General features: G+C 45.9%; 5 protein-coding genes and 1 long non-coding RNA gene across 10 annotated transcripts; 3 read left to right on the plus strand and 3 right to left on the minus strand.

The window, feature by feature from the left end:
* Nucleotides 1–553: 553 nt before the first annotated feature.
* tbc1d23 (TBC1 domain family, member 23) lies at nucleotides 554–31,885 on the minus strand. Of its 2 annotated transcripts, XM_088608522.1 has the most exons (19): nucleotides 31,782–31,885; nucleotides 25,364–25,475; nucleotides 22,865–22,970; nucleotides 18,792–18,996; nucleotides 16,962–17,085; nucleotides 15,786–15,910; nucleotides 15,058–15,104; nucleotides 14,146–14,249; nucleotides 13,459–13,581; nucleotides 13,123–13,215; nucleotides 10,854–11,024; nucleotides 10,615–10,657; nucleotides 9,935–10,044; nucleotides 8,210–8,352; nucleotides 7,385–7,429; nucleotides 4,673–4,761; nucleotides 3,828–3,963; nucleotides 2,886–3,080; nucleotides 554–2,386 (listed from the first exon to the last, which is right to left on the minus strand). In XM_088608522.1, exons 1-19 carry the CDS (start codon nucleotides 31,817–31,819, stop codon nucleotides 2,305–2,307), a joined length of 2,091 nt encoding a protein of 696 aa, XP_088464648.1. In that variant the 5' UTR covers nucleotides 31,820–31,885; the 3' UTR covers nucleotides 554–2,304. The 2 variants fall into 2 exon arrangements, with proteins under 2 accessions (XP_088464648.1, XP_088464649.1); XM_088608523.1 differs by lacking the exon at nucleotides 7,385–7,429.
* A 1,551-nt stretch (nucleotides 31,886–33,436) lies between these two features.
* tomm70 (translocase of outer mitochondrial membrane 70) lies at nucleotides 33,437–54,643 on the minus strand. Its single transcript, XM_088608524.1, has 11 exons — nucleotides 54,295–54,643; nucleotides 50,323–50,623; nucleotides 49,122–49,231; nucleotides 48,526–48,674; nucleotides 47,479–47,686; nucleotides 45,193–45,327; nucleotides 44,637–44,744; nucleotides 43,926–44,042; nucleotides 43,232–43,329; nucleotides 42,745–42,867; nucleotides 33,437–40,620 (listed from the first exon to the last, which is right to left on the minus strand). Exons 1-11 carry the CDS (start codon nucleotides 54,544–54,546, stop codon nucleotides 40,467–40,469), a joined length of 1,755 nt encoding a protein of 584 aa, XP_088464650.1. The 5' UTR covers nucleotides 54,547–54,643; the 3' UTR covers nucleotides 33,437–40,466.
* An 8,001-nt stretch (nucleotides 54,644–62,644) lies between these two features.
* lnp1 (leukemia NUP98 fusion partner 1) lies at nucleotides 62,645–74,821 on the plus strand. Of its 3 annotated transcripts, none has more exons than XM_088608507.1 (4): nucleotides 62,645–63,543; nucleotides 69,172–69,414; nucleotides 70,263–70,355; nucleotides 73,447–74,821. In XM_088608507.1, the coding sequence occupies exons 1-4, from the start codon at nucleotides 63,388–63,390 to the stop codon at nucleotides 73,552–73,554; spliced, it is 600 nt and encodes a 199-aa protein (XP_088464633.1). In that variant the 5' UTR covers nucleotides 62,645–63,387; the 3' UTR covers nucleotides 73,555–74,821. The 3 variants fall into 3 exon arrangements, with proteins under 3 accessions (XP_088464633.1, XP_088464634.1, XP_088464635.1); XM_088608508.1 differs by lacking the exon at nucleotides 73,447–74,821 and adding an exon at nucleotides 70,825–72,179 and having other exon boundaries at nucleotides 62,653–63,543; XM_088608509.1 differs by lacking the exon at nucleotides 62,645–63,543 and adding an exon at nucleotides 67,655–68,763.
* Nucleotides 74,822–75,398: 577 nt separating this feature from the next.
* On the minus strand, nucleotides 75,399–78,567 carry LOC148676548 (uncharacterized). Its single transcript, XR_015940911.1, has 3 exons — nucleotides 78,231–78,567; nucleotides 77,731–77,915; nucleotides 75,399–76,703 (listed from the first exon to the last, which is right to left on the minus strand). It is a non-coding gene; the product is annotated as an uncharacterized LOC148676548 (long non-coding RNA).
* A 400-nt stretch (nucleotides 78,568–78,967) lies between these two features.
* Nucleotides 78,968–98,167, plus strand: tmem45a (transmembrane protein 45a). The gene is made up of 6 exons (XM_088608512.1): nucleotides 78,968–79,341; nucleotides 86,788–86,992; nucleotides 91,186–91,398; nucleotides 92,486–92,670; nucleotides 93,364–93,509; nucleotides 95,087–98,167. The coding sequence occupies exons 2-6, from the start codon at nucleotides 86,803–86,805 to the stop codon at nucleotides 95,178–95,180; spliced, it is 828 nt and encodes a 275-aa protein (XP_088464638.1). The 5' UTR covers nucleotides 78,968–79,341; nucleotides 86,788–86,802; the 3' UTR covers nucleotides 95,181–98,167.
* A 1,061-nt stretch (nucleotides 98,168–99,228) lies between these two features.
* Nucleotides 99,229–115,667, plus strand: sft2d2a (SFT2 domain containing 2a). 2 transcript variants are annotated; one of them, XM_088608513.1, is made up of 8 exons: nucleotides 99,231–99,437; nucleotides 101,903–101,992; nucleotides 106,021–106,106; nucleotides 109,429–109,510; nucleotides 111,008–111,043; nucleotides 111,470–111,528; nucleotides 113,960–113,989; nucleotides 114,857–115,667. In XM_088608513.1, exons 1-8 carry the CDS (start codon nucleotides 99,375–99,377, stop codon nucleotides 114,894–114,896), a joined length of 486 nt encoding a protein of 161 aa, XP_088464639.1. In that variant the 5' UTR covers nucleotides 99,231–99,374; the 3' UTR covers nucleotides 114,897–115,667. The 2 variants fall into 2 exon arrangements, with proteins under 2 accessions (XP_088464640.1, XP_088464639.1); XM_088608514.1 differs by lacking the exon at nucleotides 101,903–101,992 and having other exon boundaries at nucleotides 99,229–99,437.
* The last annotated feature ends 880 nt before the right edge of the window (nucleotides 115,668–116,547 follow it).

The following is a 116,547-nucleotide window of genomic DNA, read 5'->3' on the forward strand; positions in this document are numbered from 1 at the left end:
GAGGGTGAATAACTACTGCCAGACAGTGGTTCTCCAAACCTTGGCTTACTCCTTTCTTTGTTTTCATTTGCATTTCACCACTTCTTGAGTCTAATCTGTGCATGCACTGCTCACCAGTTTTCCTCATGTCCTCAACAGGAGCCAGGTTGACTTGAGGCCCTGTGCTTCATGTAGAGAGATGCATCAGGGGGAAATGAATACACTCCCATCTCTGGAGAAAAGCACCTTAGTGTTTTTAACAGACAAACCAGAGTTCATGTACAATGAGGTAAACAAAGCTTAAAGTGTTAAATCTTACCTCCTATAGCACCAGTGGAACTGTAGGTCCTATGAACAGTACTGAACAAGATTATATATTTAAAGGAAGTGCATACTTTTTTTCCCCTTGAAACACTTTCCCAAACCTCTTTTTGTCTCATGTTTTCACCACCACAGGCATCACCCCTGTTAACGGCAGCGAGGCGCGGACGTTTGTAATGAAGGGGAAGAGGAACAACTTCCTGTCTTGACACACCGCAGCAGTGTGGTTTGAAAACAAGAGCCAGGGCCAGAGTTTGCTTTGTAGATTTATTAAAGTACAACAGAGGGTTCCCCCCCTAAAAAACAAAAACAAAAACAACTTTAAGGTGCAGTTTACACAAAACAATTACTACAAAGTTTTACAGATAGGAAAAGCTGAAGCCTATTAATGAGGGTTATTTGAAAATAGTTGTGGGAGGAAAAAAAAATATTCCCCATGAGTTATCCATGAGCACCTGTGTCTCCTCTCCCCCCACGCCAGTGTTTGCACACTATACAGGTCTGTAGATTTAACTGCTTGTCCCCGCTTGTCCACGTAGGGAACTGCTACAGTGCACTGAAATTCGTATACAGACTGCAGGGAAGGAAGATTTTAAGAACTGGTTTAACAAATAAAATCATGCTTCCGTCATCACACCTGCCGTTTAGATTTATGGTGGTGCAGTCACATCCACTCTTCCAGATCTATTGTTTGTGATTTGTAGTTAACACGTGTAAAATATATACAGTAAATATTTATATTGTTACACCTAAATTCACTTGAGGCCTGTCAGCTGCAAGCAGGGGTGGAGGCTTTCTTTTCCTCCCAGAGCAGAGCGGCAGAAACCCCTAGGGTCACCTTCTGTGCCCACGGAGAGCTCCAGAAATTTAAAATCTGGAGCCAAGACTGGGATGAGGACGGCGAGACTGAAGCCGGACACAGGAAGGGAGATAATGTCTTGAGTTCATGGTGGGTGCCCACAATATCCTGTCAATCCCACATCGGTCCCCTTCCTTGTGTGGGAGTTCTCAACTGGAAATTTGTTTCTTCCCAGAATGCACTTCTTCCAGGTCTGGTGTTTGTGGTTTAGAGTTAACACAAGTGTAAAATATATACAGGAAATATTTATAGAGTTTCACCTAAATTCACAGCAAGGTATGGGTTAAGGCTAGAAGCTTATAAGGACAGGTATCAAAATGATTTAACAAGGAATCAGAACTTTATCATATTTCATTTACAAGCATGTGTACACAGGAGCTGGCCTGAGCAAACTGGACAGTCAGTCTTTCCCTAGATGCGTCAATCGAATGAAGAGTGACTTAATCACCACTACAGAAACGGCACAGGGTTCTTATGTACACTGGCACTGCCTAAACACTGGAGTAGAACTCACTCATTCAGGATCCCAAAGCAGCAGAGAGGGCCTGTTCTCCCAGTGACTCCTGCGCTCTCTAGTACTTGTCCAGCAATGGTTAAGAAAAAGAAATCTCTGTGAAATTCAAGCAGGTTAGTCAAATGAAAAGATTGCTGGTTGTTAAAAACAAAAACTAGTCAATTTTCAGTGATCAAATATCCAACCAAGTGTTTTGCAGAGCTCCTCACTGAACAACTGTCTTAGCTTGGACTGGAGTGCTCACAAACTGTTTTGCACCTGTTCTCATTAAGGCTAGAGGTCAACACTAGAAACAGAAGGTAAGAGGAGCTATAATAATACACTGCATCTTTTAAATCTTTTTTCTTAAGATCCAAAGAAAATTAAACCGTGAAGAATTATGGAATTATCATAATTTAGAATCTCGAACGCTCTCTTCCCGGGAGTCGTCTTGCTCTCCTATAGTGCTCGGGATCTCTCGGAGCTCGCCGTGCTGGCACACAAGGAGAAGACAACACCGTTTCTTTCTTTTTTTTTTTAATCAGTCCAGAGAGCTGAGCTCCCCTTTCCCCTGCGGATATGGACCCCTCTCAGTTCCTCACTCCTGCAGGTTGGTGGCGCTATCCTCCTCTCCGCCAGGGCCCTACTGCTATCAGCTCTCCAGGGCGTCCAGCACCTTCATGATCTGCTGCTTGATGGCTTTGGTGGCGTCCCCGGCGTTGGGTATCAAGTACCTGGGAGGGGCAGAGCACACAGCACAGAGGGTGAGGGGACATTACAGGAGCCTTGAAGTGCAGCCGTCTACAAAAGAGGCCAGAACCAGGGAGAGAGTTACACTCCCAGCCAGAAGCAGGACCACGACGCTTGAGGTTACACTGAACTGTTCGTGCCCCGGTACCAGGGAAACCCTCAGAGCAAAGCACTCCCTTGTTGGGTATGCAGGCTCATGCAAAATCGCTCGTTTCTCACACTAGTGCTTGCATCTCATGAGAAGCAACAAGCAGTCACTCCTGAAGCCCCTTGGACTTTGAAATTAAGGAACCGAGCACAGTAGCTGAGTGGCAAAAAGGTTAGTCTGTAACCACAACAGTAAGCATAAAAGGATTTTGATCCTTATGGAAAGCCTAGGACAAAAAGTCTAATTTGTGCCAGTTATTCAAACCAAAACCTGCATGGTAGCCCCCCCGCCCTCCCCATGTGCTCTGGCGGTTTCTGCAGACGGAGCAGGGTTACCTCTCCACTGCCAGCACCTCCACGCCCGCGGAGTTGCTGTTCCCGAATTTGAAGGTGATGAGCTCGGGGTGTTTCTTCTTGGAGGTGATCTTGACCACGGAGTTCAGCGCCTGTCGGGACTGGATGTAGGCAAAGTCCTTCCGGGAGGCGATCTCGCGCAGGCAGTACATGTGTGTCGCCGTCACCAGGAGATGACTGCACGCACACACACACACAAAGTGGACGTGGACCGGTAAGGTAGAAAAAAGCACAGCTCTTTCAAACATTATGCTTTCACAGAAAAAAAAAACTGATGACCAAAAATGTAGTTAAAATAATTAAAAACAGTTACTAATCTTCCATTGCATGGGTATTGCATGTATATTCCAACATTTCAATGTCAGTATAACCCTAACAAACGGAGATTTAGACAATTTTACCATGCGGCTTGAAACAGCAGGATCTCAACCTAAATCTCTATCCCATTTCACTGTGCCAACCCCACCTTTGTGCCCTGCCCTGACAGGATCGGCTCTAATGTCTCTCTATGCTGTGCTCAGATTTGAATCGGTACAAACGTGTTCAAGGTAATTACTTGAAAAGCGCTACCTCAGTGTGTCTCATACTCAGTTCCTACCAGGTGTTGTCTTTTATAGGTTGTTCTAAAATAGGTTCAGATTCTTAGGTTTTTCTAGTTAACCTAATGGTTTTCTTAGACATCTACAGGATATTTCTTAAGTATTACAGTTAATCACTCAGTAAACGTACAGTCCATTCTAAAAACACCTTCAGGACTCATATAATTATGCAGTTAGTTAGTGCAGCTGGGGAACAGATTTGGGATGGAAAATACCCAGAAGACAGGAGGCCCTCCAGGAACCGAGTCTGAGGCCCACTGTGTCAGATCACATGGCTGCGAACGTGGACTGACATGCGCTGCCTGCACGCGCGCGCCTGTCTCACCTGGGGAACATGTGTCCCGTCTCCTTCACCTCACTGCAGGGCACGTGGTATTTGATGTCCGGCTTGTTTATCCAGGTCTGGATGTTCACAATCTCCTTCCTGTCGTCATCTGACATGGAGGAGCTGTCGATCTCATCTGCGGCATGACAAAGAATTGGCAACCGGCTGGAGCTCCTGAAGTCGCAAAAGCCCACTCAATTTAAACGTATCAGCAATGTTCCCTCTAAGCTGTGCACATGTGGGCGCGCACACAGGTCATGAAATCAGCGCACACAGGAAATAGAATTGCACACAAAAAAAATATGATGATAATAAAACAAACACAGTCGGCAATTGAAAAATTCTAAATTGACCACATGGAGACTGGGTGCGAGAGGCCCAACTTGGCTGTGTGCAATTATTATTGCTACTCGATAATCGATATCTATGCTCTCGTAGCCTCGTACCTCACTGCTCATGTTTGCTTGACACTCAGTCTCTATGACTGGGCCTTTTCAATCGCTGTCCCGGTATTTTAGATCTCTATTTTTCTATATGAATGACTATATTAACAAAAAATAATTTCAGGTTTACAATTTTACACACACTCAATTTAGTGTGCACAAGTTCTTGTCACTGGGGGAAAAAAATGTGAAATTTGAATTTGAAATTTGAAATTTTTGCACACACAGGCCATTAAAAATCATAGGGAACATTACTTATCAGCTCCAATCCTGTTTTCAACTCCACACAGAATTCCTGGGATAGGCTCCTCAACTTTTTAAGATGACAAAAATAGATCACAGTAACAACAGAAAGGCACTGAAGATCCCCGTTTTCTCTTAATTAAGTAAGATTGTGATTACCAGTGTCGTACTCCTCCTCGTCCCCGATGCTGAACACAGGCTTGACCCCGCGGTACGGCTTCCCCACCCGGTCACTGCTGCTCACATGCCTGGACAGACAGGAACAGTACAGTCTCAACAGGGTCCCAGGAACATCAACGCACCCGTGATGTGCACACAGCAAAAAAACCTCATCGGTTCAAAATGGCACAGACGTGACTTCTGCCAGCTGCTATCCTGAGCCTTCTGGCTTTTGCAGCTGTGAGTACGTACTGTTTTTTAAATATAATAATAATAAACTTTATTTTATATAGAGCCTTTAAAGGTGGCTTCTCAAAGCGTTTAAAATGAAAACTCAAACCTGAATGTGGCCACCAAGGCATGTGGCATGATGCTTGTAAGTTATTCAAGATCAAGGAACTTGGATCCAATTGTTTACCCATTTCTGACCACATACATAAATATTAATTACACAGAACGAGCCTAGCAACAAAGAGCACTATTAAGCATTCAGCAGTTAAAAAGACAGAGGGCACAAAGACCTTGCGCATTTTGCTTTTCTGCAATGAAAAGAAATGAACTAGGTTATTAAGAGGAGAAAAAGAATCATTAGTTTAAAAAAAGATGGAAAGAAGATTTCCTACTGCAAAAAGATAACAGCACTGTTTGAGAAACTAACAGCCAAAGAAAACCCCTTTAAATTATCTCCCTCTAGTGATCCACTTGTGCTTGAATTTATACACATATACTATATAAAACAGATTGTTCTTTATACTTGTCCTCAGGTGAGAGAGATGTAAGAAAGGGACTGCATTCCAACCAATTTCATTATTTCATCCTGGTACACCACAAGGGAGAGAAAAGGACAGGCTGGTGTTGTGGTAATACAGTAACTGTCCCTCCTGAAACATAATAGGTTATGTCTCAGCTGGAATGTGGAGAGTCTGCACAGTCTCTAGTCTTACAATGTGCGAACATCTGAATAAAACATTTGGCCTGACTGCCGCAGACCAGGCCAGCGCAGCATCCGAGACCTGGCTGTTAGCTCTTTAATGGCAGACATTGGTTGATGCGCTGACAGAGTCCCTGGTGTGATGTTCTTCCAGGCAGACAGATGGCACTACAGTGGACTAGCGCACTGTGATGGCAGGCGCTGCTGAACAAAATCTGGCAGCGATGAGGATGGGCAGGCAGACAGAGAACAGAGCCGGGGCTTGGATCAGAGGTTAAAGACGTAGGAGCTAAGGCGAAGCCCGTGTTAGTGACGAAACGCCAGGACTGACGCAGTGGTGGCACTGAAGCCCTCGGAGCCCAGCAGGATGCCACAGCTGTCTGAGCAACAGCCTGGAGTATCGAAAGCACCATCAGCAGTAATACAGCTCCTCGCCCCTTGAGCAGAGCAAGGAGCTCAAAGTGCTGCCCTGCTTCCTGCGATAACTTGCATCTCTGAGATCTTAAAAGGACAGGAAGGAAGGGAGCATTTAGCTGAAGGTGTTTTATACAGCCAGACACAGCTCTGCCATGCGGTGTGTGAATGTGTGTATGGGTACTACTATCCACACGACGACACAATTTGAGGAAGTGTCCCTACAGTGATGGCAAGATCCTGGAAGATGACGGCAGGTGAAGGTTAAACATTAAAAAAGTGTCTAAATGTTATGGGAAGCTACGTGAAGAGTTATATATAAAATATAAAATTGGTTTCAGTAAGGAGATACTGTATCTGGACTCCACTCAAAGCACTTTACAGGTAATGGGGACTCTCCTCCACCACCACCAATGTGCAGCATCCACCTGGACCTGGCACCAGAACGTTGGGAGGAAAGCAGAATAATGAAGCCAATTCATAGAAGGGGATTATTAGGAGGCCATGACTGGTAAGGGCCAATGGGAAATTTGGCCAGGACACCGGGGTTACACCCCTACTCTTTTCGAGAAATGCCCTGGGATTTTTAATGACCACAGAGAGTCAGGACCTCGGTTTTATGTCTCATCCGAAGGACGGCACCTGTTTACAGCAGAATGTCCCCATCACTATACTGGGGCATTAGCACCCCCTGCTGGCCCCACTAACACCTCTTCCAGCAGCAACCTTAGTTTTTCCCAGGAGGTCTCCCATCTAGGTACTGACCAGGCTCACACCTGCTGAGCTTCAGTGGGTTGCCAGTGGTGAGTTGCAGAGTGATATGGCTGCTGATAATTTGCCAATTATCCACCACAGAGAGAACACGGCTTCATTCGTAATCACAGTGCCTTTGCGCAGCCACACATTTCTGTCTCCTTAAGTATGGGCTGGTGGCCCTACAGCAATTCTTGGGCCTCATTGTCTCCAAGCTCACTTCCTGTATCGGGCCATAGTGATGACAGGTTGACGTCCCCTTGCACGTCATTGCTTGGGGACAGCTGAAAACCGAAACTGTCTTTCCTGCCTACAAGGTGGACTGCCTAGGATCTGCTCCACTTATTGACTCCCCCTGTACACATGCATATATACATTAAGTTATACTGCAGACGTGCTGTGGAATTCCCCAGGGTGTGACGAAGGTGGCGCAAGTGTGGTGTGAGAGAGAATGTGCTCTGTGTCAGCCGGCTCTCCTGCTGGGCTAGCCGGGGGGTGGTGGCCATGCACCAGGGTCACCAGGCTGGCAGTGCCACACGGGTTAAGGGCGAGGGTGAGGAGGTGCCAGTGCTCATGCTGTGGACACAGACGCAGACTCGGGGCGCGGCTCTTACCTATCGGGAACTGCCTTTTCTGGCCAGGGCAGATTGAAAGAGATTCTATTGCGCATTAAAGACCCCAGACGCACCAGGGAGGAGGAGGAGGAGAGGCGAAATAACATGAGAAAATTAATGAGGAAGAAAAAATATATATTTCCTGCAGAATTACCCAACAAAACAAAAACAAACAAAAATGGAAATTGTCAAGAAATGTATACCAACAGTGAAAATGCCTGGGCAGTAATGACAGTTATTAGATCTCAGACATGCTGGAGAATTCCAAAAAATTAATTAACAAGTATTAAAAGGACTTGAAAGAACCCATAAAAGCTCTCAAGGTACCAGAGCGCCAGGTGGGCACGGGGCGAATGCCTGCGAGAGAGATGGGGTACCAGGAGTAGCTCAGTGGCCTCTCTCGGGACACGGCTTCTCTGTGTTGATCCATGATCCTACCCCCCCGACTCCAGGAGTCTCAGCCCCAGCAGGACTGGCCAACAATGTGCCAGTCTCTGCCTTTTCTATATTTCACAGAATCAGTTCAAACGTTTAACTCTTTGTTCCATTCCAGTATGAGAATATTCAGAACATGGGTACTCAGTGCTACAAATCAGGGACTACTGTACAGCAGGGTCTGGAGCCTATAAAGCCATCTGCTGCTTAACACCTGTGAAAAAGCGCTACAATTAAGGCTTGACAATTAAGGCTTCAAGGACTCTAGAGATGAGGTGCCCTCATCACACCTGGGACTGTGGCTCCTCAGGATGAGGGTTAGACACCCCCTGCAGTGACTCTCAGTGGGCCACCTCTGGGAATGTCTGGATTCAGTCAGGCTCAGCTCACCTGTCCACAGGGGCGGAGGTGTTCTCAATGAAGCTGATCACCTTTTCCTTCACATTCACAGACTTGGACTTCAGGGCGAAGGTCATCTTGTTGACCAGGGACTTCACTCCTTTGCCATCGCTGGCCCCATTCACAGACTCGCCCTACCAGGGTAGAGAAAGGCAGCCCATGAGAGTGCGCCTCCTGCAGGCTCCACTGGGAATTACGTGTGGAAGACGGACCAAAGTGCCTGTTCTGATTGCACCATTGTTTTAGCCCCAGCTTAAGAAAATAAAGCGTGGGATCCTTCCATAAACGAGATAGCTGCTTGGCTCAATAAACTACCACCAATCAAGCCGGATTAATCAAATGACCTCTCTTCTCATTACCTAAAATTATTATATTCTCAGATCAGAGATTGAAAACTAGACTTTTTCCTAAATAATATTAAGTCACAAAAGGGAAAACTGTGCTTTCCGGTGACGTTTCCAAAAAAATGGGAATATAAAATATTTACTTGCCTGCTCATATTCAGATGTTCACTTATTAAATTTCTCTTATTAAACTGTAGAACAATCTAATTGATAAATATTTACATGCTCCGATAGGCAAATGTAAAACTATACCACATGAGGGAGGGTGACCAAGGTGTTCGGGCTTCTCATGAAAGCACCCTATTCTAAAAGGTATAACAATGGACATCCTTGAATTAATCTGCTTTCATCTGGTTATCTCACTTGAGGCAGTTACAACGACTGACCATTTCACCTTTTATTTAAAAAGTGACCCTCGCAGTTAAGTAAGTCTTCTCAGAGTATCCAAAGAGAAGAAGGGATAAAAAGGACACACACAGAGTAAAGGGAATGGAGAAAAGAAATAGTGAAACAGTACCTCCTTTAACACATCAAGTGCCCAGAACCCATATAGGCAATTTGAGCACTAAAAAGTCAAGGATTGAGGCCTTAAGTAATGGACTGCTGTATTCTATTAGTTGGAAATACTGACTTCCTATCCTCCCAATGCTAAAATACATCTCTCACTGTTCAGTGATGCACTATTTTAAATAGGGGAATACGTTTCCAATTGTTTAGCGGACATTTTAGAGTAATTAAGTCTTGAATAGGATTCATTAATTTGATATGAGAGAGGTTCCTGCTCTTCTTTCTTCCAGTGCTTGTGCCTCAATTCCAAATTGTTCTATTTTTTCTACAAATGTGGAATGCAGAACTTTGCTTCTCACGGAACTATAGAAATATGAAGACGAAGGATTAAACGTTGACCCAAATGTGTACTTGTTATTTATTGTAAATCGCTCTCCTCTTTTAAGTTTGCAGCCTGGTTATGAATTTGTTATGCAGCTTTGCCAGAGAAACAAAGAAAACATGCCTTGTGAGGCTCGGTATTCTTGACGAAGGGTAGGTTGGGAGAAGCTAGAATCAGGATATGATTTGTATTAGATATTTATCTCCCATTCTTATTAGGAAATGCCCTGGAGAGCACAAGAGTACTGCGGTCTATCTCCAGATGGTGATGGCCTCCAGCTGACTGTGCGTGCCAGACAGCCCCAGATAGCTTTAGTCTTTGTGCATCACGAAATCAGTGTGTGTGTGTGTGTGTGTGTGTGTGTGTGTGTGTGTGTGTGTGTGTGTGTGTGAGAGACCGGCAAGCTCTATTACAACAAACAACGTCCTCATTCTATAGGGGCTTTAACTTTCACGTGCTCATGCCCTGCCCAGGGGGACTCACGTCAGCTCCGGAGCTGAGGCTGCCTCGAGCCCCAGAGGTGCTGACGATCCAGTGCACGTACACGTTGTCCGGTCCATCCACGTTGATGTCGGCCAGGTGCTGCTGCAGAGCTGAAACACACACAGTTACCCAGTGCACCCTGGGGTGTGGATTCCTGCCTTTATCTGGGCCAAACTACAGACTGTAGGGCTGGGTCACAGATCTAATATAACTGACAGAGGTTATTAATTATGTTTAAGCAATCCATCTACCCAGAGAGAACAAGCTCAGTGACCTTAGCCTGGACACAGAAACTGGGCAAACCTGACTTCTTCCCCAAAATAATTCATATCCCTGAACAGCTTCCAGAATCATAACAACTATCAATCCTACTGGGGGAGGTGGGGGGAACTCAGAGCTTCCAATATGGGAGAACATATGGAAGAATGTTTATAAAAACAACCATGATGGTATTGTTGTACGTGTTCTACTACCTGGTATTGTTGTGATAACACTGTAATTCACCGGTCACGCCAATAAAGCTCTCTGAATTAAAATTTTTTGACTTAGCCTTTAGGTTTTACGGTTAGTATTTTTGTGGAGTGGCTGTATAAAGCAGATAAAAAACATATTTCTTGATCACGCTGCTAATTTACTTATAAGGCAACAAGGCCAGGAGAGAATGCTTTCTGCATACTTACCCATAAATCCCCCTTTCGCAATGCTAACATACTCCTTGTTTTTCTGTAACAGAAAAAGAAAGTATTAATCAAATCGTTCTAGGGTAGTACAGAGGAGTTTATCTCTGGGGATGGAGAATGTGATGCATATACAGTGTTTTGTAAAGAATCCCCTGAGAAGCTCTGCATTTTAATCAATGAATTACAGTGCCTAAGAACAGAAGATCCCTCTCCCCCAGACTGGGCGTGCGCCCCCTGACCTGTAGGAAGTGGGCGAGCACCATGTTCATGTACATGTCTTCCTCCTCGCGCCCGCTGCCCATGAAGCACAGGTGCTCCCCGCTGGCGATGGAGCCCGACTCCAGCGATTGCTTCTGAGCCTCCAGCAGGGACTTTACCGACAGGGCGAACTCTGAGGGGTTCTGCAGCATCTGCCATACAGACCGATACCCGAAGTGAGACAGGCGGGACATGGCGCAGAGACACCGAGAGACGGGGTCAGTACGAGGCAGGAACACAGACACGGCGCAGAGACACCGAGAGACGGGGTCAGTACGAGGCAGGAACACAGACACGGCGCAGAGACACCGAGAGACGGGGTCAGTACGAGGCAGGAACACAGACACGGCGCAGAGACACCGAGAGACGGGGTCGGTACGAGGCAGGAACACAGACACGGCACAGAGACATCGAGAGACGGTGTCGGTACGAGGCAGGAACACAGACACGGCACAGAGACACCGAGAGACGTGGTCGGTACAAGGCAGGAACACAACGCGCAGAGACACAGAGAGACGGGGTCAGTACGAGGCAGGAACATAGACAAATCGCCGACACACCGAGAGAAGGGGTTTGTACGAGGCAGGAACACAGACACGGCGCAGAGACACCGAGAGACGGGGTCGGTACGAGGCAGGAACACAGACACGGCGCAGAGACACAGAGAGACAGGGTCGGTACGAGGCAGGAACACAGACAAGTCGCTGACACACCGAGAGAAGGGGTCGGTACGAGGCAGGAACACAGACACGGCACAGAGACACCGAGAGACGGGGTCTGTATGAGGCAGGAACACAAACACGGCGCAGAGACACCGAGAGACGGGGTCGGTACGAGGCAGGAACACAGACAAGTCGCCGAGACACCGAGAGACGGGGTCTGTACGAGGCAGGAACACAGACACGGCGCAGAGACACCGAGAGACGGGGTCAGTACGAGGCAGGAACACAGACACGGCGCAGAGACACCGAGAGACGGGGTCGGTACGAGGCAGGAACACAGACACGGCACAGAGACACCGAGAGACGGTGTCGGTACGAGGCAGGAACACAGACACGGCACAGAGACACCGAGAGACGTGGTCGGTACAAGGCAGGAACACAACGCGCAGAGACACAGAGAGACGGGGTCAGTACGAGGCAGGAACATAGACAAATCGCCGACACACCGAGAGAAGGGGTTTGTACGAGGCAGGAACACAGACACGGCGCAGAGACACCGAGAGACGGGGTCGGTACGAGGCAGGAACACAGACACGGCGCAGAGACACAGAGAGACAGGGTCGGTACGAGGCAGGAACACAGACAAGTCGCTGACACACCGAGAGAAGGGGTCGGTACGAGGCAGGAACACAGACACGGCACAGAGACACCGAGAGACGGGGTCTGTATGAGGCAGGAACACAAACACGGCGCAGAGACACCGAGAGACGGGGTCGGTACGAGGCAGGAACACAGACAAGTCGCCGAGACACCGAGAGACGGGGTCTGTACGAGGCAGGAACACAGACACGGCGCAGAGACACCGAGAGACGGGGTCTGTACGAGGCAGGAACACAGACACGGCGCAGAGACACCGAGAGACGGGGTCGGTACGAGGCAGGAACACAGACACGGCACAGAGACACCGAGAGACGGTGTCGGTACGAGGCAGGAACACAGACACGGCACAGAGACACCGAGAGACGTGGTCGGTACAAGGCAGGAACACAACGCGCAGAGACACAGAGAGACGGGGTCAGTACGAGGCAGGAACATAGACAAATCGCCGACACACCGAGAGAAGGGGTTTGTACGAGGCAGGAACACAGACACGGCGCAGAGACACCGAGAGACGGGGTCGGTACGAGGCAGGAACACAGACACGGCGCAGAGACACAGAGAGACAGGGTCGGTACGAGGCAGGAACACAGACAAGTCGCTGACACACCGAGAGAAGGGGTCGGTACGAGGCAGGAACACAGACACGGCACAGAGACACCGAGAGACGGGGTCTGTATGAGGCAGGAACACAAACACGGTGCAGAGACACCGAGAGACGGGGTCGGTACGAGGCAGGAACACAGACAAGTCGCCGAGACACCGAGAGACGGGGTCTGTACGAGGCAGGAACACAGACACGGCGCAGAGACACCGAGAGACGGGGTCTGTACGAGGCAGGAACACAGACACAGCGCCGACACCAAAAGACGGGGTCAGTACGAGGCAGGACTGACACAGAGAGATGATAGCAGACAGGGAAAGTCCTTACCAGGTCGGAGTCCAGGTGGAAGGCTGTGGAAAGGTGTCCGGCGTTGTACTGCTCCGCCGGCCGGCAGTCCACCACAAAGAAGCGCACCCCCTCCTGCCAGACAGACAGAGCTTAACATGAAGATCACGAAATACATGTCAACCACACGTCAAAATCACAGGCAGCAACAAAGAGGGTTTCTCCAAATTCTGAAGAATGCGATGACTTCTGGTTGTAAGAGAGCGCAGGTGTGGAAAGCGGTCTGAATGGGGACGAGTCTGAAGGCCTGATGCGCGAGATGAGTGCAGCCCTGGCTTTGTTCTGGTTCAAGTGACGTCATGCTGCGACATGACTCACCCCTTGCTGCTGGTTGGCCTGCAGGATCTCGGGAACAGAGACGGGAAGACACAGGGCCTGGCTCAGGTCCATCTCCTCCTCCTTCAGAGCCACCAGGCTGCTGCCGAACAGGTTCTGGTTCTCCTGCAAGGAGACGGGCAGAGAGGCAGGAGGAAGAGGTGAGCTCAGTGAGCACAAGACTGCTTCCCCCCACACGAGGGCCCGAACTTTTCATTCATTTCCATATCCTGTGACATTACATAACTTTGAATAGTCACAGGTGCAAAAAAGAGCAGATGAAAAACATATTGCTTGATCACGCTGCTAATTTACTTGTACCTTATTTACTTGAGACAACAAAGATTTGTAGAGTAATGAGCATAAGGAAAATGTACAACTTCATAATATTACACTTCTATATAGCTGACACTTATAGTGTACCTGTAATAAATATGACACTTCTGTCTGTCCATTAATAAATTAAGCATAAAGTGCATGTTGTCATTTCCCTCTTATTTAAGGAATTCACACTTGAAAATGAGTACGCATGTAGAAGTGTTCAGTACTAAACTAAATCGATCTGAATGAGAAGCCCTTTCAATCTGCGTTCAAGGGCCTTTCTCAGCGGTGACTGCACATTTCTAGCTCTGACAGGAGGGCAGGGGAAGAGGAGTCTCAGGGCTGCTGTCTCAGCGGCACGTTCAGTACCTTCCTGAGGGACAAGGGCGTCTTGCTGTAGTAGTACTGGGCCAAAGAGAAGAGATCCTCAACGTCCTCACATTCCAGGTGAGCAGGGGAGCTCTCCAGCATTTCTGGAACACACACACACAGAGCCATGAATCAGGAGCCCCCATCTCCCTCTCATTCAATTAAACAATTAACAATTATTTTCGTACTTTAACACATACAGGATGGTTCATAAGGTCTTTTATAGCTGACAGCTCAATCATTCCCTTCATTAAAATTACAGTTGCCTACAACATATTCTGGATCTAGGTCAAAGCTTATTAAATGAACTGCACTGAATTTACTTATTAGCCCCAGAATTAACATAACCCAGAAGACACAAAGCCTCCAGGAGCAGAGCTTTACAACACTGCTCAAAAGGAAGAAGAGTCTGGAGTGACAATGCTAATAAGACTATACTGAACAAGAGGCACTGCTTTATCCAAAGCGTGGTGGAAGTGTGGAACAAGCTACCCAGCCATGGGATGGCTTTCCTTACAGGAACATCTCGATTGATCCAAGGGTCTTATCAACTACTGAAAGGCCTCCTTTCTTATGACTTCAAAGAAATCTGAGGAGATTTTATAAGATCTACTTCAGAGATTAAATCTGAAACGTACAGCACTTGATTATAATGACATGTTTTCAGAAGCCTTCAGCTGTGAAAACCTGAAATGGCTCAGACTGCTCTGTAATCAGAGTTGATCTTCCAGCCTGGGTCTATAGCTGCCCTGCTGCAGTGTCTGTGACTCTGCATCATCACAGGGGCAGCACTCAGCACAGAGACAGTAGCAGAAAGAGAGAGATAAAAAAAGAGATGTAGGAGAGAGAGAGAGACTGGCTCTCAGCCTCTCTCCAGTCACACATGGGCAGCACGATCCAGAACACACTTACTGATGATGTCCTCTTTACTGTCTCCTTCCTGAGCAAGAATGTTATCTCTGGGGGAAAGAAGAAAAGACGAACTGCTGAGCAACCGATACCAGCTTGATTACACCTTTAAGGCTTTTAAGCAAGAAAAACATACAGTCACAGAAAAGTTAGCACTTTATCACTTTTTAAATTAAGACGTGTCTATTGTATGTTAAATAATTTGCTAGGTGTATTTTGGTGGGCTGGCCGGTCCACGGGACAAATCTTAACGTCTGCTGACCGAGAATTTACTCTACCCTTCCCGTATTTTGGAAGCTGTGCAGTTTGTCTAAAGGTCTAGTACACAGATAAACCACACAGTGCAGCTGGATTTATATCAGCCGGTGTCCAATTCAATGAGAGCACGTAGTGTTTGTTTTTTGTTCCACCCAAGCTCTCAGTTCCACAAACTGGTCTAATTAATTAACAGCGTTATTGCTAATACTTCTAACCAGGCTTTAAGGTATGTACAGGTAACTGTACTTTCACTGAAAGTGTTTTTTTCAATAGTCAACTGTAAAAGGCCTTAAAAATCATTTGTCCAATTAAAATGATAATTAGATTAATTGTTTAACTGACATTTTGGGTTGAACTAAAAAGCAGGAGACACCAGGCCCTGCAGGAACTGCAGTAAGAGGGTCTGACACTCCTGGAGCAGAATGTCGGGCTCAGAGGGGGTGAGGCTGAGAGACCGCTGCGCTGGTACCTACTTGGCGTTGACGAGGATGATGAGCATGAGGAAGAAGATGACGAAGGGATCGGCCTGCTGCAGGTAGATGTCCCACATGGCCTGGGTGACCTCGGGCGTGCAGTGACTGGCAAACAGGCTTCCCAGCTGTGCAGAGACGCACCAGGGTCAACAGTCAGAAGGAAAAGCCCTACCTCTGTATACAGAAGAAGCCACACTGGGATGTTTTAAAATTAGACCATATAATTCAGTGGGTGTGAACTGCACGGCAGAGATGTGTGACCCACATGACCTGTGTTACAGATCTAGGCAGCTTATATACAGCTCCAAACACAAACTGGCACCCTGTAATGAAACTAGGATATATTGTTCAATATTAAATGTAATGATTCTTCTTATGAACACTAACTCATCGTACAAAGTGGCACTTCTACTACAGTTCTATTGAATTATCTAATTTAAGATTTAAGGTGACTTCTTTTGTTTCCTAATCTAAGAAGTAGGGGGAAAACCATAATCTTTCTCTTCTCCTGGGCCAACGCACTCTATCCTCCACGTTTAGATTGCTCATGACCTTAGAAGAAAGACTAGGGAGTTCCAGCCTTCCACAGTCACAAACCTGGAGTGTTGGTGAATGTCTCATACCTCAGTCACCAGCTACTGTTTAAAACCAGAAGGCATGGGCCTACTGTGTTCAGGTCTGCAGTAGTCTGAGAAGATCAATATTACTATTGCGAGGAGCAATGGCCAATTGAATGTTCTTTAACTTTAGACATCAATCATTACTGTTTCCTCACAGTTTTTCCTTTTGTTTTCCTCTAAAGAACTTGATCTCCGAGACAGCTCTGCATTAATATAATGACTGGACATTTTTCTTCCTCTAGAGAACAACATCATAAAAGTTCCTCCCCGTCTGTATCCTTCTTTGGTCTGCACCGTCTGACTGAGTGCCAGCTCGGAGTCCTGAAAGGACCGCTGATGTCTCCATCGGCGTTACTCGTGTCCTCCAGCGAAGAAAGAAAATTCTTGATTTGAAGGTCTTCACAGACAGATTTGTAAATTCACAAAATATTCAAAATCCACAGCCCAGGTGGAAAAAAATACCCCCACCTTCATTAATAAGCCCGTAATAGGGAATACTTTCCGAGCGCAAGGGAGGACAGACTAAGAAATCGGAACAACAGCGACGGAGAGTTACCCAGTTCATGGCGTAGGAGTCTGGTGTGATTTTCTTCGTGTCTAGGAAGGAGCAGAGCTCGGGCTCGTGATACTGCAGCAGCAGCCTGTACAAGTGGAAGGGCCTGCCCTTTGGCACGCAGTCCCTGCAGAGACAGAGCACAGCACAGATCAGTGCTTAACACACAGGCAGAATACCATCTCCTGTAAATAGTGTTGTTATCCCACACTATAGAAGAACCATACAGTATGGTCCATGTATTCACACCATGTATGGTCACTTGCACTGTTAAGCGCCTTGGGTCAACCGTGTTGTGAAAGGCGCTATTTAAAAATAAATTGAATTGAATTGAATATAGTGGAGCAGACAAACAGGGCATGGACAGGCGTAGTAAAGTATCGTAAACCATGATTAAGTGAAAGCATGGGAAAACGGCAGATTTATCAAACTATTCCGCTGATAGAAGAAACACTGATTTTCAAAACTTGAAAACGAGAACCAAATCATTCCATTTACGTTTCTAAAAGTGAATCGGATTACTGCACATCGCGGCTTTCTCTGGGCTTACATAAAACATCTTCAGTGACAATAAGCATCATCCGATTCAGAGACCTCGTTCTTATGATCTCCATTTTGAAAAGCACGCCGTTTGTCCGCAACTAGACTGAACTGAGGAAAGTCAGAAGCCAACACAGGATTCAGCAGTGGTCCTTGGTGAAATGGTGAGTGATCACTCAGAAAAGGATGGAAACGTACAAATAAATGACGGAACACGTTATTACCATAATCTATTACCATTTTCCTAAACTGGATTAATAATTACCCTATTTTCTCAACCTGACTGCTAAGCTGCTGAAGGCAAAATTCTAGAAAAAGTCAAAAGCCACTATGTTTCATTTGTGTCAATATCCTGTGTAGTTTACAGTCTCTCGTGTTTCTGGAATTCAATTCCTAATAACTGTGAAAACCCCATAGTAAGAACATTCAAATACACAGACAAGAAAGCTTTGGAGTGCTGTTACTCTTAGGGCACCCTGTGCTGCGTTTGAAATACACCTTCCTTTTTTCATCCAGGCATTTTTCTAAGCGCTTTTATCCAATCCAGGGCTGCAGGGGAGCCAGATCCTATCCTGGCAAGCAACAGGCACAAGGAAGAGCACATCCTGGACTGGACGGACACCAGTCCATCACATGTAGACAGACACACACATACTCTCACCAAGAGCTGTGTTCCCAGAAACCAATGAACCTACTAGTATATCTTAGGAGTGGGGTCCCCTTAGCACCCAGATGGAACCCATTCTAAAACAGGCAGAACATACTAACTCCACACAGATACACCCCAGGAATTGAACCAAGGCCCCTATAGCTGCAAGGCACTGACGCTAACCACTGAGCCCCCATCCCATATTATTTGCTGAATATTAAAAAAGCCCTCTATAAATAGCACCTCTCCACTTATGTACACAGATCAGTGAAGCACAGCCCAGTTCTCTTAGTTCCTAAAATCTGAACTGCAAACCATGGCACCAGTGTGGACAGCGACCAAGTCCCAGGGGAAACAATACAGCTGACACAGTTGGTACAGTTGTACAGTACCTTGACCCAGGTGCTTCACCCCAACTGTTCCAGTATAACTCCCAGCTGTATAAATGGGTGCAAACACCCATCATGTTGGATCAAAGCATCAGCCAAATAAATAAGTAATGGCAGTAAAGAACTCAGTTAAGCAAACAAGATGCTGGGTATCTTAATACTTAGTTAGCGTTAATATTTAATAAAGGAGTGCTCTTTAAACAGGAATTGAAAGACTGATCCCACGGCAGAAGGCGGAGGGCAGGAGAGGGTTACCTGGGGATGTACTTATTCATGATGGCGTAGAAGCAGTTGTACAGGTCACTGCGGGGCAGCCGCAGGGTCAGCAGGGGCCGGAGGAGGTCCGGCCAGCTGAGATCTGCGGTGAAGGTGATGTTCCTGGACTTGCAGTAGAAGGTGATGACCGACTCGGTGTCCGCCAGCGCAGATGACCTCTCCTCCTCCGACATGGACAACGGGTCTGGGCACACAGCAGGCGGTTAGAGACAGGGCCACGACCAGGGTTTCAGCGGGTTTCTCTCCCCGGTGTAAGAGATCAACACGGTGAAATGTGTCACAGGGCTTAATTTATGAGGACCCTGTAAAAATTTAAAACATAAGGTTTTTATCTTGCCACACCAAAAAGGCAGATTTTCCACTCTCGAAAAAGTGTGGTCGGCAGACCCTAGTGGAAAATGTTGTCATCGGTTCTCTAAACCCTAATTCTCATTTTCTATTCATGTACTATATCTAGGAGCACTCTCTCAAACTGAGAAGATTTCTCAAACAATTGAAAAAAACAATCATTAAAATAAGAACAACGCCACAGCAAGAGCAGGCTTGGTTCCTTCAACATGAGCTCCCTGCTTCTGAGCGAACAGCAAGTGCCAGAAGGGCTAATCAATTCACACGCTGCTTGGACGAAGTCAAATGCACTTCTTTTTTTTAAAAAAAAAGCCACCTCATGATTTTCTACTTTATTGAAAGGTGATTCAACTGCAGTCCCTTCAGAAAGAGAACATATTAAAAATACTTATGCAAACTCACAGTCCACACTCGCCGTCTTAGAACGAATCTCTCCTCCCCAAGGAGAAACAGACTGTTTTTTCTAGTCTCCCTGCACTCTTCACGATAGATTCCACCACCTTTACAGCCCCCCAAGTTAATCAAACACACTCAAACACGGCTGTAGGAAGCACTCCTCTTATTGCCAATTCACTTGTGTAGAAAGCAGTGCTGTTTCTGGACAAGCCCACACAGGCACCTCATCTCAGAATGGCAACGGCAGGTGTTTTAAGGAAATCTGATTATATGCCAGTTCTGAGGTAAGGCAGATACCCAGAATTCCCCCTACTCTTCCTGGTGCGATACATAAAATCAGTAACAAATAGCTTCCTTTATTCTCTGAGAACACGATATCAGTGAGTGCAAGGTCAGGGAGAGAAAGACAAGCAAGAGATGTGAGAGAGAGAGAGAGAGAGGGATGGAAAGAGAGCTGGAGTCTAATGTGTGAAACTTGCTTTTCCCCATGCTGAACTGTGCTTGTCAGGAGTGTTGCGGGGCTTAGTTAAGTTCTGACAGCAGTTGGAAGGTGGTGGTTTCTGTCTCGTGCCAAAGTCTTTTTGTTGTATTCTTAACCCCCCTTACACAATCAAGCCAGGAAGCTTCCACAATTTTCCAAAGCAGCTGCCTCAGCAGAGGTGCTTGTGCTAAGATCCCCCGAGCCATATCAAATAAATAAAACATCCCCGACCCGGCCTTGTGTGAGAGGAGGTGTATAGGTACAAAAGAGGGCTGGGACCGGTGAATGAGAACTAGAATGCTTGGCCTCTTGTTGTTGTTGGATGCTGCATCGCCGCCATGGATCCAAGAGGGACATCATTTATATATACTGTACAAGTAGCTATCGTTTAGGAGGATTTTGCTGGTCTACAGAGAGTACTGTACTGACATACAGAAGACATGATGGATGGATGGATGGATGAATACCCCCATTCATTTATTTCCTTCTTTTAAATGATATAATGTTAGCATGCCCAAAGGAGTTGGGCAGCCAGTTGACCTTGGACCCCTAGAGGTGTTTTTTCTCCTTACTAAGGAGTTTTGGTTCCTCTCCTCCGTTGTCTTCTGGTCTTTTCTGTTCTGTATTCACAACATGTATGGTCACTTGCTTTGTTAAGCACCTTGGGGCAACCTTGTTGTGAAAAGCGCTGTATGAAAATAAATTGAATTGAATTGTTAAGAACATCTCTCTGGCCTTCACGGGAGAGAGAAGCTCACTCTGCCACAGGTGCTCATTCTTCACCAGAAGATGCATGAAAAACGCAGAAAGTCAAGCGTGCTGGAAAGGGCTCTGTGGTTCTACCCGAAACAGGCAGTACCTTGTGTCACACGTACCAGCCTGGCGCTGCACGGCCACTGTCCGCCAAGCCAGTGACCCTGACCGGTTTTCTTGCACTGCTGGCTCATGGGATTGCCAGCTTCAAAGACTGTGGGGCTGTTACGGTCCTTGGTTGTAGTGTTATTCTTTTTTTTTTCTAATTGCTTTCTCCTCTTTTCCCAGGTGTTGCCAATTAATTAAGTAGATGAGGTGGGAGGCATTTAAAAGGGGAAGACGAGACGGGGGGCCCTGAGAGATCGGATATGGGGAACGGAGACAGTTGAGCGGTGTGTGGTTTTTAGGATGGGGAAAGACGTGTTGTACAGTATGTTTTTTTGTTTTTGTTTTGGTTTGGTGAGTTAGTGTAGAGAGGTATAGAACGCGGAAGACTTGTTTTGTGGTACTGCCTTATTGTTTAAGCATGACCAATTATTTTTTCCCCAGTTCTAGTCTATCTAGTTTGCTTATTTTTCTTTTATAGTAAGTTAGCTTTGCTTGGGGTTTTTCTTTTTTTTTTTTACTTCCCCCTCCCGATTTGAATACAAACGTCGACTTCTGGTTCCCTGGATCTGCGATGATAATAAAATTGATCCGTTTTCCCAGGGGAATCCGATCTCTTGAGTGTTCTTTTGATGTTGCGGCTTTTGGTCAAACCCTAGACATATTTTTAAGGTCGTAACAGTTTCTGGTTGCTGGGGCAATGCTGCCGCCTCTCTGGGACATAGAAGCTCATTTTCATCAAGGACGGATCTGCATTTAAGTCTCTTATGCACGGAATTGCACATTTTGGCCTTGTGATCTACACTCCCCTGGCGTTGGGCTGGCAATGTCAAGTGACAGCGGTCTGGCCTGCTGCCACAGAGGCCCTGGTATCGGTGCATCAGGGCTCAATGCCTCTCCTCTCACTCCCCCGCCAGCATCTTTCTCCATCACCGCCGTCACACTGAGCAAAGCAGAGACGGAGCAGAATTCCCAACTGCACAGAACCCTCCACTGAGCACAGACTAACAGGTATTATTATTTAATCGTTCAGGTCTGTACTGTGCACATTGGTTGAAAGTGTTGTCTTTTGTACTGTTGAAAGCAGATTTCCTGACTGCACAGAACCCTCCACTGAGCACAGACTAACAGTCAGTTATTACTATTTATTGTGCTTGTCTGTACTGTGCACATTAAGCGAAAGCGTTGTCTTTTGTACTGTACACATCCCAAGAGAACAGCGCGGATACATGTACTTAGGGCATTCCCATCTCTCAGTCAAAAAGCTTCCGTTGATCCAAGTGCATGTATCCAACGAGATTTAATGCTTACTTGTTTGGTCAAGACAAATGATCAGGGTATACCATGAAAAAGAACTTTTGTACATGCGGCGTTAAATAGAGTAGAATATAATTCTGCTTTCATAAACAAACTTTGTGTTCTGGCGCACTGCAGTCTGAGGTTGCAGCCTGGCCTCCCTAAATTTCTGCCTTAACTCAGATGAAGTTGTCTCTCGCTCTTCCACCTGCTCTGTTGTGGTCGTGAGGCTGCTGGCGCAGAACCCCTCAGCTCAGTACCCAGGAGGGACCTACACTGCAGTGGGTGGATGAACTGGGTGCCCCGTTCTATACAGTTCCTTGAAAAAAGTATTCACGTCCTTTCAGACTTTCTGAGTTTTTGCATATTTTCGGCACCAATTGTTGGCAGAGCTTAATGTGGGTCCCAGGGGTATATAATGTTAGGCTAAGATAAAACACCAAAGCTAGGTGCTTGGTTTATTTATGTTTCATGTTGTTAAAGTTAGTTTGTATATGGAACATCTGAAAGAACTCTGCGCTGAACTGTACATTTCCAGGATTGAGCTGCTCTTAACTAAACAGTTAAGTGCTTTTAAAACTTTACTGCACAGTAACAGTCTCCAAGGGCGAGATACAGCACTGCTCACCCCAAGGCCCTGATGAGCACTCAGCCTGACGAAGAGAAAACTCACCGATCAGCTGCTGGCACCTGTTGTGAATGAGAGTCTGCTCGGGCAGGTCTAGTGAGCCATCCCATGAGGCTAGGCTGTCTCCCTTCCCCGCCACATTCAGTGCGATCTGACCAGGCACAAGAAGAGAGTGTGAACCACAGACAGAATAACCTCATAATCAAACAATGGGTCTGGGGGTGCTGGGAACTGAAATACTGTGATTACTTCAAATTCATATAGAAAAGAGGTACTATTTCTCCTGACAAAGTAAACCCCGATAAGTCACTGATAACTGGATTGATTTACTGATTTCTGATGATGATTATTTAGAAGATGAATAAGGAAAAAGTACTCTAATCGGGACTAATGCACACGCCGTTTATTTGTAATTCCACACATTATTGCACAGTTTCAGATGGCAGTGAAAATGTCTGTTTAATCCAGTTTAAGCAAAAACAACTGGCAACAAAATCAAAGCATGAGTTGATCTCACATTTCAAAAGGACTTACACCCCAGGAGTTCACGGCGAAAGGCAGATTTCCCAATACCAACCTTGCTGATGAGCTGCCCTGCAGCCAAACCACTGAGTCATTTGCTCAGTCCAATTTTATACAGTTATTTACATAAAAGGAACAGTTCCTTCTTCCCTTGCTACACATTTCCCTTCTTAACATTTTAATGTAAAAAAAAATATTGCTCAACCTTCTATTATGTTAATATATTGCATTCACATGGTATATACTGTATTTCAAATCCACACAGCCTGCAGAATCACCCTGCTCCTTAAGGATGTGATTAAGCCACCTGCACACGGGTCTCACCCTCCATGTGCCCCTGACCTGAGATTTTCCACTTCCTGTCCCGGAATTCCCATAGTGAAAACAGGTCGGGGCTCCTGGGCTTGAGTTTCAAAATCACACCTTTGACAACCCAGAGCTTCAGATTCAAGAACCAGTGTAGCACAACGTACAGTAAGTCAGAGCCCGGGTGACTAATAACGGATGATCTGAAACTATAAACCATCCCATCGCTGTGTGTTAGTCTTTCGCTTTCTGGGAATGCAGAGACAGGAACTGCAGGTCTTTGGAAACAGGACTCTAATAGAGACTCCACACAGGGAGCTGCCTGCTTCTGTAGACAGAGCCATGGGCTGAGAATGTCTCTCTGTGAGGTCCGCTGCCTGCTATGAGGAACAGCAGAAAGAGGGATGCACAACTGCAGAGTTACTGCTCGGTCTTCATAGTTCATGCAACAAAGGTAAGCTTTGCTCTCCCCAAGAGAAAAAAGACATGACTGCAGGATCGCAGACATATAGAAAACAAAGAGCAACACCACACTCTTCAATACTGTCAGCTGACAGGAGACAGGGCTTGGCAAAACGAAAGCATTTTCAAGCACAGCTATATAAAGCGCAACCCAGCGCCAAACAGGACAGCCAAAGAAAATACAAGGACAGTGCATTTTCATTATTTCTCCTGGCAGTTCAAAATTAAAAAAAAAACACTTTATTAATAGATGACATATACATAGACGCACCGGGGCCCAAAGATTCAAATGTGAACTCATATTCAACATGATACACATAGCCCTCCTATCTAAGGTCCTAATTACCAAGTTACTCTAGGAACTTGTTACTCTCTAAGCAGGTCAAAATTAATACCCCCACTTTAAGTTATTAGTGTAATCTAAACAATAGGGTGGATAAGGGTAAGTGCATCTGTAAAGTAAACAAACATAACTTTGCCTGCATGAGCTATAGAAGAGAACTCTGGTATAGAACGCCTGTGGGTCACTGCCATTCATTCACAAGCTGCAATGAATGAACGTCATTCGATATTGTAAAATACAAAGGTTCACTCTTGCTCACAACTCACACTTAGGAGGATAATAGAACCACTAAATGGATAAATATGGGTGCGGGTGATGCTCAAGGTAGCCTGAAAATGCTCAGGGAAGAACATACATTGAGCTGTTTCCCCTTAATGTTGTGCCACAACGATTACATTTCAACTACGATAAAATGTCTGGCAATCAAGAAATGAGTGTCTAAAAACATGCTCTATTTTATTACTGATTCCAGTCCCCTATTATTATTAATGAGATGGGCCAGTCGGATGGCTTTGTGCCGTGCTGATGGCAGACCCTGGCAGATGTCTAGGAGCTTTTTTTAATGGTCACATTTAAAAAAAAAGTAGAAAAGCAGACATAGGCCTACAAAATTACTAAACCATAAATAACGTCTAGTGTGTTCTTCAGACTAGGCCCACATGTTGTCTGTATAAAGTCAATGCCAGAGATGAATCCCTCAGGAAGCAGAGGATTCTGGGTAGCCCTCCTGCACTCACCAACATGATGGATTTTGATTGGCTATTGAGTTGGCTGCTGTTGGTGTATTTACCCTCTCTCACCTACCCTACTGTAAAGAGCAGTCCAGCCCACAAAAAGCATATTTAGCCAGCGCTGGTATAAATAGTTTTGCTGTCTGGTTTTGCGCCCTCTCCAGTCAGCCCACTGCTCACCTTCCAGATCTTGGCCCTCTGTGTGGTGGGAAGCTCTCGGCCCTGGATGATGTTCCTCACTGTCTCCAGGTCGCAGCCGCCAGAGTCCAGAGCCTCCGCCAGCTCCCGGTCCCTGAAAGAGGGCAGAGAGGGAAACGGGGTCGTCACGGAACCATCCTTCGTGTATCCCTGAAGCCTGAGGCCCACTCCCAGTTTTTCCAATTCCAAATGCCTTTTGAACTTCTCTTTTTAAAAATATTGGATCCTCAATCCCATTGACAACAATTCCTGTCACCTCCGGTAACAACAACATGAAACTGAACAGGAACGGGTACAGAGGGCCTCATCCCAATCCCACATTTAACACAATCCGGTCAACGTCAAACTGCCTATTAAGTGCGGAAAGAAAACGCGCCAGACTTGCTAGGTTCAGATCCCTCACAGCCGGATCCCCAGACTCACACCTTCATTCTGCCAGAATAAATGCAGCGGCTGTCAAAAGTATTCACCCCCTATGGACTTTTAAATTTGACTGTGTTACAATATAGAATCACAATGTATTTAACTGGGATTTACTGCTCTTGATCAACACAAAACACTCAGATTGAAAACAGAAAATAACTGATTGCATAAGTACTCACCCCCTTTTACTATGACACACCTAAATAGGCTCTGGCGCAAACAAATGTCTTTGGAAGTCACACCATTTGTAGAATGGCGTAAACCTGTGTGCAATTAGGGTGTTTCACGTGAGCTCACGATCAATATACCCATCTCTGGGAGGTCCCACAGTTGATTAGTACAGCTCCCAACAAAAACTACATCATGAAGACAAAAGGATTTTCAAAGTAAATCTGGGACAGGGTTAGAGAGCAGAATTTTGTAGAATTTCTTTTCAACCTCTGACACTTCATGTTTTCTATCAGTCAATGGCAAAAGCTCTCCATTAAATTAATTACGATTCCATATTAAAACACAATTAAAAAGTAAAAAGGTCCAAAGGGGGGTGAATACTTTTGATATCCACTTCAAAATGTTGTAAACAGGCCTGTTTCTTACAAAAAGGAAGAAACAATATGCGTGGCGTCATGGCTGACCATTTGGCAGTGATATTTTTGACACAAGGTATTGCCCCACAGTTGGGAGGAACAGATACTAGACAAAGTGCAAAATCCCAGCTCCCAGAGAGGAGGAAGGAGGTCGAAGTCCCCGTCGTCTCCGGCCTCTGCAGCACCTTCATACTTTGAACAGACAGACCCGGGCCGCCAGCTCACCACAGGAAGTGAGCCAAGAGGACGCCCATATCAGCACTGCCCGTCCTGCTGAGAAAACTGCGCTTAATAACTCATCTCAGACTCCACACAAGTATGGGGGTAATGAGATCAGCCCAGTCCATCACTGGAGTACTGCTTCCCTCTGTTGTGGATATTTTTACAACAATCATCCTGGTTTCTCACTTTTCTCTCCCCTTCCCTCTGGTAAGTGTTATAGGAGCATAAAGGCACGAACCTCCAGACTGAGAGACAGTTTCTTTCCATATGCTGTCAGATTACTGACCTCTACCCCTGCCACTGAGTAAACTTATCTACATTACTACACCTACTGTACATTACTACTCACACTGATGTGTTTTTTTCTCTTCTCACACTGTGTGTGCTGACTAGCTTTTTAAAGTTTTATTTATTTAACTCGTCGTTGTTGTTGTTGCTGCTGTTCTTGTGTGTGATTCCTTAATGTCTTTGTACGGGAGCATACATGCAAATAAGCGTTTCATTGCACTTGTGCATTTGACACATAAACTGAACTGGAATGAACTGAATCCTATCCAGGATTCAGAGACGGGCAAGTCCACCTCCTTCATGGGTCACAGGGACATGTAGTTTTCATTCCAGTTCCAGACTAAATTACTGAATCAAACTGATTATTTGGACAAGTCCAATCACATGTGCTTATGCTTTCGTTGCAAATTAAAAAGCCAGAAAACTTGCAGGTCAAAGAGCTGCCCATCCCTGATGGACTAGCATTCTCGGGGATTTACACCGCTCTCCTCTGCAAAGCCTTCTCTCTGGGAGGGAACAGGACTTAGCTGAGTGTGGTCGTGCAGGAAGCACTTTATGCACTTTATGCATTCAGCCCTCTGAAAACAGTGATAATCTTGCAGTTTTCAAGTCTTCTGCTATGATCACTACAAACACAAAGGGAAAACAACTGTCCCAGTTATTCCTACAACAGTACTCTGGAATCCTAGTGAGATCTCGCCATCTTCTCAAGATTCACAACCCTGCATTTCTTCCTTCCCATGCTATTACTCGATACACGTCAAACAGGAACAAGAAATGGACTTCAATATTTCAAGCTTAATGTTAACAGCTGAGATTTCTGCGTGACTTTTTCAGTGTTTCAGGGCTCGTTAAAACTTCCCAGCGTCACTATCAGGACAATCTGCAGCTGGCCCAGCATGAGTGCCCGGAGAGTAGTGGCAGCAAGGTGACCGCCACTGTAGACACTGAAGAGGCCCGCCAGCCCCCAAACGCCTGCCAGCGCCACGGGGTTTGAGAGATCCCAGGGCACACCCAAGACGGGCATCGACGGGCACCTCTGTAGCCCACCCACCGCAGAGACCAGGGCAGCTGGTACTCGGTAGGGCCCCCACATCCAGGAGCCCTCAGTCGCTGGGGACAGTGCTCTCCAGGAGCATTTCAAATTGAACGTTCCTGAGGTTTATCCACAACTAATACTGTATTAAATTTATCAGCCCTGCCAGAGAAGAAACAGGAGAAACTCACGCACCTGTGCAGAGAAAAAACATGAATTGTCACAGTCTCATTTACAGATCTGGTGGTACTAATTACAGGCAAAACTGTGCCAAACATCACGTGTACCAGTCACCTTCCAAAGAATTTCATACACCTTTGTTCTTTGCTTTTAAAGCCAGCTGCTCAGCTGTGGTTTACCCACTGCCACCTCAAGCTTATTCTGAAATCTAAAGCTGCTGACTGTCATGGTCTGGAGAGGCGGAAGGTTTTTCTCTCTTCCACCCATCACAGCATCAGGATTTTTCTGTTACATACCTGGTTTTCAAAAATGATCTAGTACGTCATTTTAGGATAGAGGCGCCTTTGAATTTCCATGGCAGCTGATTACATAACTGGGTCAGCCTGAAAGCTGCAAAGCTAAATCCATGCACAGACTCCCAGGTAAATTATTTCTAACCCCGAGCAATTGTTTCACGCATTGAAAAACATGGAGTCCAGCTCCTCTTGGTCTCTCTGTCCAGAGAGAGAAAACCTACTATCTTAGCTCTGCAAGACTTGATTTTCTAGGTCCTTATATTTCGCTCTGATACACTTCCTGTCCATCTGTCTGCAATCACAGTTTAAACAAAACCTATTCAAGAAATTGCAAAATAAAAGGAGAAATCGAGGTGAAACAAATACAGAATCGACAGAATCGCAATTCAGAATATTTCAGGTGAAAGGGTTGAGCAATAGTGATGCAGTGGTTAGCACTGCTGCCTTGAAGCCCTACAGCCCCGGGTTCAATTCCGCACTGAGGTGCTATCTGTGTGGAGTTTGCATGTTCTCATTTTTTGGACTGACCCTGGGGGGAAAACTGACCCTGGTGTGTGTGCGTTTCTGAGTGTACCCTGCAATGGACTGATGTCTCGTCCAGGTGGTACCCTGCCTTGTGCCTGCTGCTTGCTGGAATAGGCTCCAGCTGCCCCCGCAACCCAGTTCACAAAAATCAGTCTGTGCAATGCAGCCTTCCAAACCAAGATACCAGCCTCTTATACCCCCAGGAAGAGACATGCACCAGCAATTCCTTCAGTTACAGGGCCCATTCAGAAGTTTGATCTTGGATCCTCCTTCCTTGTTAAGTACTATGTGAACACTCAATATCAGCACACCACATGCTTGATACCGAATAAATCACACTTTCATAAATAGCAAATGCAGATTCATCACCATACAGTAGTGCTGGGGGGCTCAAAAAGGCGGCAAATCACCATCTCATCACGGCCGAATGCCAGCAGCGGAAATCATTTTGTGAAGGGTTCTGCTTGTTATTTTAGAGCCGCTCAAGAAACACGTCGGACACAAACGGAAGCAGCCAGTGCCCTTTTTCAGAGTTGTGAGGTCGCTGGGGTTAGCGTTACTTCGCAGAATCGCACCGCTTTGAAACGGGGAAGGATCTGCAGGCCACGGATCACAGCCACCCACGGCCCTGTCGCCGCCTGGTTCCAGCAGAGTCGCCTTCATTCAGAGGCTCAGTGCTTCCGGCTGGAATAACAGTGCACAGCCGCCTGGCAGAGAGGGGCTCTCTATATAGATTATTCTATAGCTGTTCATTAACCAGCTTCCCCCACAGCACCAATAAGCTCCCTTCAGGATGCTGAAGACACCGCAGCTACCAGAAAACAAACAAAACCCTTTGAGAACTCTCCTGCACGTTTAACTGTGACAGAAGCCACGCAATACGTCGAGCAGGTTCAGATCTTTTGCAATGCAAACACGATTTCCGACACGTTTGGAAAGATGGCTTCCCCAGCTTTCGTTAAAGAGATCAGGACGTTCCTTGCTCAAGCGCACATCCCGTCGTCAGGCAGCTCCTCGCCGGGGGCACGTGGTTTGGAAGAATGTCATGCTTCTTATCACCATCTAGGCACCTCAGGAATGCACCCCGCAGCCCCATGAGAGCACATCTCACATCGCAGCACACCCTCGCGTGACCTGGAAGCGTTACGGCTTGAAAAACAATTCAACACCAGCGTCAGTGCCGGAGATGTCTTCAGGAGGACAGCTGGCCCTGAAGCAGTCCTCTGGGATGTTCATCCCATTCCGGATTTTACAGATTCACGTCGCATCTTTCCTGTCGCCTCCACTGTCGACGACTAAAGAGATTCAGCTCCTATGCTGTGTAAGCCAGCCTCACTGCCCTTTTGGGCCGATACCAGAAAAACACAGCGCTGTAGCCAACAGGTTTACCATCATCAACATTAACAGACTCTAGAGTCGGAATACAATCTGCTTGTTACTTCTGTCACATGAGGTTAAATAATCTCAATTTAAATATTAACGATGTCCCACTCCTTACAGTGCTTTGTCCAAACTAGTTTTATCGCAGTCAAATATTTCCATTTCCATAATAATCCCCCAGCCACAAACAAACCCGCACCACACTCACACTGCCTTCCACCACAGTATCAGGTACCACACTAGAGCAATCCACGCCCTCTGCTTTACTAACACCACCTTTTAGACCTAAACAAGTTTACAGCCTGGGGTGGAGGTGAACATCTGTACTTTCCCATCCCGGTGGAGACATTTGCGGAGTGACGCGAATAAACAATGGTCACGTTTGGTTTTTTTTCCATTAAAGCAGGAAGTGAGAAGTGTGACGCGCAACACGGCACAGCGTTATCGATAATGGCTAAACTGCACAGAAAAGAGATGTTTTTGTCGTGCAAAGAGTCGTGTCAGCACCGCAGGGAAACGTCCTGTGATTGAGATCAGCCGGGGGGGGGACTTTTTTTTTTTCTCGGGAGCTTCGAGGTCGATTCCCACAGATCATTCGTGAGAACCCACCCGCTGCCTCTCTCCAGGACGCTGCACTGTTACATGATCATGAGATTACGGTGACAGAAAGAAGTAGATCTGTTTATAATCTAATTGGATAGTGATAATACAACGGGCATTCAAGCAGCCTAGAAGAAACAAGAAAGAATCGCACTCCGCTCTCTCTCGGAAAGGGGAAGTGACACCGGAGAGCAGGGAGAGACAAATGAAGACCGTCCCAGAGAAATAACGGGGTGCCAGGAAAAACGGGACACCCGCTAAACCGATGATAGGTCCATAAGAGTCAGATCTGTTGTTGAAAAAAGTATTTCAGCTCGCCAGCAGCTCACGATGAGCCTGCGAGTTAAGATAGCCAACGCCGCGATCGCAGGCTGTACCCTTTCCACTCGTTTCGAGACAATAATGAGGGGGTGAAGAGTCAGCGGGTGTCCACATGTGCGCTGTAGTCTAATATATGGCTGTCCTGGCTGTTGTTATAATTATGGCGATGCGCCTTACGGAGATGCTCTCGATCCGAAATGGTCAGAAAACCAGACTCCGCGACCGGACAGCCACACAGACCTGCGGCTCCGATGGCCCCGGCAGCAAGGAGGAAAGAGAGTTTCGGCTACAGCCGCGACGGGAGGCTTAATCTTTCAGCCCCCCTGGATGGTTTTGGGAGATGTCCGTACGCAGCTCCACGAAAGTCTTTCTCTCCACTGCGCCCGGAAAGGGAACTGGAATGTGTGACACCCCGCTCCATTGCACGGGCACCCCGACGAGCACTATCCCCTCTCCGTGAGAGAGACAGTTCCACCCCCGTTCTCAGGGCCATGTTTCCCCGCAAAAAGGGACCCCCCAGCCGCCTATCGCTGCTCTCTTACCAGCCGCCCTGGAGCACAGCCTCGCCAGCCTCCGCCATTGCAGTTGCAGTCCACGTCAAGCCTGCCGTAAACAGCAGCCTTCTGTCGTGAAGTAAACCTCTCGTATTTGCCCTGTCAAGAGACTGACACTGCCGCAAAAATGTGGCCAAACAATGACACTTGTTGCTGTTTTATAATGAGTAATTTGATTCCCCTCCAAAATAGCTATTCCTCATAATAATATACTATTCCCATAATAGCGTCCTAGTCCCAGACTTAAAATGCTACATTGCTGTCTTCTGTATGCAACGGTTATTCAACAACAACCATGCATAAACAATGTACAAACTATTGCTTTTACTCAGCTATAACAGTAGCACGGTATTTAAGTTAACTGTGTTTGTAGTATGAAAAGTTACAAAAATCACTATTCATAGAGATAATACAGTATCTACATCTGTTATATAGAAAATGTAACTGCAGGTTTTAAGTTAACACCTTGCAGCTCTGGGGACCCAGGTTCAATTCCAGCCCTTGGGTGCCATCCGTGTAAAGCTTGTGTGGGTTTCCTCCAGGTGCTCTGGTTTCCTTCCACAGTCCAAAAGCATACCAGTAGATTATCTGGCCTTCTGGGTGAGTGTGTGCTTGTCTGTTTTTGTGTCAATACGCGTCGTGCGATAGTGTTGCCCCCTCCAGGATGTGTCCTGCCTTGTGCCCATTGCTGGTTGGGACAGCCTCTGGCTCCCCAGCAACCCTGAAGTGGATGAATTGGTTAGAAAATTGCTTGATTTTATCTTAATACAAATGGCAAACTGAAAAGCAAAGTTGATATTGGTGATCCATTCCAAGGTGTGGATATTCTGTAGAAATGAATCTAATGATAAAGAGAATGGGGACGTCCAGGAGTACTTGCAAGTCTTTGCAAATTCTGGGGTTACATGACAGCAAAGTGCCCTGATCTCTTGGTTAGTGACTTAAATAAGCAGCATTCAGCTGACTTGCACTGGGGAAACAGAGATGGGCCAGTGATCATCCCTCCTGATGTTCTAAAAAATATATAATTTGGTTAATTTTACATTTACAGAGACGAAGATATTTCTGTGTAAACAAATTCAATTACCATGTGAATTTTGAAAGCTTGGTGACGGAACATTTGAATTTGTCAGGTGGTGGCTAAGGCCCAGAACTTATTGTTTTTATCATATGTGTATAACCACATTGATGACACCTGGCATTTTTTGTGAGCCAGCAGCCTCACTGCACAGCAGATCGGGTAGAGAAGTGCAAAACTGCCTCACCAGTTGAATGATGTTGAGGGTTTCAGGTAGGCCAGACTGCAAAAACCAGAACGGGACTTAAGCAGGACACAGTTAACAGTGCTATTCATAGTCACATAAGACTTGTAAATGCTAAGCAGTTGGGACCAGTTTAATGGAGAACAGTAATTCCTACAACACATTATTCCATTAACATAATGGAGCACTTGTCTGGAAAGTTTGGGCCAGAGGGGAGATCACCACCTACTGGTCCACCAACACCACTTACAGCAGCAGTTTGTCTTCTAGGTCTCCTTCCCCACCAGGACCCACCAGGTTCAGCCTCATCTGGCTTCTGCCATCACATGAGGTGCCGTCATATCTTAATGCCCGACCAACATGAATAAAATTGCACTTAAATTGGTTAACATGTTTTTATTTGGTGAATTTACATTGTTACAACCCATTTACAAAAAAAAAAGAAAGTCCAGATCTTTTAAAATTAGTTCTTCAGTGCAATTCGCAGCAACGGCCCACAGTCCAAGATGAGGAGGAATGACAGAGCGAGTGGGACATGCATTCTTCTTTGGGATCTCCAGACCGAGCGCTTTTTCCTGGCCAAAAAACTAACATAAAACAAAGTAAAAGAGTACAAAAACACCCCTCGATCTCCACAGTAGTGTTCTCAGGTAGGAGCAGGTGTACTGTATATGTACAAACACTGGCAGGTGCACCACATGCATTTAGCCACGTTCGTTTTCCACGATAGAAACATCATCAGTTAGCAGAGCCCATGGAATACACTTTAGAGTCCCCTGCACCCAGCAGGTGCAATATTCCCATAATCGATTACCAGATGAGTGCTTTTGCTTTTTCTTGGCAGTTTTGTGCAGATCTCTCTAATGATCTGTGCCGGAGGATCAGAGGTGGGAATCCTTTAGTTCTCAAGATTACACAGCAAGGAGAGGCAGGTGGTAATATCATTATGAGGGTCAGGCAGTGAACAATGTTTGAGCAGTGGGACCCGTCCAGACCGAAGGCTCATGCTAAAGTGTCAGCAGATGAGCTCTCCAAAAGAGATAAGCCTGTCTGGAGTTAATCTTGGGACCAGCTGCAGCTGTGATGAAGACTGCAAGAAGGAAGACTACATCCTGGCATCCCAACTGCATTCTGGGAACACAGCATCCTTAATGCAAGGATTATGTTACACACAATCACATCTGGCTAGCAAGCAGTTTGGCCACTGGGGCAGCTTCCAGTTCCCAGCGCCTGGGCTCTTGGGGACCTGTGAACAGCTGAACTGTGTATCTTTTGTGGGCTTTCCTTGCTCACTGACGCTTCACTTGAAGGAAAAAAAAGATTCAGTCAGCCCGAGTTGCAGAGTGGAGACCTAAAGCTTCAGCCTCGCAGAGATAAATGCAAACAAAATCCTCAAGAAACAATAACTTTGTGGCCCAAAAATTCAGTTTTAGCAGATTAAGGTAATGTCTCAGTGTAACAATTCAGCTTGAAAAGATTAACGGAAAGCATCTCAGACAGTGAAAACATGGAGAGAGTTTAGTGTGCGCCAAACACATGCAGACAATTTACACAACTACCCACACACAATTACTACACAGGGCTGCTGTCAGCCTGATGACTTCCGAATGGATTCCCATTTTGGTCACTGAAGGAATGATTCACTCGCTGGCCAAATTTTACTACTCAACTAGAACGTGAAAGCTTGATGTTAAAATCACAGACTGTTTCAGGACTATTTTTTTTCCCCTCAAGCTAACAACCTGAAAAAAAGAAGTGGACTGTGTTTAACAGTACAAAAATCTGAAATACTCTTTCCCATGAAATATAGGATTTACTCTAGAAAAACAGCTCGTACAGTGATAAGAACTGGGCAAGGCTCTGGCTCAACTTATACTTAAAAAAAAATAAAGCATTTCAGCAAAAATGCTAAGTTACAATGCCATCAGCCCTTGCTAACAACTGTGAAGCACCGTGGCAGACATGACATGACATTTGGGAGTCTACGCCAACCTCAAAACGCTAACACTTTCACTGGCAGCTGTGCTTCTGCCCGACAATTAGCAAAACAACTCCAACCTCTTACCCAGCAACTACTATGAGCGGCAACTTCTTACTGAAGTTTTTTTTTCTCCCCCACATCGTACCTGGTTAGAAGATGAAAGAAACAAACCTATTTTAACACGGATGGCAGGTAAAAGAGGGGGCAAGTCTGCAGAAGATCTGGTGCCTACATTGAGACAAGCCGTGCAGACCGTGGGCCTGTCAATCTAACGAGAGACAGTACTGCACGGCACCGTTTGGCAGTGGACAAGACGCAGACTCAAGCCTCTGCAGCCTGACTCCCCAGCAAACACCCCAGAAGGGAAACCTACTACAGCTGCCCAGAGAGCCTTTTTTTCACAAGAACTACAACCAGCGCTGGCCATATTCTGGACAAAACCTCCAACACCCTTGACAGTACGGAGAAAGAACATGATCTACGGTTTGCCGTAGCAAACTGAAGGCCCAGTCAGACTGAAGAAACGGATGTACTGTAAGGTAACCAAAGAAGCTGTGGAGCTCAGAGCAGGGCTGTGTGTCAGACTGAGCACTGGGAACCACTGTGTAAGACAGTCCCAGCAACAGCCGAAGCACACAACTGGGGGAGAACTCGGCATGGAACAACCTGGAACTTAAACCACCTAACAAGCTTATACATTCAAGGTATATGCTCAACCTTAAAATTGCTCATTACAGCTTTCTTTCACAAAACTGAGTGCACATTCCTATGTAGTGCACCGTGTCTTTCATAACTGTGTACAGGTGTCGCAGTGCTCTGTGAATCTGAAGATGCCAAAAGAAAAGCATAATGGGCGTCAGCATGAAAGTAGATCTACAACACTGACTAAAACACTAGCATGCTTCACAAGCTTCAGTGACTCTTGCAGCCTGAGCTCATGTATGTTTCGGTTGCGATAATGAGACTAAGAACACAAGACGTCCCCTGGATGGGACAGCAGCCCACTCTAAGTTAACTCTCTACAATCTGTGCAGCAGGTGGACTAGAACAACTGGAGGAAACAGTCTTAAATCAAGGAGAAAACCGAATCTGAATCCACGAGCCTCTTAGCGATCTCATGTTCTAATCACTGCTACCACCAAAACACTAAAAGAGGGGCCAATTTCAGTGTTATGACAACTGGAGTTTGGAACATCAACATCTAGGAGCAGGGCTGGAGGGGCACAGTCTCTGCAGGTTGCGCAGTTGCAGGTACTGGCTTGACTGGACTGCTTTAACGGTGCTCCCCAGTGCTTAAGGCAATTGAAAGAGACTGCACTGGGGTCCCTCCAGGACCAGGACTGGACAGTGCCTATGGGGGTAAAGCACACAGTGAGTGGACCAATTTCCTCTCCAGTGGCTGCAGGTCTGAGAAGCCTCACCTAGTTACCTGGAGCACACTCTGCAATGTGGCAGTGAGGGGCTCTGCTCCTCTTTCCTCCTCTCCAGCAGTTTTAAACACAAGTTACTTTCTTCTACAAAGCTACCGTGCCTAAATTTACTGTATATATATAAAAAAAGGTCTCCCCACTTGCCAATCCCTCAAAACATAAAAATAAAAACATCTGAAGAAAACAAAAAAAAGTAAATGCTAGCTAATGTGGAACTCAGTCATATTTCACTGTAAAATCCAAGGCTTAAAAAAAAGCTGTATAACAGAGCAATCTTACAGAACTATAATTACATTAACATTTATTTATAAAGAGAAAACCCCACACATGCTGTACAGAATAAAAAAAGAAAACTCTAAAAAGTAAAAAAAAAAATATTGTACGGCTTTTCCTCCTCCTTGAAAGATCACACAATTTTCCCAACTGCAGGAAAACGATACATTAAACATTTTTATACGTGTTATTAACAAACTAAAACATGCCTTCCATCTCCCTCTCTGCTGCTTCAGTAGCGCTGAGGGGATACTGGGATGACCGGTCAGGCTGCTGGCCATGGGCACGTCAGGATGACCGCAGGACCTCTTGGCGAGGGCCTTCAGTATCTAAACCGAGGCGGGGCCTCGCTGGCAAGCGATTGGCAAGGTTACTATCCCGGCACCAGCTGGCTGCACGAGGAAACCACATTTTTAGCATCTAAGTACTAAGGAGCTTGGGGTGATTCAATGCAAATTACACAATTAACTGCTTCTCTAGCTGAAGCAGAGCACTTTTTCTTTCCCCGATTTTCACGCCTTTTGATTGCGTTGAAAAACAGCGCCACAAAACGCCACCCCCAGCCGCCCGCCCGGAAAATGGAAAAAAACAAAGGCGTGAGAGCTTTGCGCAGGTCAAGGTCAGCTGGTCTTGAGCAAGCCAGCACTCTCCCCATCCCTCCCTCTCCCCCACCACCGCCCCACTAAGGCTGGGCTGGGGTGAGAGGAGTGGGGGGTAACGGGGTCAGGGCGTGTCTGCTTAGTCTGCATGCAGAAGGAGGGGGGTAAAAGGGCCTGAAGAAGGAGGAAGAGATTCAAAGGAGCACAGCAGCCTCCCGTCCCAATCCCTCTCCCAGCAAGACGGCCAGCCAGCCCTCCGCACCGGTCAGGGAGCAGGACGAGGTTTGTCTTATAGGGGGAGTCAGTGGGGGCTCCAGTTGCTGACCACTAGACAACAGAAAGCAGAGGGGGAGCAGCTACAAGGAGTTAAGTAGAACTCTCTCCCTTCTCAATCTCAAGCTAGTTCTTAATTCTTTCATTTGATCATTTTTCAGGAAAACATTTTTTTTAATAGCGTTCCAAACCACGGTGTACATTACCATCACGTTTACCCCCAAAAAGGTAAGGGGGAGGGGGAGGATCAGGAAACAAAATTCTATATTTGAGGTTAGTGCTGGGATTAAAACAACCTGTAAATACAGCGCCCTTCAAATTTATCCACAACCAGGAAACATTCTTAGCAAAGGAAATCCAGGTGTACACCAAGAATTGTCAACCTTTAGGAATCTAAAGCATAAAAAAGGAAATTTACATTAATGTATAAATAGACTGCTCAAATGTATCCATACCCTGTAAATGTTGAAAACAAATGCTGTATTATTAATTAACCAATATATTTTTTAATCACTTCAAATGTTTCTAAAGCCTCATACATACTACAGAAGCCCCTGGACGTTTTCTTATATCACAATTGATTTAACACAGAAGGAAGCTGTACTGTCTGATATGTCTGAGGATTTGTGGTAAAAGACCTAGCTACAGCTATAAAACAGAATCCATAAGACCTTCCAGCTCCGATGGGCGTAAGAGCTTTTTACTCAAACGTGCATCAGAAAAATGGTGCGGAAGGATAACTCTCAACCGAGACAAACATTCGGAAAGCTATCCAGACCACTGACTCCTACATTGTGTGGCAAGATGAAAGATAAATGGAGCTTGTGGAGAGTCCTGCCAGGAGTACGATCAGTACAGAAAGGTGAAGCTCCTCATCAAAACAGACGTCATCTTTCCCATTACGTTAGTTAGCTACTAGCGACCAAAGGGGCCAGGACAAATTGCCTTTCCCTCTTCTCAAAAACAGAAATGTCTCTGTTCTACTTTAACATACATTTAACATCCCCTTGTCCATGTGTCCTGGTTAGAAATGAGTGAGAAATTACAAAGTTTACCAGGATATTTTAGCCTTCACCTGTATCTGCTACCAAGACACTCAAACTTGGCTACACGCAGAATACACAGCACGCCAATAAACATCAGAGTGGTTGAATAGCACTGGGCTGGAACTTGACATTCTAAAAGGCTATACGAAGGGTTTCTTCAATAGTAGCCAAAAGACAGCTTCTAAAACAGATTGCCAGGGTATGAATAGATCTGACAGGCTCCTGAGCAGCTCAACGAGTAACAGCGCTTGCCCGAATGCAGGTTGAGTCAGTAATCACAGAGTCTCAGTCGTGTTACTATAGCCGACTGAGACTGGGATTCCGCAGGCAGTGTTGTATAGTCGGCTGAGCAGTGCTGAGGTTAGTGGTCTGGGCTCTCTCGGCTTGCGGGCCCTTCTGCAATCAGCACTAAGCCACTTGAGCAAGGATCTGGGAAAAGGACGTTTTAAAAGACAAGTGGCTGGAAGTTGGACAGGTCAGATGAGGCCACCTATCCTTTCTCATTTTCCCCTGTGAGCGGTTTATAAGGTTTGTAACTGCAACTGCCCAAGCTTAACTGTGTCGCTTTATGACATAAAAAATAATTGTTGATTCTCAGCTTATATTAACAAATAGCATCTGGCATTAGAAATCAACCTTTTTGGCAGACATTTTATTCAAACATATATTGAACGGCGTGCATATCTTTTAGTGTTTTATTTATATTAGAAACTACACCCGTATTTTCATGATAAATCAACTTTTTGACTCCGTTTATCAAAGGTTATACATGAATTTGGAACCAACTGTACATTGCAAATAAATTTCTTAGAGGAAAATTGTTTCTTCATTATTAAAGAAACTGACTTATCTAGTTAAATTAAGCTTTCATTATGCTGCACTGCTGCTTTAAATTATTCAATAGGCTGTCCAAAATGACCATTATAATACTGTTGTGTGTGTGACTTGTTTCTTTCAAACAAAAGGTCCAAAGATACACTATCCTAAAATCAATGTTTAAAAATCACTTATATCACAACTTGAAGACAATCTGAGCTCAGATCACTTTAGGCCAGAGAAATTAAGTCTTTCCACACTGACCAAATTACTTACAAAAAAAAAACAATTCAATTTACAATCACTGCAATGGCAGTCTGCTCTGGTAGCCTCTTTCCATCTACTAATTCTTTCATTTGGCTGTTTGTCACCACTGTCACAAAAATATTGAATCTTGTTTCCTGTCCCCTTATAAGGGAAATACATCCAGTTACCTTCCTTCTGAAAACATTCCCTTACGAGGAAGTTCTAAAATGAACAAATAAGGTTTGATACAGTAGCTTTAACACAACGATACATCCCGAAGATGGGCGGATGTCCTGGTTAGTTTTCAGGACACAAGGAAAACGCTTTACAAAAAGCCCCAGTTGTGAGCATGATGGATAATGCGATAATGTTGCGCAGGACCCCAGTATCGCCACCCACAGGAGTTCAGTGATGGAGATATCGCTCACGCGCACACACAGACCCGTCCCAAAGCTGCCTGGTAACAGCACCCCGACAGGGCGACGGTCACCGCTGGCATGGAGGAGGAGAACCCTGAAAGATGGCACTTGGGGATGTCTCGGGGTGTCGCCCCCGTAGAGCCGGCTGCGCTCTTCAGACGCACTGGGGAGCCCACGCGATACAGACATGCACGGTCACAGGACAGCTGTTTCTTTTTTTCTTTCAACATCATTTACAAAAACCACCCCCCCCTCCCCCGAACAAAAACAAGGTATTAGCAGTTATCTGACTGTCGGGCTCAGAGGCCGAGGGGCAGCTGGGTGAGGGTTACAGCGTGGGGGGCTTGAGCCCGTATTTCTTGGCCACCTCTGTCTGGGCGTAGGCAGCGTCGCACAGCGAGTACAGGTGAGCCATCTCCATCTCCGACTTGGCAAGGTTGATGGCGCGGTTGAACATGTCGATGGCTTTGTCAAGGTTGCCCCTGTGAAAACATTCCAAACCGGGTGGCGTCAAACCACGTGCAACACAAGCTATTTACACATAAATTGTAAGAAGAACATCAGAACGGTTTCAAGCAAGAGAAAGCTGTTCAGCCCAGCTAGCTTGTTTGGCAGTTGGCAGCTAATTGTTCCAACTCCTCTCAATTATGAGAAACCAGGATATGAGCTTCACCAACATGGCTGGAAAGCTAGTTCCACACTCCCCCCACCCTTTGGGTAAAGAAGGGACTCTCACTTCTATATAATGTTTGTAGTTCTTACAGATATTTTACAAGTATTTTTTACTTCCAAGTTTACAAGATTTATTTCCCAGACTGACAACATCCAGGATCACATTCTCTCCACCATGCATGTACTACTATACCTCCTCCCTGCTTGCCTACCTTTTCTGGCTCTCCTCTTTCTAGTTTCTCTCAACATGACACCACACACCTTAGTGAACTGGCATTGCATATGAAATCCACCACCTTTAATTGGATTCTTATGGTTTTATTTCAATCTTGTTTTTCTGCCCTGTGATTCTCATCATATATCCTATATAGCCCTATATCCAACCTACCTTATCTTGCAAAACTTGTAGAATGTGCTGTGCCATTTCAATTAAATAACCAACATCTTCAAACCCTTCCAAACTGGTTTCAGACAATCTCAGCACAGAAACTGCCCAAGTTAAATTCACTAATGATCTTCGTACGGCTTCTAATTGTGGTTCCCTGTCTATCCTTATTCTCCTTGACTTTTGACAGACTTTTGACACAGTGCTTTTGACACAGATCACCAAGTCATCTTTCTTGTATTGAGACTGTTTGGAGTTTCTGATATTGCTTTTGAAATGTTTCTACTTGTATCTAACTGTTTATTAATGCCTTATCTTTCTTGAGGGTTTCAGTTGTTAAGTTGGGTTCGTGAAGTCTGGTGTTCCTCAGGACTCAATACTGGGTCCCCTGCTATTCAGCATTTACATGTTCCCACTTGATCAGCTATTAAGATCACATGGTCGGCACAGAAATGATGATTCAGGTGACACTCAAATCTACGTCCATACTAAACCTGACACTGAAGCAGATGTTTCAGATCCTCTGATATTGCATCCCTGACAAACTTCTGGATGATCCAAAATTTCCTTAACGTGAACTGCAACAAAGTCTGAAGTCATGCTTCTCGGTACCTCCCATCAACTTCCTAAAGCCAATGAAGTAACCTTACATATGGATGGCACTACACCTGAATTTAAATCTAAACTGAAGAATGTGAAGGTGATATTTGATGTTATCTGACTAAATTTTATTTTTTATTTTTGTGTGCACAACAGTGGTAATATGATTCAGGTTCTGAACTTGTAACTAGAAGGTGAGGCACCTTGCTGTATCCTTCGACTTCACTAACATGGCAGCAGAAAAATGTCCAATTCTTCCATCTCAGAAATATTGCCGGCTTATGTCCTATGTTTTCTCTCACTATAACAGAAAAGCTGGTTAATACATTTGTCTTTTCTAAAATTGATTACTGCAATGCCCTACCAGCTGGAGTAACAAAATCCACACTAAAAAGAATCTGGCAGCAAGAATCCTGATCAGGTCGCATGCGTCCTTGCACTGGCTTCCTATTAGGATGACTGTAAACCTCAAAATCCTTATGCTCAACTTTAAGGCTCTGCGCGGCTTGGCACCTCAGTACCAATCCGACGTATCTTCCTGCTCCCCACCTTGCGACCTCAATTCATCTGATTCTGGTGTCCTGTTTGTCCTCTGGTGTCTGTCTGCTCCTTGCATCTTCTGCTACATTTCTAATCTCTTGTGTTTCTGTGTGCTAACTTTATCTCCTGTTACCGTTTTAGTTTAACTGTTTTTCCCCCCCACTTTTCCTGTAAAGAGCTTGGAGAAGATACTATTAATGGCGATACATGACAAAGTTTATCATAAAAGAGTCAAAACCCCTCTTGTGAGTTCTCCTTTGTGCCCACCAGGTGGCAGAGTATTACACACTGGTAGCAGTGCATTACATACTGGGATGACACCTTGTCCTGGTTTAAATAGAAAATCCCCCAAAAAACTACATCATCAAAGGTACACACGTGATACATGCAGAGAAGAGACAGCCCTCACCTCTGGACTTCAATGGTCCCCATGGTTTCGTAAGCAAAGTCACACTTGTTGTCGATCTCGATGGCTTTGCTGATGAGCTCCAGGCCTTTGTCAAGGTCCTGCTTCCATTGCAGTTGCAGCAGCCTGAGAAAACAAGGGAGGAGAGTTACGACGCAGGTAGCTTTTACTGCGCATCACCAGCTGAGCAGCACGATCCCTCTCTCTCTGCACCGATCCCTTGCGAATATTGAGACCCAGCTGTAGATCATATCACACACCAAAAGTATAGAGTACCAAAACTCCACAATAAACACCAGAAAACAGCAGCTAAATAGTAAAGGAGCTAGAAGGGTGACACTGCGGGTCAGTACACAACTTGAAGATGGGTCAAAATGTCTGAGAGCTCTGCGTCAGATTTCTTATTGCAAGAGCCTGCCATTCTTCTTCCTCCCACTGGGAACGGGAAAATGTGGGGCTAACATCTGACGGACCTGAGGTGTGGGCTCACCCTTTGTGGACATATGTGGTGGCGTTGTCGGGTTCCAGTTCGATACACTTGTCATACATTTCATCTGCTTTTCCAAACTGCTGCTGATCCGTCAGAGCCTAGGGGCCACAGAAAGAAGGATTTATTTCATCTTTAGTGTTGGGTGCATTGAAGTCTCCTAAAAGCATGTTACAGTTACTATTTATATGACACGAATTCAGCGGAAAGCAGTCAGTAAATTCCACGAATGTCGCTTTCAGCGGGAGCTTATGCAATGTTCAATGTAAAGTTTTGTGCAATTTAAAGTGGACAAATCCGATGTCTGGTGGTGGGTAGTGAGATATGAGGAAAAACACCTGAAGAAATGGCGCCAATGAATTTGAAATATTGTTACTCCATGTGCCTATAAAAAATTCCACAACACACGCATGCACACAAGATATGCAGCGACTGAAAGTCTGCAGAGCGAAAATCGGAAACAACCGACAGCTCTAAACTGGGAGTCTGACTTCCATCTCTACAGACGCATTATTAGTGAGCTGCCCAGGAAGTGTCCATGCAGAGAGATGTGCAGATAGGTGTCCAGGCAGCTATGGAAACACTGCGACGTGCAGATAGGCGCGCAGGCCCGTGTAAAGACGCTGTGATACCGAGCTAGCTACGCAGACAGAGCGGCATGCAGGCAAGCACATGACAAGGTGTGCCGACAGCCTACCTGTGCATACAGAGCATAGCCCTCAGCACACTTGGGGAACCTCCTGATGACATCTTCAAAGCCATTCATGGCCGTCTGCACCTGTGAGGGGTTGTTTCCAGTGTAAGCCTTTCGATACTGGGAAACAGGACAGAAGAGCAATTATTAACCAAGAAGTCCTTTGTTCCGCAAAACATAAACCCACTCTCAACTGCTTCTGACCGATCACCACAACAGGCAAGATAACTGCACACCCTGCTACTGTGCAATCACGACATCAGGTGAGATAACTATACATTTCTGGAGTGGACTTTCTGGACTCAAAACATCCTTCAATAGTGTCATTCTGCAAGACATTTTCTGCCGTGAACCAGAGCCTGCTGGAACAGTGCTGAGAGAGCTAACCTGCAGCTCCACTGAGCAACAAATCTGATCGTTAAATGGGGCAGAAGGGAGAGCAAATTCAGTTCTCAATTAGTGTAATACATATGGACGTATTTCTTTTGGAGAATTATAGTACCCTGAAACTATTCTGTAGAAACAGCCACAACTCAGCAGAGGTATATTGTTTCTAAAACAAAAACAACTACTTGTTTTAACAACTCGTCTCCATTAAAATGTTCACAGAAACAAATGTAATAAAATTAAGTGGATCAACAAGCCCCCCATCCTGACATGAGATACCCGTGACTGTGCTGTGTGGCCGGCAGCACTGCTAGGGTCCAAACTCACCAGTGCAAAACACTTCTGAGCCTGAGCCAGCGCCGAGTCGGGCCGTAGGCGGATACACTCGTCAAAGTCCTCCACCGCCTCCTCCACCTGGTCCAGCAGGATCTTCAACTGGGGAGACGCACTCACAGGGGTCAGACTCACACACAGGGGGCAGCGGTGGGATACTCTTTCACAACTGAATCTTTACTCTATTCCATTACGTGCACCTCAATATTCATCTTCATGAAGTTAGAAATTAGTATTACTTATCACCTCAGAATCACAAGTAAGGGTAAGTCACCCCAAAACAGTAGTGCTCCCTATTTCCCTGCATTACATTTAAGCCCAAAGTATTAAACACATCCGCCTTCTGCCAATTAAAAACACAAAATACAGCAGATTATAGCCTTTCTCTGTGAAAAAGTCTCTTTTTTCCCTGAACAGAACCACAGTGAGAGGTGAAGTAAAGAGCTGATCAGTCAGCAGGAAATGTAGCAGCAGCGAGAGCAAAAGGCAGGGCTGAACAGTTACAGGTGCGTGATGGCCGCAGGTGTCGATCAGCATGGGCTGGGCCTACCTGTCCCCGGTGGTGGTAGACGTCAGCGTTGGGCGGGTCGATCTCGGCCGCCGTGTTGAAGTCCTGTGTGGACAGCTGGGGCTGCTGCTGCTGCATGTACATGCTGCCGCGCTTGATCAGGGCGTTGGCCCGCAGCTGTCCGGCAGAGAGAGGGGGAGAGAAGGGGAAATGCATCAGGGCGAAGGGATCCAACAAGTTGCAGAGCAAAAGCGAAGTCTGGAAGTGAGTTTATTTGATTGGCCACCTAGACAGCAGAACAAACCAATCGACTCTAAAATACAGTCATTTTCAAGGACTTTTTATAACCCAAGCACAGCCATGACCAACCTCATTTTGTTACCAGAAATGTCACGGTTAGGACAAAGACATAACATATATTTAAACACAGGAAATAAAAGGGAATACATGTGGTGCAGGATTTTTTTTAACAGCTTATCAAGAATTTTACCAAATGTCTGCAACTTTCTCCAGTCTCAGGTTTCAGACGTCACCCAAAATCAGTTTCCTAAAGCTGGGGAACGCATGTTAGCTACTGATCAATGCAAACCATTTTAACTAAGTGTGTCACTTTTTCAGGGTGTCAACATTATCTACGACGTTATCTACTGTATATACATCCAACCAAACCTGACACTGATGTGGCTATCTCTATTCTATCCAATTGCATCTCTGACATAAAAATGTGGATGACTCAAAACTTACTTCATCTTAACTGTGACAAGACTGAAGTCATGCTTATTGGCACCCCCCATCATCTTCGTAAAGCCAGCCCTATAACCCTATCTGTAGATGGTTCTGTACTTGAGCTTCAATCTAAATTGAAAAACCTTGGGGTTCTATTCGAGTCTGGCTTAACATTCGACCCAGTATGTGCAGCATACTGTCAAAACATATTTTTTTCACCTCAGAAATATCGCTAGACTACGCCCTGTGCTATCACTAACTGTGGCTGAAAAGCTGATCAACACATTTGTGTTCTCTCGAATTGACTACTGTAATGCTCTAATCACTGGGGTATCTAAATCTACTTTGAACAAACTGCAGTATGTCCAAAATTCAGCACCCAGAATCCTGACCAGGTCTAGTGCAAATGATCACATTACTCCTATCCTGGAGTCCTTGCACTGGCTTCCGGTCAAATTCCATGTGGACTTTAAAATCCTCATGCTCACCTATAAGGCTCTGCATGGCTTGGCACCTCAGTACCTTTCTGAACTATTATTGCCCTAGTCCCAACCTCGCAACCTTCGCTCTTCTAATTCTGCCCTCCTTACTGTCCCCCTAGCCCGTCTACATTGTATAGGTGACAGGGCCTTCTCTTGTTGTGCCCCCAAGCTCTGGAGCTCTCTACCCAAAAATATCAGAGAGTCACCTTCTCTAAACTCCTTCAAATCCAGACTCAAAACCCTCTTCTTTAGAAAAGCCTTTACTTAACTGGTTCCATTCTTCACCCCTCTGCTTTTCTTAGTACCACCATCCACGGTCTCCTCTATATATTGTAATTGTGTTTTATCTTGTGTATTCTTTTTATTTATTGTTGTTCTCGTTCTGTAAAGCGCTTTGAGAAGCCACCTTTAAAGGCGCTATATAAAATAAAGTTTATTATTATTATCTAGTCTTTAAAGGCCTGTGGCTGAGCCAGACATAACATGAAAGGCTATGATGAGAACTAAAAACTTCACTATCACAAGGTGTTGAATCAATATGAAATAACAAATGTTTCCTTTAAGTTATGTTGCCTTCCACCACCCTCTCTTCTAAAAAAAATGGGTGCTGTCAACCCCTGTTGGCGTGGGACGTGTTTGGGACATTATCAGTACGAGCAAGCGCCCAGTGAAACACTCCATGCTCTAAACACGCCATAACTGTCAAAACATTCCTGTTGGGGGGGTATACGTCTCTTTCTGACCTACTGTTTTTCCCCACATGGCTGGCTACCTTGTTACACTGATACCACACAGTTCTCACTCTATTGACAACTGCATAGAAAAAAGACCAAGACTTACAAAAGCAAACCGTGATCCACTGAGTTTATTTTACGCGAGTTAATATAGGCACGTGTAAAAAAAGTCAAGCGCAGTAAGATCCGTCTGCCCGAACACTTTTATGGCCAGATCAGCACTGCACTGTTGAAGTGATGGAATGAGATCACCTGGAGAGGGCAGCTCATTTCACCACAGGACAGCCATGCCTCCTGCCCTGCCAGCAACCCAGCTGGACAAGGCATGGGCCTCGTGCGCACAACCCTCCCCCGATGGACGAGCCACAACATGGCTCCCGCGGTACCTTGACGTTGGCGTCCTCCATGTTGATGACCTGGTCGAGGTCCGGCCGTGCGGCGGCGGCGTTGCCGATCAGCAGGTAGAAGGTGGCGCGCAGCAGCAGCGCCTCGGCCAGGTGCTTGCCCCGGGACTCCACCTCCTTGGTGCACTCGCTGATGATCTTGTCATAGTTCTCCTCGGCCATGTACTGCTTGGCCTTCAGGTACCCAGAGCTGGGGAGAGGAGACAGTGAGCTACTCAAACCACTCTCGCAGCGGTTGCAGTGCAAAAAAAATCAAATTATAGCAGGTTACAAATGGGAGGAGGATTGGTAGGTAGGAGCTAATTGATCCTACAGCTGTTTCTTGAAAGGAGCCAGGGTATCAGCTTCAATAACATGGCTGGGTAGCTTGCCCGACAGCCCCGCAGGCTTTTCAATAAAGAAGTGCATCTTGTTTTTAATGCACTTCTATGTAGATTCCACTTGTGTTCTCTCATTTGTGTGTTCATTCTGGAGATATCTCCTAGATTCACTTTGTCAGCACCTTTGAGGAGTGTGAATACTTCAGTACCCGACATCCCGCAGTCTTTAGAAAGCACAGAAATGCATTAGGCTATTCTCCTCTTTTTACAGGTTAACATGCACTATAGATAAAGGATTTGACAGTATTTTGACATTTGCACTGCTCTCTCTCATCCATTCATCTTCTTCCCACTTTTTTCAATTCAAGGTCACAGGGAAGCCAGAGCAACAGGCGCAAGACAGGATACACCCTGGCCAGGATGCCAGTCCACTGCACGGCACACACAAGTACTCACTGCAGGGCCAGTATATCCAGAAGCTAAATTAACCTACCAGCATGTCTTTGGACAGTGGGAGGAAACTGGAGCACCAAGGGGAAACCCATGAAAAAACAGGGAGAACAAACAAACTTGCAGATAGCATCATAGCCCATAATTTATCCCAGGGCCCTGGATAACCACTGCTCCACTGTGCTGCCTCCCTCTCTCTATAGGTGCTACTAAATTTAACTCTCAGAGCTCCCCTCCCTTACTCCCCCACATCCCTGACCTCTCGGTGACCTCAGCGGCCTCTCCCTCCTTGTCCTTGTCCTCATCTTTCTTCTCGCCCTTCTGCAGGGGCTGGGAGATGATGTCATCGGTGAAGGAGCCAAAGTAGGACTTGATGAACTGTGGGGATGGCATGAGGGGCTCGCGGTTCTGCAGAGGAAGCAGGAGAGGGGGGGGGGCAATTCAGACAGGAAATAGCTCTTCAGATTTCCATGTCAGGTTTTTCTTCAATTTTTTGATTACAGATTATTTCTTTACAGAACACACTGGAAAATGTGAGGACTGCTATTAAATTTTGCTTATTTTTTCTTGTCTTCAAGGGGGCACAAATAGACTCCAATAATAGCTTTACAATAGTTTTCTAAAAGATCTGCAGCGCACACAGTCCGCGGGCAAAACTTGGACACAGATACATGAGAACACCAAGTGAGGGGAGGCCAATCAGTCCATCTAGCCTGTTTGACAGACGGTTTGATGGCGGGAATGGATTAAAGGATCTCAACCAGATAGTTCTTGAATGAAGCCAGGATATTGGCTACTACAACATGGCTGGGCAGCTTGTCCCATAAGGCTGCACTGAGGGACACACACACACACCTTGAACTTTTCTTTCGCTTTCTCCTTCCCCAGCATCTTCAAGACCCGGTCTGCCAGCAGCATGCTTTGTTGGTTCTGGAAGGCCTCGAGTATGCACACGGCTGTTACGTCTGGGGAGAGCACAAGAACAGGGTGAGAGTCCAGCCCAGCACATGGCGGCCAGTCAAATGATCTAAAGGACAAAAAGGAATCTTTGAGGACACCTTACATAACCCCCACAGAAGCATTACCGAAGGATAGGGAGAAAATGGAGGAAATGCCAAGGACTTGTTTTTGTCAGCAGTAATAAAAAGACTGCTGCAGTTAGTGCTGTGGCTGCGTCATTATTGCGACTGTCATTGCATCATTCCCATTTCTATCTTTTCATGCATATGTTTTACTGTAAACATGTTTAATGCCTTTCAGCTGACAAGCAATGATGGCTGCTTTGGCCAACCTAGTAACTGGTAAGGCCAACAAAGCACGTGTAGCCCCAGGCCTGTGTGGCAGTAGATCAGAGGCCCTGCAGGTTATCCCTGAACAGGAGGAACCAGCTCCCCAGCTTTGCAGCTGTTTCTGCTGTCAAAGGACTGTTAATCTTAGTGACAGAGTATTGCTGAAATGTCTCCAAAGCTATATTCTCCTTTCTCCGTGGACCAATGTCAACAAAGAATGCAACAAAGCTGCTGCACCCCCTCTCTACTCTAAACCCGTCTTAAACTTAATGCACAGTATCTGAAACACACAAACCCACAGAAAAGCAGAGGAAATTACCATCCCCTGTACAGTGAAATATGCCTCATGTGCACAGGGGTGTAACAATGCATCTAAGGAATTAAAAATCCATCACCTGAAGCAGGATAACATGTACACTTTTTAAACGATCAATACACATTTGCTACATGTTGTGTCTGGGTTCACAGTAAAACAATGTGACGAACAATGACTGTGTTTGATCCACTCCAGGTTTCCAGGAGTGCAGTCCCTTGGGTTTGTTTTTCACCTTTTGTTCCTTTATTTTCATCTCATTTGCAGGAAGGAGCATGCACCAGCAGTGACATCCAGTTCTGCTTCCTTGGATCAGTACAGTGTGCCTGAGAGCCCTGGAAAGGTTTCGGGACCTGCTTTCGGATTTGCACATCGGCCCATCAAAGGCAGGGGGTAGGAAGGAGCAGAGAGCCGAGCAGCCCGGTTGCAGAGACGCTACGCAGCCAAGACTCACCTTCCAGGCACTCCTTCCTGTTGTCCAGCTTCTCCTGGGCCTTGGCCCTGCGGAACAGGGCCTTGATGTAGCGCGGGTTCAGCTCCACAGCCTGCGAGCAGTCCTGCACGACCTCCGCCCACTTCATCTGCTGCTCGAAGGCGGCAGCGCGGTTCTGGTAGAAGGTGGAGAGGTCTCCCTTCTGCTCCTTGGGACACAGGCTGATGGCCTCCGTGTAGCACTGGATGGCCTGCTCATACTTGCCTGCCTTGAAGTACTTGTTGCCCCTGGTCTTGGCAGCTTGGGCCCGATCCAGGGGGCTCTGTGGGGGGAGAAAACAGTCCGTCAGACGAGAGATCCACATGAGTCCACCATCACCCATCAAGAACTGAGGAGTCACGCCTGGACTCAGGAAGTGTCCTGAGATGATTAGCAATCAGAACAGGCATTAGTTAGTAGACTCTGAGAACTCGTAACTTAATATTATTTACACATTCAAATATAATAATATTGATTCTTGTTTTGTTTTATATGTAGAAAAAGCCAACACAAAAGCTCAAGGCTTGGTCTGTCATCCCGTATGTTTCTTAAAAAATGAATATTGTGTAACAGACAGAACGGCATCAGAATTGGAGATACAAACGCAAAGTATTTCGAATGCTGTTGGTTTCCCTGATTGTTGGAAATTGTACTTAATTACAAGCGGGATAAATGTATAAGCCATTATTTGCATATGAAACGACGGGTCCCACTTTAATGTGTTTTTCTCCGTGATGAGATTCAGTTCAATGAATTTGGCCAAAACAAATAATCCACTTAACCGCCTGAAGCTGTTGGCTCTGCTTGCAGTTGGTGCCCTTTTAAACCTGGACAATCATACAAGTGTTCTGTGGATGGCCCGCAGCTGGGACAGTCCTTGATTCAGCTCCAGTGCCTTTTCAATTCTTAAACACAGCACATCTCATAGCAACAACCTGGCAGCAAAAAAAACCAGCCCATAAAACCATCGTCTTTGAGGAGTACACTGACCTTGTTTAAATATAAATGTGGAATTAATATAAGCTTACTGTACTTACACTTTAAGAAAAGGGAGATAATATACAATGGTACTGAGCAGCAGCTGCAGCTTAAAAACTGCCTGTCATGTGCAGTTAATTACACATCGGGCAGAGTTTTCAGCTCCATCAAGTCTTTTTTTTTTACCAAACTACTTTTGATAAAGAAGAGGATTTTTAGACACTCCATCCTCCTGATAACATGGAAAAAAGCAATGTACCTCCTATCCAGGGATACTTAGAGCAATGAGACTGCACCCCCAAAATCTCATGCTCTGAGATGCACAGGTGCAAACGACAGGCCCCCCAGCACCCCATCAGCAAGGAACGTAGCACCCACAGCTCCCTAGAGTACGCCTCACCCTACACACCCTTCTGCCCAGATGCCACAACTGCAGAACTGGTGTATAGCCCACTAGCAAAGTGGAGGGGTTGCTCCAGCTCCTAAGGGCTCTTCTGTAGCTCTGGCTGTAGTCGACTGCAGCACTCTTCAAATCCATATTTGCTGCCCTGATCCTGGCAATATTGAGACTCCAGTCTGTACACTTCCTCAATGTCAGTTTCACACTGTGACCTTAATTTGAAAAGACATCCCATTCACAGTTCTGCAAAAACTATTGCTTCCTCTCTCTACAGAAACACATTTGTAATACATGCACATTAATAGAAAATCACAACTCCCTCTCCGAACAAACATCTCCTGACGTTTTCAATCGCACTACAGATCAAAGGGCTTCTCGATGAACTACGACTGACAGCTCTGGTCAATCATGCTGGTGATCGAGCCCCCTAATTTTGTTACAAGCCACATGTTGTACCAAGCAAGAGCTCCCCCATCAACTCCACACACACCCACGATAAGGGCTGTTAGACACAGTAACTTGGAGTAGAATCATTACAAGAATGCCTCGGTGAACCACGGCTGTTTGAGAAATCCAGAGACTAATCCTGAGACGGTTCAGCCTTCAGCCTGTTTTGGCATCGTTTCTGTAAGTTCAGCTACTCTTGTGCCCCAGTGATTCAGACACCCTGGACATTTGGAGTCCATTCCCTGCGGTCTCCGTAGTACCACCAGAGGCTCTTACAACTCTGCATAAATTAGTGCAAACAAATGTGGTATCTAGAGCACTGCGGCTGTAAAGCTCATCACATTATAGAATAATCACTGTAATCCTGTCTACCCCCACTGTGTCTCTGCTCTCTCACTGTGAGGAGAGTAACTGATAGGATCAGCCAATTACTGAGGATTCACCAGCCGTGAGCAAAACGGTAGAGATCTGTGTTCCCCCATTGCACTTATTCACAACCAGAGCTTGCAAGTATCTCAGGAGTGGCACCTCCCAACAGCTTTCACAAAGGATCGCACAGACGGCTGGGTGTCACAGACACACAAGCAATGCCCCCACATTGCTCGCAGCCCCCCCTCACTCTTTCTCCCCTGAAAGAAACGACAATTGCAGGCACTGGCACTATAGGACAACACTTCTGCTCTGCTAGAGGAAGAAACAGAAGTGTCAACTTCCCCTTGTGAAGACGATTCCCACTGTGAAGGCTCAATTTGCAATTTTTTTTTGACTAGACACTATAAAAGGATTCCAGCAACCCTCCCCAAGATGCACACAAACGTCAAAATACAGCAGGCACATGTCCTCCTGTGAATCGCACTGTAGACACCCAAATCACACCCACTTTCACATTGCCAGAGCACCTCTGAACTCTGCCCCAGGCTGTGCCTACACCGAGTTTCAGCGCAAGAGGCACACAACGGTGCATAATCACAGGTTCAGTCACCTCTACATGCAGCACTTCTATTTGTCGTGTCTTACGATAAATAGACAGAAATGCACAATCTGCATGCAGGAGGGCTTTGAAAGAATAAACTGGTTCTCAATCTTTTCCAGAAGCAGAATGCAAATCAAGTCTTCAACTGCACAGCCAGAAGCTTGGTAAATTTTTGGAATGCTGCACAGAACGCAAGGCCTAGTTTAAGATTAAAGATTGGATATTGTACATCTACACAGACGCACACAGCAGGAAAACAGCTCTTCTCTGCGATATCTTACCAACTCTGGCCTTCATGATGCCAGAAATGGACATAACTGCTATGCAATGGGAGTCTTTTTTTCTTGCTATGTGAAGGAGAAGCTTTTTTTGGAAAGTAAAACAAGGTTCAAATGATGGCTCCTATCTTTCTCGCTCCCAGCAGCTGTCAAGTTCTGGTGCTCTGCAAAGATTTCCACTTCATTTCAGGATCGGCTTTGCTCTCTGCCGCCGTGAATTACCTGAACAAAATGATTCGACCCTACGTTCAGGGGACTTTCAAACGAAGCTCCTTCGTACCGTGTAGCAGCAGGTACATCGTCGGTCGTGAGAATATTTTCATTTTTTTCATCCGAATAAAAACAGGTTTCCCAGCATTCCAAGTAATTTTGACAATCCCATGCTGAAAAAGGGGAGCTTTTTTAATCGACATAAAATAAAGCTCACGTTCAGGATTTATTTTAGGGGTAGAAACACGTCAAATAGGTTTTTCATGTAGCAGGAGGTTCCACGGGTAAATCAGAGATCAATAAAACCATGTATCACAAAATAACTGTTGCGCCGGCTGCCAATGCGTGTTGATAGACACGGCACCCCAGAGACACCCACATCTCTCGCGACACATGGCTTGTTAAAAAGCACACGCTGTCCACCTCCGCCACTCCCAGTTTCAGTCACCGATTCGGCCAAAAATACACCAAGACGACAGCCCCAGAGCAAAAAAACAGCAAGCACACAAGAGCACAGGTCGGACGTCAACCCATGCAGGCAGGCATGTGTCCTTGAACGATCTTTGCAAAAGAAGGGTGCCCCAATCATCGCTGCAAGACGGACCCCATCACGCCGCAGGGGCGGGAGGGGCGCGGGAATTGGGGAACCCCTGTTCCGGCCAACCTACCAGGTCCTCTTGCTCTTGTCCGGCTCGGTTCGCTGCGCCGTCCTGCTCAGGCCGGCCCGTGACGGGGCTGGCGCTGCCTTCTGGAGTTGTCCTCTCCCCGTTGCGCTTGCCCTGGTTCACCTTCCTCCGGGTGCGATTCCACAGATACACGGCCCCAACCCCCAGCACAATGGGGGCCCCGACCAGGAGCGCCAGCTGCCACCGGGGCAGACCACTGCCAGACTGCGGCTCGACAGGCTTTGAGGCCGCCATCGTTTACCAAGCAACAAGCAACAAGCCACAAGCAAGCACTGCACCTCTTACCCTAGCAGATCAGAGCTGGACTCCTCTGCATCATGGGATACTGGCGGGGACCGTGCAACCCAATCCGGGGCAACAGTGATTGAGTTACGTCATTTCCGCTCTTACCCCAGTTCCAGAAGGGACATGCGCAGTTCAGGCTGGGAAGTGGTTGTGTATGCTGAGGAGGTTTTTTATTTTTCTCTGTTGTTTGGAATTTATATATTATCACAACAACTGTATATGTACAATGCATGATATATGTATATATTTATCAATGTATAATAAAGGGTTATACTCTGAATATACGATCTTCGGGGTACATAATACAGTTGTATTTTACAAAAAAAGACTGAATGAGGTAAAGGTACTCACAGCTTTCATATTCTCACATTTAGATAGTCTGGTCTCTATTTCATATTGTTTAAATGTGTCTCTTCCCAGACCATTTCATTTTATGTGTATAATATCGAGCATTTATTAAGTCAATGACAATTGTTTTGTATTTTTTTCGGTGGGATTAAAAGTAACATAACATCTATTTCCCTGAAATGTCAAAGTTCAAACCCAAGTGAGGGTCTTGAGTAATGGGACCCATCCTGGGAGGCTGACGGAGAAGAAGTCATTTAGACGAATAGCATTTTATGTGTCTCTAATCCAGACTGCAGTTACGCACATAATTGTATCTTTCTTTTTTCCTGTGTTCAAGTTTCACCGACACTTTTGTGTTTTTTATTGTATTACGTGCTATATACAGGGTGCCTGTCGCACGGTTTTTAAAACGTTTGTGGAGTTTCAGTGGGAGATTCAGAGCGGATGTCAATTACTGTATACCCTCAGAAGTAATTAAAATAATTTGCAGTTGTGTGTCAAAGTATGTGCGTGGCTACAAAGACTAAATATAGGTCTGGTGAAAAATATATCGTATATTTGATCTAATCAAAAACAAAATCCCATGTTCGTTGCAGGAAAATATTCTGTCCATTCTAACATGCTCGTGGAAAACACGTGTTTGTAGATTTCCTAACTATCCCTTTCAGTTTTACCGTGGTTATGATAATATACTTATTACCAGAAAAGTTTTAGTGTGCGTTATGCTAATTTATTTCATAGCGAACGACTTGTTAACAGCAGTGCAGGCGTCACCGTCAGCCGAGACATGGTAGGGGTCTACAGTAACTCGTCATTGTACGGTTTTTCTAAATTATCCTTCTATAGTATGGTGATAGATACTATTGACTGTAGAAGACAGCTGGAAATGGGATTCCATAGCCACTTACAAGGAGCTGTGAGAATTTACCATTTAAATTATACAAAACAAGAAATATGAAGCATTTTGCTGGGCTGTGCTTTGTGCTAGAACACCAGAGGTCGACAGCTTGCCTTTCCTTACTGCTTACAGTTATATTCAAGGTGATTTATTGGCATGACCAATGAGTAAAATCAGTGTTGCAAAAGCAAAACAAATACAATTAACATAAAAGAAAAAATCTACAGACATTTACAATAAAGACACAATCATAAGATATTTACATATAGACATATGGAGCATTATTGGGAGACAAGCTTACTGTTCCTCAGTCTGTGACTGGGCTGCCAGTTCAACTGAGTTCCTTCCTCCCTCTCCCAGTAGGATTGGGAATGCTGGGATTAGATGTGTAAATTTGGGGGAAAGTGCTTGTCTAATCCCAGAATATTTGTCGCAGTGCAGTAGGAAAACAAACTCGATCATCACGTTTGCGTACGATACTGTACAACGATCATCTGTGCTTGATCATGAACGGTAATGAGTCCCTGTAGAGGGAGGAGGAAGAAATGCTGACAGCATGGTGCCAGGACAACAACATTTCTCAAACACCAGCAAAAATAAGGAGTTGATCGTGGACTACAGGAAGCATCGAGGAACAGACCGCGCACCCATTCACATCAGCGGGCCTGCAGTGGAGAGAGTCAACAGTTTCAAATTCCTAGGTGTCAACATCACAGACTATCTAACCTGGACCCACCACACCAACCTCGTAGCCAAGACAGCCCCTATTCTTTCTCCGCAGACTAAAGAAGTTCAGCATGCCGTCGCACATCCTAACAATTTTTTACAGGTGTGCCTCTGAAAGCATCCTAACCGGCTGCATCAGTGCCTGGTATGGTAACTGCTCCGCCTGAGAGCGCAGGGTACTCCAGAGGGTGGAAAAACTGGATCAAAACACTACCGGCTGCGCGCTACCAAACATCGAGGATATCTACTCTGTTAGACACCTCAGGAAGGCCAGGTCTATCCTCAGGGACCCCTGAGTCACCCTAACCACAACTAGTTCTTTCTAGTACCATCTGGAAAACAATACCGAAGTAAACAGACCAAGACCACCAGGTTTCGTAACAGCTTCTTCCCCCAGGCAGCTAGACTGCTAAACAGCCAGACACCTGCAGTTACCCAAACGGCCGCTGGCGAATAGGCAACCACTTGAATTGACAGGGTGCACCGGCGCCCTCCTATCACTTGCACTCTCAGGACACATACAAAGAGTGCTAAATGCCCCCTATCCTTGTGTTACTTTCGCACAATCTGTATACAGTATTGTAAATTGGAATTGTGTAATTTATTGTATCCTAATGCTAATCTTATCCCTCTAAATTCCTGTCCTTCTACTCTTCTATCCCTTTTAATGAGCTCGTGGACACTTTTAACGAGCCCACGGACAAAGCATTCCATTGCCGACAACACCGCTGTATGCTGTACTGTTCGTGCATTGATAAATAAACCTTCACTGATTGATTGATTGGAAGTGCATCTCTGTCTCTATTTCTCCCTGCTGACAGTGGGAGCACAGCCTGTCCTCTCTGGGCAGCCAGGTCTGTCTGTGTCGCCCAGTTTCTATGTCCAGGCTGTGGTCACTGAGGTACTTCATCAGGGTCTTTTTATTTTCGCTGTTTCTTATCTTGGTTAAATATTCGGCTAGTGTGTATTGTCTGTTTAGGGTTCTGTAGATTTCTAGTTTATGTTGTGTTTGTGTGTGTGTGTCCCAGTGTGTGAGACATTGCTGTTTGATCTGTGCTGTGATGTGGTTGATTCTGATTGTGGTGCTCTAGCAGTGCTGTCCTGAGGCTGGCTGGTGTCGATGTGTGGCTCGGGCCAGTGAGCCTCAGGACCAGCTGGCTCAGAGGGCTCTTTGTTGGGCTCAGCTCTTGGCTCAGCAGGGTCTTGTGATGGTAGGAGTTTTGGTTGCTGTTTCTTAGGTGGAACCAATACTTTATTACTCTCCTCTGTATGTTTATCAATAGTGGGTATTGGCCTATTTCAGCCCTGCACACATTGTTAGGTGTTTTTCTCTGCAGATGGAGAATGTTTCTACAGATCTTCATGTGCAGAGTTTCTATGGGGTGTTTGTCCCATTTTGTGTAATCCTAGTCTGTGAGGGGACCCCACACTTCACTACTATATATAGCAATGGGGTGGATTACACTTTCAAATATTTGGAGCCAAATTCTTGTCCGTGGGTTGATGTTGAAAAGCCTCCATCTTACTGCATAGAAGGCCCTGCGTGCCCTCTCCCTCAGTGCCTTCACTGGCAGGTCAAAAATCCCAGATGGGCTTATAGTCCTCTAATGGGAAAGCAGGGGAATGGCCTGCCAATTAATAAACAGTACTCTTCTGCACTTGTGTTTCCCTGCATGGAGCTAAACTGTTTCAACCAGTCTTTAAGAGGGACGGTCATCACTGGCTGTGTTAAGGAAAGAGCAGATATGGTGGGCAGTGTGAGTGTAGGTAAGAGTTACAGACCTGTGCTTCATGTCTTTACAAGGGTTTTTTAGAGTGCGGAACAAGCTACCCAGCTACGTGGATGAAGAAATATCTCTGTTTCCTTCAAAAAAAGCCCATCTCTTCTCCACTCCTGCAGTCTGCAAACAGTCACCTCTAACTGTTTCACAATGAGCACTAACCCCAAGAAAGCCCTATTAATACACTAACAGCATTAACGAACCACCGAGTGAGAATGTGGCTTCTGAACCGCTCACTATCTTACAATGATCTAAGACTCCCATTGAACCTATTATTGAATGATAGGGGTTTTTAGCGGCCTCTAGCGGCGGGTCTGTTGATTCCCCCGGTCACCCACAGCTGAAGAACCTTTTCCAACCTATTGACATAAATCCGTGTTGCACCATAGTGCAATCTGCACACATGTAAGGGGTACAAAAGGTGAGAAATTAAGAAATCAATGCGCCTGTTGTTCCCTTGTCATCCCATTTAATGTTTGTATAACGTTGTGACATAAACTCCGCTATTAATAACTGTGAGGTTCAGCTGTTATAAGGGATAATGTTATTAGCTCTTCTGCTAGCGAGCGTGCAGCTCAGTGTCGCAGGTGCTGAGTGGGATAAGTGGATTGGGTCTCCCTGAATAACCCTCAAAGCTCCCCCCGCCCCTCTCCACGCCTTAGCTCAGGGGTTCCCAGTCCTGGTCCTGGGACCCCACACCTGCTGGGTTTCACCGAAGCTCAGCTCTCGACTTTAAAGTATCCTTAGCTGAACCAACCAGCTGCTTGGCTGAAAACCTCTCAAGTTTTCTTTTTCCAGTCGGGGTCGGGAGGTTGAAGTTAAGAAAAGCAGTAGTTAAAAGGCAAATTCCTGCACAACAATTAGAGTTCAAATGAAACCTCTTTTTTGGGTGTATTAAGGATTCCATTATTTAATGGAGTGCTCAGGTGAAACACAAACCAGGAAAAGTGTGGGTCCCCCAGGACCTCAGGACTGGGCACAAGCACCATTGCTAGCACACTAGAAGTGTCCAGAACCTTCTAGATCCCTTGTTTAAAGATTAGCCATCAGCCTTAATTCCAGCAGTAGAGGGATACACAAGACCCACACACTCAATTATGTGCTTGTGTCTGCACTTTTCCTGCGCTGTTAGAATGTTTATGTCAAGGCTGCCCACTTTAAAGTGGCATAGCTCTGCCCGACAATTTCATCTGAGGTGAAAGAAACCACAGACGTTTTCTGGATATCCTGAGTGAGTCAACTAGAACAGGCTCCTGCTGGGAGGACTGGTTGGGTCCTGTGACCCAGACGTTGCTGGTTGGAGCTAGCTCTCTGTAAGCAGGCTTTTCCACGTGACGGCATGAGACTGGTACAGCTGTGCCAGGGCAGGGCTTGCAGGGACAGTGAGATGTGAAACTGGCATTTGGGGGAGACAAGTTCTCTGGAGTGTGCAGTGTAAAAGAGGTGACTAATTCATGCAGAGGTGACTGATTCATTCTGCATGGAGTTTCAATGTTCTCCCCATGTTTAGGTGGTTTGCTCCAACAGACCAAAGACATACTGGTAGGTTAATTGGTTTTTGGGAAAATTAGCCCTGGTGTGAGTGTGTGTGTGCACCCTGATGGACTGATGTCCTGTTCAGGCCTGATCCCGCATTGCATCCTTTGCTTTCCAAAAGGAAAAGGATCTCCTGCAACCTCATATTGCATAAAGCAGTTAGAAATGAATGGATGGATGGATATAATAATAAAATAATTCATAATAATAATCATTGCTTATACTTATATAGCACTTCTCTGGACACTCCACTCAAAGCGCTTTACAGGTAATGGGGACTCCCCTCCACCACCACCAATGTGCAGCATCCACCTGGATGATGCGACAGCAGCCATAGTTCTCCAGAATGTCACCACACATCAGCTATCAGTGGCGAGGAGAGCAGAGTAATGAAGCCAATTCATAGATGGGGATTATTAGGAGGTCATGATTGGTGAGAGCCAATGGGAAATCTGGCCAGGACACCGGGGTTACACCCCTACTCTTTCCAAGAAACACCCTGGGATTTTTAATGACCGCAGAGAGTCAGGACCTCGGTTTTACATCTTATCCAAAGGATGGCAAATTGACTCCCAATTGAAAAAGGAAGCACCAGTTTTTGTGTAGTTTAAGTCTCAACGTCTGTGATCTCAGTGTTGATAGCCCTTCTGTGCCAAAGGTCTGGTGTTCCAGTTTCTCTTATTGCCGTGTATGACAAGTACAGTATGCAATGTAGGACATGATTGCTCATTGTTCCGAGATCCTCCTCCCCTGGGCAGTCCAGAAATACATCCGAGCGTCTGCCCACAGTGTGACGCAGAGACCCAGGCTGTCTACCCCGTGCGCAGACTGACCCAGACAGGCCTGCTCCTTCAGGACAAGGGTCAGAACACTGCTGTGTCATCCTGCTAAATTACTGCAGTGGTAAAGGTGACAGAGTTGGGAAACCTGGCTCACCTGGTGGGGGCGGGGGAGCGGTCAGGTGTAGTTCTTGATTCCCATAGGTGTTTTAAATGATATAGCCCTGTTAGATAGTATGTACTGAATTTACAGAGATGAAGTGGCTGTCAGCATCCAGGAGCCTTATTCTAAAACATTTTACTGTGCTAAATTTACACGTTTGTCTGGGAGAGTGAATTTCCTGTAAAACATTTTACAGATTTTACACAGTTGTTTTGTCAAAATGTCTGTGTAATTACATTGTTTTCCAGTTTTTTCCAGTGGTGTTGTGTCACATTTACCACATGTTTTCAAGTCCTTGGTTTCACGGTGTACTAACCTTTAAAGCTTGAAGCTGTTCTGAAGATAAACAGCAGTTTATCCCAGCTGTCTCTTCCAATGTGGCATCAGTGGTGGTCAAGTTTTCAAAACTTGATCTTGATGTTTTACTTTCTATTGTCACAGACAGAGTTCTTCCTGCATACTTATTTGTGCAAGAGTCCTATGGAGAGAAGGTAACGGCTAACTCTGTGTTGAAGGTCAGTGAAGCACATCCTGCTATGGGTGTTTTTGTTATATTCTAGACCTCAGAAGGAGGATGAAGCGCAACGTTGCCAAATGGGGCTTGTCCACAGTGAGGGAGCACTGGAAAGGACTGTGGGCCCTGTACAGGGACTAATGGACAAAAGCAAGTGGTAGGGCTTGGAGGGACTCTTTTAATTACGCAAATCCGGCCCCATCATCCACTTGCATGGATTGATGATGGACTATCACCCCCATTTGGAAAGTGTATATTGCATGTTAAGTTCAAACCTTATTAGAATTTTTACTGATTGTGAGAATGTTGCTATTGCGAGATGTTGCTTTTGTAAATAAAGTATATTTTTGATAGAAAAAAAAAGTACTTCTTTGGACTGTGCGATGAAACCAGAGCAAACGGAGGAAACCTACGCTATCACAGGGAGAACGTACAAACTCCACACAGATAGACCCCAGGTCTGGAATTAAACCCAGACCCCAGCATGTGAGACAGCAATGCTGACCACTAGCCCTGCCCTGCACTGGGCGGGCATCCTGTCCAGGATTACCCTGCCTAGTGCCCACTGGTTGCTGGGATAGGCTGTGGCTCCTGTTAACATCGCCTTTCTCAACCAGCATTCAATCTCACCTGAAACAGGTGGGATACCAGGAGTCTGCAGTGGTTTCACTCCCAGCAAAGCCAATATTAAAAACTAGGGTGAGAACTACACAGTGTAAGACTGCTGACGGTGTCAGGGAAAGTTTCTTTTAAAAAAGTAATCCACCTCACATTATAAACGCCATGTGTACGTAATTATGTTTTTACATTTATAAAAAAGTTACCTTACCATACAAAGAAACACAACCTTTATACAGCTGATCACCATAACTGATGACTTCTTAATTTGATTTTCCTGCCAACTTCTTATTGATTTTCAGAAGTAGTCCCTTAAACATTCCTTACACAAGTTACTTGTAACTGTGGTGGATTACGTTTTGAAAGTACCTTTTCCCAGCACTGTGACAGTGTCCCACCCTGACACTAACCCCCCTCCTACTTCTCACTCTGACCTCTCTGTACACGTAGAGGACAGAGGGAGGCTCCAGGCCTTGGGGAGAGAGAGAGATAGTAGACATCGCTCCATAATTATCGACCGGTTTGCTACACCCAGCAAGCAGAAAGTACGGGAGAGTGTGAGTTTCTCTGTGCTGTTTCCCCTCTGGGCCCTGACTGACACAGCTCTGTAATGGAAACATTAAAAGCCAGTCAACACCCTCCCCACTACACACACACACTGCCACCACCTTCTCCTCTCCCTCCATCCCTGAGGCTAAATAGATTACAGGGGATGGGTTTATATAAAGACTTTGACAAAAGCGCAGAGAGTATTTTTGGGCCAGCTTAGAACAACAAACCACACCGCCCATCAAGACCGAGAGAATCTAATTACTACAGCATCTCATCGGAGCGCAGCAGAGGTCGAGTACAGTCCTGGAGAGCAGCATCGAGGTCCTGCGCAGGAAAGAAGAGTACATTTTTACTAGAGTGCAGTAAAGGGTAGTACAGTGTATCAGAGTAAAGTATACCAGAGTACATTAGTTTACAGTGTAATAAAGTGCAGTGAAACACAGTGTACTGGAGTACAGTATAGCAGAGTACAGTACAGCCACAGTAAAGTGCAGTGAAACACAGTGTACTGGAGTACAGTACAGCAGAGTACATAAGTTTACAGTGCAGTAAAGTGCAGTGAAACACAGTGTACTGGAGTACAGTATAGCAGAGTACATTAGTTTACAGTGCAGTAAAGTGCAGTGAAACAGTGTACTGGGTACAGTACAACACTTTAAACTGCAACTCAGTTAAGTGTAGTGAAACAGTGTATTAGAGTACAACAAAACAGTACAACTCTTTAGACTACAGCAGAGCAGAATACAGCTCCGTACTGCAGGGAGGAAGACACCTTTCTGCAGTCTCCCCTCTGCGTGTGGCACAGCGTGCCGGGAGCCCTGTTTCTCTCCCCGAAGGGGCCCCTTTCTCCACCGAAGCTGTTTCCCTCAATATACATGGACCATGAGGAGGATGACGACGTCAACTTCGCCAAATGGATGAGCAGCTTCTGGGGCCACAGCGTGGGGGAGGAGCGCCCGCGGGAGCGCAGGCCGAGCTGGAGACGCTCGTCCAGGCCACCGAGCGACCGCCGCGCCTCTCTGCCCTGCCCGGTGAGTCCTCCCTGCGCAGCCCAGACACCCCCTCCCCTCCGCGCTATAACAGGTGTTCCGTTTATTAGTTCAGTTCTAAATCATCACGCAAACAAGAGAGGCTCCTAACTCTCACCCTGAAAGGCACATTCCTCAGCTTTCAACAGGCAATGAGCACAGAGTCTCTGCAGGGAGAGGCAAGGCAAGAACTGCAGAGCACAATGAATCTACCACTCTACAAGTGTCAAACGCCAAGGAGAATAAGACACTGCGTTTGTCTTAACGATTCGCAGTTGCTGATGTAGTCGTGCCGACAGTTTGATGCTGCTCAGATGCGTGATGGTTTTGCGAATTGCACGTCAATCGGAAAAGGCACTTGATCGCTCCCTGGGGAGGAGTTTCCAGCTGCTATTTGATTCTTCAGTTATAAGAAACAATGCAGCTAATGTGTTAACAAGCTCTGGTGAGTTTACTAGGCTTAATTTAATTGTTTGCATGGTTGCAGAGAGGAAAGGCAACCTGTCACAGAATGCATGAAAGTGCACACAATAGCTGTCTCTTGCCATTCGGAAAACCAAACTTTAAGATGAACTCACTCACTCTTCCATAGATCAATGTGAACCCAGATTTCACTTCAACCATAAGGTTTGAAAGATTGGAAGATTCAGCTGAAGGCGGCACGGAGCAATCGAAGGCTGGTCTCACCAAAATGCTTTGTGGGTAGTAAGGGCTGGCAAGTGACCACCAGCTGGGGCAGACGACTCAGTCGGACTGTCAGGCTGTGCTCTGAAAAGGCAAGGCAGAAGAGCAGTGAGCAGTGAGCAGTGTGTGAAGCGGAATGGGATATTCTGTAGCGTCTGGGAAAGTGGCAAAATGTAACAGAAGCGTTCTTTCTGGACTCTATGCAGACGACACAATCCGGGGTAGAGTGAGGAAAACACGGGAGAAAAAAGCATGCAGGAGTTGGGAATGAAAACAGGGGGCGTGTCCATGGTGTGCAGGTGTTCTGGGGGGTGAATCCAAGGCAAACTGTCCAAAAGGGAGTCCAAAGGGAAATCCAAGACGAGGCAAATGTCCAGAGCCGGGCGGTCCATCCGAGACGTAGACAAACGGGATTAAAAACTGGAGCGGGATCCGGTGGAGGGTCGGGGGGAAAAAGGGGGGAACGGGGCTAGACGCTCCAGGTCCCGGACTCGCCAGGTACAGGAACCAGTGCAGAGCCCAGAACAGAGTGAGCATCTGGCTTTTAAGGTGGGCTGAATGGGGGGCTGGAACAGGGGGAAGGTGCACAAAATCAACTCAGAAGTGAAAGAGCCAGAGCGCCCTTAAGGGGGAGGGACTACAATCGTGACACAGAGTAACTACCTGGTTGTGTGACTATGGTAGGGCTGTGCACAGATCCTGGGCTGCACAGAAGCTCCCTTTGGAAAATCACGTCAAGCTGAAACACAGCTCATGTGGCTATGCTCCATTAAAGTCAATTTGTGATTAATGCCACAGATTCCTCTCTGGCAACCGAGTGCATACCTGATGACGTACCTGATCTCTGAATCTGATTCACCAACTTACCAGTTGCCGATATGACATGCTCTGGTTGCATCAGTTCTACCTGTCCGTCATTAAGCACACTGGCTATTTAAGACCTGCCGCTGCTCTACTCTGGTGCTCAGTCTTAGTGCTTGGTTACTAGTCTTGGCATTCCCTGTGTCCTTACCTTCCTTGTCCTGACTGTGCTTGCTTGACTGTGTTGTTTGTTCTACCTGTGCTTCATTTCCGGTTTTTCTTTGCTTTGAACCTGTCTTTACCCCTTGACTTTGTGTTTTGATTTTCCTTGGTGCCTTATTGTCAACCCCTGCCTTTTCTAAGACTATGACGCTGGACTGTGTTTTTGCCTGCCTGCTTCACCACTGCAACTTGCAGTTTACCTGCTCTGGAAACCAGCTTTCAGCCCCTGACGGTTGCACCTTTACTAGAACGTACAGCGCCATGGACAGCTTCCTCTTCCAAAACCAATAGTTCTAGAGTTATAGTGGTGTGGAGACCAGCCCCACTGTTGCTTTGGCTCCCGGTGAGCACTAGGACCACAGCTTGGCTTTTCTGAAGTTCCCACTATTTTCACAGCTCTGGGATGAGGAAGGATACAAAAATAATGAGATTTGTGTCCCGAGTGATCACGCTTGGAAGCAACACAAACAAGAAACAAGAAAGCCTCTCTCACTCGGTCCTCCCTGACATTACGTTTTGCACAGTGCCATGCTACCAGGCAATGGGTGTAAACAGGGGTGCCATTTTACCAAGGCCTTAAGGAGAGTTCACCTCCCCCAAACACTTACATGGGCCCCCAAATGCAAGTTTTAAGCTTTGAGGGTGGCCACAACTTTTTTGGAAGTTCAACAAGTGAGCACAGGGCAGACAACTGAGTGGGGGGAAAATGTGGGGACAGAAGTGGTCCACTAACACAATCTGTAGTCCTCCAACTGTGCATGAAATGACACTCTATGACCGAGGCAGCACATATAGAGTCTCTTCGGCACAGCTTTAGCTAACAGTGGAAACCAAACTATGTTTTGTAGTTAGGGTTAAATTTAGGGGCAGGGTGAAGGGGAAGGTTAGAGTGGGGTCTGGAGGAGGAGGAAGTCTTTTAAGTGGGCATGGCAGGCACAGAAATAGGAGCAGTGTGTTTTGTAACACATTTAAAACCCCACACTGGCTTGTCAACAGTTCCAGTCACCTGTCAGTGGGCCTTAGACGCACTGAAGACAACTTTCAGTGCTGAAGTACTGCATTCCTGAATTCCTCAGCACTAGTTGTTGTTAATTTTCAGTGATGAAACACTGATTTCACACTGGTGCGTTAATGGGTATGGTATAAGCACAGGCAGTGGGTATTTTCTCAGAATCTTGTGCCAATGCTGGGTATGCAGACCAGGGAGATGTCCAAATTCTCTTCCTGGAGAAACTTGAAATGCTACAACAAATAGAGTGATGAACATGAACATGCCTTACAGGCTTCACAGCCCGAGATACTGACCTACAGGCTGGAAACACAGCCTCAGAGGTCCTGTGGATGGTTTTCTTTACTGCATGCATGCTATCATTAATCAGATCACAAGGGAGCAAATAGGAGAAGCCAGGGCCTCATTATTAATCTAGCTCCTGATCTTCTAAGCTCAGCACTTGGCTCTTTACTCTCACAAGACAAGAGGAGGATTCTGAATAAAGGGACACTGGTCAAAGTCTCACTGTGCTGGACCCTTACCAAGTGTGGTCATTTGCTGTTGTGCTCACCTCAGTTTGCATCACAACCAATGGCACCATTAGCCAGTCTAATATGACTATAGGAGACATTCCAGAATGAAATAAAACAATCCTATTGGCTAAAGATGTGTCAAACACAGGGTTGATAGAGCGAGAGCTATTTACCAAAGAAAGGACATGTTAAAAATATTCTGTGCTCTGAGTGTCTCAAGCTCTAAAGGGCTAATCTGAATACAACAAGTAAGGATTTTTACAAATTATCTTTTTTTTCTATTTGCCCGGTTATTTTCGCGCCTCTCCAGTCACCACCACAACTCATGCGCAGATGCAAACCCTGCACAAAACACCAGATCGGCATTTATAAACTGGATGACAACTTTACCAGTTGCTACTGTACCACACAGACATAGAGAGCTCCATTATCAGTGGGATGTATAGAACACCATTACTATTCCCAAAGACTATGAACAATAGTGACCAATTAAGAAAGTGGTTTGGCTGAATATTTAAAAAATTTGCACAAATATCACAACAGGGTTCAGCCCTCCAGTTCCAGCATTTGCCTATTTACCCAAACTATTTGCTTAACCGATCAATTATTATTATTAATGATTTGTTTTGAGCTATTCAATGTCTAGAGATTTAAGCTAAAATATTTTATAAATAACTTCCTGCAGAAGAAACATTATTCAAATTATTAGTTACCGCAGAGTTCTGAAATCGTAGTTTTTAATACCCAGCCTCACCCGCAGGGGTCAGTGTTTCAACTCATTTTACATATTAAGAGGACATTTGTCCTTTCGTTGAAAAAATTGACTTAAAAATATAAAAAAGCAACATGCCATCATTAGCCCGATATGCCTAGACACAAGGAAGGAAATACAACCATTTAGTTTTTTTGTGTGAAAATGTTAGTTGTTCATAGACAACTCAGTAATAGTAATATTTTCACTGTTTTTTTTTTGTTATAGACGTATCAAGAGGAGAATTATCCAGTCCTCGAAGGTTTAGATAATGATAATGTTTTACTTTCGCCCTCCGTGGTCCGAAATTACATGATCTCACCTGATTTTGAAAAGGTTTTCCAACAAGTATTTCAAGTACAGTACAGACAGTACAGAATTTGATTTTTCCATGTGGAAACGTGAGTGACAAAGTAAAGAAACGAAGGCGAGGGTTAGAAATGAAAATCATTTTAATAAGACCGTGAGATCAGGAAAGTTTAAAATGCATTTATTTTAAAGAAAGCTCCAGTTTTCGCACGTCTTTTTACAACTAATTGCGAAATTGTAGCTGTTTTCATTTCATATGAACCCTGAATTTATGTATTTGCTAGAGACAACATCGGGCAATTACTTCGTTAAGTCGTTTGTAAGTGCTTCTTAATATGGGACTGATTATCCAGTTCTCGAAGGTTTAGATAATGACGTTTTACTTTCGCCGTCCGTGGTCAGAAATTACATAATCTCACCTGATTTTGAAAAGGTTTTCCAACAAGTATTTCAAGTACAGTACTTAAATTAACGAGCAAGAGTCACGTTGAGCTTTCTCGGCTGCAGGGGACAGTTTTAATCAGCGAGTATCAACAGGGAAATCAAAATTGCCCAGCTGTATGTACGTCACGACAACAGACAATTCAGTCGAAGTTTCTTTATTGGAAATACTGTACAGCCGGCCGGATTCCTGGAGAGCCTAGTGCCTTGTTCTAACCTGTTTAATCCATTAAACAATAACCTAATTATTTTCTGACATATACATGTATAGCGTGTGACATTTTACGGTTGATTACTTGAAACATTCAACTAATTAAAGCACCGGTCTCTTCTCCAACACCCCGGAGCCTGGTTAGGAGCATTACAATCCTGAATTTAATTTAATAATTGGAGCAGCTATGTCACTGAGAAGGCTGGTGGAACAAATCCCAGAAGATACTGGGTTTGAAGCAGAACCTTTCCTTCTACAAGCGTCTTCTCCTGTCTATACAGTAGGTCATCCTCAATCATCCCTTGCTGAAATCCATGTCGCTCAAAAGGACACAGGCATTATTGTGTCCCTCCTGGCTTTTAGTGTGTGGGCTTTTCAAACAGTATGGTGAATGCTAACTAGTGGTTTTTGCTGAGCTCAGCTGCACCCAAGCCCGGTTTGCAAATTTAACAGAATAACAGTAAACCAAGGAGCCACAGTACCAATTATTAATCGTGTACTGTAGCTCCAGATTGCTGAGTGACCTCATGATGTTAAATCGCAAGTCTTTTTGTGGTTCATCCGTGTGGTTTTGTGTTATGGCAAGTCTTGGAATGGAGGTAGAGTCGAAATGTTCCAGAGTGCTCCTGTATCAGTGGCCGTTTTTGCACGTCCTGATTGGCTGTCTGGTTGTCTCGCTGTGTGCCAGGCCCAGCTTGATGCCATGCACCTGCGGCAGCTCCAGGCAGCCGCCACGACCCCCTCGCCGGGCCACCCAAGGCCTCGGGACGAGAAGGACGTCCGGCCCCACCCGAAAGCCCGCCGCACCTCCTCGACCGACGAGAGTCGACGCAAGTCCTCCGTGCCGGAGAACCACTTCACCCCCATCCGCGAGCTGTCCGAGTCCTTCCAGCGCAGGCTACACTTCCGCAGCAGACATGCTGTGTCTCTGGTGGGTACCGCAGTGTCCCCTCGGGGGAGAGACGGAGACACACCGGGGCGCGGGGTCCCCTCGGGGGAGGGAGTGACACCAGGATGTGGGGTCCTCTCGTGGGGTGAGACTGACACTGGGGCATAGGGTCCCCTCGGGGGGGGGGGGGGGGAGACTGACACTGGGGCATGGGGTTCCCTTTGGGGGGGGGGGGGGGAGACTGACACTGGGGCATGGGGTCCCCTTGGGGGGGGAGGGAAGACTAAAACTGGGGAGTGGAGTCCCCACCGGGACACAGGTGTCGCTGATTGGCTGCTTTACAATTGTCCTGTTCTCTGGTGGGTGAGGTTTTTTAAGGAAAAATCCTACCTGTGTGGATGTTCGTTCCAACTACTACTAGCACAGGCTCTGGGACAATAGAGAAATACACCATGAGCTAATATTCAGAACAGCCTCCTTCATCTGTGACCTTTCTGAAGCCTTGCTTTCGCCTCCCTTTCCTGAAGGGTTTGTCTTCTGAAGACATCTGTCTAGGGAGGTTAATATTCACAGGTGGTTGTTGTCCCTGCAGTCTTTTGTATCAATATTCTATTACAGTATTACTGAAATAAGCACCGTAAGTGAGAAATAACTGATTGCTTGAGTGGTAAATCCTGCACGGGAGCTTCAGCCATCGAGATCCATGGTTCTCTTCTCTGCATAAACTTCCCTAAATTCTCAATAACCGAAACGGCTGAGCTGTTTACAGGGAAGCAATGCTCTCAGTCCTGGATGCAGTTCTCTAACATACCGCTACGTTAACGTAAGTACCCAAGAAAGCCAAGCATGACGGGAGCATCCTGGCCAGCTGTCCTCTTCCATTCCTGCAGGGGGCGGCCGACGAGCTCTGCGTCATCTGTCATGACGAGCTGAGCACCGGAGGCGTCAGAGAGCTGCAGTGTGCGCACCGCTTCCACAAAGAGGTACAGTATGGTGCGCCGTGCCCCTCCCCCACCTGCACAACTGCACTAGTCTGAGCCCGACTGCAGCCCTGCACCTCCCCACCCTGTGTTCCTGTCCTGCTGGGACCCTCCTTCACCCAGCCTGGCTCCTGCTCCTGCCCACAGGGCTGAAGAACAGCCCAGTCCCTTGTCTCGCAAACCTGCCAGCATGATTTTCAAAGACTTTTGCTCCAGTGCACAATTGGATGCTTTTTCTCCAACCACATTTTTCTCCAATGTGTGTTTTCTTGCTTCTGAATCGTTTTTTTCTGCGTCAGAACTTGGGGTTTTGACTTGGGGTAGGAGGGTCAGAAACAGTCCTCAGAATCGCGCGTGTACCCTGCCAATGGTTTAAACCGTTGGCAACCGCTTCCGAGAAAACGGGCAGCCGTGAAGTTTGAGGGCGAGCAGGTGAGGTAGGCGAGGCAGTGATGTCCGGTGTTTTGAACAGGGGGATGAGCGCCAGGTCAGCCGCCAGCCCTCCCTCCGCCGACAGCGCTGAGCGGGAGAGGGAGGCCCCCGCCCCGCCCCTTTTCTTCCCTACAGCCTCCGAGATTCACACAGGCACACAGATCCGGGCAAGAAATAAATACAAGCCAAAACTGGGTCAACGCGAGCACCGTGTTCTCCTCTCCCTATCTTCCTCGATGTCCTCAAGTAGGATCCACTGGGTCCGGTTCCCTAACGGGACAGACATTCCAAATTTCACCATAATCCGGAGTGCAGGTCGCGCAGTGGAGTGCGGAGGGATGCTGTGTTCCAGGACCACGGACTCCTTTCTTTCTTCTTCATTAAACAAGACACAATTCACCTTTCTTTCCTTCCATCCTGCTCGGGACATTGGCACAGCTTCCTGTGCTACGGCAGCTGTCAGTGCTCAGCACTCTTCTGCTGGATCCTGAAAGAACTGAAGTACATAGAATACATGTCTCTGTGCTTGGTGCTTCAGATACAGTTGATCCCAAAACACTTTCTGGACTTTCTGGGTTTTTTTTTAAGAAGACTTTAAACCGCAGAAAGTGGTCATTCTCCCTGCAGGGCCTGGCTGCCTGTAATCAGCAGTAGATTACTGACCTGCTAATACAGCTTTGGAATATAGGGGCTTGTGATTTGATTGTACAGCTTCCGTGTCAGATACAACATTTGCTTGCCACGTGGTATTGTAATCAGTAAGCAATAATTAAGTTGTATCATTTTAACAAATTTATATTTAAGGTGCCATATAAAACTAGGCCGAAAATCCAGGTGACTCAAGACAAGTGGATTTTTCCACACTGAGCGAAAACAAACCTGAAGAATTCCGCACTTTTTAGTTTTCCAGGTCTTCTAAATTCTAACACCCGTGTGTCCTCACCTGTCTGAAGGAGGCATGCTAGTTACACACATACTGTACCTTCTCCCACCTCATCTGAAAGAATTTTACCAAACCAGAAATCCATTCAAGAAAGTATTTTTTTTTTTAACTCAAGTATGAATATTGACCGATTCAGCATTTTGAGGGTGACTTTACTGTCGTTGGAATAATGGCATGACTTCGATTTTGGGTGAGTCACAAATAAAGGTCAACAACCATCCAAATCTGTAATCTGCTGTTAACCTGAACCTTTTTTACAACAATGGTCATTTAATGGCTGTATTACTTTGTAACGCTTCGTCTTGTTAATGTTATGTACTGAGTAGAGTTGTGTCTGTAGGTTCCCACATTGGCAGCTCTCTTGGGATGTATAAATATTGCAACTGCTGTGTACAATGACAATGAAGTTACTGATGCTGAAAGTGAATAAAATATCGTATTGTGTCAAGAAATCTGAGCCTCTTCTTTTAGGCTGTCCTGGTTAAGCTAAGAGACCTGAGTCATCTCTTGGAATTTCATGTAAAACTGTAACCTAACAATGAAGTATTCAGCAAAAAGGAAAGTGAGATCGATGAAACAGGGATGAGAATAATAGCATATAAAAATGAGATTGTGGTAGACTTGGATGGGTGTGTTAAAATGGAATCTGTGTCCTTCCACGTTGCAGCCCAATCTGCGCTAAATCGTCAGGCCCTTTTCCGTCCTCAGTTCCTATTTATTCTTAAGAAGTGTGCAAGGCAGCTGGCCAGGATGTTTGCGAAGAGCCCATAAAAACTGATTTACGCAACCTGCAGCTCGTTAGCTCTGGATTATGAGAATCCTCCCCCTCAGCTCTGACAGCACGACAGGATTCTCACTGCTGGACATCTCTCAGCATGGATGCCTCCCTCACGACGCCAGGCAGGTCATGTCTAACTTGTGCAACGCTGGTCTCAATATGGGAATATGTGAGTTGCTAACTCTATGAAAGGAGGGAAAATGCGTACACTGGACCAGAGGATTGTCCGAATGTATGGCAAGGTGCTGTATGAAACTGGTGCTGGTGAGATATAGTACTGCGCACAAGAGCTTCAATGCTGCTGTAGCTCTATACTTTCTCTTTAGCCAGGGACTAAAAAGACTCTTCTCAAACACCCTTCTTGCATAAACAGGAGTTGGATTCAGGTTGGAGAGCAAAAAAATGGAGAAAATGTGGACCCTGCTCTAAGAGTTTTGGGCAGTACAGAGGCTCAGTGGTGAGCAGTGCTCCCTCACAGAGCCGGGCCCCTGGGTTCAATTCTGGGCCTGGAGAAGTATCTGCATGGAGCTTGTATGGTTCTCCGTTCTCCCTGTGTTCATGTGGGTTTCCTCTGGGGGCCTTGAGTGTTCTCCCACAGTTCGAAGATCTAGGCTGATTGGCTCCTGGGGAAATTGTCCCTGGTGTGAGTGTGTGTGTGTCTGCCCTGCAGCGGACTGGCCTCCTCTCACTCTTACTCCCTCGTGATTCTGAATTCGATAAGGCTGGTAGAAAATGGATGGATGGATGTAAGCATTTTTAAAAACGGGCCCGGTTAATTTAGGCCCCTTGCCATGGCTGAGTAACAGAATCCATAACGGTGTTAATGTGCGAAGCTGGAGGCCGTGAAGTCCAGGGAGCAGCTCAGCGGGCGGTCTGGAGCGTGGGAGTGTGGGAACGAGCGCTGCCCCCGCATGACCCTCCCCCCCCCCTCTGTGTTTCAGTGCATCGAGCGGTGGCTGTGGAAGAAACAGACGTGCCCCACCTGCCGGGTCCACGTGGTCATGCCAGCGCCCTTCTACTGGTCCTCCACCCGCATCAAAGTCCCGTGACCAGGCCGCGTCGCCGCCGCACGGCTGCGGCTCCCTGGCAAGGCCGACGCCCCACGCCGGGACAGCCGTGGAGCCCCGGAACTCTCTCAAGTCGGCTGGGCGCTTTGGAGATTGGGAACGCTAGGCATCCGTAGCACCTCCTTCACTGATCCCTTGTTCCCTTGTTCCTTGTTCCCAACCTCTCCGTTCGTCCACATTGACGATGATGGCTAGGAGACCTCACCAAGATGGCGTAGGGCCGAGCAAGATGCCCACCAGGTCAGGGACAGGGGAGAAAGTATAGAGCTTATAGCAGCACTGAAGCACTCGCATGCAGTACTGTATCTCAACAGCCACAGTTTCATACACCACCTTGTCAGATATTTGGACAATCCTCTGGTACAGTGTACGTATTTTTGCTCCTTTCGCAGAGTTTAAAACTCACATATTCCCACTAGCCTCTTGAGACCAGTGTTGCACAAGCTGAACACAAGTTTCGTTCTGCCGCAAGAAAACCGGGCACCTCTCAGCTTCAGTGCTGAAAGTAGTGTAGCGCTCATGCTTGGGGTGACAAAGTAGGACCTTAAGTTGACTGTCCTTAGTGTGATCAGCTGTCAGGCGACTGTAATTTGACTCTTGTTCCCCAGTGAGCAGGGAATGGAGGGCCCTCTGTGTGCTGGTTTGGGACCGCTTGTCTCTGCCAGTTCTCTGCCTGCTGCCCACACAGGGGATGGCAGAGCCAGCGAGTGCGCTACCCAGTGTTGGCATCCTGGATTATGATATGAAGCAGCTCCCAGGGATGAGTCTGTACAGCAGCGCCTCCTACAGGGTCAGAGTGGTACACCTCTTCCCAGGGACACACCTTCGGGGTGATTAGAGAAAGCATCTTCCAGCAGCACAGTAAAAGCACCCTACTTCACTGGCACTCTCTCCGCCAACACAGCCACCCCAAATACTCCATCCGCCCCTGCAGGCCCCTGCCTGACATCTAGACCCCCCTGGGATGAGGACAGGATGATGGACTCTTCCCTCCCTTTCCTTTAGTGATGCAGCCTCCAAATTCCTGCAAGTCACCCCGAGCAGCAATCATTACTACGTCTTCACGAATGCTGGAGCGAAGTACTGCATGTCTGCGTTGTCTTGTTATGATTTCAGGATCATCTTTGTGCTCTGCAGTCTCCTGCTGTATGGCTGCAGCAGAGCTGCCTACTGTGTGTCTGGATCTGGGAGGATCTGGGAGTTTGTCACGCCTGATGAAAAACAGGAATAAATTCAGTGTGCTGATTGACATGGGTCTTCTTCTTGGATTCGTCTTCCCAACAGAAGTCACTTACTTTATCATCACTGGCTGTTGTTTCCTGCTTTCTTAGCTTGTTTTTCCAAGCTTTCAGCTTTTTGTGAGAACAAAGCTTCCCTTGCGAGGGTCTTGACGCCAACCAGGAGCCAGTCAGGTTTGTTGACTCGCCCTGCAGTCATTATGCTGGGCCCTTCCAAGGCAGAAGGAAGGGCTTTCCTTCCAACTTCATGGAAAAATCAACAGACAGCGCAGGAGCGGAGTCTGGTTTACATCAGGAACGCCACAGTTCCCCTGTGTTGTTTCCAGGAGATTCTTGAGCCAAGTGTGCAAGGCACAAGCTTCCATGTGCTGACCCCAGGGTTCGAGGATTGTTGAGTGGGTGAGTAACATGAGCTCAGCCACTCCTCCTTTCTGTGGGGTTGTGGATTTAGGTGCTATCCCCCTTTCACTGAAGTTTTCAAGAGACAATAATTCTGGGTCTCTTTTCCATTAGCCCCTGTAGCAGGCCAGCCAATACAGGATACCGGTCCCTCACACACAGTGTGAAACAAGACAGTGGCTTTAAAGATGGCTTCTCAAAGCGCTTTACAGAATGAGAACAACAATAATAAAAAGAACACACAAGATAAAACACAAATTACAGTACACAGAAGAGACCGTGGATGGTGGTACTAAGTACAGTAGGAGCAGAAGGTTAAAGAATGGAACCAGTTAAGTAAAGGATCTTCTAAAGAAGAAGGTTTTGAGTGTGGATTTGAAGGAGTTTAGAGAAGGTGACTCTCTGGTATCGTTGGGGAGAGAGTTCCAGAGCTTGGGGGCATAACAGCAGAAGGCCCTGTCACCCATAGACTATAGACGTGCTTGGGGGACAGTTAGGAGACCAGAATTAGAAGAGTGAAGGTTGCGATGTGGAGAGTAGGGCGATAATAGTTCAGACAGGTACTGAGGTTCCAAGCCATGCAGAGCCTTATAGGTGAGCATGAGGATTTTAAAGTCCACACGGAATTTGACAGGAAGCCAGTGCAAGGACTCCAGGATAGGAGTAATGTGAACACTTGTACTGGACCTGAACAGGATTCTGGCTGCCGAATTTTGGACATATTGCAGTTTGTTCAATGTAGATTTAGATACCCAAGCAAGTAGAGCATTACAGAAGTCAATTCAGGAAAACACAAATGTGTCGATCAGCTTTTCAACCACAGTTAGTGATAACATAGGGCATAGTCTAGTGATATTTCTGAGGTGAAAAAAAGATGCTTAGACAATATACTGTACATGTGGGTCAAATGTTAAGCCAGAATCGAATATCACCCCAGGGTTTTACAATTTAGACTCAATTAGAATGGGGACAAGACCCAGGTAGATGATTTGGAATAGAACTGTCTTCCTAAAGGGATGGGCAGTTTGACAGAAATATGGGGTGGGGTTTTCTGACTCAAGGATACACTTTTTTTTGGCAGTTTGTCTCCATCAAAAAGGCAGCTGGGATCCCTATCTTATCACTTACCCATGAGCAGGATGGCTAGGTTCCCTACAAGCTGTTCTGGTGATGTGGCCCTGTGGATGGATGGACTTTTGCATATGAAGTCTGCACAACATACTGTAACACCAGTTCCTGGGCAGGGGAGGTTGGGGAAGCTCTTACAACTAGTTCAAGTCGAAGAATACAAATTCAGTTAAAGCGAGGGCACGCGTCTGTGAGAGGTCTACGTCTCAAGCAAATGCTGGATCCAGCTCTTCTCTTCCCTGTCAAAGAAGGGCTTCGGTACAGCACAAAGCGTCAGCCCCTGTAAAGTTCAGTGGCGGTCTGTGCTGCTCTCTGCGTGGACACGGTGAGGTGACCTTGTGGCACTGGTATCCTCCTGTTGAAAAGCTGCAGATGACAGTATGGATTAGTTTGCTTAATGGGCTGCCCGTCTGCTGCTGTCATCGAGCGGCCAACGATTTTACGTCGTGAGAATGCACGACACAAAGAGGGGAGAGATAGAGAACGAAAAATTGATCGCATCACATGCGCGCGCCCCCCTAGGCTAGCTGTAAACATCACGGCAGCCTTTCTGTTTTGAGACGTGCTGGCTATTACTGGCTTTATTTCTGTATTCTTTATATTATGTGCGAATTAATGTCCAACTACAGGCCACAGCTGTCTTAAAAAAACAGGAGGATGAGCGTTGCTGTGCTCGTCCCATGTTGATGAATCCAGTAACTGCGTTCTCCACTGCAATCTGAGACGTCATAAAGCTTCTCTAGCACTAATTGCGTCACTGGCACGACAGAGAACAGTGCCTGGTGCTTTTGTAGGAGCCTCGAGCCACAGAAGACGTCATTAGTCTTGTTGTGTCACACAATAAAAGTGGCAGAATCCAAAAATGTTAGCCCTGTAATCTCTATGCAGTACGTAAATTATAGTAAAAACTTCAAAAATCGAAGAACTGGTTTCTGTTAAGAAAATGTCTAAAGCGAGCCAACATTTGCAGAAAGAACATATTCATGTATTTACTCAAATATCTGGGAATGTAGTGAAATTCCTTGACCTTATTGTACCATACAATGTATCCCATTGTATATTCCATACATACCTGTAGCTACACTATGACCGAATGTACAAATAAGCACTTCGATTGTAATACGAATTCTCTTACTGGTCGTTTCTGATCACAAAATTAGTTCGTTTGATTTTATTGTTGACAGAAAAAAACAGTATTTTTAACGCTGAGTGTGTTTTACCGGTATATCCACAATGAACCCTACAGCTAAATCTGCACTGAATAAGTTATAGGTACGATCTGAGAGCTTCACCAGGCTTCGCGTTACATAAAGAGACGATAATTCAACGTGGTAACACCGCCGGCAGCACATGCAAGTGAAGGTGAGACTGGGTCAGCAGGGAAACTACACACAGCTGTTCACGTTGGAGGCGGACTGTCTCCTCTCCTTGAGTGCGCTGGGAGTTTCTGTCTGGCTCCGGCGGTTCAGGAGACATCGGCTTTGAGAATCGCCGTGACTCACTGCACGTAGGGAAGTTTGAAATCCGTCCCTCCCTCTCTCACATCCTGGGATCTGGAATTCGGGGGAAACCCTTTCCCTAAAAAATCGTAAGAGACACAAGAACGTCAAATAGGATTGCGGGTCACACCCACCCCTGAAAAAAAAACACATTTTGTAAGTAAATAACCCATTTTAAACGCGCACTGAGGCAGACACGACAGGACAAAGTTTTAATTTGCGTCACCATCCCGGACGCAAAGGGACAAGTAGATATTAATCCCGCGCTGAAAAAGCAGAGGGAAAGGCACAACATTTTTACAAAAATGTACTCTACCTATAATATCGGCCCTTGCTCATAAACATATCCAGGGAGAGGAAATCAAAACACTAATTTCCAAAAAGTACAGCCTACCTCCCGAAGAGAATAATTCACGTACTGTATAATCCGCGGCAGAATCATTTCACACCTCTACCGAGCCACTGGGGAATATGTGCTAATGAGTACACAACTCACATAAAGAGATTTAACATCAGACGGAAACATATCTCCCAACGTTCATCATTACACAACCTCTAAGAGTCACGCAACTGTGTAACTAGAAGACACAAAACGTGATAATGACATGTGGCTCGTCTAACATTTTTTTTTGCTGCTTCGGAAAAATGTAAAGAAAATATGTAAATTAGGTCCCATAAAATGCCGTTGCCTGTAGCTAATATTAAAATACCCCATGATTATATGAAACATTATATTAAAATGTCCAATTATTCGATCATTCTAAACCATAGATACTATCACAAAACCAGAATTTTAAAATGTGTAAGGGGTTTGTTTTTGGATATAAAAGAAAATGAAAGAAGGACGGCTCAGAGGCACAAAGTGTATGTATTTTTACACAGCGCCTTCAAAAGCCCTTGACAGGATTCCGGACTTCCTTCACCCAGTAAATAAACCGTATTGAAGTAGCGGGTCTGCGGCGCTCCCTCCCCATCCGCAAGTCTGAATAAACACTGACAGTCCCTCGACCGGCCGACAGGCGGAGCAAAACTGCACACGTGGAATCGGGCCCATAGAGCTGACAGGCGAGGGTCTCAACGAATCACAGCTCCACTCAGTGACATCTTTCTGCCCTCCTTCTCCAATCGCGGTGCCCGTAGGATGGACTAGTTAAAAAAAAGACCAAAAAAAAACTCCTTGGGGACAGAAGACTTGTTACAAAAGATTTCGTGCAGTAGTAGCAGTTAGGCGCACCTTTGATACACTGTAAATGAACTCTCCGTAGCATTGGCTCTCAATTGATTTAATTCATTTTGCTCCAAAGGGAGAACCAGAGGCCAGGTTTGGTAAGGTTTTGCTGCGGGAACCTCAGGACATCGGTCTTAGAAGTTTGAGAGGATGCTAGTAGCAAGAGAGAAGTTCTCGCCCTGAAGAGCTCACAGCTGTGTTTGAAGAAAGAAATCATCTGTTTATCTTCCGAAGAGAAGAGAGGGTTTCGGTGCATCACCACGCGAAGACCGAAAAGGTAAACAGATTATTGTGATTTAATTATTATAATACTATAAATCGCAATTTCATGTACAAACCAGTAATGTATTGTTACCTGGGAAATGGTTTGGCTCGGATTTTAAAGAAGAGCAAAATAATCTCTATCCACCCTCTGTCTATAGTTTCCAATATGGAAAATAACCGGAGTTTTACAGAAAAACTCCAGGTCTTAGGTTTATATAGGGAATTGGTACATTTCTACATGAAAGCTATGCGTTATTTTCATAAGGTATATTTAATAGTGTAGCCGATTATACCAATTAAACAAGAAAACGTCTGAAAAAACTAACGGCGTGTAAAACTAACGGCGTGTACCCTGCCACTGTACTGTAAATACTTCGACCCATTGCTGTGTCTGGTAAAGTGCTTGGAAAACGAGATTTCAGTGGCCCGAGGCGATATTAACATCAGGTTAACAGCAATAATAACTGATGGGTCATCTACTGTACATTATATATATGTCAAATAAATACGATACATCACGTTAAGGTTCTGCAACTTGTATGGTAGAATGCTTTGAAATGGAGGAGAATCAATTATCTTTTTTTTTTTTCCAGTTGTTAAGCAGTATTGCTGGCGGGTACTTTTTTATGATACACCTCGCGCACAGACAATCCAGAGGCTGTTCATTTTGTTCGGCTTCAGCTTTGAGTGATAAAGTAAAAAAATCCATCGTTAAGCGGTTTTATAAACGCGCAGGGAAGTTCAGACCTTTCCACACTTTCCGATCGTCTCTGCGAAGTTCAATAAAAATGACTGACCTTAAGACCCAATAAACTTTACGGCTCTGTAAAAATCATTTAAAGCTATCAATACCAGAACAAAGCATGTAATGTGGGAGTAAAGAGTTTGTTTGGCGTTTGTTTTATCGAGCTTGTATACTGCAGGTTTGTGTGGATTCTCGCCTGCGGCTGGAAAGCGGCTGCCGTGCGCTATAGCACACCGGGTTAAGAGCCTATAGTCGGGTTTGGCTCCAGCTTAGAGCAGCTTGTTCAAACCACACTGTACATACACGTAACACACAAGGATCCGCAGTAATGTGAACCAGCACCACCGTTATTATGATAATCATCATCATCCTCATGTAAGTCATTAACCGTCAGAACATACGATGTACGTGCGTTACGTGAGAGAAAAAATTCGCCAATGATCCTGTCGAATTGTCTACTTTTGGGAGGACAAGAGACATAATTGTAAAAGTATATCTTTATTAATGCGTTCTCTGCCTACTGTCAAATAACTTTTTTTAAACGATGCCTTAGCAATAATGTTGCGCTTTAGAGAATTATACATCGTACGATTGTTGTCCTTTTCTGTGGTTTGCATATCCACACCTGTTCATATAGGAAAACGTACAGCAGATCGAAAAACCGAGAAGGCGATTTTCTGATCTCTGCTTTTTTAAAACGCTATTATAAATCACATTGTCAGTGTCATCATCTTCATAGTAGTGGGATAAAAGTGATAACAATGCACATTACAATGGAAACACTTTAAAACACAAAACATATGACAATGTACTTGATTAGGCCCTTGTTTATAATGGTAAGCCTGGTGATTTTTTTTCTCTCTCTAGTAGTATGTTGGCCCAAAATGTGCTCCGGTGGCCGGTAAGATTCACAAAGCAGTCTTTTTACCCGACATCAAACCTACCCAGCCAAGTATTTTCATCTTATGCATGGTCTTAGTAATGAGTAACGATGGACTCGTTTAGCCCTCCTATCATTTGTTGGCATCAAAGGTGTTTTTATCTCAAACACCGGTCTTGCAGCACGTTAGGCAGAAATCTCACAATAAGGCCTGGATTCTGAGAGGTGCCCATGGCAACCCAGAGCCGTGCCTGTTGCTTTGTCTTTGTACAGATATACTGTTCCTTTTGCCTACTAGTTCAAAAGGTTGACTGCTGTGGCTGTTATGGACTGTTATAGCATGCTTTAGCAGCCCGTGGTGTGTTACGAACTTGAGAAGCATACAATACAATAGTCATATTTATTAAACTTGCACTTAGTATTACATTTTCATTCAGTACAGTACAATGGCCCATGACTGTGGCCATTTGCTAATACAGTTAAAATAATAATCACAGTACTATTCCTTTCTTGGGCCATCATAATCTTAAAGGGATAACCTGATCTTGTTGTGTGAATTATTAAAGATAATCGCTTTCTGCATGATTTAGATTAGTATGAAGCCATCCAGGATGTGTTTTGCTGTGACTGAAACCTTTGAGGTCACCGTCTTCTAAAACCTTTTGTTTTTAACTGCGATTTTGCTTCATTTAGTCCTCTGCGATCACTTCTCTTCTTCGCCTTGTTCTCGGTGTTTTACGTGAATTGATGCTGGAAGTCTGTCCCTGTCTAATTTAAACTTCGTTTAACTGCCAGACCATATTTAGGAATAATAGGGAGTCATTGGGATTACTCCATTCAAGACACCCACTATCCATGCCTGGCAGATCCCAGTTCAACAGAATACCTATCACAATGTACAGTAAGTGCTGATGGAATGCTTTGTTTTAAATGCGCTTGAATAACATCTCTGTTAAGATATAGGATGTTAGTGAAAACCATACCTATTGACTTTCCAGACACCTGTTTCAGAAAGCAGAATCAACTGCACAGTGGCAATGGTATTTGCCCCATTGTTTTGGGGTTGAGTTCCTCAATGCATCACTGCTAGATTTTTCCCTGACTGATTAGAGGCTAACAGTAAAAAAGGCTGCTGTTTCGTATTGAAGTGGCATTCTGACAGCAAGGGCTTATGTATGATGCCTTAGGATGGATGAGGATGTGCTGTAGTGCAACTGTGTGGCAGCTGCCCTGGAGAATAGCCCTCATTCCTCTCTCTTCAGACACCCTCCTCCCTCTCCAGTACGAAGCAGCTCTGACTTCACAACACAGAAACGTGTTCTGTCTCTATGGCAACCTGAGGGGCTTTGTGCTGTGCATCCTGGTCTGTGCTGTAGGTAGAGGACAGGGGATTTCACCTCAGCCATACGGACTGCACTGCCCCAATACCAGGGAAGGAATCTCACTAAGGATACTCACACAGACTCTGAATTTGAGGACGTGCTCAACTTAGCAGTTAACAGAGGAAAATGAATTCCTCTGCTTCTTGTACAGCTGAAGACATGAATTTTCTGGCATGGCAGGTTATCGTAGTCAGTCCCCTAGGAGGCTTGTGTTGCTGCTCAGACCCTGAAATTGTAGAACTGAACAATCAGCATCATGGGATATCAGTTGCACAAAGACAGCAAACAATACCAAGTCACATTCCTGTATGGAATTCCTGTGTGGAGTGACCTCCACAACCTCTTTGGACTGACAGAAACCCTTGAGGTATTTCCATGCAGAAAACACAGGCTGTACAGGAATTCTGGAAAAGTTGAACCTTGACTGAGAGCTTGGCTAAAATACTGGATGTCCACAGTCATTTACAGTGTTACGAGGACTCCCAGAGATCTGCAGGCCTTCCTGTCAAAACTCCTGGACAGTACTGAGCCTGCAGCAATGCTCCGCCTGGCTCTGAGCCCTGGTGTGTTGTCTTCACTCCCTTGCTGATAACCAACGAAGTCCTGCACCCTGCTTTGGAAATGATGGGGTCATTACGGGGTCATTAAGGGCAGGAGTATCATAAAAGAACAAGAACTTTGGAACACAACTGCAATAAAACCAGTATTAATATTTCCTTTCTAGTCACATTTATCCAGGGCAAGATATTTTCAATGACAGGTGTGACAAAATCAAACGACAAATCCTGAGAGTTCATGGAATTAAGAGAGCCTGTTTTTAACACTTGAGTACTGTCTGTGCAATTTGGAAATTCCACCAGTGGCTGTATTGTGAAGAGGTCACAAGAGCACCACCTGAAATGTGGAGGTGCTTTTTAACTTTTAGTGTGCAGTACTGGGCATCTAGCAGATTGCGAACGAGGCTGGGCAAGCCTTTGACCGATAAACCAGGCTGTGCCAAGGATATCAGAGTGAAAGTGGGAGACAGCAGTACCAAGCTCTGCCTGGCCCCCTGCTGGAGGTGGCGGGTTAATCATTAAGCCAAATAGTAGTGGTGTGCCCAGAGGAGGGGGAGTGAGAGAGCGAGGTAAACTGGGTAGGACAGAGACAGGACAGCAATACAGTCCCCTCCAGAAGTACAGGGGCAGCAAAGCCAAAATAGTTATTGTTGCTTTACAGTCTAGTGTTTGCATTTGTGTTCATGAGCTTAATATGAATGATAAGCACAAGTACATTCTTTTCTTGAGTAATTCCACACATACATTTGATCCTCGTGGAACACAAACATACTTTTGTCTAAGTCCATTAGTGACCATAAATATTGGGGCACCTACTGTGTGTATTTTATATACATTAAAGAGATACATTAAAGAGTGTAAAAGCCAAAATAATTGTCTGCGGGCCAGTGAATTCACCCAGTTCTTTTTGTAACCATCTGAATTGCTGCCCCTTTAAGTTCTTGCCTGGTCTTGGAGTGCTCTGACTGCAGTGTTTGTCTCCATGTCAAATGTATGCTCAGTTGTTTTTTAAACAGGAAATTGACTGAAAAACCAATCAGTGGCATTTGGTGAAGGAAACTCATTTCACTTTGATTTTTGAGGAGGTCACTATCAGCGACTCTTCGTTATTCTGTGTGAAGGGTGGTCGTTATCAGGAGCTACATGACCTAAAAGGTGACAGACTAGGTCCCAAGGGAGCCTGAGTGTTGTATTCCTTCTATCTTCAGTTTCTGGATGAGGAGTGTATCCTCAGGTCACAGACTAGGATTATCAGTAGAAAATGCTGGCAGCGCAATTCCAGGGAGAGTAAGCAACAGGGTTGGCACCTCCAGATGTGGAACCAGATGTGTCGCTGGCAGCACTTAGCAACTGGCTGGGTAACAGGCTTACCCAGGGAAGTCAGAATCATCAAACAGCTTTTTAATTCTGCAGAGTCACTGCAGATTAAATGGCAGTCCACACTTGAGCCTGGCAGCTCTATCAGTTCAGAGCATATCCCAGTCTTCTTAGTGGACTGGGAGTATGGCACTCCCCTCTGGAAAGTAACACTGTCCTACAGTACCTGTGTCTTTGTCATACAGCACTGTGAACTGCAGCAATCGTGGTGAATTACCTTGCTTAAGGTGACAACAGTGGTGTCTGAAGGGAGAAATAGGAGTCTAGTGCTCTGCACTGTTTTTTTTCATATAAAACAGAACCTACTCCAATTTGACTACATTGTTCCAGCTCCAGCGCAGAGGTGTTGTGTAACTATTATATCTGGTGGTATCACAGTGTGGTACGGTGGAGCCACAGTACAGGACAGAAAAGCCATACAGAGGGTTGTGAGGTCCGTGCAGAAAATCACTGGGACCGAGCTACCCTTCATCGACCGGATATATCTCGACCGCTGCCACAACCTGACTCCAGCTATACTTCGGGGGACCCAATTCACCCTGGCCATGATCTGGGTTCTGGAAGAAGGTATCACAGTATCAGAACACTGACCAATAGATTCAAAAACAGTTTCTTCCCCCAAGCAGTCCGCATCTTAAACAGCTCAAATTATCACCTACACAAATTAGCACCTGAACTTTAAGGTACTGCACTGTTTGCACTATGTCCTGTCTTGTCTATTGTCTAATTTTATTGTCCATGTCTGTTTGTCATTGGTGGGGTTTTTTTCTCTAATGTTACTGGGTACAGCTGAACGAGTAAGCATCCCTATGCACTTGTTGTATATGGCAAATAAAGGCATCTTGAATCTTGGAATCTCTTCTGTAACAGCCAGCAGTGGCCCTCTGTGATGCACAGGGCTGAGTTCCTGCGGCAACGACCAGGATGGGGTGTGTTTTGTTTTTTTTCTGTCTGCTCACTGTTGCTCCTGAGGCTCTGTCTGGGCCGAGCATCAGGCTGTTCATTCTGCGCCTGCCCTCTGTGTAAGGGGGAATGGTGCTGACAGTCTGTGAGCTTCTGTATGCGCAGATGTTTTCCTCACCTCATAGTCCTTGTTGCACCATGGGGCTGAGAATCACCTCCGCCCTGGGATCATCGGGGTGACCTGCTCCTCTGCCTTGATCATGGCTGCTCTGTGTGTTTCACCTTTCCTTTGTGCTGCTCGGGCCTCCCTGGCCTCGTGCCATAACTGTGCACCTGCAGAAGAGAAAGCTCAGTGGCCCTGATTATGCAAGCTTTTCTGTCCTCATTTGTCCGCTCATTATTAATGGGATGCACGCAGCACTTGAAAGATTGAGGGATGCCACAATGGGATCAAAAGAGATCTATTAAAAAACGAGGAGGAGAGGAAGAGAAAGTGGGGTAGACAGGTCCTTCTGTCTATCCCCCTCGCCTCTGTACATTCTTCTTGACGTCTGCGTACTTAAATCTTAGTGTTCGGGAGCTGCTGAAAACAATTAAAGAGACCAGTTAAGTCTATTAAGGGTTCAGTGATTTCACTGAGTGCTCAGGGGTGTGGGACTGCAGGAGCAGGGCTGGGAATCTGCTATGAGCTGCAGTAGTGTGTGAGTCTGTCAAGACCTTGGATGAGTGGCATTGTGGCAGGCGCTAGTTCCGAGATCCATCCATCCATTTTCTAACTGTGTTTTTCAATTCAGGGTAGCAGGGGAGCCAGAGCTTATCCCGGCAAGCAGCGAGTGCCAGGCAGGGTACACCCTGGAAGGGACGCCAGTCCATCACAAGGCACACACAGACACAATAGAGCACACTCGCTCACATCGGAGGGCCAATTTTCCCAGAAGTCAATTGACCTACCAGTATGTCTTTGGACTGTGAGAGGAAACCGGGGCACCTGGATTAAACCCAGTTGAGCACGGGGAGAATATACATACAGATAGCACCCCAGGACTGTAATTGAACCCAGAGCCCCAGCACTGTGTGAACTGTGCCACACTCAACCCCAAAATGAAGTGTGCAGATACCAGAGGTCACCATGCAGTTGTGGGCACTAAAAAACCGCAGTTTGTACAGTTTGCTCCTGCTCTGGGGTCCCTGTGCAGACAGGCAGTGTTGACCGTGTCTCTCAGGAGAAGCAGGAGCAGTTGTGCCATGATGTCTGAGAGAGAGCCGGAGACCTTCCAAACGTAAATAAGCTCCAAACTTTAGAAAACAACCCAGCTCCGTAACCCCTTCCACCAGAAAACTAAAAGGAAAACCTACACCTTCCCTCAGTTCTTGCAACCCTGTGAAGGGAACACAGCCCCCTGCCCCACAGGAAGCAGAATGCTGCCTCTTCTCAGTCGTCTCACTTCTCGGATGCTAAAAGCAAATGCAGCCTGCTGCTGCTCTCTGTGTGTAAATGTGAAAGCATCACTATGTGCTTTGTGAGCGGACTGCACCCGCTGTGTGGGCCGTGTGGCTGCCCTGCTGCAGTCAGCGGGGTGTACAGAGTGGGGTGACCCCCTTGTCTTCGTTCCAGGTGCCGTGAGCCACGATGGGCAACTTCAAGGGTCACGCCTTGCCTGGCAGCTTCTTCCTGATCGCAGGGCTGTGGTGGACAGTGAAGTCCTCGCTCTGGCACACTACCAGACGCAACAAGAGCGCAGTGCCCCTGGCAAGCAGGGCCGTGCAGCGCCGCCTGGAGGTCATTGAGGCGGCTGTCATCCTGGCCTTTGCCCTGATTGGTGAGTCCCAGGGGCCACAGGGGCCTCCGAATAACATTGGGCCAGCATCGGGCTGTATTGAAAATAAATAGCACATTTACGTCAATATCTTCTGTTTGTTCAATCTTATGGGTTTTGCAGTTTTTCTTTTAACAAAGAAATCCAAAATGAAGATACTGATTCCACTCCAGAAATGATCGTGGTTGCCTTGCCTACTGCCAGTCCATCTGCAGCACTGTCAATGTGGCACAGACAGGTGTAGCACAGTTCTGGTTCTGTGCAGCTGGCTCATTCTCCTTTTTGATTGCGTTTGTAGCAGTTGTCTCCTGTTTGTCCCAGGCTGATGTCCTTGTCTCGGTAGCTTCATGATAATGTTTATTTCAGTAAGGGAAATGGGGCTTTGTAAAATCCTGTGACTCTGGAAAGAATATAAACAACACTTTGATTGACCTGATTTACTTTTTGGCAAAACATGATGTGCATGTCTGAATGTGACCCTGCGGCAGCTCTTCTGTAAGCTTTGTTGTTTGTGCTGGTGAGATGAGAGTGTGGTGTGAGCTGTGAAGTGTGAGTCTGTGAGATGAGGTGAGAGTGTGGTGTGAGCTGTGAAGTGTGAGTCTGTGAGGTGAGAGTGTGGTGTGAGCTGTGCAGTGTGAGTCTGTGAGGTGAGAGTGTGGTGTGAGCTGTGAAGTGTGAGTCTGTGAGGTGAGAGTGTGGTGTGAGCTGTGCAGTGTGAGTCTGTGAGGTGAGAGTGTGGTGTGAGCTGTGAAGTGTGAGTCTGTGAGGTGAGAGTGTGGTGTGAGCTGTGCAGTGTGAGTCTGTGAGGTGAGAGTGTGGTGTGAGCTGTGCAGTGTGAGTCTGTGAGGTGAGAGTGTGGTGTGAGCTGTGAAGTGTGAGTCTGTGAGGTGAGAGTGTGGTGTGAGCTGTGTAGTGTGAGTCTGTGAGGTGAGAGTGTGGTGTGAGCTGTGCAGTGTGAGTCTGTGAGGTGAGAGTGTGGTGTGAGCTGTGCAGTGTGAGTCTGTGAGGTGAGAGTGTGGTGTGAGCTGTGCAGTGTGAGTCTGTGAGGTGAGAGTGTGGTGTGAGCTGTGCAGTGTGAGTCTGTGAGGTGAGAGTGTGGTGTGAGCTGTGCAGTGTGAGTCTGTGAGATGAGATGAGAGTGTGTGGTGTGAGCTGTGCAGTGTGAGTCTGTGAGGTGAGAGTGTGGTGTGAGCTGTGAAGTGTGAGCCTGTGAGGTGAGAGTGTGGTGTGAGCTGTGAGGTGAGAGTGTGGTGTGAGCTGTGAAATGTGAGTCTGTGAGGTGAGAGTGTGGTGTGAGCTGTGCAGTGTGAGTCTGTGAGGTGACAGTGTGGTGTGAGCTGTGCAGTGTGAGTGTGAGGTGAGAGTGTGCTGTAAGCTGTGCAGTGTGAGTCTGTGAGATGAGAGTGTGGTGTGAGCTGTGAAGTGTGAGTCTGTGAGGTGAGAGTGTGGTGTGAGCTGTGCAGTGTGAGTCTGTGAGGTGAGAGTGTGGTGTGAGCTGTGCAGTGTGAGTCTGTGAGATGAGGTGAGAGTGTGGTGTGAGCTGTGAAGTGTGAGTCTGTGAGGTGAGAGTGTGGTGTGAGCTGTGCAGTGTGAGTCTGTGAGGTGAGAGTGTGGTGTGAGCTGTGAAGTGTGAGTCTGTGAGATGAGAGTGTGGTGTGAGCTGTGAAGTGTGAGTCTGTGAGGTGAGAGTGTGGTGTGAGCTGTGAAGTGTGAGCCTGTGAGGTGAGAGTGTGGTGTGAGCTGTGAAGTGTGAGTCTGTGAGGTGAGAGTGTGGTGTGAGCTGTGCAGTGTGAGTCTGTGAGGTGAGAGTGTGGTGTGAGCTGTGCAGTGTGAGTCTGTGAGATGAGGTGAGAGTGTGGTGTGAGCTGTGAAGTGTGAGTCTGTGAGGTGAGAGTGTGGTGTGAGCTGTGCAGTGTGAGTCTGTGAGGTGAGAGTGTGGTGTGAGCTGTGAAGTGTGAGTCTGTGAGGTGAGAGTGTGGTGTGAGCTGTGAAGTGTGAGTCTGTGAGGTGAGAGTGTGGTGTGAGCTGTGCAGTGTGAGTCTGTGAGGTGAGAGTGTGGTGTGAGCTGTGCAGTGTGAGTCTGTGAGATGAGGTGAGAGTGTGGTGTGAGCTGTGAAGTGTGAGTCTGTGAGGTGAGAGTGTGGTGTGAGCTGTGCAGTGTGAGTCTGTGAGGTGAGAGTGTGGTGTGAGCTGTGAAGTGTGAGTCTGTGAGGTGAGAGTGTGGTGTGAGCTGTGAAGTGTGAGTCTGTGAGGTGAGAGTGTGGTGTGAGCTGTGAAGTGTGAGTCTGTGAGGTGAGAGTGTGGTGTGAGCTGTGCAGTGTGAGTCTGTGAGGTGAGAGTGTGGTGTGAGCTGTGCAGTGTGAGTCTGTGAGGTGAGAGTGTGGTGTGTGCTGTGCAGTGTGAGTCTGTGAGGTGAGAGTGTGGTGTGAGCTGTGCAGTGTGAGTCTGTGAGATGAGGTGAGAGTGTGGTGTGAGCTGTGAAGTGTGAGTCTGTGAGGTGAGAGTGTGGTGTGAGCTGTGCAGTGTGAGTCTGTGAGGTGAGAGTGTGGTGTGAGCTGTGCAGTGTGAGTCTGTGAGGTGAGAGTGTGGTGTGAGCTGTGCAGTGTGAGTCTGTGAGGTGAGAGTGTGGTGTGAGCTGTGCAGTGTGAGTCTGTGAGATGAGGTGAGAGTGTGGTGTGAGCTGTGAAGTGTGAGTCTGTGAGGTGAGAGTGTGGTGTGAGCTGTGCAGTGTGAGTCTGTGAGGTGAGAGAGTGTGGTGTGAGCTGTGCAGTGTGAGTCTGTGAGGTGAGAGTGTGGTGTGAGCTGTGCAGTGTGAGTCTGTGAGGTGAGAGAGTGTGGTGTGAGCTGTGCAGTGTGAGTCTGTGAGATGAGGTGAGAGTGTGTGGTGTGAGCTCTGCAGTGTGAGTCTGTGAGATGAGGTGAGAGTGTGGTGTGAGTCTGTGAGGTGAGAGTGTGGTGTGAGCTGTGAAGTGTGAGTCTGTGAGGTGAGAGTGTGGTGTGAGCTGTGCAGTGTGAGTCTGTGAGGTGAGAGTGTGGTGTGAGCTGTGCAGTGTGAGTCTGTGAGGTGAGAGTGTGGTGTGAGCTGTGCAGTGTGAGTCTGTGAGATGAGGTGAGAGTGTGGTGTGAGCTGTGAAGTGTGAGTCTGTGAGGTGAGAGAGTGTGGTGTGAGCTGTGCAGTGTGAGTCTGTGAGGTGAGAGTGTGGTGTGAGCTGTGCAGTGTGAGTCTGTGAGGTGAGAGAGTGTGGTGTGAGCTGTGCAGTGTGAGTCTGTGAGATGAGGTGAGAGTGTGTGGTGTGAGCTCTGTGAGATGAGGTGAGAGTGTGGTGTGAGCTGTGAAGTGTGAGTCTGTGAGGTGAGAGTGTGGTGTGAGCTGTGAAGTGTGAGTCTGTGAGGTGAGAGTGTGGTGTGAGCTGTGCAGTGTGAGTCTGTGAGATGAGGTGAGAGTGTGGTGTGAGCTGTGAAGTGTGAGTCTGTGAGGTGAGAGTGTGGTGTGAGCTGTGCAGTGTGAGTCTGTGAGGTGAGAGTGTGGTGTGAGCTGTGCAGTGTGAGTCTGTGAGATGAGGTGAGAGTGTGGTGTGAGCTGTGAAGTGTGAGTCTGTGAGGTGAGAGTGTGGTGTGAGCTGTGAAGTGTGAGTCTGTGAGGTGAGAGTGTGGTGTGAGCTGTGAAGTGTGAGTCTGTGAGGTGAGAGTGTGGTGTGAGCTGTGAAGTGTGAGTCTGTGAGGTGAGAGTGTGGTGTGAGCTGTGCAGTGTGAGTCTGTGAGATGAGGTGAGAGTGTGGTGTGAGCTGTGAAGTGTGAGTCTGTGAGGTGAGAGTGTGGTGTGAGCTGTGCAGTGTGAGTCTGTGAGGTGAGAGTGTGGTGTGAGCTGTGCAGTGTGAGTCTGTGAGATGAGGTGAGAGTGTGGTGTGAGCTGTGAAGTGTGAGTCTGTGAGGTGAGAGTGTGGTGTGAGCTGTGAAGTGTGAGTCTGTGAGGTGAGAGTGTGGTGTGAGCTGTGAAGTGTGAGTCTGTGAGGTGAGAGTGTGGTGTGAGCTGTGCAGTGTGAGTCTGTGAGGTGAGAGTGTGGTGTGAGCTGTGCAGTGTAAGTCTGTGAGATGAGGTGAGAGTGTGGTGTGAGCTGTGAAGTGTGAGTCTGTGAGGTGAGAGTGTGGTGTGAGCTGTGAAGTGTGAGCCCCTGACGTGTGTGCTGTGTTGGCAGGTATGCTGGCGGAGCAGTTTGTGTCAGACGGACCCCAGCTGCGGCTGTACGACTACGTGGGGCAGCACTGGGAGCGACTGATGAACTGGCAGCACGCCACCATGTACCTGTTCTTCGGCCTGGCAGGGGCCGTCTCTCTCACCGTCCACACGACTGGGGCTGCTCCCCTCGCCTTCGACCGCCTGCTGCTCGGCATCGCCTTCTTCACCGAGGGTACCTGCACTGCTGTCCTCTTCCTCACTCTTCCTCTGGGGCTGTCTCGGTCTCAGGCCAATCCAGTTCTGTGTGTTACGGTTGACATCCCTCCCCTAGAGGGCGCTCCATTTTAATCGTGTCAATAGTTCCCTGTTATCGTTTGTATGTGTTCCAGGTGTGCCCTATTGTGTCTCCCCCTATTTAAGGCCAGCACCTTCAGTGCTCATTGCTCAGCATTAGGGTATGGATGTCACGAGGCCTGGCTAGCACCAGGATACCCTACGTCCGTCTCCTGAGGGCATAGGCCTCATCCCCGACACCTCCCGTGTTCTGAGCCCGGGGTCTGGAGGACCTCGCTCTGTCATCCCAGGATCTCCATATTTTCCGGGTGTTCGTGTATTCCACCTTCCCGGGGATTTTAACCTTGTCGCGTCCCAGGATCTACTGTTGATGGACTCATGGACTGTGCCCTGACCATTCACCGTCTCACAGACTATCACTGTTACTTTACTGCACCATTATAGCCCTGTGTGTCTTCCCATACTCCGCCTCCTGTCTCCTTCATCTCTTACCGCTTCACATAGGGTCTAACATAACAGAGCCTGTCCTTAACACTGTGCTTCATTGGCTCAACACTCACGGTCAGGCAGATTAACACCAGTTGCGTTAAAGCTGTTCAATCAGAGCAGTGCAAAGAACAACAGGTATGGTACCTATTTACTAAAATCAAAAGGGCCAGATCACAAACGTTGCACAGATATTATACAGGTTTTATATAGACTACGGGCTGATTTACAGTGCTATCCCCTCTCCTCTGATCCACACAGCTTTCAAATACTGAAATGCACAGTCAGGTCTGTCAGGGCTGCGCTGTACTGAGTGATGGCAGTTTCAGATTGTTGGATTGTGAGAGAGAGAGGGTTTGGGAGATGTTGTACAGAGACGTAGTGTGGGGAAAGGAGTTTGTATTAGATTGCTGATTAGATTAGGTTGATTTTCTTTCATTCTAAGTAAAACACTTACCATGGGTCATGAAACTGCTTGGCGTTCTCAGAAGAGAATCCTGTGTCTCTCTCTTCTTCACGCCCTCTCCCTCCTCTGCCAGGGTTCCTGTTCCTGTACCACCTGCACGGCCGGGACATGCTAGACGTGCACGTCCACCAGCTGCTGCTCTATGCCATCTTTGGGGGGGCTCTTACCACCTTCCTGGAAGTCTTCCAGCGGGGAAACATACTGCTGGAGCTGCTGCGTGCCAGCCTGAGTCTGCTGCAGGGGAGCTGGTTCTGGCAGGTCTGTGTGTCCTTGTGTGTCTGTTTCTATCTGTGGGTCCGTCTGTCTGTGTGTGTCTGTATGTTAGTTTCTGTGTGTCCGTGTGTAATTCTGTCAGCTTGTGTCTGCTGCAGGGGAGCTGGTTCTAGCAAGTCTGTGTGTCTGTATGTCTGTCTGTGTGTCCGTTTGTCTGTGTGTCTGTCTGTAATTCTAGATGTTTTTTTTGTCTGTTAGTGTCTGTCAGTCTGTAATTCTGTCATTCTGTCTATCTGTGTGTGTCTGTTGGCCAGTCTGTCTGTAATTCTGTTAGTGCCAGTCTGTGCGTATGTCTATCTGTGTGTGTGTGTCAGACTGTAACTCTGTTTGTGATTCTGTCAGTCTGTGTCTATTTGTGTCTGTGTCTAGGTCCATCTGTCTTTCTCCAACAGACTGTCTCTGTTACTGAGCTTTTTGTAAAGCCTTTTTGTACACTGTTTTTGTATGATAATTACTATAATAACATCAATGAGAGATAATAATACAACTCTAAGGATGGAATTATATATTTTGAATGTTATACATTGGGTATTTTGACTGAAGCACCGGCGGTGTGCCCTCCTGGGATTTGAACCCACGCTCCCCCAGTCCGGAGCCCTAACCTCTCCTCCACACCGTGGCCCAGCTCGACGGGTCTCCGCACTGCTCCTCTGAGCGTCTGCTCTCCCCCCATGGCAGATCGGCTTTGTCCTGTACCCCCCCAGCGGGCTGGCGGAGTGGGACCTGAAGGACCACAACAACATGATGTTCATCACCATGTGCTACTGCTGGCACTTCGCCTTCGCCCTGGTCACTGTGGCTGTCGTCTACTCCATCGTGTGCTGGTGAGCCCTCCCCGCGCACACATCCAGGGCCCTCCCTGCCTGGAGCGACGGTCTGGTTATTTCTTCATTGACACTGTGGCTGTGGATGACAGCTTTATTCAGAAAGACTTACAGTACCATCATGGAAATAGCGTCTTATGCCTTCAGTGAGATGCACCAAGGTACAAGCAGAGGTACACTGTGTATACATGCGCTGTGCTAGAGATTTCACACTGCGTGTGTCATATTGTGGTGATTTACCCCATCATTGCCGATACTGACACTGTCCCAAGGTGGTGGCTGTAGGTCACCTTGGTGCTCGTGGGGCGGTGCAGTGGCTCTGTGGCTAAGGATCTGTGCCTGTGGCTAGAAGGTTGCCGGTTTGTTTCCCGCGGCCAGGAACCTACTCCGTTGGGCCCCTGAGCAAGGCCCTTACTCCCAACTACTCCAGGGGTGCTGTATAAATGGCTCTGACCCCAAGCTTCTCTCCCTGTCTGTGTGTCTCATGGAGAGCAAGTTGGGGTAAGTGAAAAGACAAATTTCTAATTTAAGAAATTCTATATGGATAATAAAGTGATCTCTCTCTCTGATCTTGTGCACCTGGATTTAAAGAACACAGTTAACACCTTGTTAAGGAACAAGTAAAGGCTTATGCCATGCTGAAAAGTAAAGAGACACAATGTTTTGGCCATGGAGCCTTCTTCAGGCATGTCAGTCAGTCATGTCACTTTTTTTGTTTGTTTTCACCATGGAATAAACCTTTACAGCCTACGCATGCTGACACAGCTACCTACTTGAACTTCTCTAACACCGCGATATGGTTCAGTTCAGTTAACAAGTTGTGTATTGGCACTCAGTGAAAATACAGTGAAGCTTGATGCAGATTGCTTGAATGGGAGAGATTGGTCAGGAAACTGGAAAGCCCCAGTACTGGGCTCTCTTTCTGGATTCTGCAATGAATGTGACAACTCAGATGAGTAACCAGCTGGGAAGTAACTCAAGAGTAACCCAGTCTGAGAGGAGGAGCCCAACATTGAGCTGCTCTGGACCAGTGCTGGTTGCCAACAGATTCTTTCCAGACTTTTGTTTTATTTCATGGTCTTTAATGGCGTCACTGTTATCATAAGACCAACAGGAAGCTGACCAATGAGAAGAGGCCGTTCAGCCCAGCTTCCTCATTTAGTAGCAGAGCTGGCGAGAGAAGTTCTGTCCAATTGTTTCTTCTAGAATCCAGAGTCTGGGCTTCCACCATGTAGCTAGGAAATTTGTTCCATACACCCAAGCTCTCTGTGCACAGAAGCTATTCTCAATCCTAAATAAATTAACATTTTAGTTTCCGTGTATGACCTTGTGTTCTTTTGTCCCCTGGGCTGACCTTGTCTGTGCCCCTGAGGATTTGGTAGTTTTGTGAATTTGAGGTTTTTTTTTTAATTAGCCCTAAAAAATATAATTTTTAAAATTAGACACCTCCCTTAAACACAGCTACATCTCAACAGCTGACACAGAAAAATGAGTCGCCCTCCTGCGCCTCCGTGTCCTGTGTGTGTGTGGTGGAGCAATCTCACAGCTCAGTGACGAGCCTGCTTGTCTCTTCTCAGGGTGACGCGCTCCCGTCTGAGACAGACCCCCCCACTGGAGATGGGCCTGCTGAAGACGGCCGAGAGAGAGCTGGAGTCTGAGGATGAAATGTAGCGCCTCCCTCCCCAACTCCCTGAGGCCTGAGCTCGGGAGAGAGAGGTGGAAGAAGATTCACTGACTGGTCCTCCCTTTCCATATGACAGGAATACTGACCCACCTGGCCCACCCCACACCCTAGGACACCCCTTTCCCAGGAAAAGCAGTAGAAAGCACAGATTGTGTTCCCTGAACTACAGGAACCTTCCGGCTCGTACCTGACCACTCCTCTCAGATAATGAAGGACAACACCAAAAGACAACGGAGAAACTACAGTGGAGGAAGAGGCAGTGAAAAGTCATCAGAAAGGAGGAATGGGCCAATTCATTATACAACAACAGAACCAAAGCCCTGATCTCTCCGTCTGCCTCTTCCAGTGATTCTGTCAGAGTGGAACGAGTTTTCTTCTTGTGCTCCAATTGTCCTGGCATTTCAGTTTTCACAAGAAGCTGAGTTTGAAAAGTTTTTAAAGTCCCCCCCCCGACTTTTAACTGAAATAGTTTTAGTTTTAACTGAAAAGCCAGGACGACGGCCTGTTGCTTTTCCCTCCCAAGATTCATTTAGTTTAGAAATTTTAAGCGTGATGCTTCCATCTAGTGGTGAATACTGGCATTGACGTTAGTTGTTCGATGAAAGGATATTACGTCTTTCAACTCATATATTGTGAACAGGGTTGTAATTTAAAAATTAACATGCACATAATACTGAACATTAATAACAATACAGATATATATATATATATATTTATAAACAGGAAATATGGTGGGTGTGTAGAGGTGCTGTAGTGCCTAAACAATTATTTGTACTGTATTCAAATGCTGACATAATTTTGCATTTAGGTATGAATATATATATTCACTTTTCCTTAGCTGAATCATGTTTCATGAGTGAAATTAGTGATGATGCTCTGTCAAGGCCAGTTCATGCTGTTTCTCTGTTCAAGATGACCAATTAGACTCTGTGCCTTCATGAATGCATGTTCACTGCCAAATGTGCCCTGCTTTTCTGGAATTAAACCTAGCTGTGGTAAAACTGCCTATCTAATCACAACAGGTATACAATATTGTAGATACATTTCTTACGCAACAGCTGAAGAGGAACTTATGTCCGAAATGCCCTGAAACAAATGATTTAAAAAATATATATTTAAACCCAGTGTACAACAATAAAAAACGTCCTTCTTCAGAATTTTTGTTTCACTACAGTCAAGCTCCCCATCTCTGTAAGCTGTCCATTAGTTGATCTCTCCATTCATTCATCTGATCTGCTTTCCAGTGGGTTACTGTGCTTCTGGGAAAGTTGGGGAAAAAATTAACTTTTTGTATTGCTGGATAAAAAACGTTTGATCACCACCCTGAAGCAACACAAAGCAGAGACAGTGAGGCAGAGCTTGGGTACGACTGAGTGGTTGAGTGACCTAGGAGACCTTAAAACCTTTTCCCAGTCACAGTGACATCATTAATGCAGTACAAGGATGAGAATATGAAGCCAATGAATTTTGACTTGGTAGTGGGATAGTGTAGCGACCTAATGTTCAGTGCTGCTTCCACAGCTCTTGGGTTCCAGGTTTGATCTGAACCCGTGGGACCTTCGGTGTGGAGTTTGCATGTTCTCATTGTGTCCCTGTGGGTTTTCTCCAGCTGCTCCCATTTCCTCCCACCCAGTGCCTTAGCTTGTAAATGTGTTATTGCAGCCATTGTAAATGAGTACATTTAAAACTGAAGCTGTTGACAGAATGATCAGAGGAAAAGGGAAATATGTGAGACTGTCTTTTTACTAATGTGTAAATGGGACATATTACCTGGGATGAAGACATAAAGCTTTATTTTGCATAGCTCCTAAATATATTCTAATCCTAAATAATTTATTTATACATTTGAATTGCATGTTGATAAAAACAGTGTTGAAAGCCAAAGACCAACAAGCCTTTTATATGTTGATATTTATATACCAAAGGTTCTCAGTCTTTTCAGGGAGAGGAATCCCCCTTTCAAGAAATTGCTCTCAAATAACCCCAGATAATAAAGTTATCAATGAGGAATGGCATTAATTGCAAAGTCTTCGAACATCAGGTGCAATAGCAGATTGACCGTGGCTGAGTGTCGATTTTACGTGCTGTTGAAACTGGCGGTGAGACGCCTCCTTTTGTTTCTGGGGGACCCCACACTGGACAGTCTTGGAGGACCCCCTCAGATCCCCTCAGATCACGTCTTAGCTGCAGTAAACAGTGAGAAGTCCGGTACTGTGAATAGCGAAACTTCGTCCTTATTTATTCTCTTCATAAAGGGTGAAATGTCTGTGAGGAACTTAGTCTTTCAGCTCAGTTTGTAATTCTGTCTTTGCTGTGAGTGTTACTGCAAGTGTGTCCGTACCTACAGTCCACTTTATTCCCACAGTGCTGTTTGCTGGCTGAAACACAGCCTTGCAAAGGACAAAGTGAGGAAGTCACACTGATCTTTGCAGTGCAAATGAAGAAGGAAGCCAAAGAGGTGTTTCCTTATAAACACAAGTAGAATGACTCACTTCCCTTTATTGCCCTGTTCAATGAGCCCACTGCTTAATTTTGATTTCTTTAAACATTTACCTTTTCTCATATTTTTATTGAAATGGACCCACGTGCAGTCTTTCATTCTGCGCAAGAGTTTTTAGAGATCAAGGTGAGATTTTGTAGGTACAGCCTGAAGTGCTCTTAATGGAACCTCTGCTATCACACCCTTCAGCTGATGTAAAGAACCTTCTCCCTGCTACATCACGCATTACCGAGTGTATTTTTCCGTTCTTTCTGGATCTTACTCTGTCTTGCTTTTCGTACAATGATATTTATTGCTCTCCATTCTTTCCGCAGCGGTTTCAGCTCTGTCATGTGACCGCTGAGCAGTTCAAACGCTGATGGTACAAAAAAAGTGCAAATGTTTGGAACTTAAGTGATCACGTGTTTTTCAACCAGGGTCGTTTGTTAAAACGTTTGATTACGGAAATGCCAATAAAGTCTTACTGAAACCTTCTTTGACCTTGTTTTTCGTTCCTGTACATCAAGCCCATGCTCTGCATGTCGACTTTGGCAGATGTTCTAGAAAGAAACCTTCTGCACGTGGCGATGCTGTGGAAAGCGTCTTGGACTCTTCTTGGGTTTGGCACAGAGAGGCTGCTCACCGCTTTTCAACCCAGACCTCTTCCAGACCCTCTCTGGGATGCGGCCCCCCATTCCGGGGCGGAGCTGCGGCTCTGTGCTGCTTCTCTCTATTCCGAGGAGAACCCTGGGAGCGTTCCAGCGTTCTGCACTGAGCGCCAGGGGCCCAAGAGCACTCAGAGAGGCAATTTAACCCTTAGCTCCTGGTGGGGAACTGGGTTTGAATGCGTTTGTATTCCTAATGTCTCAGCACAGGGGCGCAGTGGTTAGCGGCCCTGGGTTCAATTCTGTGTGGAGTTTGTATGTTCTCACCATATTCATGTGGGTTTCCTCCCGCTGCCCAAAAACACGCTGGTAGGTTAATTGGATTCTGAGTAAGTAGCCCCTGGTGTGAGAGTCAGGGTTTGTGTCTATCTGCCCTGCCTTGCACCCGTTGCTTGCTAGATAACACCCTGGCTCTCCTGTGATCCTGAACTGGGAGACAGTGAAAGAGATCTCAACTTCCCACACAGAGAAAATAAGCTATTGTAATTGTTATGCAGAACAGGATTCTTCAGGCAGTTACAGGACAAAAGCGTGGATTTCTTTATTTTTATATCTGCCACTATTAGTTTTCGGGCCACTGCATGAAATGTGACAGGTGTGGAGAACAAATATAACTTCCTATAGTATCACTGCAGCGCTGTTCCAAGACAGCCGCCAACTCTGCGAACACTGAGCAGTGTCATCGCGGATCCAAGTTTTCGCATTTGCATCCCTGAGATCACTCTGTAAAGAATTCCTGATCACATAAAGAGCGTCTAATTTAGTCTATGTTATTTACCGCCAATTATGATCTCCTCTTGTCGTTCGCCTCAAACCACATACTAAAGCCAGGTGGCGCGATAGCTCCTTATCGCCGCAGTCCCGGCACGCCGGGAGTGCGTGTTGGCGTCACCGTTGCCGTAGTGACGGACCCAGCGGCAGGGAGGACGTCGAAAGGAAGTTGGGGAATTCACCTGTTGCCACTCGAAGACACTAACATTAACGAGCCAAACAGTTAACCGAGCCGCCCGGCAGCAGTGTCCTTCGTCGAGACCTTCATGGACAAACTCAAGAGAGTGCTGAGCGGCCAGGACGGAAACGATGATCTCAACGTACTGCAGGTAAAAAAAAACGCTGAGGTTGCTTTGCATGAGAACGGGCTGAAACAGCACGGCCCTGTGCCGGACCTGCTTACTGGTGGCACCGCTGACAACGCGCCCAAAACGCATATCAGCGACTTCTCCTTTAAAATATATTGATTAGCCCTGTAGACCGACGTGGTTGGGGCTGTTGATAGGGTGGCATTTTTTTTAACGTTAAGATCAGGCTGGGACTGAGCCTACTCGTCCACCTCTCACGCCTCCAGTCTTTAAGTAATACCGTGTGTATACTGTAGCTCTGGCTCAGATCTCCACTGATTCGAGTCAGTGCGGCGCACGGTTACTCCTGATTCAATGCTGAGGAGGGGGGGGTGTATTTTGGGCGGACCTTCTGACCCAGTTGCAGGATTTTGTGACCTGTTTTTAAGGGTGAGACCAGAACTGGAGAACATGAATAACTAGGTGTGTCTATCGTCCTAGTGACAGCTGCTTTTGGTTTGGCTTGGTTTCACAGTGTGAAATGGCTCACATTGCATTATAGGAGAGTTACATGGCTAGTGCTGTTTTTTACACATGGTCTTTCGCAGGAACAAGATACTTTGGGATAGTTAGAGCGAAGCGTACACACCAAACATATCCTCAGCCTAGTAATCGATAGCTTTGCGATCGCTTGATTATTGTCATTTCTGGTTTTGCCTGTGAGCGGTTCTGCTTCCGCTATGCTCCAGCTGTGGTTTTCTCGATCCCAGTGGGCCAGTGTCCCCTTTCGACTCGGGAGTGATCTCTGGCCCCCGGAGAGGTCACTGACCGTGAGGGCTGCCGTGTGCTGCTCTCGCCGCGGTCACGGGCTCTGCCGAGGCTCGAAAGCGTCGTTGTTCCTTGTTCTGAAGAGGGACACAAGCCCGCAGCAATTCTCATATGAATCTTCCACCCACCCGTTTTCGAATCACTTGATCCACTACATGGGTCGTGGGGGAGCCAGAGCCTACCCCAGCAAGCAAGAGGCGCTAGGCAGGATACACTGTGGACTGGATACCGGTCAGTCTCCGAGCACGCACACACACTCTCTCACACACTCAGTTCAATTCAAGGTGCTTTATTACCATGACCGATGGGTACAATCAGTGTTGTCAAAGCACATAAAATAATGAAAAAAGTAAAATAACATCTACAGACATTTACAACAAAGACATATTATAGAATATTGACATATACTGTAGACAGAAGGAGCATTATTGGGAGACAGGCTCACTGTTCCTCAGGCTGTGACAGGAGATCACATACTGGGCTGCCAGTTCCACTGAGTTCCCTCCTCCCTCTCCCAGTAGGATTGGGACCTGTTGTGATTCTGGCACACTCTCTCACGCACGCACGCACGCACCTGGAGGAAACCCACGCTAACCCATGTAGGAAGAACATGCAAACTCCATGCAGATAGCATGCCAGGAATATTAACAAAAGCAAGACTATCACATTGCTGTTCTTCGTGGAATACCTGTATTTTGACCAGACCGGGGATTGATGATTTTGCTGAAAGATGTTTTATTTTTCGAGTTTTCTAGCCGTTTGTCATCATAATTGTTAGAGTACCTGGTAAGGCTAGAAGATACTTCCTTTACACAGTCCTTGGATCATTTTCAGCTTTTACCAGAGTGCACATTTTACTGGTGAAGCCTGGAAGCTAATACATTGAATGCTCAGTTTTTTGCCTGTTGACGGGTAAACCTATTTTTGGAATGAGTGAAGGCATTTTAAATGTTGTGCACTTGCCGATAAACCCAAGTCTGAAACCAGCAAAATCCAGAATGGCTCTAGCAGTTGCGTGACAACAGTCTTAACCTATCCGCCTGGCCTTCTCTGTCATAGTGAGCGGACTTAAAAGAATAACCCATCTTATGGCTTTGTCCACACAACAGGGGTTTATTTTAACAGCATGCTGATGCGGTTGCTGTAGTCATACTTTCCAATGTGCTTCAGTGTGGACTTCGTCTGAGAATCTGAAAATGCTGATCTAAATGCTAGGAACCCTGTGACATTTGTCCAGGTTGATCTGTCAGATTCACACAAAATAAGTTCCACTACAGGATCATAGTTTTGAGGTGGGGATTTTCTTGGATTCTGATTTATTTGTACACTGGAATGACCCAGGGCTCATCTGGTGCACGAGTTGATTACAGTGATGTAACCCCTTAGGATACTGATTAGTGTTGAATTCTTCCATAACAGGAGGCTGGCCTTTCAGCAGAGAATTCATCTCTGTTGGTGGAAATGCTGGGGGCTGAGAGGGTGGTTGAATCCCAACTGTTGAATTCCACCCTGTGACGTGGTGTGCACAGGGGACAAGCTGTGCACACCACATCAGCGTGCTTCAGGAAAGGCAGAAATGGCTCAAAGTGCTATGTAACGGAAACTTGTGTTAAGTTTTTTAACTGTAACAATCTGCAGTGGTTCTCCCACTTAACTTTCTGTGATCTGTTCTCCTCTAGGCAGCAAATGAGGCCTCCAGCTTGAGCTGGAGTACAAGAGTGAAGGGCTTCTGTGCCTGTTTTGCACTGGGTGTGCTGTGCTCAATTCTGGTGAGTAAAAGTGTCAGCGGCATTTTGACAAATAAAATAAAATAAGATCGCTTTATTGATCATAAACAATCTCTTCTATTAGGAATTTGTCTTTTTTTCCGCAAACCCAAGCTTGCTCTCCATGCGACACATAGACAGGGAGAGAAGCTTTGAGTCAGAGCGTGGGGTCAGCCATTTATACGGCGCCACTGGAGCGGCTGGGGGTAAGGGCCTTGCTTAGGGGCCCAACAGAGTAGGATTCCTCTGCTGTCTGCAGGATACGAACCGGCAACCTTCCAGCCACAGGCACAGATCCTTAGCCACAGAGCCACTGTCCACTGCCATGTTGCAGCATGCTAACTGGGATAATTAGTGTGGTGCTGAAGCCTAGCTAAAAGGACACATTTTATGTCACCAGGTGTGAGATGTTGCTGTTCCTTTCTGCTTTGTGAGGAATTGTTTCAAGAGAATTCCACCTTCTCAAGTCATCATTTTATCTGTAGAGCAGCTGTAACAATGACCTAACCCATCAACAGGAACACTCTTTTCATCACATGGCCAATGTGTTGTCATATGCCATGATCTCGTCTAGTTCCAGATGGGGCAGATATTACTTCCCATAATATGCCACCTTATTGTACAAGGTAAAAGTACTTGTAGCCATTGAGTCTATTTAAATGTTTGCATTTGTAACTTCCTCAAAGCTTTAGTGTTAAGGTGTTGCTCATCCTGATATTTACTGCTCTGCTGTGAATTCCAGAGCCTTTGCCTCCTTCTCTTTTAGAGGTGCTGTAAAGAGAAAATGAAGCTTTTTGAAGAACCAGTTTCAAAGGAAGCTGGCTATATAATCGGTCATGCTGGTCACGTGACCTTTCATGGGAAGAGGATGCCGATGCTGTTTTTATAGAACGTAAAGTAACACAGTAGAAGTATTAATAATAAATCATTTATAATAAGTATGAGGTTAGCTATCCAACAAGGTTCTGTATCTTTCAAAATGATTTGGTCCACATGGGATATTTACTCCCCATGTTTTCCAGAATTTTCCAAAGCTATTTTATGATCAAGATAATTCTCTTTCCTGGTGCGTCCCTTTTTCGTACATTCTTCGCATGCTCGGTCTCAATCAAATGCAGGTGTTTTCATAAATTGGCAGCACAGGGTGCTGAGGAGCAAATCGATTTGAAGGATAAGAGCTAGAGATGTATGACACACACACACACACACACACACACACACACACACACACACACACACACACATACACACACACTATCAGGAGTAAGTATTTCTTCGTAGTTGCCCGTTTTTTTCTTGGAGAATATTCTCAAGCCGATGGAATGTTAAAGATCTTGGTGAGAAGAGAGCTCTGTCGTTCGGGGTGGGGAAATGCTCCTGCGCGGAAGTGATGGCGGTGTCTCTGGGCATTCCCTTCCCTTCAGGTTTGGCCGGTTTGAAGGAATGCTTCTTGCAGGAATGTGCTCAGGCTTGAGCACCGCGGGCGTTCCACCTCCTGCTCACAACGCCTTCTGGCTAGCACAGGGGGACGCCCTCCAGCTCTGCTGTTGACCTCAGTGTAGCCACTGGAGGATCCACCGTCAATAAAGAGACACTTCCTTTCCTTACTGGAAGGCTGTAGGCATACTGCCCGCTCCACTCACAAACAGTGCAGTGCAGTGCAGTACAGTACAGTACAGTACAGTACAATGTAGATTCATACAACACATCTACTGTAGAAACAGTAGGGTTGTTTCTTTGGAAACTAAACTTAACTTTCTAATGGTAATGTTTGTATTAGTTCACAATGATCACTTTTAAAGATTTTAAACTTTGGTGATATGATAAGCATCGAAAGACACACTTGGCACCATAATATATGGATTTTGGATATTTATTAACTGTTTTGGTGTCCTTTGTATTAATTAATCATTCATGGTAGACCATGATATACATTTGAGTGACTTGAAGTGTTGCAAAAGCACTAAATCACCTCAGCAGTGATTTACAGCCCTGGCGATGAAGTGATTTAGCATGTTCATAATCAATCCTGTTGAGAATGAAGAAAAACACAGAAAGTAAACAATGTGCCTCATTTATAATCAGAACAATTGCGTTGGCGGTATGCTGGTCACTTGCCAGCAGTTTCTAACTTGTCCAGTCAAACAACAGTCAAAGTCTGTCAAAGGTAGGCAGCAGTCTAAGATAAGACTCCTCTCCAGGATCACCACTGTCCAGATGGGATGGTCTGCGTGGGAGAGTCTAGTGACTACAGAATGGTACTTGTAGTGATTGATGGCAGCTTGACTGTGTCACATCCTGTGACCTCACTTGCTTCCTTCATCCTGGCTTGACAACACATCCTCAGGCAGCTTGTGTAACAGCAGCTTTATTGAGAGATGAGAGTGGGACAGTAATGCGCTGGATACATTACTTTACCACACTTGAGTGCCACTGAACATCTGCGGGGAGAGTGATGGTGTGTGGCATCAAGGGCTTGGAGACCAGTGAACAGTTACATGTTTGTCCAGAGGAATATCCTTCATCAATCATTGTTTTGTTATAAAAATTGGGAAAAAAATACAAATGTAGAAAAGTAAATGCGGTCGGGCGGCACGGTGGTGCAATGGTTGGCATTGCTGCCTTACAGCTCTGGAGCCCTGGGTTTGAATTCTGGCTCTGGGGTGCTGTCTGTGTGGAGTTTGTGTTCAAGTTTATTGTCATTATACTCATACACAGGTATATGGTATAACGAAATGCTATTTAGCTAGCTCTCAGATGATACGTAGTACAAAAAAACAACAACAATACAATTGTATGAGAAAAGAAAGACAGAGACAATAGGCAATGTGCAAAAACAACAACAGGTAACAGGTAATGTGCAAAACAGCATCAGATGTGCAAAAACATACATCAACAGAATGAAATAAAGGATAGAAAATTATGGGGAGTGAACTTCTTGACATGTGAGGTAGAGGTAGATTTCAATGTGTGTTTGAGTTTTGATGAAGAGAGAAGGCACTGTGAGGGTTCAGATCGTGGGTGAGAGAGGCCGGGAGTTTAACAGTTTGATAGTGCGGGGTAAAAACTGTCTGAGTCTGGTAGTCCGAGCCCGAATGCTGCGGTACCGTTTTCCAGATGGTAGGGGGTCAATCAGTCTGTAGCTGGGGTGTGTGGGGTCTTTGATGATGCTTAGAGCTTTCCTCAAGCACCGTCTCTCATAAATGTCCTGTATGGATGGGAGGGCAACCCCAGTGATGGACTGGGCAGTTTTCACATCCTCCCTGTGTTTCTGTGGGTCTCCTCTGGGTGCCCCGGTTTCCTCCCACATTCTGAAGCCATGCTGATGGGTGAATTGGCTTCTGGAAAGTCTGTCCGCGGTGAGGGGTGAGGGGTGAGGGGACTGGCGTCCCATTCAGGATGTACCCCGCCTATTGCCCGTTGCTTGCTGAGATAGGCTTTGGCTCCCCCGCAACATGAAATTGGATGAAGAGGTTAGAAAATGTATCAATGTATAAAATAACCCCAAATTTTGGATAAGGAGTATAATAATATTTGCTACTTAAAGTGCAAATGTGCTTGTATATATGTATCTTATGAGGAGTGTCTAGGGTGTGTTTTAGGAAGACTTGGTAGCTATGAATTGTGAGGATGAATAGGCACATACACCCATTTCATTGCCTGAAGTTAGCTATGTTCAGCTAACTTCATTGCCTGAAGTTAGCTATGCTCAGCTAAAGAACACTAATAAGTGCACAACAGCTGTCTTTGGCTGATAAAGTTGACTTTATATATGCAAAAGCAGGAATTTGAAGTGCTGCTTGAGCATCTACCGTATATAAAACTGAGTTTCTCCTCCAGTCAAAGATGTTCATCTTATTTTTTTCAACAGAATGTCATTGTTCCAGATGTTAACCCCAAATCCTAAAAACTAAAGACAAGAAAAGGATGAATATATCCCCAATTTAATTCATGTCTGTCGTACTTCTAGACTGAAATATGTATCCAAAGCATCCTTTTGTCCGGTTCTTAAACCATGCGTTGTCTTTCAGGGAACATGTTTGCTGTGGGTGCCCAGAATTGGATTACTGCTGTTTATCATCTTGTACACCTTTGGCAATATCGCGTCTCTCGTCAGGTAAGTCTCACGCACGTTGCAGAAAATGGTCCGTGCTTTTGAGTTTCTGGCGCGTGTGTGCCCTGCCCTCCTGCCATAAAGCTACTTCATATGTGCAAGAGCAGTTTAATAATAATAATAATTGCTTACACTTATATAGCGCTTTTCTGGGCACTCCACTCAAAGTGCTTTACAGGTAATGGGGACTCCCCTCCACCACCACCAATGTGCAGCATCCACCTGGATGATGCGACGGCAGCCATAGTGCGCCAGAACACTCACCACACATCAGCTATCAGTGGGGAGGAGGGCAGAGTAATGAAGCCAATTCATAGTTTGTATGTTCTCGCCGTGTTCGCGTGGGTTTCCTCCAGATGCTCTGGAGTAATGAGAGAGCAGAGTAATTAAACCAATTTGTAGATGGGGATTGTTAGGAGGCCATGATTGGTAAGGGCCAATGGGAAATTTGGCCAGGACGCCAGGGTTACACTCCTACTCTTTTCGAGAAACACCCTGGGATTTTTAATGACCACAGAGAGTCAGGACCTCAGTTTCACGTCTCATCCGAAGGATGGCGCCTGTTTACAGTATAGTGTCCCCATCACTAAACTGGGGCATCAGGACCCACATGGACCGCAGGGTGAGCGCCCCCTGCTGGCCCCACTAACACCTCTTCCAGCAGCAACCTTAGTTTTTCCCAGGAGGTCTCCGATCCAGGTACTGACCAGGCCCACACCTGCTTAGCTTCAGTAGGTTGCCAGTTGTGAGTTGCAGAGTGATATGGCTGCTGGCTTGTGTGTTTCCAAATCTGGGTAAATGTTTGATAGTAGGGGGAATAGTAAGGTAATTGAATTCATTACATATTGTTCTATCATGTGGCAGGAATGCTCCTCAGTACAGTGGCCAGAAAAATTATGGACAAAGGTTGGACAAGGTTTATTACACTTTTCAAAAGCATTTCCATCGGAATTTGAGAGAACTTAAGGCTAAGGTCTTTTTTTAAGAAGTGTCGATTTTCAACCCAGCTGTTTATTTGCTAGCTGTTGAGGGTCTTTCACTCATGCAGACAGCTGGTGCTGGAAATTCCTGTTTCGTGAACCTCCCTTGAGTGAGTTTGCATAGACACAGTGATAAAGCGTAAAAAAAAACACATCCTGTTTTAAGTAGAATTTGAGAGCCTACAGTGTGTATTACCTAACAAGAATCGTCCAGCTGTGTGCTGTTTCTGCATTCGTGTGGCAGCTGAGGGGATAACAAAGAGTAGGAACGCATTCATCTTCGCCACATGAGGCTGGCTGTGGCTTGGGTTTGTGAGCCTGACCAAGCTGAGGTGACCCGTCATTTCAGTCAGTCACAACGTGGGCTATATTTCTGCCCAGCCAAGTGAATTTCCCCCACTGAATATGGAAGCACACCTCTCAGCTGACCGTACCCTCAGTTCATGGCATTGAAGCCCAAACTATGGACACATTGCTAGGCTAAGACCTTTATCACGCACTGAGCACCTGAGCTGTTGTTTTGAGGTAACATGCACAGAGGCTGCTAAAAATACAGATCACCAGCACTCTGCAATTAAAGCCTTTCTCCCTTGTTGTCCTTTTGATCTTCTGATTTTAATTCTGTGATTCATCTGAAAGCTGCTTTCATTCAGCTATCTCCCCTTATGTGTAAGATCGTTGTTATGAAAAACCAAGTTTTCATAAAGCTCTAGTTTGCTTTCTATGATTGATTTCGTCACAGAGGTATTAAATGCCTTCCTGATTAGGTATCTATACTTCAGGATGAATTAGTCATTGCAATTAAAAAAGCTGTATTAAGCCTCCCTCCAACACTGTATGCTCTTTCCTTCTTCAGGTAATTGAGTCTTAATTTATTCAAGGTTGTGAAAGCACATGACGTATGCAGCTTAATCCTGCGTTTCCTGGACTTGCCTTTGATGCCATTATCCTATTACTTTCCATATCTGTTTTGTTTTGATGATTGCTTTAATGAAGTGTTCTCAAATGCCCCCTCATCAAGATAGCTTATTGTATACATAGAACAAATGGGGACATAAGAAAAATAAGTGGAAAATTAAAAGGCACAGGGGGACTAGAAAGCTGGGGCTCCCTCCGTTTAGATTAGACCAGTGACTGTAGAAGCTGCAGATAACCAGGTGGTCATCATGGCCACAGTATCCCACTACAGGCTGGCAGTGCACATTTCCATAGGAATAATGTTAGTAAAGGGGGGACTGGTATATTCTGTGATCCACCACACCCATCATAGTCAATTTCTTAGCTGCTGTTGACCTAGAAAGCAAAATGATCTTGACTGAAAATTAAGAACATTTTTTGGGGGGTGGAATATTTTGGACATATTGGGTCCAAAATAAAATTATTTTAAATAATAATGAAGTTTAACTTTTGTCATGCCTTTCAACTTGGTCAGCTCTAAGTGTTCTTCAGTAGCAGAGTACAAAAATGAGAATGTTCAGCATTTTCCAATCCAAGATAACAAAGCTGGCAAGGAAGATCAAATGGTAACAAAAAGTTTGTCTGAAAAATTAGATTTTGAAGTTGGGTGTACAAGCACCCTGTCCCTGATTTCTTTCGGGATGGTGAACCAGAATATCTGGGATTGGGTGACAAAATGCCCTGCTACCTCCAGAGAGGAAACGAACAGTGGGAGCATATTAAACCAGACCAGCTTATCCAATTCAGCATCCCGGTGGCCCAGAGCCTATCTCTCTCCCTATCCTTAACCCTTAGCATTGGGAGCAAAGTGGGATACACCCACCCTGGACAGGGTGCCAGCCCATTGCCTTAAAAATCAAGATAGATTAATCTACTGCATTGAACAGATCATCTGTGTGATACTCCGCAGCCATTACACACCAGCAACCCAGCATGGAGTGTAGCCAGTACATCTGGATTAATACACCTGTTTTTTCATAAAGCAGCTCTTTAATGACCAAGCAATCAGGACTTTGCATTGACATCTCATCTGATGGACAGCACAGTGTCTCTAATCTACATATTGTGGTATTGGCATCTCCTGGTTCACCAACACCACTTTCAGCAGCACTGTGGTTTCCCTTAACAGTTTCCCATGACCAAGCCCAGTCTCGCTTAGATTTCGAATTACCGATGCTTATTCCGACGGGTAGCAGTAATACTGTTGTCTAGTTAGGCTTTCACAGAATGGTAGCCATGTTTTTTTTTCTTTGGGATTCTTTGTGAGTTCTTGTCATTGCTAACTGTACAATGTGACTCACTGGAGACAATGTAATTTCATTAGGAATCTGTACCTGTGCTGTGTCAGAGGAGGCAGGCAGTGACAGTGTTTCTTTGTGTCTCTCTAGCACCATGTTTTTGATGGGACCTCTGAAGCAGCTGAAGAGGATGTGTGAGTTGACCCGGGCTCTGGCCACTGCAGTCATGCTGGTAAGAAAGCACATTACCGACCCACCCACATCTCTTTACAGCCATCTCTTTACAGGGTTTTGTTAAAAGATTTCAGAGTTTGACCATATCAAAAGTATTCCATGTAACATTTCTGTCTTTACAAATACTGTATTTCACATCATCAGGAAACACAAGCAGGGGGAAAGGTCTAAAACTCCCTTGTATGGTACCATCCATCCATATTGATTTAGGGTTAACTGATAGATCCATCCATCCATGTTCCAAACGCATTATTCAGTACAGGGTCATGCGGGAGCCATGGCCTATCCCAGCAAGCCATGGGTGTAAGTCAGGATACACCCTGGACTGGACGCCAGTCCATCGCAGGGAACACGCAGACACACACTCACACCAGGGCCAGTTGTCCCAGAATACTGTGGGAGGAAACCAGAGCATCTGGAGGAAACCCACGCGAACACGGCGAGAACATACAAACTATGAATTGGCTTCATTACTCTGCCCTCCTCCCCACTGATAGCTGATGTGTGGTGAGCGTTCTGGCGCACTATGGCTGCCGTCGCATCATCCAGGTGGATGCTGCACATTGGTGGTGGTGGAGGGGAGTCCCCATTACCTGTAATGCGCTTTGAGTGGAGTGTCCAGAAAAGCGCTATATAAGTGTAAGCAATTATTACTTATTACACGTAGAATAGAACCCAGGACCCCAGCACAGCGAGGCAACAATGCTAACCACTGTGCCCCTCTGCTGCCCTGACGGAGAGACGTTAGGAATACAAACACAGTCAAACCCAGTTCCCCACCAGGAGCTAAGGGTTAAATTGCCTCTCTGAGTGCTCTTGGGCCCGTGGCGCTCAGTGCAGAACGCTGGAACGCTCCCAGGGTTCTCCTCGGAATAGAGAGAAGCAGCACAGAGCCGCAGCTCCGCCCCGGAATGGGGGGCCGCATCCCAGAGAGGGTCTGGAAGAGGTCTGGGTTGAAAAGCGGTGAGCAGCCTCTCTGTGCCAAACCCAAGAAGAGTGCACAGGTGGCTGTGCCAGAGAGAAAGAGGCTTTCCGAGAGCTCTGCCAGGAACCCCCAAGCTCCGCCTGGAGAGTGCAGGAAAGAAGGCATTAATTAAGCGTTTCAAAGTCAATGGGGTATCGAGGGGTTTTAATCGTACGTGATAATTTGTAAAAACAACAGGTATTTAAAAATAAACAACAAAACCCGAGCAGTAGGAGTTTTGAAGTGTTTATTTTGCAAAGAGCTAAACCTAAACAACTGGGTCGATTGGGCTTCTGTTTTTTGGTATGTGTTCAGTCTGTGATTTGTGACTCTTTTTGGGGCAGTCAAAAATAACTTAAAATGGCAGTTATTGTATTTGTTTTACCTGTGCTTTTATAGGCTGTCATATCTTTTTCATTAGGTTAAAAATGTTCTTTACTTTAAACAAGTTTTAATGTAAGATTTTGATATTGACAGTATTGATTCACATTTTTTACTCCAATTAGATCAATCTGTCGTTTTTTTTTGCAGACCTGCTTGATTTTGACACTCTGTGCTGCGTTCTGGGTGAGAGTCCATTCTCGATATTTTCAAATGCACGTATTTCATTGAGTCTAGGAAATGAAGTTTGAACTGGCAGTAGGTTATCCCATTCTACATAGCTACAGTCTTTGTGTGCTATCTGTAGAGGAGACATTTTGTATGTGAGAAAAAATGCATGTGAGAAATAAGAATACTACATGAACCAATTTGAGTGCTCACCAAAAACAACAGAGTTACTGTTTTCACTTCTTTACAAGCTCTGAAAAAGTGTCAATATTTCAGCTGTTTCATCAGGGCAAATATTTGCCAGTTGTAGTTTCAATGTAAAGCTTAGGAATTATTTAGCTTAGGTCTTTATTTCAGTGAGTTGTTTATACAGTATTTACTTTTTCCCCAATACTCAACTGTAGCCTGACTTGGAATTTTTCCACATTTCTTTTATTTTTTTAGTGGAAGAACAAAGGTCTTGCTCTGCTGTTCTGCGTTTTTCAGTTTTTGGCTTTTGCTTGGTGAGTTTTATTCAAAATGCTTCTGCAAACTAATTTGAAATGACTATATTTACATGCTGTCTTCTGAAAAATAAGGATTTTAATCTGAAGCCTTCTTAATTGATTGTTTGCAGTGTGGGAGAGAAAACTCAATTCCGTTCTGCGGTCATTTTTACTTGATGATATTCTGGACTTAATTCTGAATTCCTTATGTTTTGCTGAAAAGCAAATTCTTAGACATATTCTTACCATATTGCCCTAAACAGACAAGTTATTAAAAAAATATTTAGTACCATTTAGGTTTTAAGAAATTATTTGTAATGCAGAAATCTCAAAACTTGGTTTGATTGTTAGCTATTACAGCTTGTTGGGTGCTAGTGAATTTCTGACACATATGTAATAAAATCCTTATTAATGAAAATATTAATTGCGAATACCTTGGAATTTCTTTCTTTGCTTCATACCTCAGGCATTTTGTGTAGAAATGTGTTTCTTTTTGTCAGTGTCCTGATATGCATTTAGGACTGCAAATGGTAGGCACATCTTTACACAAAGTGTTCGGATGCTATTGACTGAGACATTTGGGTTGAAACCCTTAACTGTTTCAAAATAACCAAATGTCTTGTTTTCTTGTGCTTCTGTAATCAACACAAGTGAGCAGAAACCTTAAATCCCCTATTGATGTCATTAGCCTTTATAAATCCTGCATTTTTTTATATGTAAGTAATAGAGTGATTACAAGAGTAGGTCCAGCATCCCTTTTTGACACGGATGATAAAATCGAAGGGATTTCTAGCTACCTGTGTAAAGTGTTGTTTCCCAGCACCAGGGACTTCTTCCTCTCTGAGCGCTCAGCCACTGACCTTGGGGAGGCTGACCCCAGAGATGAATTAGCCACAGCAACAAGGCACAAGTCTTTCACAGTGCCAGGAGGCTTGTTTTCCCCTGAAGGCTTCCTGGCACAAAGTACAGGGGGGGGAAAAAACAACAAACAACAGAAACAGGCCAATTATTTATCTAGCTTTTAGCTCGGCTAATTTGTATAAGGGCAAAATTGCTCACGTCAAGCCCAGTGAATGCTCTGGTCTTTAGTTTGTCAAGCACCCTTCTAGCGCAGGCCCTCATCAGCGGGATAAATTGACAGAACAGCAGTGTTTAAAGCACTTACCTCGATAGCCTGCGCTCTGCCAAACGAAATGGAGGAGACTCGTTTATGTGCAGCATAGTACCTCTGCTTTTTTCAGCAGCATCTTCTGAAAAGTTCAATTCATGAGGTAGCCAAGCTATTTTTAACCTTTACCTTCGTTCTAATAAACAGATGTATTTTTATGGTTATCCTAGTTAGAAGAACTATTCTTTAATACAGCGTCTTTCAAGAGTATTCGCCCCCTTCTAACGCTTTCCCATTTTGTTAAATTACATGTGGAGTGTACCTATTTAAAGTGATTCTTTTTGTTTAAATCAATATTTCTGTGCTCAAACTAAACCCTCTTGTGGGTGAAAGAAGTGAACACTGCCACGAGAAATTAAAAACTAATTTGTGTAAGAATGCGATTTTAAAATCTTGCCACAGATTTTCTGTTGGATCCAAGTCACAGCATTAACTCGGTCACTCGGTCACATTCATTTTAAGCTTTGACCTTGTGCTTTGGGCCATTCTCCTGCCCACCAGATTGGCGTAGGTTTTTCTCTTTAAGTTTCCCTGTACTTTGCTCTATCCTTTTCCCCTCTGTCTTGACAAGCCTCGAAGTCCCTGCAGGTGCAAAGCAGTACCATAAGATTATACTGCCACCACCAGGCTGCACAGTGAGGAAGGTGTTAACTGTGGGGTAATGTGGTGTGTTGGGAGTATTCCAGACATAACTTTCCATTTAGACCAAAAAGATTCCATTTTGTCTCATTTTGTGCCACATGTTTGCCTCATTGGAAGGGGTTTACACTTTTGCAAGGCATTGTCAAGTGCTTTCTATATTCCACCACATTTTGTAATAACCCCCCTCTGGCAGTGTTGAGACTCCTTTTTCTGATTTTCATGCCATGAGCAGTTTGATATGAAGCATAAGCCTTCATGAAAAGAGGCACTATCATCTTTAAACAGATCACCCACATTAACACTGAGTTACTTGAACTCATCTCTACTTGTATCTGTGCAGTCTGCATCTAGTAATATGTCAAGGAGTGTTCTCTGTGGTGGTCAAGTTCTTTCTTAAAGGAAGCACAAGCATGATGTGTCGGATCAGAAATCTTAGATGTGCAGTTATTCTGTAAAAACAGTAAAAGATTAATTTAGTAATGGAATACAATCAGTGTATTGATAATATTATTGGGATTCTTGCACGATTAAGTTGCCACAGTACAGTATGTGTAATTTTTGTGTCTTTTTTACAAATAGTTTTCAGTTATCAAAAGAAGGAAGTGGTAGTTTATTAACACCAGTTCTTGTCTACTACAGGTACAGCATCTCCTACATACCGTTTGCGAGGTGAGTTATTTTCTGTTTAATTATCTTTTGCTTCATTAGAAGATATTACCTTTGTTCTGAGGTTTTGGTTTGTTCAGCTGTTTTTTGCTTATAGAAGCGCACGAGGAGGTGACAGAACATGAGTTACACCATGTTCATGAAAGCTGGTCAGTCCCGTAAAAGCAGGCTCAGGCAGTGTGATGCACAGTGTTTTAGGTGCAGTGTGAAGAATCTAAGCTGACTGAGAAGGATCGCATGTTGCTCGCAAAACATTGAACAACAACACCTTTGGCTGGCTGTTCCTGGTCATTAGGGAGTGAGCATTTGAGTCCTTGTACAGAGGCACTGTAGGTCTTGGTAAGAAACAATCTTACTAAAGCAAACAGAAAAACAGACCACATGGGGGCATGATTACTCTTCAGCTGCTCCTCTGATATTATCCACAACCTTCAGCCCTAATGCTTTCAGCTGCTCTGACCAACAAATGTTGCCCTACACTGAACCTCACACGAGGTATCTTGTGAAACATTCTAAGGAGAATTTTAGAGAAAGAAAACATCAGTGTGAGCCAGTGATAGGGGTAGAGTTCAGCAATCTGACAGCTTGAGGGAAGAAGCTGTCTCTGAGTCTAGATGTTCGTCCCTTTATGCTCCTATAACGCTTACCAGAGGGAAGGGGGGAGAAAAGTGAGGAACCAGGATGACTGGTGTCCTTAATGATAATTCCAGCCTTCCTGAGGCAGCGTGTAGTAAAAATGTCTGAAATGGAGAGGAGCAGTACTCCAATGATGGACTGAGCTGACCTGACCACCCACTGTAACGCCTTCCGGTCAACAACGAGCTGCTGCCAAACCACGCTGTAATCTGCTCATGTTTTCTGTTTTTGCAGGGACGCAGTGATAAAATTATTCTCCATGTGCCTGAAGTGAAGAGTGTCTGTCTGCACCTAACTCTGGGACACGAGGCAGGGCAGCACTGCACAATCCAGTCACTCCAAACTCTATCCCTGCTTTTAGGACAGTAAAGCACCTACTTGGCTACCTGGCAGGAAACGAAGCACGAGAACTGTTGGTTATTACCGACAGTAATAACACAGATGCAGCATAAATAGGAGCCTCCTTGACCTCTTGACCTCAATCATTTCCCTCTTCTGTTGCATGGCGGCTCTCAGTGCCTTCCAAAACACAAAAGCACAAACTGATTGGCACATTAATCTCTCACAGAATTGATATTACTTTCCCAATATTGCTGCCAGTTATTTTAGCAAATGGACCAAAAGCAGGAATAGAGCTCTGGTTATGGTGACATCATGGCTAGGGCCTGGTTCTCCTCTTTTGTACTGAACTCTTTTTTTTTTCTTGCTGCTGATTGTATATCACAAGGTCTTAATGATGTGATGCCTACCTAATGTATGTCCCTGATGTTTACCTGAGAAAATGGGGGGGGGGGATCAAAATGAAGAACTGTAGTACTGTAGGCTTAGGGGTACGGGTGCCTTTTTCACATAATTACTGTATGTACACATCTTGCCATCTACTCCCTAACGAACTTGAGTGCTTAACCGTTAAATGCCAGTTAGGACACAATTAGTCCAGACATTGCTACTGGTGTAGCCAGCAAATCAATATATGAAATGTAAGGAATTCTTATCTTGGTGCCTTAATTGGCAGAAGAGAAAAACATCTGGGTAGTACCTTAATGCATTGTTTCTGTCTCTGTATCTCTTTCATTTAGTTGCAGTCGGCAAAATTCCTTTAGAAGCAGTGTTTAACTATTTTTTAAAAAGCCTGACTCCTTTTCTACTTTAAAATTGATATTTTTGCTGGACAAACTTGTTTAAACTGTTGGTATTTCCTCAAAATTAGTTTCTGAAACAAAGTATAGGATGCGTTTTAATGTTTGACTCCCAGTGATGATTTTTTGATTCGTAACGTGTGATTTTGATGATCAGTTATTTTATCTTCCCCTTTTTCATATGGCGCTTGGCGCTTTTGAACTAGCGTAAGGTACAGCTTTTTTGTGATGTTTTTTTCTGTTGACACAAACACTGACAATACTTAACAATTATGAGAAGAACCAGACAACAATAACCAGATGATCATTTCTGCCACTGTAGATTATTTCAGAAATGGAGCTATGGCAAACGGTTGCTGTATATAGGGACCAGAAACACATTCGGGGTCCATAGTTTTGCCACTTGTGGCGGTGAGTGTGGTCTGTGGATCTTTGAACCCCAGCAGGCGCTGTAATAATTTGGAAGCCACCTGCTAATTCCTTACCTTGTGCATGCCTTAACATCACCAGTTCTGTTGCCCTTAACTGTTTCAGAAGATCTGCCATACACTTTTGATGACTATAGTCTAACTGAGGGCAAGACACTTAATATTTCTCATGCATTTGGTGTGGTCAGTTGTTACTGATACTTTCTGCAGATGCGGCTCAGATCTTTCTCTTTGGATTCTATCCCTTGGTGGTGGAGGGCTGCCATGTGCCTAGACATTCGTAGCACATTCCCACACCGTTTCACAGTGCTTGCAGACATTGGCGCAGAAATCAAATGTTCTGTGTGCCACGAAAACC

The sequence above is a fragment of the Lepisosteus platostomus genome, chromosome 2 (genome assembly GCF_059453375.1).
Source record: "Lepisosteus platostomus isolate fLepPlt1 chromosome 2, fLepPlt1.hap1, whole genome shotgun sequence".
Classification (NCBI taxonomy): Eukaryota; Metazoa; Chordata; class Actinopteri; order Semionotiformes; family Lepisosteidae; genus Lepisosteus; species Lepisosteus platostomus.

Bases quoted from the DNA above. Each gene is read 5' to 3' on its own strand.
- tbc1d23 (XM_088608522.1), bottom strand. From the start codon at position 31,819: ATGGCGGAGGCTGGCGAGGCTGTGCTCCAGGGCGGCTG. The intron at 3,081-3,827 runs GTGAGACAGGCG...GTGTGCGTGCAG, and splicing joins ACGGGACACATGTTCCCCAG to TCATCTCCTGGTGACGGCGA. The intron at 2,387-2,885 runs GTAACCCTGCTC...TGCCCCTCCCAG, and splicing joins GAGGTGCTGGCAGTGGAGAG to GTACTTGATACCCAACGCCG.
- tomm70 (XM_088608524.1), bottom strand. From the start codon at position 54,546: ATGGCGGCCTCAAAGCCTGTCGAGCCGCAGTCTGGCAGTGGTCTGCCC. The intron at 43,330-43,925 runs GTAGGCTGTCGG...TGTGGCCCCTAG, and splicing joins GCTATGCTCTGTATGCACAG to GCTCTGACGGATCAGCAGCA. The intron at 40,621-42,744 runs GTGAGGGCTGTC...ATGTTTTCACAG, and splicing joins GGGACCATTGAAGTCCAGAG to GGGCAACCTTGACAAAGCCA.
- lnp1 (XM_088608507.1), top strand. From the start codon at position 63,388: ATGGACCATGAGGAGGATGACGACGTCAACTTCGCCAAATGGATGAGC. The intron at 69,415-70,262 runs GTGGGTACCGCA...CCATTCCTGCAG, and splicing joins GCAGACATGCTGTGTCTCTG to GGGGCGGCCGACGAGCTCTG. The intron at 70,356-73,446 runs GTACAGTATGGT...TCTGTGTTTCAG, and splicing joins CGCACCGCTTCCACAAAGAG to TGCATCGAGCGGTGGCTGTG.
- tmem45a (XM_088608512.1), top strand. From the start codon at position 86,803: ATGGGCAACTTCAAGGGTCACGCCTTGCCTGGCAGCTTCTTCCTGATC. The intron at 86,993-91,185 runs GTGAGTCCCAGG...CTGTGTTGGCAG, and splicing joins CCTGGCCTTTGCCCTGATTG to GTATGCTGGCGGAGCAGTTT. The intron at 91,399-92,485 runs GTACCTGCACTG...CTCCTCTGCCAG, and splicing joins CATCGCCTTCTTCACCGAGG to GGTTCCTGTTCCTGTACCAC.
- sft2d2a (XM_088608513.1), top strand. From the start codon at position 99,375: ATGGACAAACTCAAGAGAGTGCTGAGCGGCCAGGACGGAAACGATGAT. The intron at 109,511-111,007 runs GTAAGAAAGCAC...TTTTTTTTGCAG, and splicing joins TGGCCACTGCAGTCATGCTG to ACCTGCTTGATTTTGACACT. The intron at 113,990-114,856 runs GTGAGTTATTTT...CTGTTTTTGCAG, and splicing joins TCCTACATACCGTTTGCGAG to GGACGCAGTGATAAAATTAT.